General features: G+C 38.1%; 2 protein-coding genes and 1 pseudogene across 2 annotated transcripts; 2 read left to right on the top strand and 1 right to left on the bottom strand.

Annotated features, from left to right (window-relative positions):
* The first annotated feature begins 14,780 nt into the window (after window positions 1-14,780).
* LOC127811543 (uncharacterized) lies at window positions 14,781-109,593 on the top strand. The gene is made up of 24 exons (XM_052351499.1): window positions 14,781-15,136; window positions 17,063-17,143; window positions 17,267-17,366; window positions 32,489-32,573; window positions 32,677-32,726; window positions 69,903-69,982; window positions 71,245-71,304; window positions 79,246-79,345; window positions 79,497-79,574; window positions 91,425-91,492; window positions 91,711-91,779; window positions 91,857-91,934; window positions 92,017-92,109; window positions 92,410-92,480; window positions 92,656-92,733; window positions 92,850-92,943; window positions 97,125-97,223; window positions 98,230-98,432; window positions 98,525-98,639; window positions 107,641-107,772; window positions 107,867-107,974; window positions 108,094-108,203; window positions 108,284-108,385; window positions 108,533-109,593. Exons 1-24 carry the CDS (start codon window positions 15,092-15,094, stop codon window positions 109,059-109,061), a joined length of 2,628 nt encoding a protein of 875 aa, XP_052207459.1. The 5' UTR covers window positions 14,781-15,091; the 3' UTR covers window positions 109,062-109,593.
* Window positions 85,811-87,350, bottom strand: LOC127811545 (uncharacterized; annotated as a pseudogene).
* A 2,833-nt stretch (window positions 109,594-112,426) lies between the features above and the next one.
* On the top strand, window positions 112,427-117,311 carry LOC127810894 (DNA-directed RNA polymerases II, IV and V subunit 9A). The gene is made up of 4 exons (XM_052350484.1): window positions 112,427-112,614; window positions 112,730-112,805; window positions 114,638-114,796; window positions 116,831-117,311. The coding sequence occupies exons 1-4, from the start codon at window positions 112,586-112,588 to the stop codon at window positions 116,909-116,911; spliced, it is 345 nt and encodes a 114-aa protein (XP_052206444.1). The 5' UTR covers window positions 112,427-112,585; the 3' UTR covers window positions 116,912-117,311.
* Window positions 117,312-119,872: the final 2,561 nt, after the last annotated feature.

The following is a 119,872-nucleotide window of genomic DNA, read 5'->3' as shown; positions in this document are numbered from 1 at the left end:
AACATCATGTAAAGTTGAGTGATTATTAGTACAATTAACCCCTCTCGCGTCTATTTTTTTCTTTCTCCGCTCTTACATAAAATAATTTTTAATTACAAAAATACATTTTAGTTACCAAATTTTATAACGGCAAACTAAAAAATATACTTTCTAAAATACAAATATAAGCTAAATATATGAACACAAATTATATATTTGTATTTTTACATAAACTAAAACATTAAAATATATTTTTAATAAATAAATAAATATATTTATGAGAAATTTATTTTTAATTACAGGAATTAATTTCTGATATATAAATATAATATTTTCTAAAATGTAAATATAAACTAAAATATATAAAAATATATAAATAAAAAACTAATTTTGTTATATGAAATAAAATATACTTTATAAAATATTTTAATTACCAAATAGATACATATATAAATTATATTTTATAATATATACATAAATATAATGGTGTTATTATATAACTCATTGTAGTTGAACCCCACTTGTGGCCAATACTTTGATGAAACCATCACAACGCCAATAGGATTTGATGAACCCTTATTGGTATGAGTAAAAAAAATGAATGAAATGTGATACAAAAAAAAAAAAAGATTAGATACAAATGATGAATGACGATGATAATAATATTTTTATTCACAACAATAGTAGTAATATGTCCATTTCTCCTATCTTTTTTATCTTTGATATACTTTCTATTTTATGTGAGAGGTTAAATACTTTCAAACTATAATCAAGTGTCAATTGTGTTCTAATGAACCTAGTTATTAATAGGTTCAAAATCATTAATGAGATGTCATAATCAATTAAGAGAGTTATTTCAAAAAATGGGAGATAACAACAACGGTCAACCACTTACTAAAGGAGTAAGACATTACTTGGGATTACTGCCATTGTGTAATTTTTCACAACTTGTGCCTTCAATTTCTGTAAATGAGATAAATTATATGTGGATGTTTTGTCTTACTGCGTAGAGTAAGAAATTGAACTCACGATCTATTAGTACGAATTATAACTTATTGTAATCCAATCACTTGATATATGCTCTAAAAGTAAGAATAAAACACTATTAAGGCATGGTTCACTACAACAAAAATGATTTGTTGAGGCATCTTGTTTAGGACATTTTTTATAAAGTGTCCTCTAAAATACCATTTTAATGCATAATCTAAAAAAGTGCCCCAATACAATAATTTTAATGAGGCATAACAATTAAGTGCCCTATAAAATATCATTTTAAGGCACAATTTAAAGAAGTGCTCTAATAAAACAACTCTAATGAGGCACGATAATGAAATGCCCTAATAGACAAATATAAGTGTCTTAATAAATAAATTTAATATGGCAGAATTTTTGAAATGCCCCATTAAAATAATTCTAACAAGACACTCTAATAAAGTGTCATAATAGACAAATCTTAAATGGCCCAATAGAAAAATTCTAATGAAACTTAGATATACTATAAAATAAACATAGGCACATATATTAATAAGATAATGTGTAGATTAGGTGGTCATGTATGTGTAAAAAGAATGAAAGGTTCAGGGTTCGAGCTGAGGGAGAAGTAAGTTAGAGTTAAGAGATAGTTTTATGGGGGATATGAAAAATAAATTTATAGTAATTTTTGAGGCATTTTTAAGTGTCGTAATAAACTTAAATTTATAGTTGTTTTTTAGGCATTTATAAGTGTCTCAATACGTTTTTGGGGCACAGTTACATGAGGTATTATTATTAATGCCCTAATAAACTATCTATTAAGACATTTTTAAATGCCTCTTAATTCAAAATTTGTTGTAGTGGTTAGTGAAAGAATAAGATTTATTTAGCACTATAGTAGCTGAAAGATAAAGGGCTTAGAGGCATGAGACAAAGATAATGAGTGCATCATTTGTAATTTGAACAAATTAATTGTGATTAACAGACAATATAGGATAAATTATGACATATTTGTAAAAGTTAAAAAGATTGTTACCATTTTCAAAAGGCACAAAGACATCTCCTATGGTTTTACTCAATTTTAAGAGAGTTTGGAGTAATTATTTCTACACTTATTGCTTATATATACATAAATTCAATGCTATAATTTAGAAATATGTGGCTCATTTTTTTTTTTGCAAACAGTTGTAATATCCTTAGAATCAAGTATTTATATACAATTATATCCATGAATGACCAGATCCATCATAATGTATCAAATTTGACCATATCTGTATGTTAAAGAACTGGATTTGTTGTGCATAATTTTCACTGGATTTGGATCAGATCCAACTTATTGATTATCCTAAAATAAACCACTGGCTTCCTCCACTATAATTAAGGCTTCAAGTAAATAGAGACACTCACAGGTGACTTAGATCTCAGTTTGATTTAGGCCGGTTCGAGTATGATTATTTAGTTAAAAAAATTACTTTGTCAAGCTAAAAATTATTGATTGTTGTAATATCGAGTTTAGAAAATTGTAGTATATATCAAGAATAAGTAAATAAATAAACAACACCAGTTGAATACCTTTTGGGCTGAATGTAGATAAGGAACTCTCGAATTAAGCGTGCTTGAACTAAGAAAGTTTAAGGAAAGGTAACCACCTGGGAAATTCGTATAGGCCAATTAGGGTAAATTGCTGTGATCCTTCCTATTGCTTGATGCGAGATGTTACAGGTGATATCATAGTTGACCATTGGTAAAGGCGATCCGATGAGGGAGATGAGTGGCGCTGGGGCTCAAAGGCCTGTTCAAGAAGCAGTTTCTGACGAACTTATAGGATGGCAGCCTCTAAAGGGAAGAAGATCTGGGACCAGTTGTAAGATTGCATGACGAATACGTCATGTGCTCAAGAGAGAGAACGTAATATCCCAAGAACCCAGAAAATAGTGGTATATATCGAAGATAAGTAAAGAAGAAAATAACACCAACTGTATACTTTTTTGGCTGAATGTAAATAAGAAACTCCTGGGTTAAGCGTGTTTGAGCTGGGGAAACTCAATGATAGGTGACCCCCTGAGAAGTTCGTGTAGATCTTTCAAGATAAGTTGTTCCGATCTTTTTTATTACTCGATGCAGGATATTACAATTGTAAACTCAACTTACTTATATGTTTAGGACTTGTTTTGAAATAATCTGTGTGACTTTCAATTGAAATTTTTATTTCATGATTTTATATTATTTAAAATAAAAATATGTATTCAAATAAACTAATTTATATAAATTTAAACAATCGGCACTCCTTGAAGCTACTAAAAGTGAGTTCTGTTATATAGTTAAAGAGTTTGCCCTCTACCATCAGAATTGGTACCAAAGCAATTTCCCTTCCTAATAAGAAAATTAATATAGAAAGGAAATCAATACATTGTCAATGTTTTATTAAAATACAATACTTCATTAAAAAAATAAGACGTGTTATAATCACATCTAACAAATTGTTGAATATATGATGGAGTCCTATATAGAGACGTTAAACTAGATGAATTTGGCTTAACCCAATCTATTTGTTGAAAAGAGTATATAGGTCGATACCCTGCCTAAATTAGCCCAACTAAATAATAAAATTTGGATCTAGCCTAAATTCACAAGGTTAATTAAAACTCAATGTTCGTTTAAAATTTTTGCTTATTCACTATTCTTAAAAATCATTGTTTTACCCTTTTGTTTTCCTGGTAAAATACATGTTCATGGCCTCAAAATATATAAAATTATAATTTGTGTACAAAATTCATCTTACTTGAATATCATTCCATCCAAAATAAAAAATGAGAGTTTTTTTATGTCCTAGCACATCGTTGTGCTTACACTAGTCTAGTTTTTTTAATTGTTTAACTATTTCAATGATATTCAATTTTAATCAGTCATAAACCATTATAAAACTTAATAAAAATGATATATAAAAAAAACATGAGACTAAAAACAAAGAAGAATGTAAAAAGCTGAGGGGAAGATAACATATGTACAGAATAAATAGTCTGGAAGAAGAGAGACGTAACCATCTCGAAATGGAAAAGCAACGAAAAAAATTTTTGACAGTGCAACGACTGGTGAGCCAACAAACCCAGATGAGCTGGGCATGAAAGAAGCAAGAGCACAGGAGGGCTGGTACCATAGATAAAGCGCCATGGACACAACATCCTGCCTCCAAAACAAAGCATCTCAACAGGGATGAGAGGTCTGGTCTCTCGACAGCCTCCAAACATGGCGAAGAGCATGACTCTGAAGGGATAACCTGAAGCAAATAGTCGTCAGTCGAGCCCACACAGCACACTGAATCAAATGAGCCAGTTGAGAAGCTGATCTCTCTTGATCACGAAAACACCTGTTATTGCGCTCCCTCCAGATGAAATAAACCATAGCATAAAGCACTAATCTGTTAGCCACATGCCAAGGACTCTTGCCGCTCCATCTAGTTGCAGCCCAAAGAACTCTAATGTCCCATCTGCACTAAGGCCAGCTGAATTTCTTCGATATACAGAAAAAGGACAACACCTTACGCGAGTAGCTACACTGGAAGAAAAGATGGCTATGTCTCTCAACATCCGCCCTGCAAAGGAAACATCTATTCGGGAAAGACAAAAACATGTTAATACGATCAAGAGTAAATAAATGTTCCCGAATTGCAAGCCAAAAGATAAACGAGTGGGCAGGGATATTAACAGACAACCAAACTAAATGATACCAAGGAACCTGGGAGTGTTGAGTTTGGATTGCCTGGAAGGCAGTCCTAACTGAGAAGAGCCCATTTACGGTTGGAAGCCAAAAAGGCTCGTTATGACAGCCAGGGCTAGGCAGCCTAGGAAGGTGGCTTCCACAGAAATCAAGGGATATAGAACTAAGGGTCTCCATCTGAGACCAAGCACCATCCTCAATAAAATCCGAAACCTTAGCCAAGATAGGGATGCCTAATTGATGAGGTAACTAGCGAGGGAAGCAATCAATAAGCACACCCAACAGGTGCCACTGATCATACCAAAAGAACGTGCTACAACCATCCCCTATCATTCGCCCAAAAAAAAGGCTTTAGGATTCCCCGTAATAAGAGCAGCTTCCTCCAATACCACGGGCAGGCATACGGAATCTTAAGAAGCCAAAAACAAGTTTCTCTTACCCGATAAGTGTGCACCCACTGCACCCATAAGGACTCTCTATCCTCAGCCAGCAGACGCCACATAAGCTTGGCAACTAAGGATTGATTCCACACATAGAGAGGCTTAAGGCTGAGGCCACCTTGCATCTTCGGGCAGCAAATATCACGCCAAGCAACTTTCGCTTTATGGGGGTCTGCCTCATTACCACTCCAGATGAAGTTTCGAATAAGTTGCTCAATTTCATTAATCACCTTCTTTGGGAGGATAAACACCGAGGCCTAGTACACATAAATAGTGGAAAGGACCGACTGCACTAACTGCAAGTGACCCCCAAAAGAAAGGGCCTTACTGCGCCACTGATTAGTGGTTAATTTTGTAAAAATTTTGTTATAATTATACCCTTCTTTCGATCTTAAATATGGTTTAAATTAGATATTAATATATATTTTATGGTTATATGTAAATTTAAATTGAAAGATGAATGAAATGAAGTTCTAAAGTAAATAATAATAATATATAAAATTATATATAATACATATATATCATTATATGCATGCATGTAATATATATATAATATAATCTAATATATATATGTGCCATGTGTACTACATATATATAACATATAATTTATTAATAACATTAAATTATTTTTATTTTTTTTAGGCATGAAGAATTCAAGCCCATGAAGACTTAAAGTCCATGAAGAATTCAAGTCCATGAAGAAATCAAAGCCATGGAGAAATCAAGTCCATGAAGAAATCAAACCCATGAAAAATTAAAGTCCATGAAGAATTCAAGCCCATGAAGAATTAAGGCCCAATTTGAGCAACTCATGGAAAATATTATTTGGAGAAGGCCCAAGGATTATTTTTAATCCTAATGAAGATTAAAAACCAATTTATAGAAATCTATTTTTATTTTTTATGTGAGAGCTTTATTAGGTGTGTTTTTTAGCTAAAATCCATTTAACTATTAGGTGGATATTATAGCTAAAATCCATTTAACTTTATGAGTGCTTTATTAGGTATGTATTTTAGCTAAAATCCATTTAATATTAGGTGTGTATTATAGCTAAAATCCATTTAACTTTAAGTGTGTGAGTGCCCATTAGATATAATTATGTCTAATTGAATAATTGAAATTGTGTGGTTTGTATTGCATCTTGTTGCCTATAAATAGCTCACTTGATTGCATTTGTAAGTGTGATTATTATTCTTGAATAAAAGTTTAGTTGTTTCCTTATAATTCTTTCTTTGAGAATTGTTCTTGTTCTTTCTCATTTTCTTTAGTACTTTCTCTTATAATCTTACTTTTTTTTCTTTCTTCTTTTAAATTCTTATGTCATTTATTATTACTTTATTATTCACCGCCTAAATGGCCGGTTAGTTTATGCCTTTAAATTTCTGCAATTTTAATTCTTGTCATTTAATTATCCACCGCCTAAATGGCCGGTTAGTTTATGCTTTTAAATTTCTTGTCATTTAAATTCTGTTATTTAAATTACGTCATTTAAATTTCTGTCAATTAACTTTCAAATAAAAATGAGTAGTTAAATCTAATCTTGGGTTAAGGCAAGGACAGTGTCCAATGCCAATGATTCCCAAAGAAAGCTGCGCTTTAAATAAGTAACATTAATTTAAATTTCAGTATGAGTGTGTATTAATTATTAAAAAATCACTAGGTTTGGATTGGAGCGTAAGCCTAACTTAGAGCTTTCATGCCATGTATGAGAGTTACTAGAACTGGAAACGCTATCATACCCAAACCCGGATGATTAATTTAGTTGTTTTGTATATTAATTGTAATTGGATTTATGGTAGTTGCTTAAATTAGAATCCCGCATATCATGTATGTGGATTGCTTAACCTAGAACTATCATCATCTCTAATTGCATTTAATAACAAACCCTCATATCTGAAATTAAATTAATGTTGCTAATCTTATATGCTAAAATTTGGGAATCAACGGGTTGGTACTGAAATTGTCTTAACTCAAGCACTATCCAAATTCATATTTTTACGTTTAATGTTTATTTCAATTTTTGCCTTACTTTATTTTCTAGTATCTGTTGTCTAAAAACAAAACCATAAAAAATCTTGTTGTCAATTTGTCCAAATGCGTGTGCGTGTGTGTGACATTCTTTTTCTTTTGCCATAAATAAATCTCTCAGTGGACGACCTGGATTCATCCAGAAAATATAAATTTAAATTTGGACTACAACTACACTCGTACACTGGCGAGTATAAACCTCTCACTAAAATAAAAAAAATATAAAAGTTTTATTATGATTTGTTTTTATTGTGTTTTAATTGCAGGGTGAGAGTGCAGTCAGCCACGCACAAATTTTGTTCCTCACTCTATCAATAACGGGCTGACAGTCTCCATAGGAGAGCTTAGAGGAAAGCAGAGGGACCCCCAAATATCGCATAGGCAGATTCCCTCTACGAAACCCAGATGCACTATAAATAGCTTCACGAAGGGTTAGGTCCTTGCATGAGACGAAACAATCACTCTTGGAAGGTGTAACGCCCCGCTTTCCCTGGCGTGTTATAAATTGGGACAATTCCGGGATAATAAAATTTTTCTTTTCAAACTTAATTCTCAATCACGTCATATCTCGAATCCGTCCCAGAATTCCCAATCATCTTTCTCGAAAGAGAATCACTATACACATCAAGTGCGGAAGGAAATATCGAAACCTGATATTTTAACATTAATCATAAATAAATTCAACATTTCTCAAAACGTTCAGAATCTAAAGTAGCAGAACTCAAATATAGGGGCTACGTAACATACATTTCATTCTTCCTGCACTCTGCTAAGTGCCATTTCATGCCTCATTTATTCTTGTATCTGCTACAATTTCCTCCTGGAAAGTTTGAATATTCCAGGGGCAAAACCCAAGTTAGATGATAAATCATCTAAGTAAGGGTACATAATGTTATGTCATGTGTGTATGCAATGTTTTTCATCGTAGATGTCAACTGCACCCCTCATGTTGCCTACCATTTTTGCGGCCCCCTCTTTCGAGACCGAGATGTATGGGTACACCCTTGGTAAAGCAGCGGTGCCAGTTCGTACTCCCTACGGCCACAAATGCGCGTGATCAATGATATCAACATGTATTTATGCATTTCATAGTCATGTATGTAGTCTACGTGATGGATACATATCAGGGCATGTCAATATGATGAAAAAATTTTCGAGGAAGTACCACTTACCTTCTCAAGCTTATCGGGCTACCTCGAAATCCGTGCTGTGCCTTGCCTCGATTTGCGTGCCAACCTCAAAATTTATACAAGTTTCTTCAACTTCAGCCTCAAAGTATCCTAATCATCATAATTATTTAAATAAATATTAAAACTTATTTTTTTATAATTTCTGGCATTTTCTATAATTTTCTGTCTATTTCTTCTTATTTTCCCTCAATAATTCCAAATTAAATATTTCTAGAAATATTTTCTCAAATATTTCACTACGATAATTCATCAAATAATATTTGAAATTTCTGAAATTTTCTAGAGAATTTTACTCACCTTGACTTAGCATCACCGGTTTCCTCGATATGCGTGTCATATTCCCGAAACACGTGCTCGGGCAGTTTTTCTCACCAAAATCTCCGGGATATCATCGAAACATAATTCCCTATTTTCTAGAATTTTTATGGGATTTTTCTAACATTTCCTCTATTTTTTCCTAATTTTTCTTTCTTCTTTTCTTTTTCTCTTTCTTTTTCTTTCTCCTCTCTTCTTCTTCCTCCCGCTTCCCCTGCATCTTGCAACTCTCTCTTTCCTCTTTTCTTTCTTTCTTTCTTTTTCTTTCTTCTTCTTCTTCTCTTTTTCTTCTTCCTTCCCTTATTCTTCTTCTTCTTCTTCTTCCTTCTCTTCTTCTTCTTCTTATTCTTCTTCTCTTCCTTTCTCTATTCTTCTTCTTCGCACAGCCTATGCGCGCGCAAACCAGCCCTACCGCGCCGTCGCGATCCCAACCTTGCCATCGCCTGATCCGGCCTTGCCGCCCTCGCCGCCATACACGCTGGCACCTCGCGAGCCACTGGCCGTGGCTGGTTACTCTTTGCTGGTTGCGGCCATGGCTGCCGCAAGCTGTTGCGGCCCATTCCGGTGGCCTTTGGCCACCCTCACGACTACCTTCGACCGCCAGCCTCGGCTCCCACTCTCTCTCGCAACTCTCTCTCTTGACTCTCCTCTTGATGCTTCTCACACGGCCAAACGTATCCCAATTTATAGAACTCTCTGCCTTGGCCGCTACTCCACATTAATTGCTCCAAATCTTCATATGCTACCTTTTACAGAATTCACGCTGCCACAATCTTCCTATTTTGCGCAAATCTGGGATGGAAAAGCATGGTTGTGGCATGGAATGAGCTTGTAGGGAATGGCATGAAGTATGGAGATGGCTGGCTGCCATCACTCACGTGCACACACAGCACGTCTGCATATATATATATATAGTACACCATATTAATTAATCAATCTCTCTACGCCATGATTCTTGCGGATTGCTCTCAATTCTTGCAACAAATTTCTTGCAAATCTTAGCCATGAAAATCTCACAGAAAATGCAAATCTTAGCCATGAAAATCTCACAGAAAATGGCCATTCACGCACACACAGCAACACCCATATATATATATACTATATATATATATATTATATTTTACACTTAATATATATAAAAATTACGCATTAATCTTAAATTTTAGCTTAAATTTATTAGAATAATTCTCTAATTACAATAATATTCTCAAACACTGAATTAATTTGCATTTCGATACAGAAAACGCAAAATTAATAACTTTCAAGTTACTCTATATAGACAATTTTGCCCAGTGTCCTCACCGGGCTGTCGATTAATCCCGAAACCACTAAAAGGTTGCTCATTACGCAAAATCGGAGCCCCCTAGGGTTCCGTTGATTTTTTGGGAGTCCCCTACGACAATTCGATTTTATAGCCTAAATGACAGTTGTATTTTAGCTGTACCGAAAATCGTTCCCGATCCAATTTCTTTTGCCACCATAAATCTTAACTCGATACGCTCGTCGAGACCATATAATTTTCCTTAGACAATTTCACTCCGAGGCATTCTCTACAGTTGATTTGGTACTTATAACTGCTATCAAACCAATTTTTCAGTATTCTAAAATTATTAAAATTACGTGGCAACCTTATCTAAACATGGGGTATTACAGAAGTATTGGAAACTAGGCCCGACAAAGAGGAAAAACGCTCCAAATATGACTTCAAGATGTTGACTTAGGAGGGGTCACCATGAGAGAACAAGAGCAAATCGTCTGCAAACATGAGCATCACCAACCTAGTCTGCTCACATTTCTAGTGGTATTGGAAATCTGAAGTCGTCGAGTGGTGCTTGACAATACCTTGCAGGACTTGCATAACTAGAACAAATAGGTAAGGAAACAGGGGATCCCCTTGCCTCAGCCCCCTTCCCCCAGGGAAGAAACCATTTAACTGACCATTGATCTTAACCGAATAACAGGGGGTCGAGATGCACTCTCGAATCCAGTCACAAAATTGAGGAGGAAAATTCATCAACTGAAGGGTCATCAGGAGAAAGTCCCACTCAATAGTATCATAGGCCTTAGCCAGATCAACTTTCATAACACAACGGGGGGGCCCCTTGTGAAGATGGTATTGAAAAACCAACTCCTGGGTGAGCAGAACATTATCCCCAATCGAACGCCTAGGAACAAAGGCCGCTTGAGACACATCCACCAAACCAGAGAGCACCGGCTTAATCCTGTTAGCCAAGATTTTGGTAATGACTTTATACAAGACATTACAGCAAGAAATAGGCCTAAACTGGGATGGCGTATCAGGGTGAGGCACCTTGGGAATGAGACTAATAATGGTTGCGTTGACTTGACTCAAGAGGCGACTAGAGGCGAAAAAGCTTTGAATGGCCTTGACCACATTCGCACCCACGATATCCCAAGACTTTTTGAAAAACTTGGCTGTGAATCCATCTGGCCCAGGGGCTTTATCATCGCCCATACTGAAGAGGGCATCCTTAACCTCCTCTGCAGAAACCTCAGCAATAAGCCTAGCCCCTTGGTCTTGCTCCAAACGTTTGTCAATGAAGGGGGCCATATCAAAAGGGTTAAAGGGAGAGTTCCGAGAACTTTGCCCATAGAGATTATGGAAGTAGGACACCAAAACGTCTGCAACCTCCTATTTGGATTCTGTGAGGGTGCCATCTTCTCTCAGAAGGTTCATAATACGGTGATTATTACACCTAGCATGCATGGATTGGAAGAAGTATCGAGAGCATCTATCTCTCTCAGCTGACCACCTAATCCGAACACGAAGGCGAAAGTGGTCAGACTCTTGCGCAAGGGCCACTAGAAGGTCCCTGTTCAACTCAAGCTCCTGGTGGTGAAGGACAAAGTCATGGGGATTATCCTGCAACCGATGTTGGATACTAAGAAGATGATTCCTAAGGGATAAGACCATGTCAGAAACATGGCCCCTAGACCTATTAAGAGTCTTCATAGCATTTTTGATTGCTTTGAACTTTTGAACAACCTGAAACATGGGAACTCCAGGGATTTGCCTAATCCAACTAGCTTCCACCCTGTCTAAGAAGAGAGGGTGATCAACAAGATGGTTAAGGAACCTAAAAGGGGAACCCTTATGCTGAAAGTCTCCTGACAAAGCCACCACAACAGGGCTGTGGTCAGAAATCCCTGGCTGAAGAAATAGTCTTACTATCCGGATAATGGGCAAGCCAATCATCATTGACCAAGGCTCTATCAAGCTTCCTAAGGATACACTCTTCACCAAACCTCTTATTAGTCCACGTCCACTTAGGGCCACTATAAGCCAAATCCTGAAGCGAGGCAGAAGAAAGAAAATCGTTAAACCTACGCATACCCAGGGAGAAAGAGGTATTGTCACCCTTCATCTCAAAACAATTGTGGCACACATTGAAGTCCCCCAAAAGGAGCCAAGGGTCAGATACGCCAATAGCTGTGAGGGAATTCCAATATCGTTCCAAGATTGACATTCTTTTTTCATTCACTTGTAATATCCATACCACATAATAAGTCCCGTAAGTTCAAAAACTCAATAAGTGTCCATATGTATAAAAATCATGTGAATTTATGTAGTGAAATGTTAAGTAAAATATGCATTATGAACTTGAGACATATTAGTAAATTTTTTTAAGTTGTTTATAGCAACATATCGTACGCCTAAAGTTTTTTTAAGTTGTTTATAGCAACATATCATACACCCAAATTAAGTTTGATTTTTCAAGTCCCCTTTCCCCTGATATCATAATTGGAAGTTTTGATTTAGGCCTAATCCATTTTGACCAATTAACTCTAAAGTGTTATGAAACCAGATTGACAATAAACTACAATCAAATCAATCAACCACACTCAAACATAAAATGTATGTGTAAAACTCAAGTGAGGAAAAATCATGGGCAAAAATAATAAAATATCACTAATTAAATATTAATAATACAAAAGTGATATAATTGTAACTAATTTCAAAACATTGGATACCTATTTATAAATCTAAAATTATTTGTAGATGTGCACATGAAACCATGTTTTGACAAAAAAATTATTCATGAGTATATTTATCAAAATGAAATAAATCTAACTTAAAGTCGAATTTGACATCATCATAATCATAGTCAAATTTGAAATCATAATTATGATTAAATTATGAGTCCAAATTTCAGTCAAATTTGAATTTTGGGTCACAATTATAACAAGTTCTACCTTGGCACGAAATTCAAATATAGAATGATTCAAAAAAAAAAATTTCCAAACAAATTATAGAGAGTTAATATTCTAATAGATACCAACCAAAACTACACCACAAAAAATACTACCTAAATCCACGCAACGGTTACGGTAGTGGATATCTTCAACCATACTTAAAATATAATCAAATATCAACCTTAACATATATTTGTTGATCTTAATAACTCCGTATTTATTAATATAAATCCCCCTTGGTAACTCCATCTTTATATAAATTCATCCGTCTAAAATGGCACGCATCGTAACCTGCCATTGCGATAATCAAATATTCCGATCTAATAATGGAAATCATATTTCAAGATAGCCAATATGAAGATCAAATAATCCAAAATAATGCCAAAATGATCCATAAACAAAATCTCAATTGAAAACAAACAAAAATACTAGGTCCATGCCAAATTTGGATATAAAAAATAGAACTGGATCTGTTAATCTGACTAACTGGATTTGAAGCAAATAGGATCCTGACGAGTTGGGTAGACCAAGATTTGGGCCAAACTCAGGTGTGTTATAACCTTGAAGCTTGCTGCAATGGGGGGAACTCAATCGACAATGACAAATGTGTTGATGAATGGCAAGCAGCAATGAAGATTTGATAGTTGATCAACGACGATAGACGAGGATGTTGATGGCTGGCGATGGAGACCATATCATAATTAGAAGACGATTCATGAGACTATTCCTTCAGATAAGATAAATTTCACTTAAAATCGAATTTGACAACATCATAATTACAGTTAAATTATGAATTACATTCTCTGTCAAATTTAAATTCCATATTACAATTGTAACATGAACAATCATCCTCACTCCATATACTATTCATCTTTATTCATTCTCATATTTAATAGTGTATAACACCAAATACTATACGGAGGTTGACTCACAGCCCAAATACTTCACCTATTTTTGTAAACCATCGTATATTTTTTATTTTTAAGACAAATCTCACCTTTAAATTTTAAATTAAAATTTAATTTGTATGTTTAAACATATTATACCTCAATGAAAATATGATAAAAGACAGAAATACATGAAAATATATAATTCATGTAGTCGATCTCACATAGTGGGATAAAGGCTAGATATGTTGTTATTGTCGTTGTTTAAACATATTATAATTTAGGTCACCCATGTGAAATACAATGTAATTTTGTTAAAAGGCTTATTTACCCAAAAAATGCTAATTAAGAGGTTGCTCAATTCAATTTTAAATATTTAAATTTATTATAGACTTATATATTTAAATATGAGATTTGAAATTACATACATTTCTATTAAATGAATTAAATATTTAAACTCCTTACATGTTAAGCAGAGTAGTAACTAATCTATATAATTTTTTAAAATATTTTTTATTTTAAACATAATCAGATTTTAAATTTTAAATGCAATTAAAGAATTTGTTAAGTAAATTAAATGTTTATTATAATATAAAAATTAAAATTTCATAATATATTTTTAAATTTTTTAACACAATTAAAATTAGTTGGACAAATTTGTCGTAACTTTGCTCGTGAACTTAAAAATTATCGATTCTACATGACTCCTTGTGTTAGCCTTAGCTTGTGAGGTCTCATTGGGTGCTTATGGTTGCAACTTAATTATAGGTTTAATTGTATGATGAATTAATTTTAATTTTAATAATTTAATAAAAAAAAAAATAATGATAGTCGACTGTAGCAATGGGGGGGGGGGGGGGGGGGGTGATTAAATCAAGCCGACTCCATGGACACGCTTTATCACCATCCGACCATAAGTATGTGAATCAAGCAAGTCTAGGTCCAAAACCGGGACTACTACCATACCCCGACCAGTTATAATTTTTTATTCCATTTTATTATTTTTATTTGTTATCAAATAAACCGGGAGTTGTCATGTGTTCGCGTGACAGCGGATAAAATTGGCGTCCCTGCTGCTGCCAAAAGGACGGGCACGGAAACATTTGACGGGGCGAGAGAGAGAGAGAGAGAGAGAGAGAGGCGAAGGTTCAGTGCGACGTCAATGGCCGTTTAGGGTTTGCTATTGGTCCTCCGAAGTCCGAAGCCAAGCCTCCCCGGTTTTGTTTTCTTGTCCCCTTTTTTTCTTTCCTCACCCTTCCAAACCCTAATTTCCTTCCAACCCACGCTTCACAATTCACTATCTGTGGGTTTGTACTGTGAACTTCAATTTGGTGAGGGCGGACCTCTAATGGGCGCTCAAGAGAAATCAACGGCGGCGAAAAATTATATGCAGGTGAGTGGTTCCACTCTGTGCAAAGGCGTACTAGAATTGAGGTTACCATAGTTTACTTGCTGTTGCTTACCTTTATGAATCTTGAGCTAGGTCTTGTTAACATTGTTCCCTTAAATACATAGTTTTATATTTGCAGTTTACTTCCTTTTGACTGTTCAATTAATTTATTTCTGATAGCGAGAGCTTAAATTGCAATATAATGATTTTGATCTGTTTCTGTTTTAGGGCCATAACATAATTTTATTTTGACAACTGATGATTGGTCTGTGGTGTTTTATGTGCTTTAGATAACTGCAATTTTGACGTCCTTTTCACAAGGTTTCTTAGTTGGTTTAGTAGCTGGGGAAACATTTGGATGTTGCTCACACTTGTAGGAAACATTTTAATTTTCTGAACTGTGGCATCTGGTGGACTCGGGTATATTCATACTGGAGTCCTCTTTAGCTGATGGTAAAGGATATTTAATGTGAACTTCTTTATGCTAGTGGTAAGTGTCTATAGAGCATATAGTTTCTAATGTTGCAACGCAATATTTGTTTCTTGATTGAATAGATTCAAGAAATATCTATTCCATCTGTGCTCAACAAATTGCTTAGTAAAAATATATAGACTAAGTTGAGCAGCATGAAACCAAATATATAGAATGTAAATTTAGTAAAAATACAAGTGTGGATGATGGTTATGGTGAGACTTGAAGATTAATTCTTCCTAATAAATATTAGTTTCGATATCTTGGACCAATCATCCAAAAAGATGGATATATTAATAAGAATATTAACCATTGAATTAAGGCAAGATAGTTAAATTGGAAAAGCGTGTCTGACTTTTATGTGAGAGTAAATTTTGTTAAATCTAAAAGGAAAATTATAGGATGACTATAAAACCTGCTTTGTTGTATGGCACATAATGTTGGGCAGTAAAGCCCCAATATATGCAAAATCATAATGGAAATGAGGATGTTAAGATGGATGTGTGATCATACAAGAAAAACAGAAAACCAGAAATGAGGTTATTTGTATAAGGTTGGAGTGACTCTATGCATGAGATATGGTTAAAGTGGTTTGATTTTGCAAGAAGAAGACCGATAGAAACTCCTATGAGGAGAGTGAATGGAATAGAGCAAGTTTTTAACAGAGTAGGTAGAGAAACATCAACAAAAATTTGGTGGGAGACTCTTAACCATGATATGAGTTATAAGGGCCTTACTGAAGATGTGGTCATAGATAAAAATGATTGGCGAACTAGAATTTATGTAGCTGCTCCCACCCACTGATTAAGGGTTGCTATGTTGTTATTGTTGTTTATTTTATAAGTCAGAATATTGCTTATCTGCACTCATTATTAATATACATAATGCTTTATCTTGTCTTATTATTGTTGTTGCCATTTTTGCACTGGATTTTTTGTTATTCTTACATTTGTGGTGCCTCCTTTGTGCTGTTTCTAAGGAAATGGTTGCATAAAAGCTAATTTTCTCTAGTACTGAATCAATCAGATTTGGTTTTGAAGCTTTTTTGAGTAGTCAATTTGATAAAATGGCTCACATTTTGTCTACCTGTCCTTCTGAGGTATTTTTTTTTATCGTTTGGAATTATATTGAGGCATAACATGCACAGATGGTTTATGGTTATACATATTTATCTAACTGATTGAAAGAACCGTATTCTTTCTGTGATTAGAAGTTGGATTTTGAATAGATCTTCTTGCCACCGTATATTGGTGAATTTGATAATTGTGTTACATAGATATAAATGATTGATGAGCTAGAATTCAAACCCATCTAGTGGTGATTAAAGGCTTTATGTGTTGTTAATGATTGTGTTGCACATTGTTCTTTAATTCTAAGTGAGAATTCTTATAATCTCAATCAGTCAATCTTATAATGAAAGTGTTTCTGATTATCATTCATTTGCAATTAAATTTCAGCGTGTCAAAGTCTATCGTCTGAACACTGAAGGGAAGTGGGATGACCAAGGAACTGGGCATGTCACTGTTGATTATTTGGAGGTCTGGTTGTTTACACGATCTGTCCTCCTTTTGGAATGCAAAGTTTGTAGTCAACTTTTCTTTGTGAAAAGGATTGTGGGAAATTTTACTTGTGTTTTATTGAATCCATATGTCATGATGCAGGGATCTCAAGACTTGGGACTGTTTGTTGTTGATGAAGACGACAATGAAACATTATTGTCACACCGTATTAGTTCAGATGATATTTATCGAAAGCAAGAAGGTATTCCTTTTGTTTATGCAAATGCCTACTGTAATAGTCTTTTCCCATTTGGTTGCTGATAAAATAGTAAGAAGCATTGGGAATTTAAAGAAGATGCCATGCCTATAACGGAGAATTGAAAGACAGTGATACCTGTGTAACACTTCCCAACACTTGTAAGTAATGCATCCCAATGTGTGGAAGCATCTAATAGTTTGTTATAACAGTTTGTTGCTGCTGCTATGTTTGTGTTTAAATTGATGTAGTTTGTAGCTGCAATTTATGTTTTGATTATTGATGTTTCTAGTATAGGCGGTATTCTTATTTCCGATGATCAAGCTGCCTATATAAGTAGCTTATAGTCCTTTTGTATGGTTTAACTTTCATTTTCTGATTCTCTGAATAAAAGTTCTACCCGAGGTATTATTTTTCTCTCTCTCTCGTTATGTCCTTGATCTAAACCTAGGGTTTCTACATGGTATCAAAGCTATTTGCTCTTCTCTAATGGCCTCAAATCAATCCTCCTCTCCTTCTCCTCGATCCTCGTCTTCTTTGTCGTCTGCTTCTCAAGCTGATTTCTCAGCAGTAGCAAAAGCTTTTAGTTTCATTCCGATAAAGCTTGATTCCAGTAACTATATTTTCTGGAAAGCTCAAATTCTTACTACAATTCGAGCATTTGATATGGTCTTGTTCCTTAACAAAACCACTCCTCCTATTAAAAGTCTACCCGATCCAAATAGAGAAGATGCAATTATCAATCTAGAATACTTGAGCTAGATCCGATCTGATCAGCTCTTGTTGGGATGGCTCTTCTCAACAATTGGCGAAGAAGTTTTAGCGCAGGTGATTCACTGTGAATCATCTGCCGAGGTATGACTTACTTTAGAAAATCTTTATGCTCGCCAGACCATGGCTAAATCATTTCAATTGAAGCAGAAATTAAGATCAATCAAGAAGGATGACCTCTTGATAAATGATTACATTATGAAATTAAGACAATCGGTCATTCTCTAGCTGCTATAGGCGAGGCATTAACCGATAAAGATTTATTGCTTGCAATCTTGAATGGACTAGATCGTGATTATGAAACTGTTGTGACCCTAATTACATATCAAATGGATGAAATTGATTTGGAGAAAGTTCAGTATTTACTTCTAATGCATGAGCAACGATTGTCAATTAAGAATTCATCGTTGAGTGCTTCCTCTTTGAATTTAGTTATGCATGCAAATGTCGCGTCTTCTAATTCATAGAATAATACTGGCTTTGGTGACAATAATAGAGGAGGCTATTCAGTAAGAGGAAGCAATTTTATGAATAGAGGAGGGAGAGGTCGAGGAAGAGCGTCCAATAGAAAAATTTATTGTTAGTTGTGTGGCAAACTAGGTCATTTTGTTGATAGTGTTATCATCGCTTTGATAAGAATTTTCAGCGACAAGTAGCAAATGATGGGAATCAGTATAATAATAGAGCTTATATGGCCTCCTTTAGTGATTCTAATGGAGCCTATATGAGTGAGACAAGTTCTATGTTAGGTTCTCACGATGACAATGACCCTAGATCTTCTACTTCTTCTGATACTTTTGTTGCTCAGTCTTCATTTTTAGATCCTTCTTGGTTTTGTTGATTCCGGAGCAACAAATCATATTACATCAAACCTGAACAACTTATCCTTTCACACACTTTACAATGGTGGAGACAAAGTTGTCATAGGCAACGGTAAGCAGCTGCCTATAACTCATGTCGGTACTAGTCGGTTGTATACTAACCTCAAACCTACTTCAGTCCTTTCAATTCCTAATGTTCTTCATGTTCCAAATGTGAAGAAAAACTAAGTGTTTCTCAATTAACTCGTGATCATAATGTTGTGGCTGAGTTTCACTTGAATGTGTGTTTGATTAAGGACAAAACTACTGGACTGGTGTTGCTCAGGGGACATCTTAAGGATGGGCTCTATCAGTTGCTGCCAGCATCTTGGTTTGTTGTCAACAAGAATTCTGCCCTATCCTTAGAGCCTTTCTCTGTTGATTCAGTTTGTCTTTCTTCGAATACATGTAATAAGCAAAAAGCATGTAAAAAATAGAACTCATTTAGTCATGAGCTGTCGAATCTTGTAAATGTTGCTCAAAGCACTAATGATTGTCAGCAATGGCATGTTAGATTGGGACACCCCTCCTTGAATGTTCTAAAACTTGTATTGAATAAAATTGGTGTGTCTTGTTCACTCTCCAATTTGTCATTTTGTGACTTGTGTAAAGTTGGAAAGTTAAGTCAACTTCCTTTTTATAGCTGGGAAACTACAGCTACAAAACCATTAGAATTGGTTTATTCAGATCTTTGGGGACTTGCACCTTGTGTCAATTGAAGGATTTCGATACTATATAATCTTTGTGGATACTTTCACTCGATACACTTGGCTTTACCCTTTAAAACTTAAATCTGATGCCTTTTCAGCTTTCACTAAACAACAACAACAACATATCCAGCCTTTATCCCACTATGTGGGGTCGGCTACATGAATTCTAGACTTCCATGTATTTCTATCTTCTATCATATCTTCATTGAGATCCATACACTTCATATCAAACTTTAATGTCTCCCTCAAAGTCTTCTTAGGTCTGCCTCTACCTCTTTTTTTGATTAATTGTTCCATTTCATCAACTCTCCTCACAGGAGCGTCTCTTGGTCTCCTTCTCACATGACCAAACCATCTTAGTCTAGTCTCCCTCATCTTCTCCTCTATTGGCACTACTCCTATCTTATTACGAATAACTTCATTTCTAATTTTATCTTTTCTTGTATGGCCGCACATCCATCTTAACATCCTCATCTCCGCTACACTCGTCTTTTGCTCATGTTGGTATTTGACTGCCCAACATTCTGAACCGTAGAACAAAACTGGTCTTATAGCTGTCCTATAGAATTTTCCTTTCAATTTTAATGGGGTTTTATTATCACATAACACCCCTGATGCATTTCTCCATTTTAGCCAACCTGTCTTAATTCTATGTGTGACATCCTCGTGAATTTCTCCATCTTTTTGAATCACTGATCCCAAATATCGAAAATGGTCTTTTCTTTGTAAGATTTGGTCTTCCAATTTTATTATAACATCCTCCACTCTTGCATTCTTACTAAATTTACATTCCATATATTCTGTTTTCTTTCTGCTTAATTTAAATCCCCTAGATTCTAAATTGTTTCTCCATAACTCAAGCTTAGTGTTCACTCCTTCTTTTGTTTCATCCACCAACACTATGTTGTCTGCGAATAGCATACACCATGGCACATCTGTCTGAATATTTTTAGTGAGTTCATCCATTACTAAAGCAAATAAGTATGGACTTAGTGCAGAACCTTGATGCAATCCTATTGTAATTTTAAACGGTTCAGTATCCCCTCCGCATGTTCTGACCCTTGTCTCTGCACCATGATACATGTCCTTAAGGGCTTGTATATAGGCTATTCGGACTCCTTTCTTCTCTAAAATCCTCCATAATACTTCTCTAGGGACCCTATCATAGGCCTTTTCTAGATCTATAAACACCATATGTAGGTCCTTCTGATGATCCCAATACCTTTCCATTCGGCGCCTCAGTAGGTATATAGCTTCCATTGTTGACCTACCGGACATGAAACCAAACTGATTTTCTGAGACCTCTGTTTCTTTTCTGAGCCTCTGCTCTATTACTCTCTCCCATAGTTTCATGGTATGGCTCATTAACTTAATTCCTCTGTAATTTCACAGTTTTGAACATCTCCTTTGTTCTTATATATAGGGACCAAAGTACTCTTCCTCCACTCATCTGGCATCTTTTTTGATTTAAGAATCGCGTTAAATAATTTCGTTAGCCAGGAGATACCCTCTTCTCCCATGCATTTCCATGCTTCTATTGGTATATTATCCAGTCCCACCGCCTTATGATTTTTCATCTTTTTTAATGCTTGCCTTATTTCATTTGGACTTATGCGTCGATAAAATGTATAGCTCACGTTCCTTTCAGAGTTACTAAGATGTCCCAACCTAACTCTTGTGTCGCCATCATCATTGAATAATTTTGTGAAATACTCATTCCATCTCTCTTTAATCACTCCCTCATTTACTAATACATTTTGATTTTCATCTTTTATGCATTTCACTTGATTTAAATCTCTTGTTTTTCTTTCTCTTGCTTTAGCTAATTTATATATATCCCTTTCTCCATCTTTTGTATCAAGTCGTTTATATAGATTCTCGTATGCTTTTGACCTTGCTTCACTAACAGCTTTTTTTGCTGCCTTTTTTGATTCTTTATAATTTTTTTGATTTTCTTCATTGTTGCACTGATATACAGCCTTATAGCAATTTTTCTTATTTTTAATTTTCAATTGCACTTCTTCATTCCACCACCAAGACTCTTTAAGGTTAGGGGCTCTATCATTTGTCTCTCCAAGCACTATCTTTGCTGTGTTTCTCAGGGCATTAGCCATTTCTCTCCACATTTGGTTTGTCTGTCATTCTCTATTCCATTCTCTTCTACCCCTTAATTTTTCTTTGAAGATTAGTTGTTTCTCCCCTTTTAAATCCCACCAACTGATTCTTGGATTTTGTTTTATGTGATTTTTTCTCTTCCAATTTCTTACTTAGACGTCAAGTACTAGAAGTCTATGTTGAGTAGCCAAACACTCTCCTGGTATCACCTTACAATCCCTACAACATATCCGGTCCTCTTGTCTCATGAGGAAGTAATCTATTTGGGTGCTTGATGTGACATTTTTATATGTGATTAAGTGTTCGTCCTGTTTTTTGAACCTAGTATTGGTTATGATGAGCCCATATGCCATTGCAAAATCTAGAATAGACTTACCCTCATTATTAATTTCCCCGAATCCATACCCTCCATGTACCTCTCTATAGCCGTTTCCGTCTCTACCCATGTGACCATTTAAGTCACCTCCTACAATCACTTTCTCTCCTCTTGGTATCATTTATATGAGTCCCTCTAAGTCCTCCCAGAATTTTACTTTTATCTCCTCACCTAACCCCGCCTGTGGTGCATATGTACTAAAGATATTCATAGTCATTCTTCCTAGAATAACCTTCACCATAATAATCCTATCCCCTATTCTCTTTACATCCACTACCTCATCTACTAAGCTTTTATCCATAATGATCCCCATTCCATTTTTTGCTCGATCATTTCCTGTGTACCATATTTTATATCCATTTTTTGACAAAATTTTTGCTTTTTTCTCTACCCATCTCGTCTCTTGAAGGCACATAATATTAATCTTTCTCCTAATCATCACATCTACCACTTCCATAGCTTTGCCTGTTAATGTTCCTATGTTCCATGACCCAATCCTTAATCTATGATTTTGTTTTTGGCTTTGACTTTGAATTTGATTTTGTTTTTGATTTTGATTTTGTTTTTGGTTTTGGTTTTGATTTTGTTTTTGTTTTTGGCTTTGATTTTGATTTTGATGTTGGACTAACTTCTTTACCCATATCCGTCCAAGCAAATGCGAGAATCCTTGCTCATTTGTCACTACATCCGGGCGCCGATGCAGTGGCCCTAGCTCACTTGACACTACATGCAGGCAGTGTAGCGCGTCGCTATGAAGGGTTACGCCCACGCCCAAACGTTTTTTCATAATTTGTCTAGAGTTCATGTTTTGGATCCGACTAAGTTTTACGTTAACTGTCGGCTACCTAACACAACCCTCCTCCTTTATCCGAGCTTGGGACCATGGAGGGGAGTTTAGAGCATTCTTACTTTATCTTCAATCTAGTGGTATTCAACCTAGATTTACATGTCCACACACACATCAACAAAATGGTGTGGCAGAAAGAAAACATAGACACATAGCTGAAATAGGTCAACATTGTTATCTCATGCCAAATGCCCTTAAAGTTCTAGGTGGAAGCTTTCCAGACATCTCTTCACTTGATAAATTGGTTACTTGCTTCACCTATTAAGTACAACACACCTTTTGAACTGCTCTATCAAAAGCCACTTAACTATCAATTGTTGCAACCCTTTGACTGTGCTTGTTTTCCTTATCTTCGTCCCTACAACAAGCACAAGTTTGACTTTCATTCCACTAAATGTATCTTTATTGGATATACTCAAGCAAGCCATAAGTGCATGCATCTATCAGGGAGAGTGTATGTGTCTTGAAATGTGAAGTTTAATGCTAATGAGTTTCCTTTTCTTACTCTGTTTTCCATCCCTTCTTCTGCTTCTAAAGTTGTGTCGTCCTCTTTGGGGTATTCTATTGACTTTCTTCAACCTATTGTTACTTCTCCTAGTTCTTCAAAATGTCCTCAAGTAACATAGTCCCCTCGGGCTTCAAATCAAACTGATACTACTAGTTCTGAGGCCACAACTCCTTCCACTTCATCTACATTACATAATTTACCCACTCAATCACCAGCCATTATTTCTCCTTTGCCCACCTACAAGGCTGTTCCAACCCTTTCAATTCACCCTATGCTCTCTCGATCTAAAGCCAAACACCTTGTAACCTCTTCCCCTCATGCCTTAGTGAGTAACATTGAATCGTGAGGCTCTTTTAGACTCACAATGGGTTAAAGGCCATGGAAGAAGAGTATTTAGCCTTGCAAAGAAATCACACGTGGGATTTAGTTCCCTTTTCCACGAACATGAACTTAGTTGGTTGTAAGTGGGTGTTCTGGGTGAAATACAATGCTGATGGTTCAATTCTAAAATATAAGGCTAGGTTTGTGGCAAGAGGCTTTCATCAAACACTTGGTGTGGACTATGCAGAGACCTTTAGTCTAGTAGTTAAGGCCCCCACTATTAGAGTATTATTCTCATTAGCCGTGGGATATACAACAAGTGGATGTTAACAATGCATTCCTTAATGGAGACTTGATTGAAACTGTTTATATGGCTCAGCCTGAAGGATTTGTAGATAATCAGTCTCATACTCATGTGTGTCGGTTAAATAAGTCACTCTAAGGCCTTAAGTAGGCTCCTTGAGCATGGTATTCAAAACTGAGAGTTGTCTTAGAATCTTGGGGTTTTGTAAGGTCTATATCAAATGCCTCTTTGTTTTTTAAACGTACAACTACCTATGTGCTCTTTGTTCTAGTCTGTGTTGATGATATACTGCTCACTAGATCGAATTTAACAGTCTTTAATTCTTGCATTCATGATTTAGACACACAATTTGCTCTCGAGACCCTAGGTTTGGTGAATTATTTTCTAGGGTTTGAGACTTATAGAGATGGTAGTGCCCTTTATCTTACTCAGTCTAAGTATTGCTTGATTTGCTGAAAAAGGCAGTGTCGCGACCCTAGGGAGTAGTGTGTAATATTGTAAAATGTTAGGGTCTAAATGAGGAAATAAAGTAGTAGTAGAAATGATGTGAGCAGCTAATTGAAGCCGTTGGGTAGTTAGAAGGTAGTTGATGTAGCTAGAGGTCCTATAAAAGATAGAACTACGGCACTTTGAGGGATATCTTGGAAATGAATAATCAAAGTCTCTCTCTATTGATTCTCTCTTTCATTCCCTCTCGTTCTCTATTTCTCCCTCCCACATTCTATCTGTCTTCCTACATTCATTTCTTTCTTGGAATTCAATCGAAATTCCCTCAATTGTTTAGCCCATAATTTGAGGGTTTGACAGGTAGCCATGCAGAGTTGCAAGCCATGGAGCACACCTATGGCTGCTAGAGTTTCTTTGATTGATGATGGGGATCCTTTTCCTAACCCATCTTTGTATAGGTTGTTAATTGGTTCACTGTAGTATCTCACTTACACACGTCCAAATATAGTGTTTACAATGAAGAAATTGAGCCAATTCTTGTCTAGTCCTAAGTCTCAACACTGGTTAGCATGTAAGAGGTTATCTTGGTATCTTAAAGGCACTATTGGTATGGGTTTGGTTTTTACTCCTTCACCAAATGACTTATCCTTAGTGACTTACGTAGACGTAGATTATGCTGGCTGCAAAGTTACTCGGCATTCTACTAGTGGGTTTTGTGTATATTTTGGCCAAAATCTTATGGTGTGGGGGTCCAAGAAACAATCTATTGTTGCTAGGTCTGTTGGAGAGGCAGAATATTGGGGTAATCGTTGTTGGTGTGATTGAACTAATGTGGTTGAAATCTGTTGAGTTGGGATATCCTTGTGTGACCCCTCCAGTTGTATGGAGTGACAACTTGGCTGTTAAGAGCATGATAGAGAATCCAGTGTTTCATTCTAGGACAAAGCATGTTGAAATCGATGTTCATTTTGTGCGGGAGAAAGTTGAATGCGGTGAAGTGGAGATCAGATATGTTCCAACATCTGATCAAGTAGCAAATATTCTTTCTAAAGGATTGCCTAGAGATTGGTTTGAATTTTTGTGTAAGAAACTTGGTTTAAAAGTGTCACCTGCGTGTGCTGAGTTAAAAACAACTAAAGCTGCTACAACTTTATCCACGGAGTCTGGTTTGAAGGAGAGTGTGGAAGCATCTAAAGCTGAGTTAAAAACAACTAAAGCTGCTGCAGCTTATCCGCAAAGTTCTTGTCTTCTACGGAGTTTGGTTTGAAGGGGAGTGTGGAAGCATCTAATAGTTTGTTATAACAGTTTGTTGTTGCTGCTATGTTTGAGTTTAAATTGATGTAGTTTGTAGCTGCAATTTATGTTTTGATTATTGATGTTTCTAGTATAGGCAGTATTCTTATTTCCGATGATCAAGCTGCCTATATAAATAGCTTATAGTCCTTTTGTATGGTTTAACTTTCATTTTCTGATTCTCTGAATAAAAGTTCTGCTAGAGGTATTATTTTTCTCTCTCTCTCAGTTTTGTTAAAGGCCCAAGGCGCACTAAGGCGCAAAGGGTCTTGGAGCCTGAGGCGCAAGGCGAGGCGTGTGCCTAGCAGGTGTAAGGCGCATGCTGACTAAGAAGAAAGAAAAATATACTTCTTAATTGAATAATAAGTCATAAAATAGATCCTAATCACATATCAACATTTATGTTATCAAAAAATTCAAGAATTCAACATATATTAAATAAATCACAACGTAAACATACTTCATGACATACCTATAAATTTCAGCAAATTAAATCTCACCATATTTCAACAAATCAGAAAAAGGAATCAACATTTAAACACCACAAATAAAAAACAAAATTAGTATTTGACATATATAATTAAAAGACAACAAAATAGTACTAAAAATGTCATTAAACTTAAGCAAAACCCACCAAAAAATGTTAGTTTTAAGATTTTAAGTCAACAATCAACTTAAAAGGAAAAGTTAAATGATCAACCTTAAACCATTAATAGGTCCTAAATGGCTAAATTTTAATTAGGATTAACTAGATATACATAATAACTAGAAATCATCCTCATCATCAAGATCAAATGTATCCATATTTTCATCATCAGAACTATCATCTCCAATATCTTCTTCTACATTATTTCCCTCTCCATCTTCTTCTTCCTCGTCAAGATCCATTGGAGCATTTGAAGTTGATGCCCTTGTCCCCCTCCCCCTTGTCAAATTTGAAGTTGAAGTCGCTTTTGATCTAGTTGAGTGATTAGCTTCTTCAACACCAGATGCCATAGCAACATCAGCCCATGTCAAATCATGATCTTCATGTACCAGCTCATCATCTGACTCTCCAAATTTATCAATTGCCCCAAGCAACCACTCATTACTTTCATCAACTTCATCTAAAGAAATTGGATCAATTGATTTACGCAAATTGAAGCGACATCTCAAAGCTCTATTATACTTGACAAATACCAAATCATTGAGACGTTGTTGCTCCAATCAATTTCTCTTTTTGTTATGAAGCTGTCATAATTAAATTAGAATCAGTAAGTTAAAGAAATGAGAAATCATACACCTTTAGTGGTGAATATTAAGAATAAGAAAAAACACCCTTACATGCTCAAAGACATACACCTTTAGTGGTGAATATTAAGAATAAGAAAAAGCACCCTTACATGCTCAAAGACACTCCAATTCCTTTCACAACTTGAAGAGCTACAAGTGAGGCTACATATCTTGATGGCAAACTTTTGCAAATTAGGGGTTGCAGTACCAAATTGAGACCACCATTCAACTAGGAAAAATATACCATAATGACATAATCAGTAATTGAAAATTGCTAGTTGTAGACTAATGATTAGACTTACTTAGATTATTAATTAAAAAACCATATTACCTAGTGCCAATTGATTCCTTCCTCTTATGCATATTTGTTTTCCAAATATCCCTTCAGCATTTTTATACAAGCTTAGCTCTTTAGAAATTTTGTCTTGCACCTCTGCAGTGGGAACCAACCTCTCTATGGTTTGATACGACCCATCAATAATCTCTTGATCTTCTCCAATGCTTGCATTTGAATAAAATTTTTTTGGATTCAAGTAATATTCGGTTGCATGTAGAGGACGATGCAATTGAATATTCCATCTCCCATCAATGATTTCAAATATTTGCTTGTATTTCCTTTCATCATCAAAAGATTTTGCAATGGCTTCTTTCGCCCTATCCATAGCCTCATAAATATAAGGCATAGCAGGCTTATCCTCATTGTCTACCACTCTAAGCACCTTGACAAGTGGCCCTGACACCTTGAGAGCATAAAGAACATTTTTCCAAAATGAATCTTGTAACACTGTTTGAGATGCGAGCTTACCCCGTGCTTCTCTTGCAAATTTAGAGTTAGTCCACTCTTTTGAAGTGAACATCTTCCTCAAGTTGGCTTTTTGTTTATGAAGTCTTGAAAGGGTGAGGAAAGCTGTGTTTTCCTAGGTCTTAACATCTCTCTCTTTTTTGTGAATGTTTTCATCATATTCAACACTTGTGTAGAGCTATACAAGAATCCATTTACTGCACATGCTTTTTGAAAAGTCTTCTTCAATATAGGAAGTTTAAAAATATCTTCTAACATTAGGTCTAAACAATGGGCAGCACATGGTGTCCAATATAAGTGCTTTCGCTTAGCCATTAGGAAGTCTCCTATAAGACAAGTTAAAAATCTGTCATTAAACTAACAACATCAACATCATTCAAAGGTAAAAGTTAAAAAATAGCAAACTTACTAGCTAAAACATTAGCCGAGGCATTATCAGTCACAACTTGAACCGCATTTGCTTCACCTACTTCCTCTACAAACTGGTCAAGTAATTGAAATATTTTAACAGCATCCTTGGCATATGAGGAAGTATCAATGGATCTAATGAACATGCTTCCCTTTGGACAATTTACCAAAAAGTTAAGCAAAAATCTCTCTCTCTTATCCTTCCAACCATCACACATAAGGGAACATCCATATTTAGGGCAATCCTCCTTATGACTCTTTATAATTTCATTTGTGTGTACCAACTCCTTCTTGAGATAAGGAACTCTCACCTCATGATAACTAGGAGGTTTCATGCCTGGACCAGCTCGACCAATAGCCTCAATCATTGGCTTAAAACTTGGATACTTGTTTGTATTGAAAGACAAGCCAGCTTCATACATCCATCTAGAAAACCAAACGCAAGCATTCTCCCTCAGTTCTTTATTGACATGGGTCTCCATTGTTGTTTGCTTCCCAGTGCTCACTTTAAGTTTAGGAGGCAAAAGCAAATCCAAAGGTCCTTTCATCCTTTGCTTTTTTTGTTGCATAGTTAAACCTTGACTTGAACTTGAAGACATAGGCCTTTTAACACCTCTTTCAAAAACCACTTCATCATCATCATCATCTCCAAGGGTATCAATGTCGTCAAAATTTGGTATAACATCACTATTGTTCTTCTCTTCTAGCTTTTTCGACATGTACTCTCTAATTTCTTCTTTAACATGTGAAGGACATTTTGAACAAACTTTGGCATTCCTATACCCTCCAACAAGGTGTTGTTTAGCTCGGTAAACCCCTCCTTTCGTTATTTTTCCACAAAAATTACATTTTAAAGAATTTATGTCCTTTGGATCTGGCAGTGTGTTATATTTCCATGCTGGATCTTTTCTACCACTGCCAGAGGAGCCACTAGGAGCATTTGAATCAGATGCCATTAGGATTAGGATATCTGCCATAATCATCATAAGCAAGGAGTCATAAATTTGAAAAAACATTATAAAAAAATTCTGAAAAGAAGCATGGATCAATAAGTGGCTGAATTTCAACCAAGGAAGGGAGGGGTTGAAAAAGAATTCTAATTAGCGGTGGGATTTTCTAGAGTGGAGAACTGATGCAGGAGCAGGACAACAAGAAGTATTGTAAAAGATTGGAGGAGAAGAGAAAAGATTTCAGGGAGGGGAAAGAAGAAATCCAGGGAAGTAGTAGAGATCAAACTTCTATTTTATTTCTAATCAAGCATAGGATTTGATTAAGGATTAAAACTTCTATTCTATTTCTAAATGCTGCAGTTCTATATGAGTATAATTGAAAATTTGTAAAGACTAAGGGCAAATTATGCCCAAAAATGTTAAAAGAAAAACGAAAAAGAAGAAACAGCAGCAGGCATGAACAAATAAAAATTAAAAAAACAAAATAACTGAAGAAGAAGAAGTAGTAGCAGTAGCAGCAGCGTAAGAAAGAAGAAGAAGAAGAAGAAGAGGAAGAAGAAGAAGAAGTAGCAGCAGCGTAAGAAAGAAGAAGAAGAAGAAGAAGAAGAAGAAGAAGAAGCAGGCTAGCAGTAGCAGTAGCGTAAGAAAGAAGAAGAAGAAGCAGAGGAAGAGAAGAAGAAGAAGAAAAAGAAGCAGGCTAGCAGTAGCAGTAGCGTAAGAAGAAGAAGAATAGCAGGAGAAGAAGAAGAAGGAGCAGGAGGATAGCAGCAACATAAGAAGCAGCCGTGTAAGAAGAAGAAGAAGAAGAAGAAGAAGAAGAAGAAGAAGGATAGCAGCAAAGCAACGTAAGATTAAGAAGCAGCCGCGTAATAAGAAGAAGAAGAAGCAGAAGGGATTGTCGATATGTTACCTTGGCCTGGAGAAGCAGAAGCACCTCAATCAGAACTGGGGAACTGGAGAAGAACTTGAGGAGTTGCAGTTGCTGTGTTGCGGAGAGAAAAGAATGCTGTGTAAGAGAGTTTTGGAGCCTTGGAGGTGTAGTCTCTTGGCCTTTTAGAAATCAGATGAGCTGGAACATTATATATTTGAGTTTTGTTGACTTTTCAATATTATATTTTATTATTTTCTCTCTTTAAGTTTTAACAGAAATGTTTAAAAAATAAAACATGATTTTTTAGCTGGGCATGTGCGCCTGATGAATGTGCGCCCGAGGGAGGCGCGCCTGAAGGGCCTAGGCGTGCCTGGCTGGATTTCGCCTCTCCTGGACATGGCAAGGCGAGATGGCTGCGCCTTGAGGGGCCTTGCGCCTAGGCGCGCCTTTAACAACACTGCTCTCTCTTGTTGTGTCCTTGGTCTAATCCTAGGGTTCCTACACAATGTATCCTTTATCTGTTGATAGAAAAAGAAAAATGCAACTACAGAAACCCTTGAGGCACAAAATCTTCCATTTGTTAATGAATTAACCATTATAAAGTTGATAATAGGCCTTTTTGTTCAGTATTCTTTTTAATGTATGGAATGTTGACAAATTAATTTATTATTTTTAGGGATAATGGAATATAGATGTTTTGTTGCATAAAAAAATTGAAAAACATGGTTATTGTTTTCTTGTAGACATGAAAATATTTTAGGGCATCACAATATACCCCATTGTGGTTTGGGCTGGTTTAGTAGATACTCCAGAAAAGGGAAATATGAAGTTATGTGGTTTGCGGTCACGGGGAAGGTGTGTTTGATGGAAGCATCTGAATTGGAGGAGTTTGGATGTCATATGCCATTTATCAATCTCTCATTATGCATTAGATATTTGGTTACTAACAGCTTCGTGATTATTTATGCTATTTTTTTTTCTCATTTCCCTTAACATGTCCATTCCTATCCGTCCTCATTGACCCACTATTATTCACCACTGTGCCAGTAACTGCCATCAGCACATCATCACCACCCATGTTCTTTGCCTTTCTATACCAAACCCCACCCTCACAACCATAATTGCTACCATCACCATTATCACCATCAGCGTAAGCCGGATGCACTTTATCCACCTAAACCTACCACCACTACCCTTTCACTCATAAAAATCCTCCTGCACTAGTTTTCTCTACCAAAACTGGCCATTACTATTATGTTCATAACCATTAAGATCATCAATGCACCACCCTACATTGTCATACTCATTACCACTACTATCTTATTCTCTCTCTAAAGTAAATCTAACCCTTCCTTTCTACTATAACCCGGCAATCCTCCTGTTGCTACTCTTTGACCAACAGCTGTAATCACCTGCATAGGCTGCATTCCTTTACCACCAGAAATAATGTGAATCTCTTGCTTGTTCTACAAGAGCTTGTCCTTTGTGAAGACCCACTACTATCACCATTCTTTCTTTTGCCATGGGAACCCAATACACCACAATACCTATCCCCCACCTGCACCGCCATACACCAACCTCACATTCCAACTTCTGCAGTTCTCTCTCTCTATGTTTATGTATGCATTATATATAATTGAGGGATATATGTATTATAGATATTTATATTGTAGGATTGACGATTGAGGTAGTTGGAAATTGGGAAAAAAGAAAGGTCATTATGGACATTTTTCCCCTACCATTTAACCAAAAAAATCATGCAGGTAATTAGGATTATCTGATCATGATTGTACTATGAGGTGATTTAAGAATGAGCATGTTCTTGGGCCATTGTAGAAACATAGATAGGGTTGATGACGGAATGAAGAACTCACCGTTCTCTTAACATAATAAATTTTCACTTTCACCCTCTTACCGGATTCTATACCAGCGGATTCTCAATCAGCGGTTTCGTGCAGCAGACGATTTTCAGAATCAAAAGATTCTCACTTGAGGAAAATGATGGGTTAAAAGTGTTGTTTGCCCCAAACCCAATATATACAATTTGCTGAAATGTCTCTGTTGGGTTCTTATATTTTTAAGATCTGCTATTTTCCCAGGCCAGATACAGGGGTAAAACTGTCATTTTCCCTAATATGCATGTCTTTCCATGTTGTGTTCTAGTATTTTTTTTGTTTTTCTTCATTGATTTCTTGGTATTGTGTTGTCTATGTGCTTGCTTATTGGATTTACTACAAATCTATCTATCCATCTTACTTTTTGCCCCCTCACAGATACAATTATCTCTTGGAGCGATCCGGAATATTCAACTGAACTAGCTCTTAGCTTTCAGGAGTCTACAGGGTGCTCATACATATGGTAACCAGTAGTTGTATCTTCCTGATTTTTTTTCCCTGTTGCTTGGTCATATTTTCTCCTTTCATTTTCCTTTATTACATAATAATGTGCTTCCTTAATGCAGGGATCGAATTTGTGGGGTCAACAGAAATATGCAATTTAATGCTCTTAACTGTAAGTGTGTACTGTGATCAACTCCCGAATATTATTGCCATACTTCCATATGATTCATTCTTTGGGCATTCTCATGTTCAAAATCAGGAATGGGCTGTTGCCTGCTTAATTATAGACTTATAGTGGGAGCAATTTGTCTAGAGCAGTTTTAGTTGTTCACGTGGTCTAGAATCTGTATTTGTCTTTTTCTCCATTCCCCCACATTCTGTGGAAACCTTTAGTTATTTTATAGTTTGGATGTTAAGTATATTGAATATAGTTAGGTTATTGGAACAGTTAGTTTTCTCTTGTTTTTTTTTTTTTTTTTTTTTTTGAGTTCTGAAAAATAGGTATCATTGAGTAGCCATCAGAGGAGGCCGCCTCTGTTAAAAAAAAACCCTCGATGAACATTGAGGATATGTCTGCCGTGGATTCTAGAGTCAAATTGCTGCCTGATTGATTGTTTAGCAATGCATAGCAGAGGCAGATTGGTACTTAACTCCATATGCGTGGCTTGTTTCTAGTTGATTTGTATCATAAGTTTCAGGGAAGCTTGAATTATATCCTGGTGGCCATGGTTCATGCATACTGATTTAATTTTGGGTTTATGCAATGGCAAGGGGAGATCTTGGCTACAACCTACATGAATAGGAGCAATCAACTGAAAGGATAACTTAGCTCATATACTTCTGAGAAGGTGTCATGACTTGTCGAATATGATGGTGAATACTTGTTGGCACTCTTACAATATTCTGTTCTAGTTTTCAACTTTTTTAGGACTGGACAGGTTTGAGCAGTTTTCAGCATCTGCCCCATCACTTAAATCAGTGGAATAATTTCAACAGTCATTATAAGCTTAAAAGAAAAAGTTTGAAATCTTCTTTAAAATGAAAAAAAAAAAGGATTTTATATTTGTTGGTCTTTCCTCTTTTAGATTTTATTCTAAAGTATTTCAAAGTCTGAAACTTTTAACTTTTTTATGAGCAAAGTTTCTAAAATAAAATTTGATAATTTCTTTTCATACTTCTTTCCAAGCATGCAGAATGTCAAATGTATTTTTATTATTTTGCTGTTAATAAATTATAAATATACTTGTATTGAAATATTTGAGAACTCATTATTTTCTGTATGCATAGACATTTATATTTTATATATTGGTGTGTTCTAAGTTTTTTGAGAGGCACTTTGTTAGGTTGTTTCTGTCAGATCATGTTGTCACGACTCCAAGGATCCCCAAGGATATATTAGTAATTATATATATATATATTTCTTTTTGGTTGTACTTTTTGGCTATAGTGTTTGTACCTTTCAGTCTTAGACAACATATAAATATGCTAGATTAGTTAGAGAATGATATAAGTGAATGACAATTGAATTCTTGTTTCTCTCTCAACTCTGATCTCTCTCCTGATCCCTCTGATTCTCTCTCTTTCTCTATTCTGTTTGCATTTCTCCCTCAATTTTGTTTGTTATCTCCCTCTTTCTGTCCAATTCCCCTTCCAATCCTCTCTGTTCTCGGTATTTTCCCATTAAAACCCTTAGGAAAACCCTAGGTTCTTGACAAATGGTATCGGAGCTGATCGATTATTGGTTGTGAGTCAAGCGATCTACATGTGACCTTAATAGTGATTCCGAGTTGAATTTGAAGGTAGAACAGAGCCAACGATCTTTGGCTATGATTCTGACACTTCTATTAGCTGAACCAGCAAAGTTGAGCTAGGTGAATTCCGACGGTCTAGGTAGGGAAGCAAAGCCAAGCGATTTCCTGAAATTCCGGCGACTTCTATTAACTATAATAGAGCCAATTGAAGAAATCTAAGGACCTGAGAATTGGTCTCAGCTACTGCTAGGTGTGGAAGAATATAATGCTTGAGTAGCAGTCATTACTTATGTTATGATGTTGATAATTGTAATGCTTATGTTGCTGTTGTATTGTTATAAATAATGTTTGTTATTTAAGCTGTTGCTTTAGGCGGTTTGGTTGTTATAGATTGCAACATCAATCTATTATCAATGTTAGCTGAGTATAAAAACTCAGCTACACCTTCTCCCTCTTGTAATTTGTTTTACATTTTCATTTTTGTAAAAATTTAGCGAGGTCTTTCTTCTTCCTCGTGTTTTTCTTTTTCGTGCCCTAGATTTTCTTCTTCATGGTATCAGAGCCATAGACCTATGTCAATGGCGTTTAATCCAGATCTTAGTTCCTCCTCTTCTCTACCTTGTTCTTCTTCCTCCTTGTCATTCACCTCACAATCAAATTTTGCAGTAGTGGCAAAAGCATTTAGTTTTATCCCTATGGATTCCAGCAATTACATTTTCTAGAAAGCTCAGATCCTAGCGACGATAAGAGCATTTGATCTTCTGCCATTCCTCAACAAGTCTCTGCCTCCCGCGAAATATGTGGCAGATTCGTCAGTCGATGAGTCCGGATCTCCTGTGATCAATCCCGAGTAGATGAATTGGATTAGATCCGACCAATTGCTACTTGGATGGCTATTCTCTACGATTGATAAAGAGTTATTAGTGAAGGTGATTCATTGTGAATCATCTGCAGAGGCATGGTCTTCTTTAGAAAACTTTTACTCTCGGCAAACTATTGCTAAATCTTTTCAATTAAAGCAACAATTGAGATCAATTAAGAATGATTCGTTATCTGTAAATGACTATATCCTGAAAATCAAGACTATAGGGCATGCTCTTTCTGCCATTGGAGAGCCTTTGAATGATAAAAATTTATTGCTTGCTATTCTCAATGGTTTAGATTATGATTATGAGATTGTTGTTAGTCTCATCGCTTATCAAATGTATGACATAGATCTAGAGATGGTTGAATATTTGTTGTTGATGTATGAACAAAGATTAGCTGCTAAGAATATGCAACATTCTGTTGTTAATTTTGAGTCTGTTACGTCCTCATCTATGCATGTCAATATGGCTTCATACTTGTCGAGAAATGGTAATGGATCTGTGAACAATAGAGGTGGTTTTGTATAAAGAGGAAGTGGTTATATGAACAGAGGAGGAAGAGGCAGTGGTAAGACTCCTAGTAGGAGAATTTATTGTTAGTTGTGTGGTAAACCGGGGCATTTTGTTGATAAGTGCTATCATAGATTTGATAGGAATTTTCAGTGAACTCCTAGCCAAAATTTTGGGAGACTTAGTATTGTTGCTAAATCGGATCCAAGAACTCCTAGCTTCCCCTAGTGATTCTAATGAAGCCTTCTTCAATGAAGTAGGTTCTTGGGCTCACTATTGTAATTTTTCACAGCCTTAAGAAAATCTATCCCAATCTTCTTTGTGTCCTTATCATGGAGAACCTCATGGTTTGTTGATTCTGGAGCAACAAACCATATCACTTCTAGCCTCAACGATTTATCTTTGCATTCTCCAGACAACGGTGTTGACAAAGTTGCTGTTGGAAATGGTAAGAAACTTCCTATTTCTAATACTGGCCTTAGTCAATTATATACTCAAACCAATCCTACATCCATTATTTCACTGCCTAATGCTCTTCATGTTCCTCATATGAATAAAAATCTCATTAGTGTTTCACAACTTACAAGCGACCATAATGTTGTTGTTGAATGTCACTCTAATTCTTGTTTGATTAAGGACAAGGGTTCAGAGTTGGTGCTACTTCGAGGACACCTTAAGGATGGACTTTATCAGCTGACTCCAGTATTTGGTCATGCTACTAACAGCAACTCGACCCAATCCATCAAGCCTGATCTGTTTGCTAGTAGTGATTTTTCTTTGAATAATTGTAAAAGACAACATTCAATTTGTCATGAACTGTCTCCCAATGTAAATGTATCCCACATAATAATGTGTGTCAACAATGGCATGCGAGATTAGGGCATCCCTCTTTCAATGTATTGCAATTGATTCTGAATAAAATTCATATTCTTTGTTCTCGTTCAGCTCTTTCATTTGTGATTCTTGCAAAATTGGAAAACTACATCAGCTTCCTTTTGCTGACTGTGAATTCATGCCAAAGAAACCATTAGAATTGGTCTATTTAGATTTATGGGGTCCTTCTCCTGTTGTGTCCATTGAAGGGTATATGTATTACATTATTTTTGTTGATGTATACACTAGGTATACATGACTATATCCCTTGAAACTAAAATTTGATGCATTCGCCACTTTTTTGACCTTTCATAAGTTTGCTGGTCTTCAATATTAGACCAAACTTAAGGCTATATAAAATGATAATGGGGGGGAATTCAAAACCTTTTTGCCTTACCTTTATAGTCATGGGATTCAGCCTCGATTTACTTGTCCCTATACTCACCAATAGAATGGTGTAGCTGAAAGAAAACACAAGCACATAGCTGAGATGGGTCTTACATTGTTAGGCCATGCTCACATGCCCCTAAAGTTTTGGGTAGAAGCCTTCCAAACTGTTGTCCACACCATTAACTTGCTCCCAGCTTCTCCCCTTTGGTTTAACACTCCATTTGAATTACTCTATCACAAATAACCTAATTACCTACTGTTGCAACCTTTTGGATGTACTTGTTTTCCTTACCTTAGACCCTATAACAAGCACAAATTTGATTTTCACTTCGCCAAATGTGTGTTTCTTGGATATAGCCATGCTCAAGCTGGTTACAAGTGTTTGCACCTATCGAGGAAAGTTTATGTTTCTAGACATGTGCAGTTCAATCTTGATTAATATCCGTTTCCTACTTTGTTTTCATCCTCATCATCTTCTTGTGTTACACCTCAGCCAACTCCTAATGGTTTTTCTACTCTATTCTTTCACTCCCTTCCTTCATTCTCTTCCAATTCTTCTTCTCCTCAAGTAGCATAGCCCTCCATTCCTACCTTATCTACACCTGTCTCTACTGATCACTTAACTCTTATTCATGAACCACAACCAATTCAATCCTAGTTATCTAAACCTAGAGTCTGCTTACCTAAACCCAAAGCTGCTCTAGCCCTTTCCATTCACCCTATGCTTACCAGATCAAAATCTAAGCAGCTTCTTGCCACTTTCCCTATTGCCTTAGTGAGTTCCCTAGAACCTAATTCAATTCACGAGGTTTTCTTAGACTCTCTATTAAATCATTTGTCTTAGATTAGTTAAAAGGCTTGGGAGGATATTGGTCAGGGATGTATTCGGTATTTTAGGGGTTAGTTTCTAGAAGGTTAGTTAGTATTTTAATGGCTTTATAAATGGCCGGTTTGCTACCTTGTAATGTCCGCCCCTTATGTATTATAAATAGGGGGTTGGGGGGTCTCATTTGATGCGTTGTTGTTTTCCTATCTTGAGCGGGAAGAGATTGAGTATGTGCTGTGTGTGAGAGAAAAGTAGTCAGGATTTGTAATCTCAAAATTCTGTATAGCCTGCGTGTATAGGGCTGTGAGAGAACTGTGAGCAGTGCATGTAGTCATCTATTGTGTTTTTAAGATAGTGGAAGAAAGGCCAAAGGCAGTCTAGATATAGGTTCTTCATTTGGAGAACTGAACCAGGATAAAATCCTGGCTTCTTATGTGTGTTTGTTCTGTTTCTATTCTTCTCTATATTTTGTGTTTTCTCTTTCGTGTGTGGAGTGTTTCCTACTGTTCTTGAGGATTGAGAGATTGATTGTGTTAGGTGGAAGATTGGGATTGCACTCTCGATGGGTTAAGGCTATGGAGGAGGAATTTTCTGCTTTGCACCATAATCATACATGGGACCTTGTTCCCATTTCCAAAGATATGAATCTTATTGGTTTCAAATGGGTGTTTAGGGTTAAGTATAAATCTGATGGATTAGTGCTTAAGCACAAGGCTCGGTTAGTGACTAAGAGGTTTTTTCAAACTCCAGGGATCGATTATGCTGAAACTTTTAGCCTGATAATAAAGGCTCCTACTATTAGGGTGTTGTTCTCACTGGCTATTACTTTTGGATGGGACATTTAGTAGGTAGATGTGAACAATGCTTTCCTCAATGGTGACCTAACGGAGTAGGTCTTTATGTCACAGTCTGAAGGCTTTGTGAATTCTTAGTTTCCCTCTCATGTTTGTAGGCTGAAAAAGTCACTTTATGGTCTTAAACAAGCTCCTCGAGCTTGGTACACAAAATTGAGAGCTGCATTATAGACTTGGGGTTTTTCAAGGGCTGTTTCTGATGTTTCATTTCTGATGTTTCTTTGTTCATTAAAAGGAATTCTAAGTATGTGTTGTTCATTTTAGTGTATGTAGAAGACATTCTTGTTACGAGTTCCTATTCTATAGCTCTTTAAGATTGGATTCAGGATTTGGATACTCACTTTGCTCTTAAAACTCTAGGGTCTGTCAATTACTTCCTAGGGTTTGAGGCACATAGAGATAATAGTGGCATTTATCTCACTCAATCCAAGTATACTTTGGATTTGTTGAAGTTGAAGAAGGCAATTATGTAGGATTGTAAACCCTGTGCCACACATGTGAATTCGAGTGTTTCTTTGAATGATGAGGGTGATTTATTCTCTAATCCGTCCTTATATAGGACTATCATTGGCTCCCTATAGTACTTGACTTATACAGGACCAGACATTGCATTTGTGGTTAACAAGTTGAGCCAATTTTTGTTTGCTCCAAAGCTAAGCTGCAACACTGTTTAGCCTGTAAACGACTACTTCGATATCTTAAGGGAACTATTGGTCTGGGCCTACTGTTTTCTCCTTCTCCTAGTGATCTATCCTTAGTTGTGTACATAGATGCAAACCATGTAGGTTGTAAGGTTACTAGGAGGTCTACTAGTGGGTTATGTGTTTTCCTTGGCAAGAATTTGATATTTTGGGGCTCACAAAATAGTCTGTGGTAGCTAGATCAGTTGGAGAAGCTGAATATAGGATTATTGCACAAGGTGTTACAAAGGTCTTGTGGCTGAAATCACTATTCTTTGAGTTGGGATATCTGTGCGTTAATAGTCCAATTATATGGAGTGATAATCTAGCTGTCAAGAGCATTGTTGAAAACCCTATTTTCACTCATGTACTAAGCACATTGAGATTGATGTGCATTTTGTTCGAGAGAAGGTGGAGAATGGCATTTTTACTACTTCTCATTAGGTGGCTGGCATTTTTACTAAAGGGTTGCCAAGGAATAGATTTTTGTTTCTGTGTGACAAGCTTGGTCTTAAGTTGTCACCGGTGCATCTCAGTTCTAGTGACACTCCAAACAGTCCCAAGATCAAAGTTTCTTCTTCTGCTAGGGAGTCTGATTTGAAGGGGAATGTGGAAGAATATAATGCTTGAGTAGTAGTCATTACTTATGTTATGATGTTGATAATTGTAATGCTTATGCTGCTGTTGTATTGTTATTGTGAAATTGGGAGCACTAGAATTTCTCAATTTTGCCAATTTACAAATACAAACACACACTGATTCAACCCAGAAACAAAAAATATAACAAGAACAAAATTAAAATAGGGAAAGAAACATGCAAACCACACGAGAACACCAAGATGTATCCTAGTTCAAATCATCAATTGATGATCCTACGTCCAATCTCTTGTCTCGAGAGCAATATCCACTAGAATCTTTGAAAATCAGTACAAGAATCCCTCACCACGAGTACATCAATCGCAAGATTACAAAGCACTATCTTTTCTAGACTTCTCTCTCATTTACAACACTCGTACAACTGAATGAATGATGCCCCAAGCGACTACCCTATGCCTCTTATTTATAAACATTTTTGGGTGGACATTACAAGGATTATAAAAAGACTACACAATGTCTAATATACCCCTCATACATATACAATCGTTAGACACTATCTAACTTAACTTATTTCTGCCGCTTGGTTATACTTGGATTCTCCTGATTTCTTCTAGTTCTTCTAGGCTATACTCAATGCAAAACCATAACAATTCTCTACCATTTTGCATGAGTGTTGCCTGAAATTGATTCCATCAATGTGCTCTCCTCAGGACCTGCATAAAAACTGATCATTCACATACAGGAACCTGCAAAAGCCTTAAAACAGTGATGCAATTTAGATATAGGGACTGCCTTAGTGAACATGTCAGTTGCATTTTCTTCACCTGCAACCTTAATCAGATCTATTTCCTTTCTCTCAACTACTTCTATGATAAAATGGTACTTTACATATGTTTTGTTCACTCATGGTGGGCTTGATTCTTGGCTAAGTGTATAACATTTTGGCTATCACACTTTAGGACAGCCTTAACATTTTTCCCTAATAATTAACTCACTAAATCTATCAACCATGGGGCTTCTTTTATAGCTTCAGGGACAGTTATATACTCGGCCTCGATGGTTGAAAGAGCCACCATAGATTGTAGATTAGTTTTCTAGCTAATGGTTGTGTTCCATAACTTGAAAACATACCCTGTAGATGACATTCTTTTGTCTAAATCTGCTGCGTGAATCATAGAATGTTAGACTCTTCTTCTACACTTGCTCTGTCACGACCCCAAGGAACCCCAAGGATATATTAGTAATACATGTCATGTGTTTTCCTTATTAGTTGCATTTTCTGTTGTTGTTAGCATCTTCAATTGTAAACCTATAAATAGGCTCAAGTAGTTAGAGGAAGTTAGCTTAATGAATGATTTGAATTCTCTCATTTTCCCTCTCCTAATTCCCCTAGTTCTCTCTCTCATCTTTCTCTCTTCTTCCTCAATTCTGTCTGGTCTGTTCTTTCCCTACCTTTCTGCCCTATCTTCCTTTAATTCTTACCAAATTTCTTCCTAGACCCTAGGCAAATCCTAGGGTCGTAACGTTTGGTATCAGAGCCGACGATTCTCGATTGTGATTCGAAAGTCGTAGCAATTGACCAAGGCGATTCCACAACAAATTCAGACGATAGATTGCGGAATTGATCGAGGCAGTAGGTTTGGGGATTTGTAGCAATGATTTCTGACGCTTTGTGGCAGATTAATTTCCTACAGTCCTGGATGCAATTTGGGTGACTGGAAAATTAATTAGAGCAAAGCACTTCGGGCTCGAAATTGGAGATGAAGCGACCAGGTGAGTTCCGACAGTGATTCCGAGAGAATAGGAAGCCGCCACTTGTGTGGAAGTGGATCGAAATGGCCAGAGTGTAAGCAACTTCTAGCAATTGATCGAGCAACGATTTAAACGGAGATTAAGGCATCGAAGAGAAGCAGATCGGAGCTGACAACAATTGGAATTGCTTTCAGTGACGAACTTAGATCAGGTAGGAAGAGGAGTTACGTAGTGAAAGTTACTTCGGAAGCGAGACAGTGGACGGTGATTGGGTGCCAACTTTGCTGGGGAATGTGATTCGCATTGATTGGGGTAGAAGCGACTAGTTGCAAGGCGGAATTGAACTCGAATTTGAATGGAGAAGCCGAGCAAAGCAAACGTCAATCGGAGGTGAATCAGATTTGAAAGGCAAAGTTGAGGCACGATTGAAGCAGAGCCTTGGGTGATTCAAGAATGTAGGGGGATCCCAAGTAGAGGTCGGTGATTGGGTGAGACTGGGGCGATCCTTGAATCACTTTGATTTCGGCAAACTAGTTGCATGTGGTTAAGGCGAGAAGGCAGGCGCGGTCGGGAGTGGAAATGCAGATCTTCGTTGCTGCTTGTGAGTTAAGTGAATCAGGATAGGGTTGATCGAGGCTGCTTTGTGAGGTTCCAGTGATGGAGTTTTGGTGAAGTTGGAAGCTGCGAGTAGGCGAACTTGAAGGCCACACAAATTCGATCCTCGATTGCTAAAGTGAGGTTGAGACGAGAAGGAAGCTGCGGTTGGTGAAACTGAGAGTCGGCGGCTTGAATTTTGAATGCGAACTCAGAGGGAAGTCGATTGTTCATTGGTTGGAACTCAGGCGGACATTGATTGAGACAAAAATTCTCTGGCGAACTGCAGAAGCCTGCCATTTCTTGAAAGCTGATTGAAGTTGTTTAGATCAACGATTTTTAAAAGTAAGTGTGCAACAGAAGTTTGGTTTCAGTGTTGCACTGCGGAAGTAATTGCAAAGGGGAAGTGTTGGGTTCGAAAGTTGCCTGGCAAGTTTCTGAAGCTGCTTAGAACAGGTTGTCATAAACTGTTCAGAGTTAGCAGATTGTTTGAGGTGGACTCGACAATTGTTTTGGAGGTTGTTTAACAACAGTTGAACTTTGGAGGTTGTAACTAAATAAGAGATTAGGGAAGATTGTACTGAATAACGAGCTATGGAAGGTCGATTTTCTGAGGTTGTTGATCATTTTTAGAGGCGAAATTCTGAAGCTAAAGAATCCAAGGTAATGCAGGAGGCAGTGACCCATTGCCTGAAGGATAGTACAACCAACAGAGAAAACATGAGGGAGGATCTAACTGCCTCTCAAGAAAGATGTGGAGAGACTTGGAGAGGCATCAGAAGATGATGGAGCAACACGGCCAACGGATCAACAACATGTTCAACATGCTGTCTTCGCTACCTCAATTCTGACTATCACCGGATTTTCCTCCCCGGGCAGTCGCTGATCCAATTTTGCCCAAACATGGCACCCACCCTATGACCTATGGCTTGCAAGAGGCAGAGGAACTATCAGCCTTGAAATCGGAAATTCAGGTAAGAGGTTCATCTTCCCTCACTTCCCATCACGCCCCAATGCTTAGAGAAGGGAAGGCCAGGGAGACTGATCTTGCTGGAAATTTACATGACCAATTTGAGAAGAAGAAGAAAATGACTAAGGTGACTAAGGAGTTCAACAATTTAAGGCTGGAGGGATCGGTGGCAAATTATTGGGTTAAATTTGAGGAGCTAAGGCCCCTCATGTGGAGTGCTCAACCAACCCTGATGGAGCACTATTTTGTATCAAGATTTGTTAGTGGGTTGAAGGACAAACTGAGGTTAATGGTCAAAATGATGATGCCTACAACCGTGAAAGAGGCGGCCGAGAAAGCAAGGTTGCAGGAACTCGCCTTGGAAGCCATCTTTAGGAAGCATGGGCTGTAGCCTAACAGATCTATGGAGAGCAGCAAACAGGGTGAAGGAGCCTCTAAGGTTGCAAATTATGTTCAGCAAGAATTTGAGGAAAATTTGGAGCTGGACTAGCCAGTTATAACTGACAACTCCAGCCATGAAGAGAGATCGGACATGGATATCAACGAAAATCACAGCTTATATTTGCAGGGAGCTGATGGAGTACCATCGGAAGATGAGGATGACGTTGTAGATAGGTTCCATGCCAATGATGAAAGACAACCATGCAACGAGGATTTGGACCAAAGGAAGAAGCAGGAGGCTGAAGACTTGCACAATCTTGCAGCTATTGTGAGTGATAGTCTTGCTGTTACCTCAAAGGGTGTAGATCAGTTACAGGTGTTAACTCTAGTAGAAAAGGAGCAATTGAAACTGACTAAACAACAGCATAACCATGTGGTTCAAAAGATGAGGGAAAATGAGGCTGCTTCCACACAGTTTGGGAGTTTGGATATTGGAGGACGGATAGTTGAAATGGAGGTCCTGGAAGTCTCTATTGAAGATAAGGAAGGAGAAGAGATTGTGAAGAAGGGAGAGGATATGACTACACCAACCTCGGAGATTGAAGATTACAATGGCGAGGGAATCGATGCTTTAATCAAAGTGAATGCCCATTGGAGTACAATTCAAGGTTGGTTAGAGATTAATAGAGTCTGCTTATGCTTGTAAGAAATTTTTGTTGAGGGAAACAAGACTCTTGTTGTTTTGTTTATTCCCCTTTCAGTTGAAGAGCTGCAATGCCAAATCAGATTTTGGCCTGCAGCGAAGTTGGAATTCCTTTCTATAATTGGAAATGATATGGTTGCAACAATAACGAATCAATTGGAACCATTCTCAATGGAAATCAGGATGAGGGGAATGGCTGGACTTGCTGTTGCGGCAAGTTGTAGTATTGCTGTTTTTGGAGAAAAAGACGTGGAAAGGCAAAAGAAAAGGAGAATACGAGATAAACACAAGAAAAGACGAAGAAGAAACTAGATTGTTAAGGTTGGAATCGGCTGAGGAATGGGGTCAACAGCTGTCAATTCTTGGGGACAAGAATTGTTTGAAGGGGTGGGGATTGTCACGACCCCAAGGAACCTCAGGAATATATTATTAATATATGTCATGTGTTTTTCTTATTAGTTGCATTTTTTGTTGTTGTTAGCATCTTCAATTGTAAGCCTATAAATAGACTCAAGTAGTTAGAGGAAGTTAGCTTAATGAATGATTTGAATTCTATCATTTTCCCTCTCCTAATTCCCCTAGTTCTCTTTCTCATCTTTCTCTCTTCTTCCTCAATTCTGTCCGGTCTGTTCTTTCCCTCCCTTTCTGCCCTATCTTCCTTTAATTCTTACCAAATTTCTTCCTAGACCCTAGGGAAATCTTAGGGTCGTAACACTCCACCATAAATTAAAGCCATATTGATTGTTTCTTTAGGGTATCTAAAAATCCACTTAACCACAACCCAATGATCCTTTCCCGGATTAGCCATGAATCTACTTGTAACACTCATGGCATGGGCTAAATCTGGCCTAGTACAAACCATACAATACATAAGGCTTCCTACATCACTTGAATACGAGATCTTGTCCATTTCTTTAATGCTCTCTTCCTCACTTGGAGATTGCATATGAGATAACTTGAAATGCTGAGCAAAAGGAACATTCACTTCCTTTGCATCAAGCATATGAAATTTTCTTATCAGCTTTTCTAGATAGGACTTTTGAGCAGTGTTCTAAAACGCGCTAGGCACTAGTCGGGCTCTAGGCTGGGGCCTAGCGCCTAGGCCGCCTAGGTGAGGCCTAGAAAAACTGTTATTTTTTAAATTAAAATTCATATTATCCCAAATGTACATACAAATTAAAATTCATATTATCCCAAATACACATAAATTAAACAAAGATTATGAAATATTAACATAGATTATTAAGTTTAAGATTTAGACTCTTCGACTTTGTGAAACACAATTTATGGGCATTACAAACAATAGAATCAAATAAAGACATAACAAAAATAACAAAGCCAACAACAAAATACAAAACAGACAAATCAACAACGCAACAAAATACAAGCAACAGTAACAACAAGCAGCTGCTACAACAACGCTTGGTGGAGGAAGAAGATCGAGAATCAGCAGTTGCTACAATAGCAAGAAGAACTTCAAACCCAGATGATGGCCATACGTACTGGAGGAAGAAGATCGAGAACGGCAAGGAGACGATTCGAGGCGGCGGCGGTGGCAAGGAGAGAGCAAGCGACGAATTAGGCGGCGCGCGATGAGAGACAACCTAGGCAGCCCAGGTGGCGCGCGACCTAGGCAGATAGGCGGCCGCAGGCGGCGCTTGCAGGTAGGCTACCTAGGCGGCTAGGCGTCGCCTAGGCGCTGATTTGGCTAGAGTAATTGGCTCGGCACTTAAGGGTGCCGATCAACAGTCAATCATGGTGGCTAGGGGCCGCCTAACGCCTAGGTGGCCGCCTAGGCCGCCTTTTAGAACATTGCTTTTGAGTTAGCTAGAGCATTCTTTGCTGCCTATTCCTTGATATTTTTATCCCTAAAATCTTAATAGCCTCCCCTAACTCCCTTATTTCAAAGGCTGATTTTAACTTTAGCTTTAAATTTTTAATTTCTTTATCTGATCTGATTGACTTGCAATCAGCATGTCATCAACATACAGGGGGCGATAGATTGAGATCTTAGTAGAAATGTGTTTTAAATAGACACAACAACCAAAATCACTTCTCTTGAACCCTTGATTGATCATGAATGCGTCAAATTTTCTATATCATTGCCTAGGGGACTGCTTGAGTTCATATAAAAACTTTTTCAGCAAGCATATTTGCTCCCTTTTACCCCTAAGTTCAAAACCTTTTGGTTGCTCCATTAGAATGTCCTCTTTTAATTCACCATGAAGGAATGCAGTGGTCACATCCATTTGTTATAGGCTTAGGTTTAAATGGGTAGACATAGCAAGCAAAATTCTAATTGAAGTGTGTCTTACTACCAGTGAGAAAATTTCATTAAAATCTACCCCTGGAATTTGGGTAAAACCTCTTGCTACTAGCCTAGCTTTATACCTAGATTTTTGATCAATTCCTGCCCCTTCTTTGATTTTAAACAACCACTTACAGCCAACCACCCTTTTATCTAAGGGTCTATCAATCAAGGTCCAAGTATTATTCTTCCTAAGTGATTCCATGGCAGCAAGCCATATGTTTGAATCTCTTGAACTAACAGCCTCTTCATAATAAGTGAGAGGCTTTTCTCCAGCAACTTCCATTGCACTCGACAGCGCATAGGACACTAAATCGGAGAATCCCTGCCTCATAGGAGGCCTACTCACTCTCCTTTGCCTATCTCTAGCTACATTATATCTCCCTAGGGCCAGATCACTTTCTAAGCTAGAGGAACCAACACTATCATCTTGCTGGTCTGCTGCTTGATCGCTTTGATTGTCAATGGCAGCATCATGGATTTCATCTTGCTGTTCTATCTCAATAGCCTTAGATTTCCCTTTGGCATCCGATTGATCCTCTATCTTATCATCTTTCATGAAGGAATTCTCATCAAATGTTACATCCCTACTCACTATAGTCCTTGGCAATCCTTCTTCCAAATTTCATAATTTGTACCCCTTAGCCCGTGATGGATAACCAATAAATAGGCATCTTTTGGCTCTAGGTTCTAATTTACCTTGCTTCACATGGGCATAAGCTATACACCCAAACACTCTTAGTGATCTAGGCTAGGCTTATGTTCATTCCATATTTCATAAGGTGTTTTGAACCCTATTGCAGCCGATGGTGACTTGTTTATTACTTATGCAGCTGTAGTTATAGCTTCATCCCAAAAAGACTTAGGCAATCTAGCATGGAACAACATGCATCTCACCCTCTCAAGTAGGGTCTTGTTCATTCTCTCAGTTAGGCTATTTTGTTTAGGGTTTCCAAGGGCTGTTAGGTGTCTTAGGATGCCACTATCACTACACATTTGGGTAAAATCCTCATTGCAAAATTCTAGACCATTATCAGTCCTAATGATCTTAATTTTCATGCCCTTTTTATTTTCTATCATGGTTTTCTAGGATCTAAATGCCTCAAAAGTGTGGTCTTTTGATTTCAAAACATAAACCCAAACCATCCTAGAGAAATCATCTATAATGGATAGGGAATACTGTGCTCCTCCATGTGTTAAAGACTGACTAGGGCCCCACAGATCTAAATGTATGTATTCTAAGGGGGCTTTCGAGGAATGAATGGCTTTCTTAGGGAATTTTACCTTTATAGGCTTACCAAAGATACAAGATTCACATTTGTCTAACTCTGAAATACTTCCTGCACCTAATATTCCTTGATTGGACAGTTCTCTTAGGCCTTGCTCACTAATATGTGCCATCCTAAAATGCCATATCCTAGTGTGTTCATAGGTCTTGTTTTCACCTATAGCTGCATCACCACACAATTGTCAGGCTCGGATCTGACAAAAGAATTCCTCCCGAATTGAGGAGGAAACGTAGGCGGGGAAACGATTGAGAAGGGAAAATTAGGGAGAGCGAGTTCTAGAATCAGAGAGAGAGAAACAAGAACAAACTAGAGAAAGGGAGTGAAAGGAAATTGTGAAATAATTCTCACATGATTTCCCCATCCTCGACCAGCTCTTATTTAAGCAAGATACAAGTGGGCGTGGCAGTAACTAACTGCCCAGCGCGCGCCTACTTGAGGAATTTGAATTATTCCTCTACCTACAGTTACAATACTGCCCCAAGCTATTCTAATGACTCATATACCCTCGGCCTATGACAATTGCCCCCCCCCCCTTAAAGTATTTCTTGACCTCAAGAAATTAGAGGAGGCCGGAACTTCTTGGAAATCGCTGTAGGGGGTCGAGAAGATACTCCCATGTTGTGTTGTCCGGGTGGAGGTGTGACCACTGGACTAGAACTTAAGTCACTGGAGCAGTATCATTGTGTATGACACGTTTGTCCAACACTGCCAAGGGTTCTCTTGTGTCTTCTATGGCCTCCAGTGGGGCTGGTAGTGTGTGGCTGGTGAGCTCCGTAGGTCTGATTGATTTTTTTAAGAGCGAGATGTGGAAGACGGGGTGCAATCCCACTCCATCCGGCAGTTGCAGGCGATAAGCCACCGGTCCCACCTTAGCTAGAATTTAATGGTCCGTAGAACTTGGGGTTGAGTTTAGATGTTGGTCCTTTGCAAAACAAATGCTGTTGGAATCTTCTGACCTTGAGATAAACCTCTTCTCCTTCTTCAAACTACCTTTCCGTTCTGTGCTTATCGGTTAGCTGTTTCATGCGCTGGCTAACTAGGGTCAATTCTTGCTTGATTGTGTGGAGAGCTTCTTGCCTTTCCTTCAGGTAGAGGTCAGCCGCGGTTTCGGTGGGGGAGTACTGCATTACTGCCAGAATAATAGGAGGTAAATACCCGAATAGACTTCAAATGGGGTTCGTTTGTGTGCTGTATGGTAATTTGTGTTATACCACCAGCTGCGAGGTTTGGAGATACAAAGACATTGTATATAGGTTTTCAAGAACTGGTTAACTCTTTCGGTCTGTCCATCCGTTTTAGGATGGTAAGCCAAAGATAGGTGTAGTTTGATGCCTAACCCTTGAACTAAAGTCTTCTAGAATTGGCTGGTGAAGACCTTGTCACGATTAGACACCACCGCCTTGGGTAAACCATGAATCTTAAAGACTGTATCCATCAACTTCCTAGCTACTTCAGCTGCTGTGAACGGATGGGCCAAGGTAAGGAAGTGGCTGAATTTGGTTAGTTTGTCTACTACCACCAATAGAGTGTCTGCACTCTCAGATTTTGGTAACTCTTCCACAAAGTCCATCGAAATCAATTCCCAAGCTTGTGAAGGAATTTCCAGCGGTTGAAGGAGGCCCAGGTAGGGTATTTGTTCATGTTTGCACCTCTGACATGTACTGCATGTCGTCACAAACTTGTTCACGTCTCGTTTTAGCCCCTTCCAGTAGAAGAGTTGTCTGACCCGCTGGTAGGTGACGTTGAGCCCGGAGTGACCCCCAATGGGCAAGTCATGCAAGCTCTGTAGGATCTTTTGTTTCAACTGAGTGTCATCCCTAATAATTACTCTGTTTTGAAATCTCAGAAGTCCCCCTTTTAACTGATAGTTTGGATCAGACGTGGTACTGACTGCCAGCTTGGTGAGTAAATCTTGGATCCACGGAGTCTGGTCGTAGCTGTGGGCAATTTCCTGTACCCAATCCGAAACTAACGCTGAAATGGCACAGCAAGAGGTTGAGCCCTCCCTTCTAGACAGAGCATCAGCTGCTCTGTTCTCTTTCCCTTGCTGGTAAAGGATGACGAAGTCAAAGCCCATGAGCTTTGTAATTCCTTTCCGTTGTAACTGATTATGTACTTGTTGGTGAGATAGGAATTTGAGGCTCTCGTGGTCGGTTTTAATGGTGAATCTCTTGCCCTCCAAGTAATACCTCCATTTTTCCACCGCCATTAGAACGGCCAGTAGCTCTTTGTCATAGATGCTGAGACTCAGGTGACGTGGAGCCAATGATTGACTTAGGTAAGCCACAGGTCGTCCTTCTTGGCTAAGCACAGCCCCTACTCTAGTATCACATGCATCCGTTTCTAGGATAAATTCCTTAGAAAAATCTGGAAGGGCCAATGTTGGAGCCTGAGTCATGGCTGCCTTGAGAGATTCAAAAGATTCCTCTGCTTCCGAGCCCCAATGGAAACTGTTCTTCTTCAAGAGATTAGTCAGTGCCTTGCTTATCACCCCATAGCCTCTTATAAACCTTCTGTAATATCCAGTTAGGCCTAGGAAACCCCTCAGCTCCTTTAATGTCTTTGGTCTTGGCCAATTCTTCATCGCTTCAATTTTGTGTGGATCGGTGCTCACCCCCTGTCCTGATATAATATGGCCCAAGTACTCCACCTTTTCTTCTGCAAATGAGCATTTAGTCCTCTTCACATATAGTTTATGAAATCTAAGGATTTGAAATGCCAGTTTTAGGTGGGTGAGGTGTTGTGCTAGGGTGGAGCTATATATGAGGATATCATCAAAGAATACCAAGACAAATTTGCGCAAATATGGAGCAAAAATGTGGTTCATCAATGCTTGGAATGTGGCTGGAGCATTGGTTAAGCTAAAGGGGATTACCAAGAATTCGTAATGCCCTTGATGGGTTCTAAAAGCGGTCTTAGGGCAGTCTAGGGGATTCATGCGGATTTGATGGTAACTGGAGGTTAAGTCTAGTTTAGAAAAAATGGATGCTCCAGTTAATTCATCCAGCAGGTCTTCAATGATGGGAATAGGGAATTGGTTCTTGATTGTTAGGGAGTTAAGCTGCCTATAATCCACACAAAACCTCCATGATCCATAATTTTTCTTTACTAAGAGGACTGGTGAAGCATAGGGGCTTTGGCTAGGTTGTACAAGGTTTTTGGTTAGCATTTCGTGTATCAGTTTCTCTATTTCTGCCCTTTGTATGGGGGAGTATCGATAGGCCTTCAAGTTAACTGGTTCACTATTAGGTTTAAGGTGAATGGAGTGATCAAGTATTCGATGGGGTGGAAGGGACTGGGGAGTGGCAAACAGATCCTCAAATTCCATTAATAAATCGTGAATAGGACTAAGAGTATGTACCTGGCCATTCAAGGTTAACAGCAACTTGTCACTGTGAGGAACATGTGGTGGACTTCCTGCTAGCTTTTTCCCGACCTCCATGGTGTAGATGGAGTGTAGTTGTCCCACGGTGGTACTCCCTTGATCCAACAATTTTTGGATTCTCTTCCCAGACACCACCTTACATTCTCCCACTTCCTGACTACCGTGAAGGGTTACTTGTTGTCCTTCCCAGTTAAATGTGACCTTCAAAGTGTTGAAATCAAACACCAACGGACTCACGATTTTCATCCAATCAACCCCCAACACCACATGACACCCTCCCAGTTTGAGTATTCGCAGATCAGCCGAGAACTCTTGCCCACTCATTACCCATTTAAATTCCCTGCACCTTAATTGACTGACCATTTTAGTTCCGTTGGCTATTAGTACTGAGAGAGGGGGTGTTTCCTGAAGATTGCACTGCAAGCTGTACGCAGTGGTTTCATCAAGGAAACTATGAGTGCTGCCACTGTCAATCAACACCACTAGGCTTCTTTTGCGGACCATTCCCTTCACCTTAATGACTCTGCCAGCTGCCTGTCCTTGGAGAGCATGCATGAAGATTTCACCTCCTTCATTCCCTTCCAACTTATCCTCCTCCTCCTCTGTTCCTGCTTCCTCGTTTTCTCCTTCTTCCTGTCTTTCCATGGTGAGGAGAAGTTTCTTGCACTGATAGCCCGGCCCATACTTCTCTCCACAACAGAAACGTAAACCTAATTGTCTCTTCTGGTCTACCGATAAATTCTTGGGCGGTACGATAGGCTGACTGGTCCTTCCCAAGGATCCCCCTCTCTGCCCATAGAATGTGTTACCCCTAGTATACGTTCCCATGTTGTGATCCTCTCGCTTGGTTTTGGATGACAGCCTATGCCTTCTGGCAAAGGCATCCATCGACAGCTCATGCAGGCTAGCTTGTTCAGCTGCTTGGGCCACTGTGGTGGGAAACATCTTAACTGTAGGCCTAATTAGCTCCTCCAACCCACTGATAAAGCTCGAGACAAAATACTCTTCATCCAAATATGGATGAGACAATGAAAGTAAGGCCCTCAATTCCTCAAATCTGGTTTGATAGTCCTCCACCGCGCCTTTCTATTTCAATTTATTGAACTCCTCTGTTGAGTTTTGGATCTAATCCTCACACAATTAAAACCTCTCTCTCACCCAAATGCTCACCCGATAGAGATAGAAACTAAAAGAAAAGTAAAACAGATTGAAATGCAAAACAGAAACAATGAAGAACAAGAAGACTTATCCTGGTTCAGGCAAGAAATTGCCCTACATCCAGACTACCAGATGATGCCGACAAAATCCACTATCAAAGAACAAGATTACAACACTTCGCACTTCTTCCTTGATCTCTTCCTCGCACACACTTAGGCTATTAATCTATAGCCTCTCTCAAGAAAACAAAGGACTGAGCACTAGCTCTCTCTCTATTCTCCAACTCCTATGTGCGAATACAACATATGAATTCTCTCTCTTGCTGCCCTCCCTCATAGAACCTACCCGCCTCTATTTATAAAAGATAGAGGCGGTTACAACTTAAAAGGACTAATATGTAAATATAAGGAAAATACATGACTTAACCGGAAATAACCCAAGACGCATTTCCGTTACATTTTAAACACATAAAACATAATAGTGAAACATTTCCTTACAAACATATCTGCCATTTTACAGAAACTTACAGCTATACTAAACAAATTCTAACAATTTCTTCACCAATTTGATTAGATAGCTTTAAGTCTTCAACAACTTTCAGATTCTGCTACAGCAACCTTTTCATCCCATCTTCTGGCTTCCTTCTAAGCTTAAGAGCTTAGACTCCTTCAAGCTACATTGAGTAGCTCCATACAGTGTTTCATCTTGGCTGTGGGGACAGCCTTGGTGAACATATCCGCTGCGTTTTCCTCTCCAGCAACCTTTTCTAGCTTCAGCAATTTCCTGTCAAGAATTTCTCTGATAAAATGCAAACGAACATCAATATGTTTAGTACGTTCATGATGAGCTTGGTTTTTAGCTAGGTGAATGGCACTTTGGCTATCACATCTTAGGGTTGTATCTATCTCCCTTCCTAGTAATTCCCCTAGAAGCCCTTTGAACCACATGGCCTCCTTTATTGCTTCTGCTAGAGCAATATACTCTGCCTCAGTAGTGGATAATGCTACAACATGTTGTAGACCAGCCTTCTAGTTAACTGTGGCATTCCAAACCTTAAAAACATAATCAGTGGTTGACCTCCTCCTATCCTGATCCGCTGCATAATCTGCATCGGAGAATCCTAGGATCTTAGCTTCTAATTCTTTCCCTGCTCCACCATGTCACACTCGATCCTTGTAGAAGAGGTTCCTTCCGGAATTCTGGAAGGGACGATTAGGCGGGAAGAGTTTGGGAGGGAAAGAGAAGAGCAGAATGTAGAGAGAACGAGAGACGTGTGAATGAGAATGAGAGGGAAAGGAAGTCAGTGGAATAATCCTCACACGAGTTCCCCATCCTCAGCTTATCTCTATTTATAGGACTTACAAGTGGGGCGCGACAGTTAGGCAACTGCCCAAGCGCGCGCCAATTGAATTGGCAACCAAAAAGTATTACAATTCTGCCACTATACTACCCCTTACAATTATACCCATCTACCCTTATACCTCCCATTACAATTATACCCTTGGGCTATGACAATTCCTGCCCCGTAAAATATTTCTTGACCCCAAGAAATTACAATAGGCTGGTGGTTCGAGGGAAACGTTGCAGGAGATCAGGGAGGTATTCCCATGAGGTATGATCCGGATGTAGGTGGGACCATTGCACTAAAACCTGCGTCAGGGGAGCTTGGTTCTGGTAGATCACCCGTTTAGCCAAGACTGCTACTGGCTCGGCGGTGGACTCAACATTTTCCAGTGGAGTCGGCAGTGTGGTGCTGGAGCTGTCAGACGGGCTTAAGGATTTTTTTAATAAGGAAACGTGAAAGACGGGGTGGAGGCCTACTCCTTCTGGTAACTGAAGACGATAGGCAACCGGCCCTACCCTTGCCACAATTTTGAAAGGCCCATAGAATTTAGGACTGAGTTTAGAGATGGGTCCTTTGTGAAAAAGGTGCTGTTGGAATCGCTTCACCTTTAAGTATACCTCGGTGCCTTTCTCAAACTGTCTCTCGGTGCGGTGCTTGTCTGCTAGCTGCTTCATCCGTTGGCTGGCTAGGACCAACTCCTGCTTAATAGTGAGCAAAGCGTCCTGTCTGTCCTTTAGGTATTGGTCTGCAGATGTCTCTTGAGGAGAATAATGCATTACCGCTGGGATGATGGGTGGCAAGTACCCAAACAAGGCTTCGAAAGGGGTTCGCTTGTGTGCCGTGTGGTAGTTGGTGTTATACCACCATTGGGCTAAGGCTACCCAACGACTCCAGCTCCTGGGTTTGGACACGCATAAGCATCGAAGATAGGTCTCTAGGCACTGATTGACTCTTTCAGTCTGCCCATCGGTTTCTGGATGGTAGGCAGACGAGAGATGAAGCTTAGTACCTAATCCCTGAAATAGGGACTTCCAGAACTGACTTGTAAAAACTTTATCTCGATAAGAAATTATTGCCTTAGGCAGCCCATGGACTTTGAACACTGAATCCATTAGTTTCCGTGCAACTTCCGTGGCTGTGAATGGATGGGCCAAGGTGAGGAAGTAGTTGAATTTCGTTAACTTGTCCACCACCACCAAAAGAGTGTCCGCCCCTTCCGATTTTGGTAATCCCTCAATGAAGTCCATGGAGATGAGTTCCCAGGGCTGAAGGAGGCCAGGATAAGGAACTTGCTCATGTTTGCACCTTTGGCAAATAGTACATTCTGTAACAAATTTGGTGACATCTTTCTTTAGGCCCTTCCAATAAAAGAGTTGCCTCACCCGCTGGTAGGTTACATTGAGCCCAGAATGTCCCCCTATAGGGGAGTCATGCAGGCTTTGTAATATTTTGGTCTTCAACAATTCATCGTCCCCAATCACCACTCTATTCTGGAACCTCAATAGTCCCCCTTTTAATTGGTAGGGTGAATCCTTAGTGGCTTGTGCGGAGAGCCGGATAAGTAATTCTTTAATCCAGGGGGTCTGGTCATAACTATGGGCAATGTCTTGCACCCAATCTGCCACTACAGCCGAAATGGCCTGACAAGCAGCTGGAACATCTCTCCTGGACAAAGCATCGGCTGCCTTGTTCTCTTTTCCCTTGCGATATAAGATGGTAAAATCAAAACCCATCAGTTTGGTTATGCCCTTCTTCTGTAACTGGTTGTGTACCCGTTGCTGTGCTAAAAATTTGAGGCTCTCGTGATCCATCTTGATGGTGAATTTCCTGCCCTCCAAGTAGTATCTCCACCTTTCGACTGCCATGAGGACTGCCAACAACTCCTTGTCATATATACTGAGGCCTTGATGTCGAGGAGCTAATGCATGACTTAGGTAGGCCACTGGACGCCCTCCCTGGCTCAGCACGGCCCCTATGCCGGAGTCACATGCATCTGTTTCTAAAATAAATTCCTTGGAGAAGTCAGGCAGAGCCAGTGTGGGAGCTTGCGACATGGCTGCTTTCAGGGATTCAAAAGCATTCTCAGCTTCCGGTCCCCACCCAAAGTTATTCTTCTTAAGTAGAGTGGTCAGGGGTTTACTGATTATTCCATAGCCTTGTATGAAGCGCCGGTAATAACCAGTTAGGCCTAGGAAACCCCTCAGTTCCTTCAGGGTCTTTGGCCAGGGCCAGGCCTTCATAGCTTCAATTTTGTGAGGATTAGTACTAACCCCTCGGCCAGAAATAATGTGACCCAAATATTCAACCTGTCCTTCTGCAAAAGAGCATTTAGACCTCTTCACATATAGCTGATGGAATCGGAGGATCTGAAATGCTAGTTTAAGGTGGGTTAAATGCTGGTCCAAGGTGGTGCTGTAAATGAGGATGTCATAAAAAAAAACCAGTACGAATTTGCGTAAATAAGGAGCAAAAATATGGTTCATCAACGCTTGGAAGGTTGCGGGCGCGTTGGTGAGGCCGAAGGGCATTACCAAGAATTTGTAATGCCCTTGGTGGGTTCTAAAGGCTGTCTTAGGACAATCGGCTAATCTCATGCGGATTTGGTAGTAGCCGGAGGTTAAATCAAGCTTAGAAAAGATGGAAGCGCCTGTTAACTCATCTAGCAGATCTTCGATAATGGGTATAGGAAATTGATTCTTGATGGTTAGTGAATTGAGTTGCCTATAATCTACACAAAATCTCCAAGTTCCATCTTTCTTTTTCACTAGGAGGACGGGGGATGCATATGGACTTTGGCTTGGTTGGATCAAGTTTCGGGACAGCATCTCTCTTATGAGTTTTTTGATTTCAACTTTTTGTATGGGAGAATACCGGTAGGCCTTTAGATTGATTGGTTCACTGTTGGGTTTAAGGTGAATGGAATGGTCAAGGATTCTATGGGGTGGTAAGGTTTGGGGAGTAGCAAACAGATCCTCAAATTCCATCAGCAGATTATGGATGGGCAAAGGAAGGTGTACCTTACTGTCCACCAATGCTGAAGTAGTGTTCCTGGGTACAGCAAGCTCCTGCTCTTCCTCTGATGATGTCCCCACGTCCATTGTATAAATGGAGTGCAACTGCCCCACGGTAGTACTCCCCTGTTCTAGCAATTTTTGGATCCGTTTCCCTGGAGCCACCTTACAATCCCTTGTTTCTTGACTCCCATGTAAGGTAACCTGATGGCCCTCCAAATTAAAGGTTACTTCCAGCGTGTTGAAATCAAATATCAAGGGGCTCATTGTCTTCATCTAATCTACCCCCAATACCACATGGCATCCTCCCAACTTGAGGATTCTCAGATCAGCTGAGAATTCCCTTCCACTCATCAGCCATTTGAAGCCCTTACATCGGAATTGGCTAACCATTCTGGTTCCATCAGCTATTAATATTGACAGTGGTGGAGTCTCCTGGAGATTACACTGTAAGTTATGGGCTGTGGTCTCATCTAGGAAGCTATGTGTGCTGCCACTGTCTATCAATACGACTATCTTCCTCTTCCGGGCCACCCCAGTCACCTTCACCACTCTACCAGCTGCTTGGCCCTGCAAAGCGTGCATTGATATCTCACCTCCCTCTTTTTCCATCGACATTCCTTCATTTTCATCCATATCCGCTTCCTCCTCCTCGTTTTCCTCCTGACCTTCCATGGTAAGTAGTAGCTTCTTACACTGGTGGCCTTGCCCATACTTTTCACCGCAACGGAAGCATAGGCCTAGCTGCCTCTTTTGGTCCAGTGTGAGACTTCTCGGTTGAGTCGCTGGCTGGAGAACCTTACTGATAGGTCCTCCCCGCGGACTCTGTAAGCTACTACCCCTGTGATATCCCCCATAGGTGTGATCTTCCCTGCTGTTTTCGGTCGACAACTTATGTCTCTTTGGAAACGTTTCCATTGTAAGCTCTTACAGTCTAGCTTGCTCAGCTGCTTGTGCCACAGTTGTGGGATATAGCATCTTAACAGTCGGTCTAATTAACTCATCCAAACCACTGATAAAGCTCGAAACGAAATATTCCTCGTCTAAGTAAGGCTGCGATAGGGATAGCAGGGATCTTAGTTCTTCAAACCTAGTTTGGTACTCCTCCACTGTTCCATTCTGTTTTAATTTGTTAAACTCCTCAATTACATCCGATCTGGTCTTCTCTCCGAACCTTCTGCACAATTGGTTAACAAACTCTGGCCAACTCAAGTCCAGCCTGCCTCGACTCCAATTTTGGAACCAGGCATCCGCTACATCATCAAGATAGGAGGCAGCCATACATACCTTATCACCTTCTGAGATTCGATGTTGATAGAACACCCGTTCGCATCTGCGTATCCACCACCTCGGTCTATCTCGATCAAAGGTCGGAATCTCCATCCTCAGCCCCGTCTGAACGGAATTGTTACCCCCTAGACCCCTATGTTGGGCCCCCTCTCCTGCCTCCGTGGGTTCCTGTGGTCGCTGCCTACTCAGCGGTGCAGTAAGTATTGGTGCCGTTGTCGTCCTTGGGGGAAAATCCGTCGGTAAGCTGACATTCGGCTGCCTAGAAAACATGCTCAATGCCGCAGACAGTTGTTGGCTGAGACCTGAGAATTCCTCTCGTAATCTAGTCACGGCTCGATCCAATGTAGCCGTGTATTCCGATCGACTCCTGTGGATCTCCTCTTGTGTATTCTGGATTCCTAACTCCAGCGTCTCCAATCGATCATCCACCAGTTCCTGGTGTTGTCGCAATCCTAATTCGATCGCGTCCAGTCTTACCTCCATCTGCTTCGCTCGCGTTCCATCGGCCATCCTCTCTGCTAGGTCGCGGGCTCTGATACCAAATGTCACGCTCGATTCTTGTAGAAGAGGTTCCTTCCGAAATTCTGGAAGGGACGATTAGGCGGGAAGAGTTTGGGAGGGAAAGAGAAGAGTAGAATGTAGAGAGAACGAGAGACGTGTGAATGAGAATGAGAGGGAAAGGAAGTCAGTGGAATAATCCTCACACGAGTTCCCCATCCTCTGCTTATCTCTATTTATAGGACTTACAAGTGGGGCGCGGCAGTTAGGCAACTGCCCAAGCGCGCGCCAATTGAATTGGCAACCAAAAAGTATTACAATTCTGCCACTATACTACCCCTTACAATTATACTCATCTACCCTTATACCTCCCATTAGAATTATACCCTTGGGCTATGACACACCATAAACCAAACCAATACCTAATGATCCTCTTAGGTATTTAAACATCCACTTGACAGCACTCCAATGAGACTTCCCCGGGTTTGCCATAAATCGTCTAACTACACTCATGGCATGAGCAAGATCTGGTCGAGTACAGACCATGTTGTACATCAGACTCCCTACTGCACTAGAGTATGGGACATTCCTCATTTCTGCCTTGTCATCCTCATTTATAGGAGATTGGCTTGCTGAAAGCTTAAAATGCTGAGTAAAAGGAGTACTGACAGCCTTTGATTCAGCCATACCAAACCTTTGAATTAATTTTCTTAAGTAATTCTCTTGCGATAGTCCTAGGGTTCTAACCTTTCTATCCCTCTTTATTTCAATTCCCAATATCTTTCTTGCTTCTCCTAAATCTTTCATTTCAAATGCTGATTTTAATTCCAGTTTTAACTGTTGGATTTCTTCCTTTGATTGACTTGCAATCAACATATCATCAACATATAATAAAAGATACAAGAAAATGCTGTTAGATATTTTCTTAAAATATACACAGCAATCATATGAACTTCTTACAAACCCATGATCAATCATAAAAGTATCAAATCTTTTATACCATTGGCGTGGGGATTGTTTAAGCCCATATAGGGATTTCTTAATAAGGCAAACTTGTTCTATTTTCCCTTTTGATTTGAATCCCTTTGGCTGCTCCATGAGAATCTTTTCTTCTAAATCTCCATGTAAGAAAGCAGTAGTAACATCCATTTGTTCCAAACACAAATCCATGTGAGCAGTTATGGCTAGAAGCATTCTTATTGAGGTGTGCCTTACAACAGGAGAAAATACCTCATTATAATCAATTCCCTCAACCTGAGTAAACCCTCTTGCAACCAACCTGGCTTTATACCTAGGCTTAAGCTCATTTCCAGCTCCTTCCTTTATTTTATAAAGCCATTTACAGCCCACTATTCTCTGCTTCTCCGGTCTATCAACTAAAGTCCAGGTTTGATTTTTCCTTGGGGAGTTTATTTCTGATTCCATAGCCTTAATCCACTTACTAGAGTCTTTAGAGGATATTGCTTCCTCATAGGTTTGAGGTTCATCACCTGCAACCTCAGATGCACTCGTAAGTGCATATGAAACCAGATCTGCAAAGCCATATCGCTTAGGAGGTTTTGATTGTCTTTTTTGTCTATCCCTAGCAACATTATGTCTATAATGGTTAGGCTCATCTTCTGCATCTGAACCCTCTTTACTTTCTCCATGAGGGTCAAAATCTTGGTCAGCTATGGGTTTTTCTATGTTTTCCTGATGTTCCAAGTCCTGGCTTTGGGAACCAGATGTCTCTGCACTGGGAGAGTCTTCACGCCAACCTAATTCTACATTCTCTATTGTAGTTGATGGCTCATTTCTACCATTATCATGCAGACCCTTAGCTACTGAATTCTCATAAAAAATGACATCCCTAGTAACTAAGATCTTTTGGTTATCAGATTCTAGACTCCATAGTTTGTACCCTTTTACACCAGTTGGATATCCTATAAAAATACATTTTTGAGCTCTAGGATCCAGCTTTCCTTGTTTTATATGGGCATATGATATGCACCCAAATACCCTTAGGTGTTTTAAGCTAGGTTTGTGACCTGTCCACATTTCATAAGGAGTTTTAAATTCTATTGCAGTTGAAGGAGATCTATTTAACACATATGCTGCAGTATTCACTGCTTCTCCCCAAAATGCCTTTGAGAGGTTTGCACGAAACAACATACACCTAACTCTCTCTAGGAGAGTCCTATTCATCCTCTCGGCAAGCCCATTTTGCCTTGGGTTTCCTGGGGCAGTCAAATGCCTAACTATCCCACTTCCTTTGCATAAATCAGTAAACTCCTTGTTGCAGAATTCAAGACCATTATCAGTCCTAATGGTTTTTATCTTTCTTCCCTTTTGATTTTCTATCATGGTCTTCCATGTTCTAAAAGCCTCAAAAGTATGTTCTTTTGTTTTCAAAACATATATCCAAACCATTCTAGAAAAATCATCTATTATGGACAAAAAATACCTCTGAGGGATTTAGTAAAGACATCTACTAACTGGTCATTTGAATTGACAAAAACTGTGATAATACAACCAGATAAAATATTTTCTCGAATGAAATGACAATCTATCTCGATGTGTTTGGTTCTCTCATGAAAGACTGGATTGGAGGCAATATGTAACGTAGCTTGATTATTGCAAATTAATCTCATCTGTGATATTTCTCCAAACTTGAGTTCCTGAAGCAATTGTTTTAACCAGATAAGTTCACATGTTGCCAAGGCCATAGCATGATATTCTGCTTTTGCACTTGACCTAGCAACAACATCCTGCTTTTTGCTTTTCTAAGATACTAGGTTCCCTCCAATTAGAACACAGTATCCTGAAGTAGATCGTCTATCAGATGGAGAACCAGCCCAATCAGTGTTTGAATATCCAATTACCTGAGTATGACCTCTGTCCTTATACAACAGTCCTTTCTTTGGAGCTCCCTTAATATACTTGAGAATCTGAACAATTGCATTCCAGTGGCTATCACAAGGAGATTATAGAAATTGATTGACAACATTGACAGAGAAAGAAATGTCAGGCCGAGTGATAGTGAGATAATTAAATTTTTCAATTAGCCTACAATATGTCCCAGGATCTACAAGAGGCTCCCCTTCTCCTTGTAAAAGCTTTACATTTGGATCCATGAGAGAGTCTATAGGTTTACAATCAAGCATCCCAATTTCTTCCAGAATATCTAACACATACTTTCGATGAGAGATGACTATACTAGAGCTGGATTGGACGACTTCTATGCCTAGAAAGTACTTAAGCAACCCCAAGTCCTTGGTTTGGAAATGATGGAAAAGATGTCTCTTCAGTTGAGTAATACTATCCTGATCATCACCTGTAATGACAATATCATGCACATGGACAATCAAGTATATACACTTTCCATGTAATGTGTGTTTGTAGAAAATTGAATGATCAGACTCACTACGTGTCATACCAACTTTCTGAATAACAATACTAAAGCGACCAAACCAGGCTCGCGGAGATTGTTTTAACCCATATAGTGAGTGTCGGGAGTTTACAAACCAAACCAGACTCCCCCTGAGCAACAAACCCAGGAGGTTGCTCCATATAAATCTCTTCCTGAAGCTCACTATGTAAGAAGGCATTCTTAATATCCAGTTGATACAACGGCCAGTGGTGCAAAGCGGCTATAGAGATAAACAAGCGGACAACATAAATTTTAGCCACAGGGAAAAATGTATCGCCATAGTCAAGACCATACACTTAGGTGAACCCCTTTGCTACCAAACCTGCCTTAAGCCGATCGATGTGCCCATCAGGACCAACTTTGACAGTATAGATCCATCAACATCTAACACGAGATTTACCTGGGGGTAATGGAATCAAATCCCAAGTAACATTGGAATGTAAAGCAGTCATTTCTTCTACCATTGCTTGTCGCCACCCTGGATCAGAAAGTGCCTCGCTAACAGTTTTGGGAATAGAGATAGAGGATAGGGAGGAGAGAAAAGCACTGTAAGGAGAAGATAGACGGTGATAACTAAGGAAATTATAAATTGGATGAGGATTGCGTATAGAACGGGTACCTTTCCGAAGGGCAATAGGAAACTGATCCTCAGGTAGTAGAATCGCGGTAGGTGGAGATGCTGGAGTGGGAGGTGAGACAGTAGAAGTCACTGGTGCAATAGGAGAAGCGGGAGGTTGCACAGGGACATCACCAGGACCCCTCATGTGACTGAGGTTGAGAACGCCGATGATTTACCTGTAATGGGGTAGATGAGGGAACAAGGAAAAAAGGAACAAGAGGATTATATGGAATAGGGATGGCCTCGGATATGGGATGGCTCTCTGAAGGAGGGGAATAGTAGAAAGGGGATTACTCAAAAAATGTGACATAAACAGATAGAAAATATCGTCGGGTGGCAGGAGAGTAACACTTATAACCCTTTTTTAAGTTTGGAATAACCAAGAAAAATGCATTTGATGGATTGAGCAGACAATTTATCTCGACTTGAAGACATGTTAAGAACAAAGCACGTGCAACCAAAGACACGGAAAAGGGAGAGCATATAAGGATTAATTGGGAAACAAAAGAGAGTGAGGAACTTTGTCCTGAAGAATAGAGGAAGGCATCCTATTAATGAGATAGCAAGCAGTGATGACAACATCAGCCCAAAAAGAAAGGGAACATTATAGTGTAAAAGGAGGGTGCGAGCAGTTTCAATCAAATGTCTATTTTACGCTCAGCAATCCCATTTTGTTGTGGTGTGTAGGCACAAGACGATTGATGTAAGATCCCTTGAGAAGACATAAAGGTACTGAAGGGGGCAGAAAAATATTCAGGGGCATTGTCACTGCGCAAAACTTGAACAGATGTATGAAATTGCGTTTTGAATTTAGCACAAAAGGATTCAAAAATTGAAAATAGCTTAGAACGATTTTTCATTAAATATAACCAAGTGCATCGAGAATAATCGTCGATGAACGTGACAAAATATTGAAAACCTAAGACATACACAACACGACTAGGACCCCAAACATCAGAATGAACTAAAGTAAATGGGAATATAGCTCGATTATTGACACGTTTTGAAAAAGAAGTTCTAGTATGTTTTCCAAGCTGACAAGATTCACAATGAAAGGTTGACAATGTAGACGGATTGGAAACCATCTTTTGAAACTTGACCAAACTAGGATGTCCCAAACGGTTATGGAGAAGAGTAGGAGACTCACTCACTGAGCACGCAATAGGAGGTTTAGGAAGGTTGAGGTGATAGAGACCCTGCGACTCACATCCGATGCCAAGCATTTGTCCCATACTGCAATCTTGAATAGTAACAAAATTGTTATTGAAGGTGAGAAAATAATTTAGGGTACGTGTAAGTTGACTAACAGATACAAGATTAAAAGGACAATGGGGAAGATAAAGGACAAAATCTAAAGGTAGAGATGGTAAGGTTTTGACAGTGCTAATAGCTTTAGCAACAACTTTAGAACCATTGGCTAAGGTAATAGAAGATAAAGAAACAGAACTAGTAAAATGAGAGAACATATGGGGATTACCAGATATATGATTAGAAGCACCTGAATCTAGGACCCACGGTCCTGAAGAGGATGACCGAGCGAGGAAGGCAGTGGAGTCATTAGAGTGGGTGATGGAGGCAGTGGTGGATGATGACTGTTGGGATGTCTTATACTTGATATATTTGTCATAGTCGTCCCCAATGAGAAGTAAGGAATTCGATGGATGTCCAACAGAAGATTCAAGTCAGGAACTATCAACAGAAGCAACATTCGCACGAGGAGGGCGACCATGCAGCTTATAACATCGTTCCTTAGTATGCCCCAACTTGTGACAGAAGTCACACTTGGGGGGGTTGCATCGATTACTACTACAACCCCCTCCCTGTTCTCCATGATTTTGAGTTTGCGAAGCCATAACTGAATTATCCCTGATGGAAGAAATAGGTACTGCAAGAACAGAGGAAACCTGAAGAAGACGAGAATACACTTCATTGTAGGGACGTTGGGACTGGCAAGGATCTAGTCACGAACCGGAGCAAGTTCAGGACCAAGAGTAGCAAGGGTACATACCATGAAGAACTTGTCTCTCTGAGCAAGATCTTCTGCAACAGTCTTACCAGCGGGAAGAAGAGAGTTATACTCAGCCTTAAGTGAAGCCATCCGACCAAGAAAATCGAGAAGAGTCATACCCTGTTGTCTCAAATTAATTAGATTAGATACCACTGAATACAGTCGTTGGATATTATTTGTATAGAGAGCCTTTGCCTGACTCCATAACTCACAACATATGGTATAGTTGGTATAGATTGGGTGAAGAGAGGGGTCAATTGATTGCCATAGGAGGCTACACAACAAGGCATCATCTTTTACCCACGCAGTTTTGTCCGTGGTCACATCCTCAGACTTGGTAGTCAAATGATCATCTAAACCTTGACCCATACACCATAGTTCAACAACTTTAGACCAAGAGAGATAATTCTAATTGCCCATTAACTTCTCAATAGCTATTGTTGGAGAGGGAGACAGGATACCAAAGAAGGAACTGGATTTACTAGGTCCTGACATGTTTAATGGCAAATTTGTCGATCTAGGTTAAACAGATCTGAAATAGATCTGTTGGACGTAGGCTAAATAGATCTGGTTTGTTGGGTCAGATCTAGGCTAAACAGATATGTCGGGTCAAACTATATCTGTCAAAATAGATTTGAAAGGCCAAATTGAAAGGATCACACCTATTGGCAGATCTAAAAATTTGAGACACAGTTGGTCAGATCTGGAGAAGGTGTAGTGGTCGGAGATCTGAGCAATGAAGGCGGCGGCGCGAGTGGTTAAAGCAGATCCAATGGTGAGGAGCTAGATTTGAGGTAGATCTAGTGGGATCTGACGAGAGTTGGTGCCCAGCAATCGCGGGTGAGCTAGATCTGAGCTAGATCTGGTGGCCGGCGGTCGTGGGCGAGTCAGATTCGGTGGCCGACGACGCACAAGGAAGGCTATAGATCTGGGTGGCGGCCGAATCTAGGAAACAACGATGGCAGAGGTCGGATTTGGGTAGATCTGGCTGCGACTGATGGCGGCAACAACTGAGGTTGCGGCGGCTGGCAAAGGAGATCTCAGGTGACGACGGCGACAATGGTGTTCGCGGGTGGTGTTGGCAGTAGAGGCAGCGGCGACAGTGGCAGCCACATAGTAGACCGCAGGCAGCCACGACAACAGCAACAAAGATGCAGATGGTTGTGGGAGACATATTTGAAGGCCGGATCTAGGGAGATTTGGCTGCAATAGAGAAGAAGGTGGGGAGCTCACAGGCGTCGAAGTAATAGGTATTGAGAAGAGAGGCACCGATGGAGGGATAACACAACGGGAAAGAATTCTCTAACCTAGCTCTGATACCATGTAGAACTTAGAGAGATTGGAAATAATTGTCATATCATAACTAGTAGAATGTACACATATTTATACAAAAACATTCATATGTCATGACATAAGCATGACATAAGTCATGACATAGGGCTAACCGTAAGTCTAGAATACACATACAAGTGTTATCTCCATATACAAGTCAACAATGGCTTTTAAGTCTTTCTACTTAAAAGCTATGTAAAGGTTTTAAGTTGGCTAGCGTTTTAGGTTATAACATGTTTTGATATATGTACTTTAAATTGTCATTTATATAGTTTATATGTTTGGTTTTAAAAAGCTGATAAGCTATCATAACTTAACAAAATGACTAAAATGGATATCTTGCTGAATAATACTAATAAAATTCATAAAATATTATTTTTTTAATAAAAATAAATTATAAATTGATGTCTAACTGATAAAATTATTACCATTACATGTTAATAAATTATGTACAATTATTAAAAAATATATTAATACAATTATTAAAAATATATTATATAGAAGCTGGAGGCAGGAGGCGGGAGGCGACAACGATGGGGCTGAAGGCGGTGCAATGGAGGTGACAAGAAGGAGATGGAGGGAGGCGGCGGCCGTGACAGAGGAGCTGGAGGGAGGCGGTGAAAGATATGAATGGTAGAGGGATGTGGGAGAGGGATAAGATTGAAAATATGATAGTTGTTGGAGGGTAAAATTGTAAAATATTTTGTGAACTAAATAAGCTATGTATAACATTTTGAGAAGGGGGGGGGGGGGGGGGTTCTAAAACACTGTCAAATAGCGTTTAAGCTCTTTAATTTTTAACAAACTTGTAACTAAATAAGTTATATGACGATTCAGCTTCACAGATAGCTTATAAGTAGCCAAACTGCTAAGCCAAACACTCTCTAAATAATAACTACTTTGCTAGTCCTTTGGGTGAATTTTCATGTTAATATATACGTATTACAGCCAGGTCCAAATCTTGCTAGTTATCTTTGGTACTTGGAGGACTCAATAATGTAGCAATCAGAGCAGTTTCAGGTCTTTGTACTTATGGGTGCCATCATATAGGCATCAAGCCTATGTCGTGGCCTTTTGACCTATGGGACCTTTGCGAGCATGCCCAGACAGTCTGCATATTGAATATTGTCTATGTTAGATTACTGCTAAGAATAGAACTAGAAATTTGACCAAGAAGAGGCAAACAATGCCTAATTATTTATCCTAAAAAGGTTCAATAAAAATTTATTGAATAAATTTAAAACTTCGCTGCATGAGTTTAAATTGAAATATGAGTTTTGACACCCAACTCAAGAAATTGGGGGAACAACCTAATAACCATAAATAGAAAATGCTAATATTTACTCCTTCGTTTGAAAGTTTTGTGCAACAGGTAGTCGTTATTGATATTACACAAATAATTTTTTTTTAGTTATTATTAGGAAACATTAACTACACCTGTAATCCTTATGCATCGAGCCTTTGTACTCATCCACTTTGTACCTCATCACCATCATCAACTACACCTTATCCTAACTAAGTTAGGTTGGGTGACACAACATTCATAATGTCAATTGACTTCTAAAAGTTACTTTGACAATAAAAATCCATGCAAAAGATCAATGTGGTAAAATTTTTTGTCAGATGCTTGTTGATGCATCCCTTATACAATGAGGGAATGATGTGATAAAATTCTAACCCCATCTTCATATGTGAAGAATGATATAAAGAACTGGGAGAAAAAGAAGAGAGGGAAAAAAAACAAATCTATTAAGGTGGGATTACAAGTATTTATGCCAATACATTGTAACTGCGATTTATAAGCGCTATCTATGCTAGGTCTACAACTGTTCCATACAGCACACCTAATACCAACTAATATGAATTCTCAACCCTTCCTCTCAAGCAAGCACATACACATCATATGTGTCTGGTTTGGAACAAATATATTCAATCTTCAGACCTCAAAGAGCTTTACTAAACAGGTCAGCCTGCTGATCCATAGTCCCAATAAATGCTGTAGAAATCTCACCAAAAACTAGTTTTCGTTGCGCAAAGTGATGGTTTATTTCAATATGCTTGGTCCTTTCATGAAAAAACAAGATTAGAGGCAATATGAAAAGTAGCTTGATTGTTACACACAAGCTGCATCGAACCCTAATCACCAAACTGCAGCTCTTTAAGAAGCTGTTTCAGCCAAATCAGTTCACATGTAGCTAATGCCATGGCTTTATACTCAGCTTCAGCACTAGACCTAGCAACAACTTGCTGCTTTTATTCTTCCAAGAAGCCAGATTGCCTCCCAACTAAAACACAATAGCCAGAAGTTGACCGTCTATCAACTAGACAGCCTGCCCAATCAACATTTGCATAACCAGTCACCTGTGTATGACCTTTATCCTCAAATAGTAGACCTTTACTGGTCGAATAATTTAATGTAATGCAAACTACGCACCAAAACCTGCCAATAACCATCTCAAGGAGAGTCCAAAAACTGACTAACCAAACCAACAATAAATGCAATATCTGGTTGAGTCACTGTAAGATAATTCAGCTTCTCAGCCAGTCTACTATAATGCCTGGGATCATGAATAGGCTCCCCCTATCTAGGAAATAGTTTAGAGTTAGATCCATAGGTGTATCAATAGGTCTAGAATCCAACATGCCTATCTTCACCAGAATATCAAGGACATACCTCCTTTGAGAGATACAAATGCCATGCTCAGACCTAGCAACCTCAATACCCTAGAAAAACCACAGTGGACCCAAAAATATAGTCTGAAAATGAGAATGTAAATGAGCCTTCATATATGACATTGAGGATTCATACAGAAAATAAATTGCATTAGTTTACTGTTCATGCATTGAAAAGATTCTTCTTACAAGGAACATCTCGGCAACATTCTACCTATATACGTCTGTTAAAGGGCTCAATTTTACTTTATTCCATCCCGACTTTCACCCAGCTATACTGAAACAAACTCAGTCACCTATGATCCAAAGTAACTAAGTCTGAAGCTTCTCAAGCTTATTCACATGGAGGCTGGGATAGTACAGATAGAAACTTTATATATACTGACTCTTGCCCAACATGACTCAACCCCTTTTCGAGAGACTATCTTTTCCAATTGGCTGGTCTCTTCACAAATTTTTATAGCACCAGCCACACAGCTTTTGGGGCCTTACTAGCCCTAATATATATGAAGGTAATTAACTCCTTGATATCCACTGCCATCACTGGGATAGTCGCACTCTTTAGTTAATGCACAAGCTTGACACACCATGAATGCCCAAAAAACCACATCTCATAATTCTCAAGTTCCAATCAGAATTTCCACAAAACGTAAGGGTTTTGTCAGAAAAGGAGAGATGTGACACTGACCGTGTGCCCCCTTCTCTTGCACCCACTAAAAAATTTTTTGGACTTAATCTCACCTGCTTTTGCAATTTTAGCCTATACGTGTCCTCAACCAAGACAAATAAGAAGGATGGAGGAGGGCGGAGAATCTCAATGCCTTAGATGTTTATAAAAGGCCTTGGTGACTGCTGTGACTACAGCCAAAATCTAAATTGAAAATATAATAGCGGGTCCAATTTTGCTAACTGACACGAGATCCAATCTTATTTACAATGTTTAACTAAGATTCTAGTTTACACAACCACTGTGTTATGGGGCTTTTAAGATGAAATTCAACACATTTGATAGGTTTTAAGTACCACATCCAAAATCTGCAGATACCCACTTTTTCATTGAATTATACTAATGTAAGCTTGGTCTCAAGCAAAAGGAATTATTCAATTGATATGCCTGTATCAATACCTTTAAGGAAATGTAGCCTGTCATATTCTTGGCTATTCTTTAGCACCTCTGCTTTGACACCTTCATGCTACCTTATCTCTGCAGATTCGTATTTTTTATTTGAAATAACTTTTGTTGACTATGTATAATTGCTTGTTGTTGCTTCTGCAGATGAAACTTATCATAGTATCAACAGTGAATTGAGGGAATTGCCTCCAGTTGAGCTATCTACACTTCCCCTAATACTGAAGGTTTAAACTGTTGCCTTGTGACTTTTTTCCTTCCATAGTTGCCTTTTATTCTACTGGATTGAGTGTTAAACACTAGAGCATATTTTTATATTTTTAAGTGCCTATGGACTTTAGGAAAATTATGATTCCTACTTATTTCAGGTATAAGTTTTCCATTTGATCTGTTATTTAGTATGTTGCATGGGATAAAGTGGATTTCACAACTGTAACAGGCCTGTGCCTTATGTTACATGATATGGACTTTGGCTTCCTATAGCACTTTTTTTGGGTAGTTTTGTGCGTGTTTATGCATGGGCCTTAGAATTTTCTTCTCCTCAAGATTTCTGGGTATGGGTATAGTGCTATTTTATTGAAGTGTGAAATATTTGGAGATTAGAAAAATGTTTTCTTGTTATATAAAGCAAGAGAGATTAGATATCTGAATAAGATACACATGGGATGGGATGCAATCATGTACAAATCTCAACTAGCTCTGAAGAAGGTTCACCCTATCATGGTTAGGTTCGAAATCTAAAGTGAAATTTTAAATCAGTAGCTACTTTTCAGTTCTGCATGCCGATGCTTCTTTCCTAATAAGCCATGTAAAGTGAAAAGGAGCTGTAAGCTTATCTTTCCACTCTTTGCCAGACAGAACTGTGTATTAATGTCATATCTGGTTTTATGGATATAGTTTTAAATTTCCAACACGACCAACCACTCAATAAGCATATTTTTTATCCAAATTATTTTTTTGTTTTTGACATTATTGTGAACCTTTGGGAAATTTGGATTTTACCTTCTCTCCTTTTATTTTCTATAATTTCTTGACTAATATTTATGTATATATATTACAATAAGTAATGTTGTACAAGGCAAAAAATAGAATAACAGAGCAGAAGAAATTTATCCACATTCAAAAATATGATGTAAAGATTGAACACGGGAAGAAAGTCAAAGTAGGGTCTGTTAACCTCCATTTGAAATCCTTACAGGTTTTACTTATACTGCCAGTGCTATCTGCTGGTAACATGAATCTAGTTTTAAACTTTGCCTTATTTTAGCCTTAGAAAAAGAGAGTTTAATAGTCACTGTGATCATTAGGTAGGTACCACTAGCCTATTTTGCCTTCTGTAGAATTTATTTTATTGTTTCCCCCCTGCTTAATCTCTTGCTCATTAGAATAGAAAAGTGATTTTCATATCTTGGTGTCTCTTTAATTTAATTGTTCTCGTGTGTTTGTGTTTCGTAATAGTAAATGCATTTCATCACCTTTGGTCTTGCAGACTCTGGTTGAGAGTGGCATTGCCGATCAGATACGTGTAACGGAACTCATTTTGCATGATGTAAGTTTTGTGCAGCCCTTTTTTTTTTTTATTTCATTGAAGTTAAAATTATTTGTACCGTTTCTGGAAAATCTATTCTACTAAAGTTATTCACACCATTAAAAAGACATGGTAGATCTTACCAAAGTTAGATCTTCTTATGGAACAACTGGATATGTAGTGGTCAAAGGTAGGTTTTGGTGTTTTAATTTTAGTGTTCATAAAGAGAAAATGAAGTAAATGATGATGTGGTCCAGAATAATGATTTTATTGAATTTGGTTAGCAAATAAGCAATTTATTTTGTTTGGAATATGTTGAATTTGTAATTATGCTATCTTACATTCTTTTTTTCAAGAAAATAGTAATTAGTGTGTGAACTTAAACAAGTAATTGTTCAAACATGATTGTTTTTGAGAGTTGTGGGTTTGGATTGTCAAAGTGGAAGATGGGAAGTAAATGCAAATTTTGAAAGCTCTCTTTTTCTTAGATGAAGGTAAACATCTATCTATGGCAACAAAACTAAGAAGTGCACAAAGAAGAGAGACACCTAACAGTATTTTTACGTGAAAAAACTTGCAGGGAAAATCATGAGGCGTAGTCTAGTCAAGCATTGTCACTATATCTATATACAAATATAAGAAATAACTACTTACTATCTCAGTCTAGTTGTATGAATGCATGATATTCAACTGTTGATGCATAATTCTTTCTTGAACCTTCAAGTACTGACCATCCACTTGGTCAACATCGGGGAAAGAAATCTAGACATCAACATTATGGAAACACTTTCTGGCCGCTGAATCTGAGATCTCAACTTGAGTGCAAAGCTCACAACATATAGAAGATGTGCGACATGAGAACAACTCCAGGCCAGCTTCAAATAACTTTATAAAAGTTCTGTATTCTGCCTTCTTTCATCAACTCTAATAGATCTTACAAGAGTCCTTCAAGAACCGCTGCCAATTCCAGGATATTTGTTCTCGACTCTCATATAGAGGGAGTTCCTAAAGGTGCTAAAATGTCTTGATTGATTGCATTCCATCGGTGTTTAGATCACAACCTCATAGATATTTTTTGCCCTATGCTTCCTAAAGTACAAGAAGAATCCCTGAATTGATCAGTGTTTGAAATTATATAGGCCTGGACTACAGCCACAAAGTTGTCATGATGGAAATTTTCCCAAGTCCTTATGGACTTCTTGACACACCTTTTGCATGGTAATGTCACAGTTTTCAGTGTCTTTTACCTATTCAACTTTTTCAGCGCAGGGTGAGACATGGACACAGTAATCCTGTGCTTATGTGATTGTAAGTTCTAGAATTTCAAAAGAAAGGCTTCAAAAATGTCTTTTTCTCACGTAGGTTATTCTTGGCCAAAAACCTAAGATAGATTGCAAGTGTAGCCAAAACAATTAGGTTAAGAAATAAGAAATATTTGTTGTCACGGAAATATACCACTACAGCTACATAGATTTTACAACTTTGAAAGAATGGTTTGTGTATATCCACACGATCCTTTCCGCCAGATCTTGTTTTGCAAATATCTCCTCAATATATTGCTAGATACTGGAACTTAAAGGAACTTTTGCAGTGAAGGTATTGTGGTTTGACTGCAGACAAAACACAATCTTTCATAATTGATGTTTTGGACACCTCTTATACTCGTAGCATCAGTGCAGAAAGCCGTGTTCCCCCACCCCACCCCAAAACCAGGTTTCCGACCTTTGGGTGATTTCCTCATAGTATAAAGGCCTTAGAGAAGAATTGGCCATAGAGAAATGATTGTCTATCTAGCGTTCATGTAGCTAATCCCAGCTTGTGGGATTAAGGCTTGATATGTTGTTGTTAGTGGTTTGCTTATAGCGTTTTGGGAGTGTAGATGTCTAAAAAATAATTGGGCATCATGAATCTTGTTTGATTTCTGTTGGCAAGTCTAATTAATTACATTCATAAGAGCTGTCATTGTTATTTTTTCAAATGCTTAGTAGCGATCAAAATTGGGAAGGATCAAGAACCCCAATAACATCCAATCTTATTAGGTGTTGACTTTATGGTTTTTGAAAAGTTCTTCAACACTTGGAAGTGGTTTAGAAGATGGTTGCTCAGAGTGGTATGCTCTAGACCAGATCATGGTATTGGAATGGGTATGGAGTATGTTAGTATGCTAGTTTTGTGATGTGGATGGGGGGGGTTAAAAGGTGGATGAATGAGGAAACTCTGAGAAGCTGAGGCTTGTTATACATGTGGCAGGAAATCCATTACCCATGTATGTAACTAATTGTACCAGATGTGTCTGCCAGTGCCCATTTTCACTGATATTGGAATAAATTTATAGAAAACTGGCAGATCTTGGAATTTTGTTTGTGCATAGATGTTTTTTGTTTGTGTAAGATGGAAAGATTTTAAATTGTTCTCTTAAGAACCTCTTTGTTTGTGAAACTGGATTATAGATGTTTTCTTGATTGAAATGTTATGTCAGATCCAACGGAGCTGACAGGTTTATCTCAAGAATTCTGCAAGGAATTTTGGAGAATTCTGATAGAAGAACTCGAGCGGAAGAGAGAGAGAGAGAGAGAGAGAGAGAGAGAGAGAGAATGGAGAGGGAAATTTAGGAGTCAATTCATTCATGCCTCTTCGAGTGAGATCAATGTGTATTTATACTGATCTCCTCAACCAAGTGGACAAACAAGTGGGCAATTTGAATAGTTCCTGCCCAAGCTTCTATACAACTACTAACTACCATGTGCTACGGCTACTTCTAGTTCCCACCCTTTTATTTAATAAGCACATGACAGTTTACCCACCCCATGAAACATTTCTTGTCCTCAAGAAATACAAAGTAGACTAGCTACCCTCAGGAATTGTGTGAGCAAATTAGGAAGATAGTCCCATGTATTGTGGTCGTTATAAAGATGAGACCACTTCACCAGCACCTGGGTTATGGGGGCTCCATGCCTGTAAATGACTCTTCTATTTAAAATAGTTGCGGGTTCTGCCTGAGGTGTACTGCTATCGGTACCCTGAGGCAGACTTGCACTTACCTGCTGTCCTTCAATGCCTCTCTTCAATAGCGATACATGAAACACCGGATGAATAAGGGAATTCTCCGATAGCCGCAACTGATATGCCACCTTACCCAATTTAGCCTCAATGGGAAAGGGACCATAGTACTTGTGGCTCAGCTTGGTCATTGGTGTTGAAGTCAATGCTCGAATGTGGGTTGGCCTTAGCCTTAGATATACCTCATCCCCTACTGCAAACTCCCTCTCGCTTCTTCCTTTATCAGCTTGTTTTTCCTTTCTGTTATGGGCCATAGCTAGATCCCTCTTTAGCTGTCCCAAAATTTCCTGCCTTTGTTGGAGATGATCTTCTACAACTGCCACATTAGTAATCTCTTGGATAGTAGGAAGTAAGGGCTTATACCCAAACAAAGCTTTGAACGGGGACATCCTGATAGAAGTGTGGTGGCTGGAGTTGTACAACCATTGGGCTAATGATAGCCACTTGTGCCAGCTTGTGGGGTGGTGGAAACATAAGCATCTTAGGTAGTTCTCCAAACATTGATTGACTCTCTCCGTTTGTCCATTAGTTTGGAGGTGATAGGTTGATGACATACTTAGCTTAGACCCCAGGGATTTCAGTAAGGACTGCCACAATAGATTGGTAAAGATCTTGTCACGGTCAGAGATGATGGTTCTCGGAACCCCGTGTATCTTAACAACCTGATCAAGGAATACTCTAGCGACTTCTTGGGTGGTGTATGGGTGAGAGAGGCTCAAGAAGTGAGCAAACTTTGTGAATCTATCCACCACCACTAATATGCAATCCTTCCCTTTCGATCTAGGTAGACCTTCCACAAGATCCATTGATAAGCTCTCCCATGCTTGGCCTGGAACAATTAGAGGTTGTAACAATCTAGGGGTAGCTAAATTCTCATGCTTACATCTCTTGCAAATATCGCATGCCATAACAAACTTAACCACAACTTCCTTCAATTTAGGCTAGAAGAAGAGTTGCTTTACCTTATGGTATGTATTTTGAATCCCCGAATGCCCTCCCAGTGGGGACTCGTGGAGAGTTTGGAGTATCTTTTGCTTGATGTCCTGTCTGTCCCCAATCGCTATTCTTCCTTTGTATCGAATAATCCCATTCTTAAGTATATATCTTGGTTTGTTGGTGGGGCTCAAAATCGGCTGCTCTAGTAATCCTTTGATTTGCTCATCGGCATCATAACTGGTGGCCACCTCTTGATACCAATCTGGTACCAAGGCAATTATGGCTACTGCTTCTCCCTCCTTCTGACATCTGGACAATGCATTAGCCACTACATTATCCTTTCCCTTCTTGTATTGTATAGTGTAGTCAAGACTTGTCAGTTTTGCCATACCCTTCTTTTGTAATTAAGTGTGTAGCTTTTGCTGAAGCAAAAACTTCAAACTTTGATGGTCAGTCTTGATCATGAATTGAGCCCCTTCTAAGTAGTGCCTCCACTTGTCCACTGCCATCAATACAGCTATAAACTCCTTCTCGTAAATGCTTAGCCCCATATGTCTTGGAGCTAAGGCTTGGCTGAGAAAGGCTGGGGCCCTTCCCTCCTACCTTAACACTGCTACAACTCTAGTCTCGCAGGTGTCTGTTTCTAGCACAAAAGTTTTATTAAAGTTAGGTAGGCCTAACACCGAAGCCTCACTCATAGCTCTCTTGAGTTGTTCAAAGGCTGCCTTAGCCTAATTACCCCACTTGAAACCTTCCTTCTTCAATAATTGAGTTAAGGGCCTACTAATGGTCCCGTAGTTCTTCACGAATCTTCTGTAGTACCCCGTTAGGCCTAGAAACCCCCTCAAGGCTTTAAGGGTGTTAGGTCTTGGCCAAGACTGCATGGTCGCAACCTTCTTTGGGTTTGTGCTGACCCCTTGGCTTGAGATAATGTACTCGAGGTACTCCACCTGCCTTTGAACAAAAGCACACTTCGACCTCTTAATACAATTGGTTGACTCTAAGGATCTCAAATGTGGCCTTAAGGTGTGTCAAGTGTTGATCAAAAGTACGGCTATACACCAATATATCATCAAAGAATACCAAGATGAAATTTCTTAGGTGAGGTTAAAAAATGTGGTTCATCAAAGATTGGAAAGTAGCTGGGGCATTGGTAAGGCCAATAAGTAGTTGGTGGGTTCGGAAAGCAGTTTTGGGTATGTCTTTAGGGCTCATTTGAATCTGGTGATAGCCAGCTCTTAGATCAAGCTTAAAAAAATGGTTGCATCCCTTAATTCATCTAAGAGGTCTTCAATGAGTGGAATTGGGTATTTGTCTTTAATAGTCATGGTGTTTAGCTGGCGATAATCTATATAGAAATGCCATAATCCATCCTTCTTCTTTACCAGCAATACCGGGGATGCGTAAGGACTGTAACTAGGCTGAATTAGGGACTGTTGTAACATTTCTTTGACCATTTGCTCTATTTGTGTTTTTTGGGCTAGGGGGTATCGGTAGGCTCTTGCATTAAAGGGTTCAGAATTGGGTTTCAAATTGATGGAATGGTCATGGGTTTTGGGAGGAGGTAGAGTTGTTGGCTCCCTAAAGAGATCCTCATATTCAAACAAAAGCATATGAAGTAGGTTGAGTTGATTTACCTCCCACTCTGCTTGAGAGGGGCTACTGATTACCAGCAAGAGTTCATTGTCTCCACTTTTATCCTCCTCCTCCCCTTCTTCCACTGCCTGTATAGAGAAGAGTTGGGCCACTTGAGTTAGCTTTTGCTTGAGCATCTTCTGTAAACGTTTTCCCGTGATCATCTTGCACACTTCGACTTTCTTGCTGCTCACCAATGTCATTCCCTTCCCTTCCTTCTCAAAAGTCACCTCCATCCTGTTAAAATTGAAACAGATGGGGCTCACTTGCTTCATCCAGTCTACCCCCAAGACCACATCACATCCCCCCAATTTTAATAACATTAGGTTTGTCTCGAACTCTTCACCCTGCATCTCCCAACGAAAATTAGCGCAAGTTGACTTGCTCATCACCTTATTTCCATTAGCCACTGTTACTGAAAGTGGTTATGTGCTAATCAGTGAGAACTTCAACTGTTTGGCAGTAGCTTCATTCAAAAAACTATGGGTACTCCCATTGTCAATGAGGATCATCAACTTACTTTCTCCTACCTTCCCCTCCACCTTGTTGGCCAGCCCTCTCAAGGCATGTAGAGAGATCTCCCCATTGTTTTCGTCTCCTTCCTCAGGCACATCCAACATGTCTTCTTCTTCTACAACATTCTCCTCCTCTCCTTCCAGTAAAAGCAATTGCTTTTTACATTGGTGCCCGGGGAAGTACCTATCCCCACATCTGAAACAAAGGTTAGCTTGCCTCCTTTGCTCTATCAACCTCTCCCCTTGTGTTTTTGAGCTCGGTATTGGTAAACTCCTCAACCCTTGTACTCCTTTCCAATTCTCTCTTCCCTAAATCTTTCCAACGGGAGTTAACACATTATGTGTTCCTCCTCTGTTCACGATTCGTTGTTTCTTCATGAGCGCTTCCATCGTCAGCTCATACAATTGGACAATGTTAGTGGCATGCTTAAGGGTTTGTGGTTGGAACACCTTCACCATGGGCCTTAACTATTCATTTAACCCACTAATAAAATTGGAGACAAAATAAGCCTCCATGAGGTAAGGATTATGGTTGAGCATCAACGCCTTCAGCTCCTCAAACCTCCTCTGGTACTCAACCACTGATCCATTCTGTTTGATTTTGTTAAACTCCTCCACCACATCCACCACATCCGTCATTCCTCTCTCCCCAAACCTCGTGCAAAATTCTGTTGCAAATTCTGCCCATGGGCTTCCCCCTCGTCTTGGCCCATCCTTGGTACCAATCATCCCCAACATCATTCAGGTAGACTACTGCCATGGTTACCTTTTGATGCTTCGGTATCCCAAACCACTCAAAGGCTCTCTCACATCGTCTAATCCACCACTGAGGTGTACTTCCACCAAACATGGGGATATCCAATCTTGACATTGGTATCCCTAGGTGGCCAAGGCCTCCATTCAACCCCTACCTTCGACCAACCACATTCTCCACCGTTTCCCCCAGTTCCTCCCCAAGCTCAGAAGTTCCCGGTTTCCTCTGACTCATCCCATGGCTGGGAAGGATCGGATCTGCTCTTTCCGTAGGAGGAAAATTTGGGGAAAGGCTTATTGGTTGTTGTCACGCAAACATGACCATGAAGCCTTGTAACTGCTCTCGAATTTGCGCTCCTACTACTTCTTAGATTTGATTAACCGCACCATCCAATTTGCGATCAATGGAGATGATCGCCTCATGATTACAGTTTGATCCCAATTCTAGCTGATCTACCCTTGCCTGCAAGTCCGATAGTGTGGATCCGAATTGGTGTAGTTGCGCCTCCATGTTTTTCATCCTTGTGCCGTCTGCCATCACCAATCCTTGTTGCAGCTTCGCCTAGCCTGGATTGCTCTAATACCAAATTGTCAGATCCAACAGAGCTGATAGGTTTATCTCAAGAATTCTGAAAGGAATTCTAGAGAACTTTGGTAGAAGAACTCGAGCGAAAGAGAGAGAGAGAGTGGGGGAGTGGAGAGGGAAATTTAGGATTCAATTCATTCATGCCTCTTCGAGTGAGATCAGTGTGTATTTATACTAATCTGCTCAACCAAGTGGACAAACAAGTGGGCAATTCCAATAGTTCCCGCCCAAGCTTCTATACAACCGCTAACTACCATGTGCTACGGCTACTTCTACTTTCCCACCCTTTTATTTAATAAGCACATGACATGCTATTACTTTTTCCATGTCTTATATGGTAAGCATTTGCTCACTCTTGTATATCATTTGATGTCTGTAATCTCTCAGATTATTCTTTTCTACTTAAATGGAATCTGCTCTCATGACTCTTGTTATTCTTCTTAGATTTTTCTGAAAAGGCAATATATTTCTATGCAGCAAGATTTTTTCCAGAAGCTAATGGACTTATTTACAATCTGTGAGGACTTGGAAAATCGCGATGGTCTTCACATGATATTCAAAATTGTCCGAGGGATCAGTTAGTTCTCCATTTTGCTTATATTTCTTCTTTTATTCTTCTAATGAAAACAAATTTCTCCAGGGAGTTTCTTTTCTGCTATTTGGTTCATGATATGTCTACATTTGCATATCTTTCTTTCACACTAATTTATTTGTACGTTGACCTGCAGTTTTGCTCAATAGTCCCCAGATCTTTGAAAAAGTATTTGGAGATGAATTTCTCATGTTTATCATTGGTTCTCTTGAATGTAAGTGGTCTCTCTACTAGTATGGAAGATGCTTCTTGTTGGCTTCTTGATGCAGGAACATATTATTTGATTTATTAATGTTTAATTTTTTTTCTTTGTTTAGCTTATGCATGATCTGATGGGAGACACTTATGATATTATTATTTAGAAGGGCCTTACAGAAGATGAGGCCATAGATAGGAATGATTGATGAGTTAGAATTCATGTAGCTGATCTCAAATAGTGAGATAAAGGCTTGGTATGTTGTTGTTTAGCTTATAGTTAGTGTTTATATTATTAGGTTCTAGTTAGTATTTATATTATTAGATTTAGCATGTAGTCATGTAACTAGCATGTGACTTTTAATATAGATATTCGCTAAGATTACAAGGATTCCTTTGTGATCAACGGGTGGGATTTATTATGTTGTAACCCTAGTATAAGTATTGCCACTTTGTTGGGTGTTGCCACTTTGTTGGCAATTGCTTCATTCTAATTTGACATTTGAGGTTTTCCTAAACCTTTAGTTTCACAGTGTTGTTCCAGGTTCAATTTTACGTTATTTTAGCCTAAATTTTGCACTTGTTTTGCTGATTCTTCCTTGCACACTGCATCAAAGTGGTATTAGAGTCAAAAGTATGATCTATTTTTCAATGGCAACAATAAGAGGAAGATTTCCAAGCCTGAGCCAAGCAGTTGAGATGTGAAGGATGATGGAGCAACTTATGCAACAGATTTGAAACTTGGTTAGAGATAGTGTGGAAGCCCATATGAAGGTATAAGAAGGAAACTGCAACCCCGTAGACCTACCAGAAGGAGTTAATATGGATGGAGATGAATATGAGGATGTTAACCTGTTTCATAATCCCATAGTTTGTGAACAACCTGAATGTGGTAAGAGTTGAAGACAGGTTAGCAAGAGTATGTCAAGAACCTAGTCCTAACTAATGTTTTCTTTGAAGATAGAGCTGGAATTTGAGGGAGAAATAGGAAGAAATAAGGGAGAGAGATCGAAATGAGGGAGACTGACAGAAAGTAGGGGGGAAACTAGGAGAAATGGGGGAGAAAATTGACACAATTGAGGGGGAAATCAAAGAGAACAATAAGGGAAATGAGAGAGTTTAATAAATTCTTCGTAATTCATACATGATCTCGATACTGTGGGGGTTACAGGTTTAGATAGAAAGTTAACCAACAGTTATTTGTGGCAATTACCTCTCCCTCATTGCCAATAATTGCTTCTAAATCACTCCACTATGTTCCCACTACTCCATACCTGTAATTCCTAGAACATAACTACTAATTAAATATATAACTACTGAAAATAAAAAGAAAATATCTTCCTAATTCATGGGGGCTGTGACATTCCATCCCCCTTAAAAGATTTCTTCTCCCTAAGAAATCATGGTCATTTGCTACCTTCTTCATCCAATCCCTGCACTTCTTTTTCTTCTACCATCTCTTCATCCACTTCAATTTTCCATAATGTCACACCAAAGTTGTATGCATCCCGAGCCCTTCCAATCAACATGTTGGACAACCCCAAAGGAACTTGCTCCAATTCTCTATTTCAGAACTAGATCACTCCATGGTGTGTCCACTTCCTCCACCTTTAGTGGAAGGTATTGAGTTGGTTCAATTGGAACAATTTGACCTTCCTTGACAAACCTAGTATCACCTTGGATTGTAATGTCCTCTGGATCAGTAATGCCTACAAATGGCTGAACTTCTCCATCATAAAGTAAACGGAGATGCTTTACAGGAGAAGGATCTTTGGTTGTGTTCATTGAACTAGTGACGGAGGCAAGGTCATATGATTTGAACAAATTCGAATCCTAGTCATGAACATTTTTGCTGCTTCTTGAACTTGGCACCTTGTGCGTTCAATAGCAAATTGCTTAGGACATGTAATGTTAGCAGCATCACCATCAATGCCTTACAAAATTTGATTAGCATTGTCCTTCAGCATGCAGTCCTGTATCACAGGGACTACTCTCTTTTGTTGAATAATTGGATTAGAATAATCCCTAGATAGTAATTCTCTTGGAAGACTAACCTGATACCTTTTGGCCATCATGATCATGAGTTCATCCAATTTTTTTATTGATTTCTTACTTGAATACTCTCTCCAGCTTGCATTCTTTCAAGAGTTCTTTCAGCCATCTACACAATCCAAATTCTTCTAAATTCATTTTGAATCATTGCTGCAATAACCACCTTGTTCTGATCGGAATCAACTGTTATGAACCCAAAATCACAGCTGAGAAACTGCTACTCTGGTACCAAATGTCAAGACCCTAGTCCTAATGAATGTTTTCTTTGAAGATAGAATTGGAATTTGAGGGAGACTGATAGAAATGAGAGAGATAGGGGGAAATGAAAAGAAATAAGGGAGAGAGACCGAAATAAGGGAGACTGACATAAAGTAAGGGGAAAACTGAGCGAACAATAGGGGGAAATGAGAGATTTCAATAAATTCTTCGTAATTCATACATAATCTCAGCATTGTGGGGGTTTCAGTTTTATATAGAAAGTCAACTAACAGTTATTTGTGATAGCTACCACTCATCCATTGCCAATAATTATTCCTAAATTCCTCCACTACCTCTCCACTACTCGATAACTGTAATTCTTAGAACATAACCACTAATTAAATATATAAAAATTAAAAATAAAAAAAATATCTTCCTAATTCATGGGAGTCGTGATAGAGCACTAATAATGCATGCCATAACATAGTATCAACTAACAGTGAGGTATGAGGAGTCCAACCGAGTCTGACTTGGGACATGCTTAGTTCACCTAAAAAAATAGATGCATATAAACAAAATTTGGAAATAAAAATAAACAATGAGATGGTGTAAGTAACCCCTAATGGCCCAAACGTAGCATTCCTACAAAATCTTAAATTAGATGGATGAAACAATCGTGACAAATGGAGCAAAATGTCTTTGCTAGAAAAATAAGAAGAGAAATCCTTTTATTATCTTATTCATTGAATATCGATCAAATATATAGAATATAACTCCCTATATTTAGTCTACTAAATCATGGGACTAATTGATATGTACAGTTGTACTATCTATACTTAATTATAGGACTGATTTGGGGAATAGGACGATCCTAATAAGATTTCTATGAAGTTTGCAGGATTCTTTGCTGAACTAGTTTCCTAAATTAACTCTTATACAAAAGGAAACAATTAATGGCGAGATTTTCCACACTCCTCCTCAAGTTAGGTTGAATATATTGTTCAAACCAAGCTTGCAACTCAAGTCTTTGAATGTTCTTCTCGGCAAGGCTTTAGTAAGTATGTTTGCAACTTCACTGGTTGTAGGAGCATAGATGAGTTGAAATACTCCTTCTTCCAACTTTTCTTTGATAAAATGCCTGTCAATTTCCACTTGCTTCGTTCGGTCATGATGGACTAAATTTTTAACAATGCTAATGGTAGATTGGTTGTCACATAACACCTTCACTGGCTTCTCAACGTGGAACTCCATCTCTTGCAAGAGTATCCTCAACCATATTCCTTCACATAACCCATGAGCCATAGCCCTAAATTTAGCCTCTAGCTTTGAGAAACAATAGATTGCTTTTTACTATGCCAAGTAACAAGTTTTCCTCTCACGCATGAATAATATTCAGAAGTTGAACTTCGGTCCATAATTGATCCGACCCAACTTGCATCACTATACACTTCCACATCCCTGTTAGTGGTTTTTTTGAACATTAATCCTTTGTTTGGAGTTAATTTCAAGTACCTTAGGATTCGATACACTACTTCCATGTGCTTTTCTTTATGATCATTCGTGAATTGGCTCACCACACTTACAAAAAAGCCTATATTTGGTCTAGTGTGTGATAGGTATAGAAGCCCACAAGTCTTTGATATCGCCCTCTGTCAACTGGAGCACTCTCCTTAGTAGTTCGAAGTTTTGTAGTGGAATCCGTAGGTGTGTCAGTCGGTTTGCGACCCATCATCCATGTTTCTTTTAGGAGATCTAAGACATATTTTCGTTGGCAAACAGAGGTCCTAGCTTTTGACTGTGCTACCTCCATGCTTAAGAAGTATCTTAGGTTTCCCAAGTCTTTGATCTCGAACTTCTTTGCAAGCATTTCTTTGAGACATCTCATTTTAAACTGATCATCCCCCATGACCATGATGTCATCTACATAAACAATGAGAAGAGAGATTTTTCCTCTTTAAGAGTATTTGATGAACAGAATGTGATTTGCTTGGCATTGAGCATATCCATAATTCCAGACTATCTTTGTGAACCTTTTGAACCAAGCTCTAGGTGACTGTTTGAGACCATACAGTGATCTCTTCAGTTTGCACACTTTGTGCTTTGTGGTTTCAGTCTTGGAACCTAGAGGAATTTCCATGTAGACTTCTTGTTCTAAGTCTCCATTTAAGAAAGCATTCTTCACATTCAATTGGTGGAGAGGCGAATTAAAATTAGCAGCAAGAGAGTAATACTCGGATCGTATTTAGTTTAGCAATTGGGACAAAAGTCTCCTGGTAATCAATATCATTTGATTGAGTGAAGCCCTTTGCCACAAGATAGGCCTTGTATCTTTCAATTTGCCTATCTTCTCTATATTTCACCATGAATATCCATTTGCAGCCCACAAGGTTTTTTCTTGATGTTAATTTCGTGATTTCCCAAGTCCCATTCTTCTCCAAGGCTTAGATTTCTTCAAGAATCGCCTTCTTCCCCTTTGGTTGTTTAAGGGCTTTTGGGTGTTGTGTACATGATCTAACACCCTTTCTTAATGCTATGGGCCAGCTGAGATCATCATCAAGAGGATTGGGTTCGGAATTACCTTCACTTACCCTCGGTTTTGGTTCAAACTCTTGATCAGATTTGAGATGTGTTCATTGTTCTATCTCCTTTTGATTGAATCTCCTTCGAGAGTAGACTTGAAGTTTGTTGTTTGTTACTGGTTGGCTAGTGGAAGGACAAGAAGGACTTTGACTGGAGCACGAATTTGTGGGGTTTGGAATTTTAGATTGAGAAGTGGATGGATTTGGCTCGGATTGGGGATACTTGAGGTGTTGTGAAGGCTCGAGCTGAGACCCGAACTGTGGTCGACTCGGAATGTCCCAAAATTGATATTCCTGAGTCACTTAGATTTTTCTCCCCCTGAATATCAATGTCGGGATAATAGGGCTGAGTTTCAAAGATTGTTACATCCATAGAATTATAGAATCACTTATTTTCTAGAGAATAACACTTGTAACCCTTTTGATGAGTGGAATATCTAAGAAAAATGCATTTGATGGATTTAGGATAAAGTTTACCTTGAAATTATTGATGAACATGGACAAAAATAGAACAACTGAAGACCTTTAGAGGATTGTTCGAGAGAACCCGAGTGTTTGGAAAAGATTGGAGAAGTATTTGACTTGGTGTTGATGTTTGAGAATTCGTGAGGGTATTACGTTGATTATGTAGGTTGTTGTAAGTATTGCTTTCCCCCAAAAGTATTTAGGAACATTTGTGGAGAACATGAGTGATCTAGCAACCTCCAAAAGATGTCTGTTTTTACATTCAATAACCTCGTTTTGTTGGGGTGTATCAACACATGAACTTTGATGAATAATGCCCCGAGTCAAAAGATAATCACCAAGTATAGAATTAAAATACTCTTTTGCATTATTAGTTATCAAGATTTGAATTTTGGTGTGAAATTGGTTTTTTATCATGGAGTTGAAGTTTTGGAAGATTTGACTTGCTTTAGATGTTTCTTTCATAAGAAAGATCCAAGTGAGTCTTGTATGATCATCAATAAAGGATATGAACCAATGAGATCCAATGACATTTTTTACTTTGGAAGGCCCCCACATCACTATGAATCATAGAAAAAGGATGAGATGCTTTGTACGATTGAATTGGATAACTGTTCTGAATATGTTTAGAATATTGACAAATTTCACGTTGAAACGAATTTGGATCTTTATTCTTGAATAATGAAGGAAACAATTTTCCAAAATAAACAAAATTTGGATAACTTAACTGTCACGACCCTAGGGTTTAGCTAGGGTCTAGGAAGGAAATTGGAAGAATTCGGGAGAGAAACAGAGAAGAAGGAGAGACAGAGTAGAAATCAAGAGAGAAGAGGGAAAACAAGGGAGAACGAGAGAGAGAAAGTAAGGAGGGAAATATGAATTAACTATATCATTCCAACATACTCTTCTCTACATGCTAGAGCCTATTTATAGGCTATTCAACTGAAAGAAAAATCTAGAAACAACACCCATGTGCACCACAACAGAACTAACATCATCTCCTAACAAACAATGGTAGCTAATTATAGTATTGACCCTCTAATTCTTCTTGGGTTGTGACAATCCCCCCTCCTTGAAATGTTTATTGTCCCCAAGAAACTTACAGCTGTTGGCCCTATTCTTCATCCGATTCTAGCCTTCAAAATCTGATTTCTTCTTTGCCTTTTCTTGTTCTTTTCTCGTATTTCCCTTTTCTTTTGTTGTCTCCTTTCTTTTTTCTCAACCGTAACAGTATTATGACTTGTTGCAGTCCAGCCATCCACCTTTTCCCTATTGCCATTGAAAATGGTTCCAATTGAGTTGTCATTCCTATAACCATACCATTTCCAATCATAGAAAGAAATTCAAACTTCTCTGCAGGCCAAACATTGTCCATTACTTCCAACTCTTCTGGCTACAATGTCACCTCAACTCTATCTGATTTCTGACCTTTAAGCGAATCAACCCTCGTGGCAGCTGTTGTCTTGTCTTGTGTGCCTATGCCCATGATGTAGGTATGAGATGTTCCAAGCAAGGTTCCTGGTGCAATCCTTTCTTCCTTCTCCTCAAGTACTTGGTAGAGGGGCTTTTCAGGCTCCTTCCTTTGCTGCTTCCAGAGATCAATAGCATCAGGAGTCTTAACACCAGTGGGAGTGCTTGAGAGGCTGCCAATTGTTTGAATGCCATCCTCCAATTCCTCTTCCTTGATCTCTTCTTCCACCTCCTCTTCTTCTTCCTCCGGATCAGCCCAATGTTTGGTGTTATTAATTGGTTCTTCCTCATAGTTGGGTTGATCTTGTTGTAGGACCCCAAAAACATCACCATAGAGCAAACGACCATATTCATCAACAAGAGGTTTGCCCCAACCACCAAGATGATAACCAAAACTAGCTTTAGGAGAAATAGGAGCATTCAGCCCCAGAATTTCCAAATGCGAATAAGAATGGGGTGGACCATATCTTTGTATGTTGATGACCCATGGGAAGGAACACCTTTAGGCATCCCAAGAGCTTCTCTTAGTCCATGTGACAACATCCCAGGCTTCATCTCCCTTAGCTTTTCCTCCAACTCTTTTCCTTCAAAATACAGATCACCGTGTGTTATCATCTTAGGCTTAGTTTGATATTTGAAAAATGCATCATGGGGAACCTAATAATCAATATCCATCTTTCCCTTATTTGGCTACATCCTTTCTCGTTGTTTCTTACTATCCTTTTTTTCAAAATAAGCCTGTCTGATTTTCTCAATCCCTGTAGCTGCCATGAATCGAGAAGTTGAAAAGGCTATTTCTCAATGCCTCGTTTCCCTTTATATTCCTCCATCGTCCCATTCTCTTTCAACTTATTGAATCCCTTAATGACATCCATCCTCATTTTCTCCCCGAACCTGTTGCAGAGATCATTTGCGAACCTCGGCTAGCTCTATTCCACCCTTCCAATTCTGAAACCAAGCGTCTGCAACGCCATCCAAATGAGCTGCTACCATGTTTACTTTCTCCCTTTCAGCTACTCGGTATTGATAAAACACCTACACCTCCTGATCCACCATTTCAGCCTCTCTCTTTCAAACGCCGGAATAGCCATTTGCGGTGCTAGGGATGTGGAAGGGTTTCCTCCAACTCCTCTAACCACATCTCCCTCCTCTACCTTCAACCTCTCCCTTGCTTCCATAGGATCGTTAGGCCTCTGCCTAGATCTTGGCATCGTTAGAATTGGTGTCGATGAAGCTCTGAGAGTGAAATATGTCGGAAGGCGAACATTAGACTACTGGGCTAACATGCTCAAGGCAACATTCAACTGCTGGCTGATTTGCTGGCGGAATCCAGGAATTTCCTCTCGAAGCCCGCTAACAGCTCGATCCAAATTGGCCACATACTCCGCTCAATAGTAACTTGCCTCCACTTGGAGCTGTTTGACACCAATTACCAAATTGTTTGTCCTGGTTTCCAATCGTTCCATCCTGGGCCAAATCAACAAGCCCTCAATCCAATTCCGGAACCAAGGATTGTCGGAATAAGTTCCACTGAATCACCTTAGTCTCCTACAGCGACCTAGATCTAAATTTCAGCACCTTTGATCCAAGTCCTCTTCTTGGATTGCACTATCAGTTGTTCAGTGATTACCCAATATCCATTTCCGTTGCGTCCTCTGATTTGCCTTACCCAAAATCAAAATTCAGCAGTCCAGAGTTTCCTCAATCAACTGCACATGATCGCTTATCTCCACAGTCACCGTTGGAATCGCCTTCAGCTCAAAACTGTAGCACACAGCGGCGTACCGGTCGAAGACTTTGTCGGTCTGGATGGAATTACCTTCTGATTAGAATGATCATCAGCACACCACCCAACTCCAGTTGGATTTGCCTTTAAATTTGAGCTGCCTACTCTCAGTTTTGTTGAATCCTGATACCAGCAACTAATCAGCGTTTGCTGTTGGCCTCGACTCCCTTCCTTGCCCACGACGGAGCCTCCATTTCACTATTCACCCTTTAAGACCTCCGAATGCGTTTCACCTTGCAACTTCTCGCAAACGACCTTCGATGAACTGTTGCTTTAATCGCGACTTTCTTCTTGTTGGATTCGGTGTCTTCGTCTCTCACCCAATCACCGTCCAATCGCTTGTCAGAATTCACTTGAATATTGTGCCTCTAATCTGTAACTGTATTGCCGATCAGAGCAAACAATCGCGATGGATAACAACCTCCGAGCTTACAGGCGATTTGCTCACGATCGCTACAGATTCAAGATCACTCCTACGTTCACCTCAAGCCTGGATCATCAGAAATCGTTGCTTCAAATCCCAACCTAATTGCAAAGGGTTGTCGGAATCACCAGAACTGAATTCACCCTCTAATTTCGAGAATCAACCTCCATTGAACAGCAGACGTCGATCCGTCATAAATTAATCAACAGAGAAAGCTGCCAAGGAACGGTGGCTTTGATACCAAATGTCACAACCCTAGGGTTTAGAAAGGAAATTAGAAGAATTCGGGAGAGAAATAGAGAAGAATTATAGGGAGAGACACAACATAAACCAAGAGAAAAGAGGGGAAACATGGGAGAACGAGAGAGAGAGTAAGGAGGGAAATATGAATTCACTATATTATTCCAACATACTATTCTCTACGTACTAGAGCCTATTTATAAGCCATTCAACTGAAAGAAAAATCTAGAAACAACTCCCATGTGCACTACAATCGAACTAACAACATCTCCTAACAAACAATAGTAACTAATTACAGTATTAACCCTCTAATTCTCCTTGGGTCATGACACTAACCTGTAGTGCCATAACATGATTGCACTATTATTATCAAAATGAAAGACAGAAGAATAAACTAGACTTTCAAATGCCAAAAAACTGGTATGATGAACTTTCCTGCTCTGGAGGTCATCTTTCTCGAGGATATATAGTCTTGAGCACACTTCAGCACTGCCAATCGTCTTTCCTGAATACAAGTCCTGAAATTCACACAAATTTTTGGCTTAGCAACACAATTTAGGCCACGGGTAATCTTACCAATTGATAATAGATTGCAATCCAGGATAGGGACCAAGAGAACAGAGTTTAGAGTGATGTCCTTTGAGAGAACAATAGAACTTGTCTTTGCAACACTTGATAGAGAGCCATTGGCAATTTTGATTGTCCAATTCTAATAACAATGGTTAAACTTCGTCAAATGCTTAATGTCTCATCATGTGATTGTATGCTCCTGAGTTAACAATCCACACTTTTGATTGTTCACGTTTTGATCCGGAGGCAAGAACAATGGGTTGAGTAATTTGTGATGTCCGAACATTTTCTGCAGTAGGGGGTTGAGTTTTGTGATAGTGATCGCACAACGGGCGGCCCTTTTTTTGTTTGTTGTCAAAATTTGGTTGTTGATTCCCCCAAGCAATCAGTGTTGAGTTTATCCAGTTGAAGCCAATACCGATTCAATGTATTGAAGTGTTGGGTAACGCTAGAATCCCTTTAGAGCACATATTATCTAGGATACTCTCGATCTCGAATAGTTCAGACATATTCTCCATGTGTGAATAGGCCTCCTTAACGGCTTCCTAGATCTCATGTGTCGTTTCATAAAGCAGGAAACTTTTGCCAATTTCATTGGTCATGGAGTTCATGAGCCAAGACATGACCATATTGTTCTTGGATTTCCACGTTCAGAACTTTGGGTCCTCCTCCTTTGGCTGACTTGCAACTCCAGTGAGATAATCATCCTTCCCTTTTCTGCAAATGAACATCATCATCATTGTACATAATTGTGCCCATTTAACTTCTGACCAGTGATAGCAAACAGATTCTTATTTGTGGCTCCCATGCTGTTGTTAGGGCATGGGATGTCTTCTAGATTTGGTGCTCCTTTCGGCCATGGTTAGGTTCTCGTGTGTTTAGGGATTTTTAGGTAATCAGAGGGTTCTCTAATACCATGTGAGAAAAATGAGGAGAAATCCTTTTATTGTCCTATTCATCAAATATCAGTCAAATATATATAGCAGAACTTCCTATATTTAGTCTACTAAATCATAGGACTAATTGATATATAAAGTTGCACTATCTATAGTTAGTCTACTTAATTATAGGACTGATCTGGAGAATAGGACTATCCTAATAGGATTTCTATGAAGTCTGCGGGATTCTTTGCTGAACTAGTTTCCTAAATTAACTCCTATACAAAAGGAAACAACTAATGCCAAGATTTTCCGCAATATGGATGACTGATGACACTAGTGGGTCAACAGGTTGGGTCAGTTGTAATTAGTCAGGTCCAATCAGGTCTTGTGTCAACAGCTTTGGGTCAAGGGTCACTGGGCTTGGTTTAAGTTTGGAAGGTTGGATTATAATTAGGTCGAAAAGGTGCTGGTGAGGCAAATTCTAGGCCTCAAGAGTCCAGTGGGCCTAACACCCAAAAATGGGCTGCCCAATTGAGCTATCTCAATATCAGAATAAAACAATGGAGGAGGAGGAATAAAACAGAGGAATCAAGGAAAGGGAAGAGAAGAGGAAGTTTGTTGGTTGGGGATCATGAAGAACAGTAGGGAGGGGGGTTGGGATATAAACGAAATAGAATGGAATAAAACAAATGGAAATGCCATTTCTGGTGTGTTCTTTTTTTTCCCCAAAACGTTTCTTTTTTGAAAATGAAAAACAGGCAACCAAACACCATTTTGTATTTTAGCTTCCTAAATTTTAAAAACTGAAGCCCAGCCAAAAAGGCCCTTTAAGTTCATATTTTGATAGCTGCCTTTCAATTGCAGCATGCTTTCATGGTGTGTGGTCGATGGACTTGCATGGGAACATGCTTTCTTATCCCTTGACGTTTTACTTTTTGTGCTTGGTTTCTTATCTTTGTGCTTTAAGAATTGCATCCATTTAATTTATCAGATATGTGAAACTTGAAACTTCTTCCATTGCTATATTCTGTCACACCCCTTTGGTCAACAAACCAAGGGTCCTTGATATGCTGCACTGTATTCAATCTCAATGAAAACACTTGTATAGTGGTTGATATTACAGTTTCATCCCCTGTGATTGGCTTCTTTTGTTGTTGATGTATTGCTTGACCCTGATGTTGATGTATTGCTTGACCCTGACCAGATGATCCAGATATACCTCATGTTCAACGGCATCGCAGTTTTCTAAAAGAGCATGTGGTCTTTAAGGAGGTATATTTGGTTTCATAATCCTTTTATCTTTTGTTTTTTACTTCCATTTAATGTTATTTCCTTCTCCATCCATTGCCCATTTCTGGAAATTAGGGATTCTGGGATCCAGGAGAACTTGTACTTTACATAGTCATTTTTGGGTATTTATGCTTCTGATACTTACAGACAAAAGTGTGTTTATGGCATCTTATTCATTTGCTTCTACTTTGATTGTTAAGGCCATACCAATCAAAGATCCGCGGGTCCTGTCGAAGATACACCAAACTTACAGGGTTAATTATTTGAAGGCAAAGATCTTCAACTCATATTTCCATTTCTTGCTTGGGACTGTAATATATTTCTCATCTTGCTTCATGTTCATCAGGATGTAATTTTGCCTAGAGTATTGGATGATGCGACTACTGCAAATCTCAATTCCATAATCCATTCAAATAATGCTACTGTAAGATGTTAATTTCAAGTTTTGATATTCCTTAGCCCTTAAGTTGATGTTCTCCTGTCCTGATCGTGTTACTGCCTTGCAGATTATTTCTTTGTTAAAAGATGACAGCACCTTTATTCAGGAATTGTTTGGAAGGTTGAGGTCTACTACATCCAGAGAGTCAAAGAAAAATTTGGTACTGCTGAATAACTTTTATCTTTCGTTACCTTTTTGCCACTGTAGGGCCTATTTGAGTCCCGGCATGCAGTGTGTGGCGTGGTTGTGTATGCTTTCTTCATTTTTCCATTTTCTTTTTATGATATGATATAATCAACAACATGCCAAGCTTTATCCCACTATGTGGGGTCGGCTACATGAATTCTAGATTTTTGTTCAAATTCCCTTTAATGTTTTCATTCTCAGGCTGAGGATGATTCTTACCTTCATGATTTTTCTCTTCATTGTTACAACTTGTTTGCCTCTTTCTTGAAACTAGGTACACTTCCTGCATGAGTTTTGTAGTCTAAGCAAGAGCCTGCAGATGGTCCAACAACATCGGTTATTTAGGTATTGTTGAAAGAATGATGCATGTTGTATCAATTACTTCATTTTATTTTTCAAACTTTATCTTCGATGACATCATCATCATCTATCATTCTGTATGCCTGTTCAACTATTCATTTACATATTTTCAATCTTATTTGTGTACATTAATTTACTTTATAATGTTGAATGCCTGTAGGGATCTTGTTAATGAAGGGATATTCAACATTGTTGCTGATATTTTGCAGAATGAAGAAGAAAAACTTGTATTAATTGGGTAATGAATGGCTATCTCTGTCCTTTAGTGTTTTCTCTCCGTCTTTCTCATTTGCATTTAAATTTTCTCCTGCCCCAAGAATTTGTCCAAATGAGAAGTTATTCTGATGGATGCAGGACAGACATTCTTATTCTCTTCCTTAATCAGGATCCAAATCTTTTGCGTTCTTATGTCACTCGGGTGGAAGGGAACCCCCTAATAGGACTCCTGGTATGTACGTTTTCATTCCCCCTTCTTACCTGGCATCTAGGTTTGTATTTGTGCCTTTGTATTTAACACAGTGTTTTTGTCAATGAAATTTTTCTGCTTGTTCCTTGGGTTGACATTAAAAATCAATCTAGATGGTAAATAAATGCATGGTTTTTTTTTTTAATCTAAAATATTGTAGTTTGTTTTTTGATTCTTACTTCCTTACATCTTTCAGTGACTGAAGGATGTGATATATCCATCCCACAAACTAAACTAGTGATGCATTAAATATTTACAAATTATATTGGATTCAGTTACAAGTCCGATACTATGTCACTGAAATATTTTTGTTTGAAGAATGATTAATCAAACTACATGTATTAATTGACATGGTATCGGACTTGTAACAAAAAAAAAAAAAACAAAAAAGGTGGCATGAATCTCCTGCCCCCAAAACTTGAACTAACACCTGACTCCCTTATTTACCTCTGGACTTCAACTTCCTTGAACCAAAGTAATCTCCATAACCTAATCTTCAATTTCTTGACATCCCTTTCTGGAAAGAGCTTAATTTCTTTTTAGAGATCTCAAGGAATCTAAAATTGACTACGGAGCAACCTCCAAGTATGATAACACACCATTCCTGTTGAAGGAGAAAGAGTTGATCAGTTACATGGTCTGCAACATCAGTGGGGGATGGCATTATCTGATCGTTTTTGGATCAAAATCACATTTGGGTCAAATGGAGCAAAATTATTGATTTTGGCTGCAGTTAAATGACCTTTGGAAGGCCAAATTTCTGTAGCAATGAGGCAAACTTCTGAATTGGTATTTTGATATAACCCATGAAATCCTTCAATTTGTAGAAATGGTTGATAAGTAAACATAGCCAATCCCACCTGGTGGGATTGATGCTTGATATAATATGTTGTTTTTTTATTAGTGAAACATTTGCATTGCCATTACATGCCTCTTATATTGGATGCAAGCTTGGGATACCTCATTTCCATATTCCTGCTCACTGCTTCTTATAAGTGTGGATCCGTTACGTTTTTGGGAATAACAGTTGATCTGATCCAGTTTCACAATGTGGATCTGGGATTCGGCTTCAGATGGTTTTGGTTTAGCTTATAATTCTTCAGCTTTGGTTGTGGTTGTGGGATTCATATTCTGCTCTTGTTTTGAATACTTTAGGTAGTGTTTTGTGGGTTTGTTGTCTTATGGGTTATAATGTTCTTAATATTAGTTGCATTAATAAAATTCTACATTCTTTCAATATATATATCATTTGCAAGTTTATGAGACTAGATTTTAGATATATATCATATAACAAAGTTCTCTCCCTTTCTAAGTAGCTTTCTCTTATGAGTATTTTGTTGATTTGAGTTGAAACAGAAAACAGCTGGAATCTGATGAAATGTAATTGGGGATTGAATACTTTTTTTCTTCCTATTTTTCAGTTCCCCCAACTTCTTAGTAATCAAATAGAGGATTAGATGGTTTTATGGGCAAACCAGTGGCTGGATGACTGTCTAGTTGCTCCTCTCGCACTGTCCAAAGTTTCAACAAGATATTCTCTTTTAATGAGAGAGATATCTAACCCACATTTGGTGGAAAGCCTTTAATCCCATACAAATGTAAGCATGAGATAGAATATATGTTACATGGAAGCATATATTCTAGCTAGTCAAAAACAGGTCATATGTAGTCTTGTGAAAATGCACACCTGGGTTGGTTTGGGTAAATCTTTGGACAACTGCTGAGCTGGACCATGTAAACAGTTTTCGAAAACTATGAACCAAAATCAAGTCAGGCACTTTAAGATCGAAACAGGATGGTAGGGTTAGCTTTAGTTTTCAGGTAGTCTAGGTTATCTGTACTCTCCTACTTGAGGTATCTCTTCTCATCATGGTTGAGTAGGTAATAATGTTCTCATTTGTGAGCAAGAGAAGCATAAATTGGTTTTTCAACACACAATTTGCCAAGTTTGCGAAATGCTAGTTCTTGGTTAGGATGTTTGATGCAAAAAGCCAGAAATTTGCGGAAGATCGAAGAAGAGAAAATTTAAGGGAGAAAAGAAGGGGGGGGAGGGGGGGGGGGATTCATCAATATGAATTTAATATCAATCCAAAGCATAATCTCTAATTAATCATAGGCCTATTTATAGTCTGAAATCCCAACTAAAAGATAATTACCCTAGTTATATATTATCAAAATAAATAAAATTTATGAATATCTAAAATCTAAATAAAATGAATCTGAATAACTAAATATCCTAATATCAAACACTAAGATTTAATAATTTTAATTTATCACCATTCTCCCCATGTTATAGAAAAACTCATCCTCGAGTTGTGTAGGCTCATGTCACTGGTAGCAGAGTGTGAGTCATCAACATCTATCTGCTTAAAGTGGGAAGAACTAATTGTTTCTGTAGTTAGATCTTGCTGGCTCCTTGTTAACTCTGGTGGAGTAGGATCAGACAGTGGAAACTCTGGGGGATTCACCCAACGAACAGGAAAACGTGGAATATGTCCATCAGTGTTAAAAGAATTCTGCTCACCTAAATAATGCCAATCTTATCTTTATGTGCATGTAGCTGTAATGGAACTTCATGCATTGGAGGAGGTTCAGTGAATGGGTCAATAAGAGGTTAATTTGGAGGAATAGAATGGCCTTTATATGCAATTATGCACTAAAATAGAGCTAAAATCAAAGAAAGGTCCAACTCATTGTGGCTTTGATTGAATCATAACATAATCCTTGATATGAAGTCTGGCAAACTGTTTATATGGACTAGCTTTTAGCATTCTATAGTGAGACAAAGTAGGAAGGATCACTGCTGGGACCAAACCTATGTCTTGCTAAAGAACAGGCAAAGGGAAAAGTGGTTTGGGAATTCCTTATGGAAAAGATTGTGAGATTCTTCAAGTAGCTAACAAGTTTCTTTGGATAACAAATATCTGAGCATCCTTGGGAAATTCCTTAACTGCTATAACAGATTCTCCCATTACCTCATGCTCAAGTTCTTATGGTCAATGATATGAAATTCCCTTTCTTCTGTTACTTAATTTTGTGAACGTGATCTTCATCCTACTCACCCATTTCATAAATACTGGGTTCATGATTTTGTTCTTTGAATATTTTTCTTTACTTTTTTACTGTTCTCCACAATGAAACTCAATTTGGACAACTAGCAATTTAGTGACCAAAATACCTACAGTTGGAGCACTGCGGTAGTGACTCAGCATTTGTGGTTCTGCCTATTTGTCCTTTATCTTTTGTTCTCTTGGTGGTGGCATACTAGACAAAAGAGAACCTAGCATTGACTTATTGTTCATACCTCATAAAAAAGGTATGATGCCTAGGACAATTATCTCTACGCTTCCTGTAATGCGTTCTACAGGATTTATACCTGCAAAAATGTTCCTCAATCCTTCGGGCCAGTGTTGCAAACTAACTATTCACCTGTCCCATTTGGACATTCATGTGTTGAAGACCTTGTAGTATTTGGCCTTGTTTTGGGACCTAGATGTGACAGGTTGGACTCCATTGCACTAGTACACCCCCACTCCCCTGGGAGGTGAAAAAAAAAAAAAAGTGCTGAGATCAAGTAAGCCTACCATTGCAATGGAGTCTAACCTGTCAGACTAGATCCTAGGATATCTATTAGACTTAGAAATTGGAAGAAGATAGGGTTTCTTATAGAAGCATACCTTTATCTTGTAAGAATTTGGAATTGCCTATTGCATTTGTAGCTTCTTACTTATGGCTGGCCTTGGTACATGCTAGAGCGAGTTTCATACGGGGTTAGGTTACTTTATTATGAATTAAATGTCAAAGGTTCAGAACAAAGAAATAACCTCTTCTTGTGTGGGGCTAATGCTGCCCATATTTGACTCTCCATGGAGCCTTAGTGGTAAATTCCTGTGCACTGGTTTCTCTTTTATTGTTTGGATCTATTAACTCCTTTGGTGCTACTGTTTATTATTGTGACCATGATTATTAGAAAATTAATATGCTTCTAATTCTAGCCTCGCCATTTTATTTGCAGTGTTCTTCTGAAAACATTGTTTTCTTTGGTTCTTCCACTCTCTTATTTATTTATTTTTCCAATTTTTGGGGGGGTGGGAGGATAAGTTTCTCTCCCTTTGCTCTCTTTGATGTGAAGTTTATTGTTTCTGCTCTTGTGGATTTTGTAGGTTAAGGGCATGGTAACAGATTTTGGGGATGACATGCATTGCCAATTTCTTGAAATTCTTCGAAGTCTCTTGGATTCTTCTTCTGGACCACCATTACAGGTCCTAAGATTATTCAATTCTGTCTTGTATGCTACTTTGTATGCGTTCTCATTTTGAACTATCCTTTTATTCATCATCCAATCTTTTGTGTTTCACCACTCATGTTATGGGTGTTGCAATATTGGAGGAAGTCTTTACAATAACAAAATGTCGTGTCAAGGTCTTAAAGCAAACTCAGTGAAGTCTTAGAAAGATTAAAGACTTGAATGAATTAATGGAACTCACGAGAGGAGTTTATATACAGCTTAGGATCCTATTCTTCCTCCTAGAAAATAGGAGAAGATTTAGAATATCTATCTCCTAAAAAATAGAAAAGCTATCTCCTAAAACTTAGGAATTAAATCCAGCTTTACAACAAGATTTACACTATATAATATTATCTACTCTAATTTATCCATATCTACTAGAGTCCTTTTTTAGCTGAAAGTCTTCTTGTCTTCGGCTCCTTAATTCCGTCCAACACTCAGCATGAAATTCTTGTTTTAATTTTAAATTTCCTGGGTAAACGAATTCATCAGTTCAATGTTGCTGCATGCCTGGAAATGTTGGTTAACACTTGGAATCTTGTTCTTCACTTGACAATTTGTGTTTCTATGCATCAAACTTTGTCTAATACTCAGGATATCTCATTTGAGACAGTGCTACCTACTAGAATATGTTTGAACTTTGGATGTCAGGTATAGATTGTTTACCAGAAAATATAGGGTTTTTTTCACAGAGATATTTGTTCTGAGTTTCCAGTTTATAAATTTGTGGTGCTACATTTCATTTATGTATCTTTGGAGCATGCTGGTTTTATATTTATTGTCTGTATGGTGTGCCATTCCTGAGGTACATGGTTCACTATTTATATTTGCAGTATAGTTCTGAATTTTTGGATTAAAGATGCTTTTATATAAATTTTCTCTGTATAATATGGTTCTTTGTGGTAATGTTGCATTTCTGTAATGTCATTGAAACACTTCTTCCTTTTTACCATTTAACTTTTGTCTTTTTTCTTTTGCAGAGAGATACTATCATTGATATTTTCTATGAGAGGCACTTCAGCCAGTTACTTGATGTTATAACATCATCATGCCCTCAAAACAGCATTGATCAATCAGCTGACAAAGTGGAAGTCTCAAATCAAATCTGTGCAAAGCCAGAAATACTTCTGAATATATGTGAACTGCTGGGCTTTTGCGTTTTGCATCATCCATATAAAATAAGGTAACAACTGGTGGTGCTTCAATAGTCATTTGGCTTTGATCTTCTGCTGTCAATGATTATTTTTGTATTCATGTGTTCCCCTCTTTTTGCAGGCACAACTTTCTTCTTAATAATGTGATAGATAAAGTTCTCTGCCTGACTAATAGGAGAGAAAAATACCTTGTAGCTGCTGCTGTTCGTTTTTTTCGAACTCTAGTTTCCCGCAATGTAAGTGATTTCCTTTTGATACTTGAATCATAAATTGATATCTGACTAGGATATTGTGATTATGCATTCTATGTTTGTATGAACTTATCTCAGAGCCTTAAGTCTCCATTTGTCATCAATTCTGGATCTTACCTTTTCCTTTTTTTATAGGGAGACACCAGATTGCTTAGGAATTGAGCTGTATATCTGCAAATTACATTTATAGATTATTTGGGGATCCTGCCTACCCATTAACCAAATTGATTTACGTTAAAAAAATTACAGGGGTGTAAACTTTTCCTCTTCTTTTTAACTTATCTTATTTCTTGATTCCAATGATGACTCAACCTTGTATCTTATCATCTTGGTTGGCCAAATATCATTGTGATGGATGATTGCTAACGGAATAGCAAAGCAGGGAACTTGCAGTCTCCATTGTTTGGCCATTAGCATGTGCCTGGAATAAGAGTGAACTACCATTCCACTCAGGTGGATATTGGGTGATACTAGGTCTTAATTAGGAACTTCCATTTGTTTTTGGGTCTTGGTTAATTTACAGTTCCCTACTTCCCTCGTGTTTCCTTCCTTCCTTTGTATGCTTTTTTTTTTTTTCTCCCCTTCCAAAACTCATTTACCCAACCTCCCCAGTCATAGCAGGTAGGACCCAACCATGCTTGGCCAGGCCTCCTTTATATATATATATATATTAAATCTTTTTACACATCTTGCTTCCTGATCCCTGGGCTTCTATGCTCCTTATCCTTGCATATCTCACCCTCCCCATCACATGAAGTCTTAGAATCAACTTATTGTAAATGTTCAAACCATCACCAGCCTTTGCTGGTTCCTCTCCTTGCATGCACTACAGAAAACAACTCAAATCACCGGTGATTAAATGTTCTCACATCTACCTCAAAGTGCACAAGAATACATATACATGATACATGTTGACTTCTACCTCACATCCATGGTGAAGAGTACAAAATGTTAATTACACTGTCTTTGTTAGTTACCAAGATCCCACTAATAGCATGCTATCGAAGATTATATATAATGTTATATAGCCCAAGTAGTAATATGCTTAAATGCCCGTGCACCCCTCAGGGTAGTCCTCTAGTCTGCCCCCTTGCCGTGTTCCCTGGGCACTTGTGAAGATAATGGGTAACATGCAATAAATTATGAGAGATCAGTGAGGCCACATGCACATGCATGTCATGCAATGGAATGAAGCCAATATAATCAACCAGGTACCCTTGTGGCCACAAGGCAGACACAATACTGATTTCGTCCCCATGGTCAACAAACTACTTCCCAGGCAAGCTCTTAGGCCTTGACATGCACAAGCTTTGGCCTCATATACATAGCCAACTCAATTTGTATGATCACATACAGTACACAGGACAACATCAAATGCATATTGCATCAAAGCATTCCCAAGAATCACAACCCATTTAAGCTGCCAAAATGCTTATGCTACGCACATGTATGTACAGAAGATAATTTCACAGTGAAATATGTTGTAATGCGCTTTTAGCTTTTTATAACCTCCCACAAGACTTCTTCCCTGCTGACATGCAAGCAAGGCCACCCACATTAGTACTATGCATGAAGCCCACAACACCAGTCACACGCTCACACAAGCACAAAGTACCCAAACACACTCATGACACCCCATCACTCATACTTAGCTACTTTCAGACACCAAGCGGTAAAACTCCTGCACACCAACACCCTATTTAAACCCTTTATAGGCACTGGTTGGCGTGGGGTAGAAAAGAACCAATCTACCTACCATTTATTGCACACCATGCCTGCACCACTTGCCCCAATAGTCTGCAGACAACCTCTCCCCTGCTTGTACATCCCATTCACCATCTCCTTAGGCCATGCACATTTATGGAGGCATGTCTGCACCTCTCATCACCCCTCTCTCTCTCTCTCACACACACACAGGCGCGCGCGCTGCTGCAATGTGTACCGTATCTACCTCCCCATGCAGCCATGCAAGCCTCCTCAACATGTGTCAATTCACATAAGGCACCTATCACACACACATGAATATCTACATACCTCTGCACATAAAGAAAGACTATATGTTAATTTTTCCCATATTTAAGAAAAAATTCTCTCTTGATAATGTGACTGATTTCCCTCTTAATTATGTTGCCATCTCATCATTAATTTTTATTAATTAAGACCTAGATTGGGGTAATTAATGTGGGTTGTTGCAGATTGGGCTGTCACTGCCCTAGGAATAACATGGCATACAAGGAAAGTTAGTCAGTGGAATTCTATCTGGTGTAGTGAATGGAATGACTTCTTTCAAAGGAAGACTCGGTGCAGAATATTTGGTCTAATTGGTTCTTGATGTGCTAATCTCAATTTTGTGATCAGATATATCTAGTGACCACTTCTGTAGGTTGTTGACCTAGGTAACCTGCAAATGGTCCTTGTATGCAATTTGTTGTTGTTGTCCTGGTCTCTATTTTGTGATCAGCTATATCTAGTGACCATTTCTGTAGGTTGTTGCCCTAGCAACCTGCAAATGTCCTTGTATGTTTAATTTGTTGTTGTAGGCCTGGTCAGCTATATCCAGTGACCATTTCTGTAGGTTGTTGCCTAGCAACCTGCAAATGGTCCTTGTATGTGGTGGATGCCGTCTGTAGTGGCTGCGTGTGGTTGACCTTCCCCAGAGCCTGCAACAGAGGAGCCTTGTGCACTTGGTTTTACCTTTTTAGCTGTCTGTAGTGGGCATACCAGCTTGGATAGTGTTCTTTCCTTAATGCTTCCTCATACAGGCTGAACTTTATTGTTGCTTTATGTCTTGGTTCTTTTGGTTCTATTGATTGAATCTCCTCTTGGTTTTATCATCACTTGCCTTTTGTAAAAGGCTTTTCTCTGACATTGTTTAAACTAGAGGGAGAGCATGCTAGAACTGATTATCATTTTAGGTGAGTCTTTTTCATTAACTGAATTCACATAACTTTGTTATGATGGGGAAAAAAAAAAAGCAACCAAGTTCTCTGCGTTTTTACTTCGATCTGTTTGATCCAGAAAGGAAAGAAGAAAGCAGGAGATTAAGAATTAATGGCTGTCAGTGGCTGTGTAAAGTCATGCGAGGGTTAATTGATGCTATTCTATGGAGAGATAAAAGGATATAGGAATCCATTTAAGTTTTATTGCTTGACTAATAACACAAACTTCAGATATCATGCCGCAGCTTTATTGAATTTTGTGGCATGCCTATGTATGCTTCATGTCCGAGAGGAGCTAAGTGCACTAATTCATGCAATTCTTTTGTTGTGTGTGTGTATGTGTGTGCGCGTGTGTTGGGGGGGGAGGTGCTTTAAATTGTGAATTCATGCACTGGAACATAGTCAAATTGCACATGCACTTATCCTCAAATTTTTGTGGATTTTATTTCATCATCCAAGTTTAGAATGATTTGCCCACTGTTGATAGTGCTTATCTGGTTCATAAATGAGGCACATTACTCCATAGCTAAACTTGTGTTTTCCTTGAAGCTCCTTGAGTAAGAGTTTCACGCAAAAACTAAAAGTTTATTTAATAAACAATTATTAAATCATTTCGCATTCTAGTAATAGTAATATGTGATTGCATCAAGTGAATATCATGTCATCCCTTGGCTTGTAATTACCGTGGAGGCTATTAAGATTACAAAGTTCTCAAATGATAACTGTGATGATAAATGCCTGGCTTACAGAGTTATTGTTCATATATAAGTCACTTGGTGCATCAATGTACACCTCTGAAGGTATTTAATTTCCCATTTTGTTACATAGCACATTTGTGGGCAGCCAGTGATCCTGCGCTCTGGTCTTTGGCTCACAAAGAGCAGAGGCATCAGGCTGATTAGGTGTCCTCAAGCTGATGCATGGAAGGATTGTGCCATTCAAGAGGCTACCAAGCAGCGGTTAGTGCCTGAAGTTGTTTGTGATTGTAGAAACTAGATGTTACATACCAAATGGTGGGTTAGTAACAAGTCTGCGTTTTTTTTTTTTCTTTTTTTTTTAAATTTGTTGGGCAAGGTTGGGCTTGGTTCTTGAACAAATTTGGTCCCTAGAGTAGGGAACCCCAAATTCAAGTCGAGTTTATGATCAATGAACTCGCCTCAATTGATTCAATAGATAGGAACCTACTTAGACAAGGTTTAATGTAATCTAATCCTAGAATTTAGGAGCTAGGATACAACAGAAAAATAAGATAAGAAAAACTTCTATCTACTCCTATTATTTTTCCTAGATTTTAGGAACTTTATTTGGCTGCATCTTTATCCCTTTTCTTTGATTTGCTGGAGACTTATCTGCTGTGCATCAGCTTCTTTATCTTCTTCCGAGACTTCTTCATAAGTTAGGACTCTCTCTCCAACACCCCCCCTCAAGCTAAGGAATAGATATCTCTCATTCCTAGCTTGTTGATGAGATATTCAAAACCTGGTCTAGCCATGGATTTAGTTAGTATATTTGCCTCTTGTTCTGTTGTGGGAATATAGGTAAGTTGTATTCCTCCATCTTCTATTTCTCTTTGGATGAAGTGTCGATCAATTCTGACATATTTTATTCTATCATGTTGTACGGGGTTGTTAACAATGCTTATAGTTGACTTGCTATCGCTATAGAGCTGTGTTGGTTTGGTTAATGGCATTTGTAGATCTTCCATCAATCTGACCACCTAAATTAATTCACAAACTCCTTGAGCAATTGCCCTAAATTCTGTTTCAACACTGCTTCTTGCTACAACAGATTGTTTTTTACTTCTCCATGTGACTAAGTTACCCCATAGCTTTGTACAAAAACCTGATGTAGATCGACTATCAACCACTGATCCTGCCCAATCCGCATCAGAAAAACCTTCTGCCCCTCTTTCATCTGTCTTTCTAAACAACAGTCCCTTACTTGGTGTGCCTTTTAGGTATCCTAAAATGTGGTATACGGCCTTCAAATGTTGTTGAGTTGGGGCATGCATAAATTGACTTATGATGCTTACTGAATAGGCTATATCTGGGCGTGTTAAAGACAGATAAATCAATCTTCCAACTAACCTTTGATACCTTTCTTTGTCTACTAGTGGATCATCATCCTTCTTCATATACTTCCAATTCCTCTCAAGTGGAGTTTGTCTCAGTTTGCATGCAAGCATTCATGTATCTTTTAGAAGATCAAGAGTATATTTTCGTTGAGATATTACAATACCTTCTTTATTTCTTGCTACTTCCATTCTCAAAAAATACTTCATATTTCCCAAGTCTTTTACCACAAACTCTTCTTTCAATCTTTGTTTTAGAGCTGCAATTTTATTAGTATCATCCCCTGTAACAATTATATCGTCAACGTACACAATCAATATGCATATTTCCCCATTTGAGTGTTTAATAAATAGAGTATGGTCAGCCTCACCTTGCTTGTAGCCAAATTTGGTTAAGGTTGAGCTAAACCTTTTAAACCATGCTCTAGGGGATTGTTTCAAACCGTAGAGAGATTTGTGTAGTTTGCATACCTTCCCAATTCTTTCCTCGTTTTCAAAACCAGATGGAATCTTCATATATACCTCTTCTTCCAATTCTCCATTTAGAAAAGCATTATTAATATCAAACTAAAATAACTCCCAATCTAAATTAACAGCAATGGATAGAAGTATTCTAATGGAATTTAATTTTGCAACCGGAGCAAACGTCTCTTCATAATCTATTCTGTAGGTTTGAGAGTACCCTTGGGCTACCAACCTGGCTTTATATCGATCTATACTCCCATCTGATTTATATTTGACAGTAAATACCTACTTGCAGCCTACAATCTTTTTATTCTTTGGTCTGTCCACCAGTTCCCATGTATTGTTGCTGTCCAAAGCCTTCATTTCTTCCATCACAGCATTCTTCCAGTTTGTATCACCCAAAGCTTCATGTATATTGCTGGGAATAGAAGCTTCATCCATAGTTACAGTGAATGCCCTGAACTGTGGGGATAATTTAGAGTAATTTAGATAATTTGATATGGGATATTTCACACAAGATCTTACTCCTTTTCTGACTGCAATAGGTAGATCCAGATCATTGCTAGCTGCTGTACCTTTTTCTTCATTTTCTGGACCGATCTCAGGTTCCAACAACTGGCTGATTTGAGGAGCAGGATTTTTTGGCTTTCTTGAGTACACTTTAAGTTGTTTTTCTGGACTCAATTCTTCCCTTAGGTCAGTCTCTCCTAGTTCATCTGGGTTGTGATAAGATATTGGGCTTGTAGCAGCTGATGGTTGAATGTTGCTGGGTTCAATTGTTGCAGGTTGTGAACAAACAACTGCAAGATTATCACAAGTAGTAGTGGATGATATAGGCAGTGTGATAGCATTGAAATTGTAGGATCCCAATGGCTTTCTTCCACTGGTGATGCAATACCAGTGTGATAAAAGACTGTTTCATCAAATATTACATCACAAGAAACAAAGAATTTTTGTGATGTTGGACAATAACATTTATATCCTTTTTGGGTAGGAGAATAACCAATGAAAATACACTTGAATGACTTTGGTTCTAGTTTGTGACGGTTTGGGCTGGTTTGATAAACATAAACCACACATCCAAACACCTTTGGGGTAAGAGTATTGAGAATCCGAACATAAGGAAAGGTAGTCATCAAGTTGTTCAAGGGTGTTTGGTATTTTAGAACTTTGGTTGGGAGCCTATTAATCAAGTAAGCAGCTGTTAGAATTGCCTCCCCCCAATACCTATTAGGAGTAGAACTTGTGAACATCAAGGATCTAGCCACTTCAAGTAAATGACGGTTTTTTCTCTTAGCTACCCCATTTTGTTGGGGAGTGTAGGGGCATGTGCTGTGTGATTTGCAGAGTTTGGCTATCCATGGAGAGGGTGCTGGCCGGAATAATGGTAGGCTGCATACTCGTCTATTGGGATGCTGATCCAAGAGAGGATTCATCAGTCGCAGGAATGGCTGCTGGATTAGGGCTAGCTATCTTGATCGAGATACTCAGTTCTGAAAACCGACCTCTCATACCATGAACAAATTTGGTCCCTAGAGTAGAGAACCCCAAATTCAAGTCGAGTTTATGATCAATGAACTCGCCTCAATTGATTCAATAGATAGGAACCTACTTATACAAGGTTTAATGTAATCTAATCCTAGAATTTAGGAGCTAGTATACAACAGAAAAATAAGATAAGAAAAACTTCTATCTACTCTTATTATTTTTCCTAGATTTTAGGAACTTTATTTGGCTGCATCTTTATCCCCTTTCTTTGATCTGCTGGAGACTTATCTGCTATGCATCAGCTTCTTTATCTTCTTCCGAGACTTCTTCATAAGTTAGGACTCTCTCTCCAACAGTTCTAGTAGGTAAAATCCAGGCATGGTATGAAAGGACCTCACCCAAAAGCAAAGGATTTGCTGCTTCCACTATTTGATCAAAGGGATCTGTGTCACTGTCAGTATGCTTAACGCATGTAATTCGATGCATCCACTGTACTAACGCCAGGGTTCCATTCTACTCAATCAGATCAGCTTGTAGCAATTCAATTACAATAGAGGAATTTTGTTTGGGTTTGTTTCTATTGTACTAGTTATGTTCTGTTGCTTTATAGTCTGTAGGGGCTCATGTGAGGTCATGTAACAGTCTACTTTGTACTAGGGGAGTGCCCCCTTAGCACGTTTTTTATTTCATATCCTTTACCTATCAAAAGGAGGTGGCTTGATATAACACTAGGTACTGTCTTTGGTCTAGTAGCAATTGAAGATGTTGACATTCAACCCGCTCTTGTGAATCTTGAATCTAGATCTGCCTGAGTTGTCCCATATGATTCAGTAGTAAGCTTATCCATCATGAAGCAAGGAATAAGTGCTGGTATTCAGTTGAAGGAGTACTCTTTAGGTCTGCACAACTGAATATCTTGTTGAAGAATAGAATGAGAAAGTGAAAGTGATAGTAAGCTGTCTGATTAATCTCAATTTAATCACTCTCGTTTAGGGAAGGTTATCCTTTCTTGGTACCTGTTCTTAATAAATACAGTCAACATGCGAACATTTATTACCCAAATGTGTAAGCCTTTGGAGGGGGAACATGTCTGGTCCTATATAGGAAACAATAATTGTTGGGGCTAACTGAATCAGAAAATTTATACTACTAGGGTTTAACCAAACTGAAACAAGTTAGTGAGGCATCTAGCAAGTGTCCTCTTTTTTGTTTCTATTAGAAACCTAACTCTCTGGCTGAGTAACACTTGAGAGGCAAGGATGAGCACTTCCATTTGAGGCAAGAGAGGGTGGTTATCTGAACACCTTGGGATCATATCTAACGAGTATTCTAGGGTTATGTGCCTTGGGTGCTGGGAACAGAAATTTCTCAGAGTATATAACGGAGGTCGATTTGGCGGCTTGGCAAAAGATTTCTTTTATCATGTCATATCAGGACTGAGTTATATGGATTAAGGCATAGTCAAGGATGGTCCAAACCTGTAGGGTTTGTTTAGTTCATATCTTTGTTAGAAATCATCTCCTTGGTATTTGGTTACTGTATCCTATAAAGTGGCCCATCACCTCTAAAGTTCTGACATTTCTATCATTCTATGTACAATAATCCAGCCTTGAGACCTCCTGATTCTCCCCCTTTCTAGCCTTGTTGCTCTGTTTCATATCCTTTCTTCATATCTCTCTTGTTCTTAATTTATTATTAGTTCTGTCATTTGTAGTCTTACCCACATACTCTTAATATTTCTACATTTATCTGTGGCTGTTGGCGCTTTGTTTTGTCCTCTGGCTTATGATGATTTTCTTGGTATATCCTCTGAATATAAAACCATAAGGAATTCAAAAAACCAGCTTTACTTCTTTTAACTGTTGGAAAGCTGTAACGAGCATGCCTAACCACAACAGAAAACCAAAATCCACCCCATCAGGACAGCAAAACTGATGGCGGGTACTTTTGCATTTGAGTTATTTTCTTGAATATGCTTTGGACACCATTTTTTTACAGGGGTAACTTCAATGGCATTTTGCAGGATGAGCATCTGCTGAATCATATAGTGAGGAAAAACCTTTTGAAACCAATTATTGACACTTTTGTTTATAATGGAAATCGTAATAACCTGCTGACCTCTGCTATACTGGAGCTTTTTGAGTATATCCGGATGGTGACCACCTCTCTTTGACCATTTACATATTTACTTACTATATATATATATATATCAGGCAAGGACTATCTGCTGATGAGCTTGTCTTGTGCAGGAGAACTTGAAGATACTACTCAATTATTTATTTGATTCATTCTGGAATCAGTTGGTTAAATTTGAGAATTTAACTTCCATTCAGTCTCTGAAAGTTAAACATGAGCAGGTATTCTCCAGTTCTGTAAGGTTTTTCCATCTATTATCTGGGAGTGTATATCTTGTCAGGTTTTTCCATCTATTATCTGCTTGTATATATATATCCTTACTTGACAAGCTCATTTGCAGTCCCTTGATGGATCTGGAGTGCAAAGTTCCATTAATGTTGTGGACCCAAGAAAACGGATAGATCAACGTGCCCTGGAAAAAGAAGAGGAAGAATACTTCAATGAAGACAGGTGTGTTCATATTATTTTGTAATCAAGGTGTTTCTTAGATTGTTTGTCCATTAGGGACTTAATGTGGAATGCTTGATCAGTGATGAGGAAGATTCTGCTCATGCTTCAGTGTCGCGTTCAGCCAAAGTACAATCTCAGTCAGTTTTATCCAATGGTTCTGCCGTGCATCACCCATCATTAAGGTATTTGAATGGTGCTTCTGTAACATGTGGCTTTCTATCACTCTTTCCGTGCATTACCCATCATTAAGGTATTTGAATGGTGCTTCTGTAACATGTGGCTTTCTATCACTCTTTCTGTAATGCAATATCTTTATGTCAACTCTGTAGTTCAAAACCTAGTGGACTTGTTGATTATGAAGATGATGATGATGAAGACTACAAGCCACCACCGAGGAAGCAGTCAGAAATTTCTGATGAAGATGAGGGAACAGTTGAATCCTTTAGGCTAAAAAGAAAGTTGGCTGGAAAGGAGGAGCCTGACCTGATAAAGAAGAAGCGACACATCCTTAAAAACGCAAAGGTCAAAGGGAATGTGTTTGCTGCTTTGTGCTCAACTCTAAGTCATGCAGTATTACCCAGCAAAAAAACAGCAACCACCACGCATAACGTTCCTCCCTCCTCAGACTCAAAGAATAGCTCAGATGATGAAGAGAGATGCCCGGATAAGGGGTCCATAAGCTGTTCCAGTACGTGTGCAAGTTCAGATGAGGAAAACCATGCAGAAAAAGAACCAACTGGTCCTAGAAGTTGCTCTGAAAGTTTGCAGAATACTCTGGATGATAGACAGATAAGCGGAGAGGACTGCCCATTAATACCGCCAAACTCATCACCGGAAATGGCCATCAATGGGTCTTGAGTTTAGTTTCAGAATAATATTTAGCATGTCGATGTCTTCCCCTTACCTTCCCATGTCTCTACATATGGCCAATGTATATTCAGCAGTAAGCATATGCAGGGTGGAACTTTCTTCCTGAAAGGGTGGCGGGAACTGACAAAATAATGCGGCGCCTTCCACCAAAGCCGAGACCAGATACCGTGCAGCAGCATCTGAAGGGGTGGGAGAGACTATACCTTGGTACTGTGGACTGAGACGACCCTTCGTTTAGTCTTTATTAATCTCTGAGCCAAGTAATTGGTGCTGCTGGGAAACTATTTTTAGGCTCAGATGGCCTCCTTTCAAATTTCCGTTTGCTCTTTACCCTTTTTGTCTTCATGATACTTCTTCCCCTTATTACATAGCTATATATGTGAGCCGTAATTGATATTATAGGAACTGAAAACTGTATAGTAGTTGCCCTTGCTACAAATTTTCCTTTTTTGTTTGGTGGTGGATGCCTTTGTAACTGAGGAGAATCTGTTTAGATTACATTTATGTGTTTTGTTTTGTATTTTTTTTGGTTTGGTTTTGTTTTGTTTTGTTTTCTCCACATATAATTGTATTTTTAGTTTAAGGAGAGCTGTACATTACAATGCTTGTAGTGTAGGCTTGAAATAGGAAGCTCTAGTGCTCTTCTTAGACATCAATTCATGGTGCAGCAGAAATTAAGAATGGCATAATGAATCTGTCTCTGTCCACTTTGAGTTGAGTTCGAGGCTGTTCTATTCTTTATTGTTTTTAAGACATTAATTTCATCTTTTCCAGTTTTTATATTTTCTTCTGTCAATAGTCGATGGTCAGTAGAGACTAGTTAAGAGGTTCCTGTCTTTTCAATGTTTAGACAGCTGAGTAAGTTTGTCATCGGCACAGTAACCAGAGGAGGGGTAGTTAATGGTCTCTTCTTATTCAATGTTTGGACACCTGAGTCAGTTCATTTAGTTATCATCACAGTAATCAGAGGGTAGTTATTAATTTGCCTATTAGTATGAAAACTTTAATATTTTTGTATTTTTGTGATTTTATTTAAAAATTTTAATTTTGATAATAAAGTCTCAATTTGAATAATTGGTTGTAATTTTATTTACGACCCAAATTTGATTCGTCAACATCTAAAAATCATTAACGTGGCATATCACTTAATATTTTAAAACATTTTGATTGGATTGGATTTTACATGTATACGTAAAAAAAATAGGCCTATTTGCACAAAAAAATTAAACATTTTAGCATTTTTGTAATTTTATTCAAAAATTTTAATTTTGATAATAAGGTCTTGATTTAATCAATTTGTTGCAATTTCATGTCACCTAGTATTTTGAAATATTTTGAGTTAGTTCTAGACACGTGTAAAAAAATATAAAATAAAATAATATTAAATATATATATATGCATAGAGAGAGAAGCAAGTTGAAGATGATTAAGGTGACGATGATAAAGACGATCAAGGTGACGATGACAAAGGAGAATGGTGATGATGACAGCAATGACAGATTTAGAAGCTGGAAGTGAAGATTGATCTGGGCTTGTTGCTACTCACGGCGACGACAACTAATTTGGGAGCTAGACTGATCACTAATCTAGGTTTCTTCTTGTTCAAGGTCATCTCACAAAAAGTGACTGGCGGCCTTTTGCTATTGTCGGTTGATGACGTCCTTTGCCAACTGCCTCACCCTTGTCGTCAGTCGCTTAAGGTAGCCCCATTAACGTCAATGATCGCCCATCAAGCTTCCAGATTCGACCTTTTTCCTAGATCGGCCTCTATCACCACTTTCAGGCCAGCAACATCGTCTGTCACTGTCGTCGTCCTTCGCCTACCTTTCTTTGTAAATATATCTATCACAGACACACGCACATATACTTAACATTATTTTAGTTTTTTTATTTTTTTTACACGTGCATGTAAGGCCCACTCTAAATGTTTTAAAATATCAGGTGACGTAGTGGATTTTAGACACCGATGAATCAAATCTGGGTTGTGAATAAAATTACAACCAATTGATCAAATCAAAATATTATTGTCAAAATTAAAACTTTTGGATAAAATCACAAAAAAGAGAAAATATTTAGATTTTTGTATTAATAGTCTTTTTTTACACATGTGGTCCACTCAAAATGTTTTAAAATGTCAAGTGACATGCCACATCAACGAGTCTTGGACGTTCACAAATCAGATTTGGATAGTAAATAAAATTACAATTAATTGATCAAATTAAGATATAATTGCTAAAATTGAAATTTTTGGATAAAATCGCAAAAACACGAAAAAATTTAAATTTTTTATGTTAATAGCCCTTATTAATTATGTCTTCTTAAGTATTTGTTTACCCGTTTATTTGTTTGCACGTGAGGTGAGACCCCAATATTAAGATCGAAAATCCAATCCAAATGACCACTTTGAGATTTTCGACCATCAACTTCATTATTCTTGGAAGGATCGTTCTTGCGCGATTTTCGGTGCTCGTACCCTCTAATACGTCAAGAGAGGTAAATCGTAAGTTGGGCTTTTAGGGCTTGAGTAGAGCTAGAATCGAACTCGCAATCCACTACATTGATACCAGCATATTGTTCATCTAATCGCTCGATCTATGTACTGGAGGCATCAACTTCATTATTCTTGTCTCTGTAAGCAGTGGTGTTGAATATTTGTTAATAATACGTTAAATCTTATCATATCATATTACTATACAAATATCATGTCACAAGTTAGTGCTAAATAAATAGCATTTTTGGTAAATAGAATATATGTATGTTTGGACAGTAAATAAAACTGTTACTTATGCTACTGCATCAAATCAAATCATTAGCAAAATCAGAATCTTGCCATATTAACACCTCCTCTGATGCTATCACCTTAACATGATAATAATATCATCTTCTTTTTTTTTAAAAGCAAAGACCATTTCTATTCCTGTCAAATTTAGGATTGAATTGAGTATATATTTTTCTTCCCTATTGCTTTTGACATAAAGCAGACAGGATCAATATTATTAATATGTTATCACTCAAAATTATTATTAAAATAAAAAAAATCATAATTTTATAAAACTAAAAAATACCCTCTAAATTTAAACTCAAGAAGTTATTTGATATAATTCTGAATAACAGAAATAGATTATAATTTTGACAAATAATAGATACTCTATTCGTGAAATGTATTTTTTTTTTTAAATAAAGATACTCAGCTTGATTGAGTTGTATTTAAAAGAGATTTAATAATGAAATAGAATGAAAATAAAATAATATTTTTGAAATTATAAAATAATTTAAAATTAATCTTTTAATATTTCGATACAATAAACAATTCAAAAATGTTAAAATAGCAAACCCGAGACGGATCCGTAAATCATAGACGCCATTCTTGAAGTCTAGAACAAAGCCAGAGGCAGAGACAGGGGGAGCGAGGAGGGAATACTGAGAAGCCAGAAGCAGGAGAAGGAAAGAAAGAACGCAACTGTTCTACTCTCTCTCTCTCTCTCTCTCTCTCTGAATCACAGATTTTCAAAATGAGTACCATGAAATTTTGCCGCGAATGGTCAGTCCATCCGTCCATCCATCTTCATCCTCGAACCGTCTTTACTTTAACTTCGTTCACTTGCATACACCGAGATTCACATCCATTCCCTTGATATGATTTCTTCTCCATTCAGCAACAACATTCTCTACCCCAAGGAAGATAGGGACCAGAAAGCCCTCCTCTACGCTTGCCGCAATTGCGATCACCAGGTCTGTGTTTGTGTGTGTGTGTGTGTGTGTATTATTGACTAAATTTAGGGTTTTCGGTCTTGAATGGACAAACAGATAGACTTACATATATGATAAATTTACTTCGCTGATTACGAGCTTAATTCCTTTTACAAACCCTTGAACTGCGCTTTCTAGTACTCGTTGATTAAAATGGTAATTTCGTTTTACCTTTTCAATGTGTGTCACTATCTCTCGGAAGGGTTATGGTTCATGTCTGTGTCAAGGGAAGGCTTGAAAGTATGTCGGTTTGTTTGAAATGTGAAAGGGGCAGAACTATGGGTTCAAAATTGGGGCTTCTGTGGAATTGCTACGATGTTTTTACCTTTATTGCTGCTGAACTATGATAGTTGCGTTTATGTAAAATACTTCGTATTTTTTGAGCTCACTGCTTTAGTTTTCATAACCTTTGTTCTTTTGTGCTTGCATATAAAGGTTTAAATCTAGTGGAAACATTTAGTACAGCATACCCCTTAATAGCTGGCATCTGTAGGTCGACTTGTTATCTTGTTTTTGTGCAGGGTCTTCCCTCTTTTGCCGTATGCCATGCACTGGAATGGGCCAGTACAGTCTTGGTGGCACATAGTGTGAAATCTTTCTAAATTAACTTGGCCATTCTAACCATTGGCAGGCTCAAATTCGTGTAAATGGAACTGGAAATTCAGTTCATTCAGTATCTAGCTTACTGTCTACATAGTCGTACATCGTTTACCCTTTAATCTAACTTTTTTAGGAATAATGTTATGAGTTGCCCATTAAAGTAAATCTAGTCCTCTTCGAACAAGAAATCAGGTATGCAGGTGCATATTGTCTTCCAAAGCATGTAGTTTTTCTCATGTCATGCCAGTCATGGTGGAGAAGCACACAAGATTCATTAGTTAGAATCTTCCCTCCAAAGTTTGCTTTGTCACTTCAGCTTTGGTCAGTGGCTGGAATTAGAGCATCTGAATAGGAAGAAATGGTATGGGGATAAGAAAGACTTCTAGTTTCTTTTTTTATTCATTTGCACTCCCATTGAATCTAACAAAACCACTTCATTTCTCTATGGTATGTCTTTATACATAATATTTCCATTCACAATAACTGAAATGTCTTGTATTTATGTTTCACTTCATTTGTTTTATGGTGATCTCTAAATGGTTCTGTGCAACTTATTCTGATGTTTGCAGCATGAATTGTGTTCTGGCATGCTGTTTCATCATCATCAAGGGAAATAGAGGCAATTTTTAACCTTTTTCTGATGTGAACTTTCTTGAAGCACAGTTAACAATTCTGGATGACTATTTATTGTCTATACACGTATAAAATATTGGAAACTTAATCAGCATCTGCTAGAAAATCTGGAACAGGCAACACCATGTTCTTCTCTGTAGTCCATTGTTGAGTAGATCATACAAGGCTGTCTTCATGGCTTTACATGCCTTATTAACCAGACTGCAACTTCTGGAAACTACTTGTGCTGGGCTGGTGGATGGAAGACACTAAATGTTGCATCTTTTTTGATGCATGAACAAATTCTCAGATTCTGATCTAATTGGACATTAATTTTTTTTAAGCATTTGCACTCATTTCATCTATGACTTACTCTGCATATGCATGATGTTGGTGGTAAATTGCTCATATCTGGCTTCACTAAATTTCACAGCAACACAGAAGATTTTGGATTCAACCATTGAGTCTGAGGGTACCATCACTGTTGATTTATTTTTTCATAGGGGATAGAATCACATTCTGAATTTGTTTAGATTTCATATTTTATTAAATGAGGGGTCAACAATTGCTGATGTGCAATATCTTTCTTCACCACTATATAGGAAGTTGCCGATAACTATTGTGTCTACAGAAATGAGATACACCATTCAGCAGGGGAGCGCACCCAAGTATTGCAGGATGTGGCTGCAGATCCAACTCTTCCACGAACAAAATCAGTTCGATGTTCTGTATGTGGCCATGGAGAAGCAGTTTTCTTCCAGGTAAACTTTTATTTTGAGTATGAGCTATGCTTAAATAATAAAGAAACTGGCAATCGTCTTTTCTTGCTTGCAACTACAGTTGCAAAATGGCTGCATGAATTTGCTGAAGAGACAGTCGTTCCAATATTTGAGTCACAGACGATATATAGCTCAATAATTTCCATTTAGATTTAATTGTGAATATTTTTGTTGTGCAATTTGAAAACAAAAACAGGTCTTAATGATATACAATCAGTTACTAGTCAGTATATAAAATCCACACTGCAAGGATCTAAATTTGTCTTTGAGAACTGTGCTCTTCTGAATGGTGGAAAATTTATGAGTTTTTTAATATGAATTCCTTATTTTAAGTTTCCAGTTCTAAGAATTAGGCACTGAGGGCTGGATTGATTGGAATTACGTTGTTAGTTCTTTGTTTCCGTTTTTTAAATTTTGTAAGCAAAAAAGAAAATTTTGTTTATAAAATTTTGAAAACAAAAACAAAAAACTAAAAAAGAAATTGTAATCAAACGAGCAATAAGTTTTACTGTTCCAGAGCTTTGCATGGTTATATTTCAGTTCCATCAAAAGCCTCCTATGACACATTCATGCAAATTCTCTGGTGATTTTTAGCCATTGTGTACACTTTAGGTTTTTGCCTTTATTGCAGGAGTACATTGAATGTCCAATTTCTAGAGAAACATAATGCCATGATCTTATATTTGATTAGTTTGACTGTTCTCGGTGTTATTAAAAACTCAAGACGCACTAAGGCGCAAAAGGGTGTTGGAGCCTGAGGTGCAAGGCGAGGCGCACACCTGATAGAACTAGGCACATGTTTACTAAAAAAAAAGAAAAATATATATTCTACTTGAAAAATAAGGTATAAAATAAGTTATAACTCCTAATGACATATTTACAAGTATGTTATCAAGGAAATTAAAAAATTCAACATATACTAACGAAAAGAACAATAAAAAATGCCAAAAAATATAATCTAAAAGTTTTTAAATCAACTTAAATTAAATCTTAAAAAAATTTATAGGTGGTCTTAAATCTTAATCCAGATTAACTAATTATGCATTTTAAATAATCTAAAAATCATCCTCATCATCAAGATCAAACATTTCTATATTTTCATCATTAGAAGCATAATCTCTAATAACTTCTTCCACATCATCTACTCCTCTTGTTGGATGATTTCTATGGTTTAGAAATGTGATGATAGTTTCATACATTTTTTTGATAGGTAATATACTGGACTTGAATTTGCATCTTTCTTTGTTTTGGTGACTTAATGTTGCATTTTGTTATTGCATGCCTTGAATTTGTTCAATTCTCCCTATCTTCATCTAGTTCAAATTCAATTGGAGCATTTGAAGTAGTAGCTTTTTTACTTATTATCAAATTTGTAATTGAAGCAATAAATTTAAATCCTAAACAGTAAAAAAATAAATAAAGTAGCAAATAGTGAAATAAAAACATTGAAAAACAGCTAAAAAGCCCAAGGCGCGCGCCTTTGTCTAAGGTGCCTTGGGTTGACACGCGCCCTTTGGGCTGCGCCCGCCTGGAATGCTTTCAGGGGCCCAGGGTGCGCCTTGGTGCGCATAGGCGCGCCTTTAATAACACTTAATTGTTCTAGGTTTTTGTTCTATTCCAAAACCAAATAGGAATCAACCAACTGATTCTTTTTCATTCTTATTCGAACTTCACTGTAGCAGCCTAGAGAAGTAATCCCCAAACGAATAATCATATGAATACAAGTAGTGTTACATGATTTCTGATTTCAACAAGATCAGGTCCTTGACAACTTTAGAATATTATCCTTTGTCTTTCTTTTGCTGCTATTTTACATTTTATAATATCAGGAAATGTGTGAAAAAATTCTGTTCAGAACCTAATGTGAAACCTTTCCAATTGTCAGTTAGAAATTCTATGAACATAATTGCTCGTGCAAAAGTCTCAAATTTTTCTTGCAAACTATTGGCTGCTGGTGATTGAAGAATATTATTGTTTTGAAATTTATTCTTTTTTTTTAATGTAAAAATTGTGCAGGCAACTGCAAGGGGAGAAGAAGGTATGACACTATTCTTTGTTTGCTGCAACCCCAGCTGTGGCAATCGTTGGAGGGATTGAAACCAACCTCGTGGCTAACTAACTAATCCCATATGCTGCAGCTCTGTCTGGTTGCCATCTGTCTTTGTTCTTCTTAATTAGTTGGGTACCTAAAAACTATTAAAGTGTCTTCCAATGAAAAGGAAGGAATTTTGTTGCTTGTAATCTTGCACCTGTGGTATCTCTGACTCTCTTCTCTTCATATGGGATTCAAGCATGAATTGCAGCTGAAAGGTGATTTTCAACCAATTAACAATGCCAAGCTCTTAGGACAAATGGAGTAGACAAATTTGTCCATTTTCAGGAGAGAATAATCAGCGTAACTGTCCTGTTCATATATGAATATGTATGATATATGCATGCATACATAATAGTTAATGGTGTTATAAATTTAAAATAAAAAGTAGTCTATTTCACTAAACTATTATATCGTATTTACAATAATTTGAATATATTACGACATATGATTGAATTGGTATACCAAGTCATTACAGTTTACATTGAATATTTTCTTCATTTTCAGCTATGAACTTCCATCCATCTTCTCTGCAAAAGTCCCATAAGTTGCTAGTCTGCATTTTAACAGGCCTTGGGACAAAAAACAGTTGGCTGTCAATCTTAATTTGCAAGTCTTGTATGACGTAGGTCAAATGTACACTCTCATTTGGGCTGCCAGTTTTTTGTTTTTATTCTTTAAATAAAATGGTGAAGTATTAAATTAATCACTATATTTAATATGTATGCCAAATAAGTTATTAAAGTTTTATGAATAGGGTTCGTTAGTCGGTCATTATTTTTTGTTCTAACGTTGTTAGACTTAGAGGGCAATAGCACTGTCAACAGTTGGTAGTTGGCTAATTTGATTTCATTTGTAAAAATTTAATATCCATTTTCGTCCCGAGCTAAAGAATAATGGACAATTTAATTTTCTTAAAATATTTTTAAAAGGACAAAGTGACAAATTGGTCTGTGTACTTTAGGCCCAAATAGGTCACAAAAATGTCAAAAATGAGGTCTACTCTTTGCTTTTCTGATTTAGATTTGGGAATTGGGATTGTTCCTCTTCTTATGAACTCAATAGTTATTTTTAATTAGCTAAAAAAAAAAAAGAAGAAGCCGTAGTCAAGATATCACTTAAAAAATATCAATACAATAATTTAGAATGCCGGTTATTAGCAAACCACATAATCTAGTTGACCCTGCAAGTAAAATTCCATGGAATATTATCACATTGTTTTTTGAGTAAATTAAGAAATTTCTTTCATATTAGAGTAAAAATATGTGTGAATTTATATAAGAATTTATTTAAATATATGGGAGATAAAAGTGAATTTTTTTTTAGTTTCTTGTTGGCACAGTTGATGCTTTTGATCGTTAGTGTCTCATACAAAAAGAGCGAAAATAAATGAATTGAAAATTTTGCACAGATTCAATCGCTATGATTTGGAATTTTAAAAATAATTTATCTTTTTATAAAAATTAGCAAAGTGCCAAATTAGTCACTGAGCTTTTATAAATAAGGCCATATTAGCCGATCATTGATTGTGTTTAACAATATTAAAATGAAAAGTTAATAGGTAGCTAACGTAAGAGCTCAATGGCCAATTTGGTAACTTGCCTTATTGTTCATGACTTTGCTTTTTTTCTTCAAAATTTTGAAAATAATAACCAAAAGTTATATCTGAAAGTCTTGGAATAGACTCGGAAATAGCCCTTTTTTTGGGTGAATTGATTTTTAATAGTTTTTGTCTTTTTATAACAAAATGAAAACAAACAATTAAACTTTATTTTCAATTTTTATTTTTAAAATCCTAAATATAGAATTGAGGAGGAAACTCTATCAACCAAACCCTAAAATATGCCTTAAATACCCATCTCAATTCTTAAGAGTTATGCCATTATTTTGAAAAATAAAACTCAATTCTTTATTGTCTCTTACCCATCTTTACTACAGGGAAAGAAAGAAAATATGAAGGCTTTTGTGAATAATATAATAAATTTAACAATCAAGATAATAGTTGGAAGTGATTAATAATAGATCCTAAAGTTTTTAAAGTCGATATTCGAAAGTATAAATTTTGAGGTGTTATTTTCGTTATTTCTTATAACTCAGCAGTCACTTGACTTCATTCACAAATTTAATAAGGTAGAACTTATGATATTACTAGGATGACTTTAAAAAAAGATTTTATCTAGAAATAGTAGCTAATTAAATATCTAGACCAAATTTTTATATAATCGGGCGTGAGGATACTTTTATAGATAATCTATGTATTTACTCATTTAAGTAACAACCAAAAAACCTTGTTGAGTTAACCATATTCTTGATATTGCCTCTTTATTCATATTGTTATAATTGTGACCCAAAATTTAAATTTGTCTATGATTAGGACTCTTAATTTGACCGTGATTAGGATGTTAGTCAAATTCAATTTTAAGTAAGATTTATCTCATTTGGAGAAATATTCTTGTGAATCATTTTTTAATCAGAATATGATTTCTTATGTACATTTATAAATGATTTTAGGTTTATAAATAAGTATTCAATACTCTAAAATTAGTTACAATTATATCATTTTTGTTGCAATAATATCATCTTAGTGATATTTTAAGTATGCTAATAACACTTCTGTACTAACAATATTTATTTAGTAATATCTTATTCTTTCTATTCGTAATTTTATTTTATTTAAATTTTTCACGTAAAATTTTATATTCGTATGTGTTGAATGATTTGATCGTGATTTGTATTCGATCCAATTTCACAACACACATATATTTATATACATACATAATACATGCAACCATATGTACACCAGCCACTGAAACTAAAAGGGAAGTGTAAGCCAATAGTATCTAGTAATTTTTTTGTGCTATTACATAGGACAGATAATCTTTGTATGGGCCCAAAGCCTAAAGTCAGTGGATAGCTCACAGGATTGGACTGCTGTCCCACAGAGAGATCTGTTCCCTCGATCTCTC

This window comes from Diospyros lotus, chromosome 10 (genome assembly GCF_014633365.1).
Source record: "Diospyros lotus cultivar Yz01 chromosome 10, ASM1463336v1, whole genome shotgun sequence".
In the NCBI taxonomy this organism is placed as follows: domain Eukaryota; kingdom Viridiplantae; phylum Streptophyta; class Magnoliopsida; order Ericales; family Ebenaceae; genus Diospyros; species Diospyros lotus.
This window is presented reverse-complemented; position numbering and strand designations above follow the sequence as displayed.

What these genes read in the sequence shown, in the direction of transcription:
- LOC127811543 (XM_052351499.1), top strand. Translation starts at nt 15,092, where the DNA reads ATGGGCGCTCAAGAGAAATCAACGGCGGCGAAAAATTATATGCAG. An exon ending in ACAGGGTTAATTATTTGAAG is followed by an intron (nt 91,780 to 91,856) that starts GCAAAGATCTTC and finishes CATGTTCATCAG; the next exon opens with GATGTAATTTTGCCTAGAGT. An exon ending in TGAAAGTTAAACATGAGCAG is followed by an intron (nt 107,975 to 108,093) that starts GTATTCTCCAGT and finishes GCTCATTTGCAG; the next exon opens with TCCCTTGATGGATCTGGAGT.
- LOC127810894 (XM_052350484.1), top strand. Translation starts at nt 112,586, where the DNA reads ATGAGTACCATGAAATTTTGCCGCGAATG. An exon ending in ATGAAATTTTGCCGCGAATG is followed by an intron (nt 112,615 to 112,729) that starts GTCAGTCCATCC and finishes TTCTCCATTCAG; the next exon opens with CAACAACATTCTCTACCCCA. An exon ending in GAGAAGCAGTTTTCTTCCAG is followed by an intron (nt 114,797 to 116,830) that starts GTAAACTTTTAT and finishes AAAATTGTGCAG; the next exon opens with GCAACTGCAAGGGGAGAAGA.